General features: G+C 38.9%; 7 protein-coding genes and 2 long non-coding RNA genes across 14 annotated transcripts; 4 read left to right on the top strand and 5 right to left on the bottom strand.

Moving 5' to 3' along the window:
* The first annotated feature begins 5,644 nt into the window (after positions 1–5,644).
* On the top strand, positions 5,645–19,891 carry LOC108665449 (protein wntless). 4 transcript variants are annotated; one of them, XM_018152200.2, is made up of 13 exons: positions 5,645–5,976; positions 8,085–8,257; positions 8,649–8,775; positions 9,366–9,490; positions 10,407–10,571; positions 11,230–11,407; positions 12,102–12,229; positions 12,524–12,529; positions 13,072–13,305; positions 13,997–14,152; positions 15,160–15,310; positions 16,420–16,455; positions 17,274–19,891. In XM_018152200.2, the coding sequence occupies exons 1-13, from the start codon at positions 5,871–5,873 to the stop codon at positions 17,378–17,380; spliced, it is 1,692 nt and encodes a 563-aa protein (XP_018007689.1). In that variant the 5' UTR covers positions 5,645–5,870; the 3' UTR covers positions 17,381–19,891. The 4 variants fall into 4 exon arrangements, with proteins under 4 accessions (XP_018007689.1, XP_018007690.1, XP_018007691.1 ...); XM_018152201.2 differs by lacking the exon at positions 12,524–12,529 and having other exon boundaries at positions 5,646–5,976; XM_018152202.2 differs by lacking the exon at positions 16,420–16,455 and having other exon boundaries at positions 5,647–5,976.
* A 13,135-nt stretch (positions 19,892–33,026) lies between these two features.
* LOC108665453 lies at positions 33,027–38,573 on the top strand. Of its 2 annotated transcripts, XM_018152208.1 has the most exons (7): positions 33,027–33,211; positions 33,475–33,639; positions 33,956–34,126; positions 34,371–34,481; positions 34,985–35,136; positions 35,480–35,657; positions 36,515–38,573. In XM_018152208.1, the coding sequence occupies exons 1-7, from the start codon at positions 33,110–33,112 to the stop codon at positions 36,653–36,655; spliced, it is 1,020 nt and encodes a 339-aa protein (XP_018007697.1). In that variant the 5' UTR covers positions 33,027–33,109; the 3' UTR covers positions 36,656–38,573. The 2 variants fall into 2 exon arrangements, with proteins under 2 accessions (XP_018007697.1, XP_018007698.1); XM_018152209.2 differs by lacking the exon at positions 33,027–33,211 and having other exon boundaries at positions 33,572–33,635.
* Positions 38,574–39,082: 509 nt separating this feature from the next.
* Positions 39,083–45,647, top strand: LOC108665447 (transmembrane protein 53-like). Its single transcript, XM_018152199.2, has 7 exons — positions 39,083–39,570; positions 40,026–40,175; positions 40,446–40,613; positions 41,353–41,463; positions 41,924–42,078; positions 43,135–43,312; positions 43,598–45,647. Exons 1-7 carry the CDS (start codon positions 39,496–39,498, stop codon positions 43,733–43,735), a joined length of 975 nt encoding a protein of 324 aa, XP_018007688.1. The 5' UTR covers positions 39,083–39,495; the 3' UTR covers positions 43,736–45,647.
* A 2,332-nt stretch (positions 45,648–47,979) lies between these two features.
* Positions 47,980–52,993, top strand: LOC108665446. Its single transcript, XM_018152197.2, has 7 exons — positions 47,980–48,210; positions 48,538–48,687; positions 49,004–49,171; positions 50,406–50,516; positions 50,813–50,967; positions 52,122–52,299; positions 52,447–52,993. The coding sequence occupies exons 1-7, from the start codon at positions 48,133–48,135 to the stop codon at positions 52,582–52,584; spliced, it is 978 nt and encodes a 325-aa protein (XP_018007686.1). The 5' UTR covers positions 47,980–48,132; the 3' UTR covers positions 52,585–52,993.
* Positions 51,742–54,795, bottom strand: LOC108665448. The gene is made up of 2 exons (XR_001930444.2): positions 54,356–54,795; positions 51,742–53,535 (listed from the first exon to the last, which is right to left on the bottom strand). It is a non-coding gene; the product is annotated as an uncharacterized LOC108665448 (long non-coding RNA).
* Positions 54,796–55,723: 928 nt separating this feature from the next.
* On the bottom strand, positions 55,724–63,696 carry LOC108665451 (U4/U6.U5 small nuclear ribonucleoprotein 27 kDa protein). The gene is made up of 5 exons (XM_018152207.2): positions 63,537–63,696; positions 59,442–59,554; positions 58,304–58,431; positions 57,683–57,763; positions 55,724–57,007 (listed from the first exon to the last, which is right to left on the bottom strand). The coding sequence occupies exons 2-5, from the start codon at positions 59,531–59,533 to the stop codon at positions 56,892–56,894; spliced, it is 417 nt and encodes a 138-aa protein (XP_018007696.1). The 5' UTR covers positions 59,534–59,554; positions 63,537–63,696; the 3' UTR covers positions 55,724–56,891.
* A 96-nt stretch (positions 63,697–63,792) lies between these two features.
* Positions 63,793–71,645, bottom strand: LOC108665450 (esterase-5B). Of its 2 annotated transcripts, XM_018152205.2 has the most exons (10): positions 71,382–71,645; positions 70,190–70,330; positions 69,548–69,923; positions 69,020–69,213; positions 67,172–67,337; positions 66,400–66,581; positions 65,353–65,496; positions 65,263–65,296; positions 64,521–64,710; positions 63,793–64,124 (listed from the first exon to the last, which is right to left on the bottom strand). In XM_018152205.2, the coding sequence occupies exons 1-10, from the start codon at positions 71,613–71,615 to the stop codon at positions 63,911–63,913; spliced, it is 1,875 nt and encodes a 624-aa protein (XP_018007694.1). In that variant the 5' UTR covers positions 71,616–71,645; the 3' UTR covers positions 63,793–63,910. The 2 variants fall into 2 exon arrangements, with proteins under 2 accessions (XP_018007694.1, XP_018007693.1); XM_018152204.2 differs by lacking the exon at positions 65,263–65,296 and having other exon boundaries at positions 65,319–65,496.
* A 16,096-nt stretch (positions 71,646–87,741) lies between these two features.
* LOC125177828 lies at positions 87,742–88,813 on the bottom strand. The gene is made up of 2 exons (XR_007156677.1): positions 88,750–88,813; positions 87,742–88,367 (listed from the first exon to the last, which is right to left on the bottom strand). It is a non-coding gene; the product is annotated as an uncharacterized LOC125177828 (long non-coding RNA).
* A 4,733-nt stretch (positions 88,814–93,546) lies between these two features.
* Positions 93,547–100,146, bottom strand: LOC108665445 (peptidyl-prolyl cis-trans isomerase FKBP10-like). The gene is made up of 6 exons (XM_047880283.1): positions 99,659–100,146; positions 98,322–98,485; positions 97,238–97,543; positions 96,456–96,576; positions 94,097–94,260; positions 93,547–93,590 (listed from the first exon to the last, which is right to left on the bottom strand). The coding sequence occupies exons 1-6, from the start codon at positions 99,901–99,903 to the stop codon at positions 93,547–93,549; spliced, it is 1,044 nt and encodes a 347-aa protein (XP_047736239.1). The 5' UTR covers positions 99,904–100,146.
* Positions 100,147–102,351: the final 2,205 nt, after the last annotated feature.

Below are 102,351 nucleotides of genomic sequence, written 5' to 3'. Positions count from 1 at the left end.
GGCCACCTCTTGAGGGCTCGCTGCGTTCACATGGTTATAATTTCGTTGATCTTTGCGATATTTTCCACGCACTTGTGGAGTGAACGCAGGGATGAGTGAAGATTTGAAGAAAGAATAGATGAGGATCAGAAAACTTAGTGCGTTTAATCTGACGAGTGACGAACGGCGTCACAATTAACCTCCTGAAATTCCATGAGATTGAATAAGACTATTGATTTATGATGTTGAATGTTGCACTGAGGGCTCCATGTTTAGTCTCCCTGTCCATGCTTTGGTGATGCGAGATTTTAATCAGTGGCAAAGCTCAGACTGAATCAAGTGATGCAGTCTTGTCTTATGAAGCGTACCAGTACCGCCGTGAACGAACAGTTCATTCTTCCAGCAATCGGACGTTTCTTAGTATTTAAGTTGGCTCGAGTTCCTCACTCGGCGTTGAATTTGGCCACTATATTTATTTTCATTATATTTCATTTGTTGAGATTTAAATCATTATTTTTTACTCGTGTCCATGGGAAATTACTCTGTAGCGTATTGAATACGTCTCCGTTAAAGGGTTTGTAACCTCGCAAAACATAGCTTCTTCTCTACTAGCTTCAAAAGTCCCGTTTTTTGAATTTAAACATACAAAATAATTTCAATTATCACAATTGGTGTCCCAAACATTTTGAGTTTTTTTCCATGCGGCTCTCTCAGATCATTATTTTTCATTTCTGTACAATGCTATTCGCTCCTGAACTTCCTGGGCCATTATTCTCCTATAAGACTTCCATTATTCTTATAAGAAAGGAAAGAAATGTCTGGGCAGAAATTCGATGGCATTATCGCGGGGTCGTAATGAACTGGGCTGCCAGGTGGAGGAATCATCGGTCTAAATTGCCAGTCAAAAATATAAAAAATTCTTTCAGATCTTTAAATTAGAATATAGAAATCACAAATCTCTTCCTGCTGAATTCTGAAATTGCATCAGGTACACCAGGTACAGCAGGGTGGCCCAGTGGTTACAGTTCAGGAGTACCAGGATTGGCGCAGAGAGGCGCGGGTGCGATCCCAGCTCTGTGCGCCAGTTTCTGGTCAGAATCGGCAAGGAGGCTGGGCGGTTAAGCTAAGCACAATTGGAGCAGTGAGTTGCGTGTTCGAGACCGCAATAAGCTGTGAATATTCTGCGATGTTAAGAATTGGCGACAGGCCTACGGCCTGCCTAATAAACGCTGAAACCGCTATTATTATATTTTTATTATCAATCCCTCGCTATATCCCGATTAACTTAACGCCGCTTCAAGTCATCGCGGGTTGTAAATAAATATTAATGAGAAAATAATTCATGGTTCTTCGCTGGTTCACAGGTTTCTAAGGAAGTCGATCGGCAGATTTTACCAGCCAGTTGAACTCGATCCGCAGTAAGAGTGTGGGAAGTGTGTCCCGTGTGGAACACGAGATTGCTGTTATCAGAGGAAGTTCTACGTACCTTGCTGGTGGCAACATCCGTTTTACGTTTTTGTCGGGAGATTTTACGGAGTAAGGCTAGCAATAGTAACTATTTGACGCTGAACTAGCGCCGAAGTAACTTTGCCGCTTGGTCTGGTTTCCGGCAGTCATCACCGAAGCTGCTGAGATGAAGATTTAAGCGCTCTAATAATTTTAAGGAAGCAGATGACAGGAATCGTTCCTGCCACCCAAACTAAAAGTGGGCGTGTTGTTAGCCATATTCACACACTGCCTGGTCATAAGCTCCGACAGTACGCGACTTGAGAATTATCTTTGCAGGCTCTATGTAACCGACGACTAGTGTCAGAAGCGTTGAAGAAAGAATTGGGCCAACACACCTCTATTGGTGCACTGCAAATCAAGAGTTGTGGGGTAATAAGGTAATGAACTATGTGGTAAATATATTTAGACGTGGATTCCTATCCCATCCCGATTGCCATTAAAATTTGGTCTCAGATGGCATGAAGTATGTGTGAGTGGTCGTGTAACTGTTTTCAATACAAATTAGCGTGAAAAAAATTGTTTTTTATTGCAACCAGGACAGTTAAGATAGGACGGATTTATACGTATTGTGATAACTATAGGTGTTTGTACACGGGGAATGTTTTTAGCCCATTTTAGCATCATAGCGAACACTGGGAATGTTTTTATCCCATTTTAGCACCATAGCGAACCCGGTGGAAGTCTAGTAGCTATTTTAGACTATTGTCAGTTTGGAAAAGATACGGTCGGAGGACCTGTTTTTAGATTTCCTCTGAACAAGTCACGAAACTTACAAGAATCGGCGACAGGCCACATGGGGCCTATTCTTCAGCGCCGACATCATGATATGATAATATCAGCGGATAATTATTTTAGATTTAGAACTACCGTCTCCAGTGGCGAGTAGCCAGGAGTGGGCACTTTAATTCAGAAAGCTTTAAGTACTCAGCTATATATACATAGTAGAGCTAAAGCCATTTTACCTGGACTGGTCCAGGGCAGCGATCATACTCAGTTTTTACTACAGAAAAAGACTACGACCACAATCACCATCACCACCACTAAGGATTAAGTCTGCTTACATCACCTCATCAAGCGAGCTGTGTCGAAGAGTGGGCTACCTAGCTGACAGTTCTCTCGAAGAAACCCGTTCCCCGGGAAAATAACCTGCAATAATCACGCATAGCATTCTCCTCTACGCGGATGGAACACAGAAAGTCACACTTCCCGCTGTGGCAGTCAGTTCCCCCACATCGGCCGGGATGTCCGTGGTGGTCATAAGACTATTGAGGCGGTACATGCGAGGAGGTTAGCACGCAACTATTTTACTGTCACCCAACTCCTTCAAACAAGACAGCTTACCCTTACACCTTTAAGACACAAGAGGCGAAAACAATAATTGAGGCTGCAAAAAAATTAGTCATTGTCAAAGTTTTTTAACCTTATAAACCCTCAGACCCCTCGTTCCACGTTCTTGATGCTTCGGACGGTGCCCGGCATAATCCCCTCTGCAGCTATTCCACTCACAACGGACACTACGCTCGGCTCTCCTAAAATTAACTTCTTTAGCCTTGGCAACAAACTATACACTTGCGCACACTAGCAAGATTACGGTGGAAATGGATAATGCAATCACCATGGCTCCTGTGTGCGAGGACGAAACTTCATAACATTGTCGGCCCACACATGAGAATCTCACAAGGGTCATGCGCTAACTGAAAACTCGCTCAACATCAAGGTCCAACCTAATGCACAACGCATTTCTTTTCCATCTGCCCCGAAATCCTTATACAGCCCTCCATCACCTCGCCAAACAGTCATTCCGACTTGCAGTAGTGTCCTGCGAGTAGAAGACTACTTGTCATCCCAATTCCCAAGCCTCAGAAGAATCAGGCCAGCTTTCCGCTAATCGGTCAATCAGTTTTTTTTATGCATGCATGGAAGATAATGGAGAGGCTCATATCTGACAGCTATCTTGACACCTAGAATCCAAACGGCATTTCTTGCCTCATCTGTTTGGATTTTGGCGTCGCCTTTAAACAAAAGGAGCGCTAGCGCCGCTTGAGCACGAGTTCTAGACAGCCCTGCGTATCAGGCAGGTTCTTATAGTAGTTAACTTTGATCTTATTGGTATAACGGTATCTGCGTTAAATAGGTCGTTAGACTTGTCGATAATTCTGTCCATCGCAGAATATTCACAGCTTGCTGCCGGTCTCAAACACGCAACTAACTGCTTCAATTTTGCGTTGCTTAATCGCTCGGCAACCTGGTCTATTTGACCAGAACTATCGTCGGTAGCTGGGATCGAACCCACAGCCCATTGCTTCAATTCCACTGCTCACTGTCGCAGTCCACGCTGAATATAAGTTATTTCTGTGTATTAATTGCGCGATGCTCATCCTCCTTGAATCGCACCAAGTCCAGAGCACCGCAGGTCTTCCTTTTATCCCCACTGCTTTTCCACGTGCTCATCAATGACATACCATCTCTACCGAATATCAACACTGCTGATATCACTATGTATGTGGTGGCAGACGAAGTTGATGCAGCGGGAAACCAGACTGCACAAAGCCTTTGACTCGTTTGTCACTTGGTTGGAATCAAGGTCTATATGTATATGTGAATCCGGCCAAGTAGGCATTCCAACTATTCACACGTAAACGTTATATTCATCCCATCCCTATACATGTCGGGCATCAGATGACTGGTATCCAAAAACTCAATCTTCCAATTTTCCTTTATTGATATGATATCAATAAAAAAAATCTGTGGTTGCTTCCTGTTTTTAACGTTCAAACGCCTCAGAACCGCCGTCCGGGCCCTGCTCTGGTTCTCCGATCATCACCTGGAAGGCCCGCATTAACTACCTTCTGACCGAATGCCTAAAGCGCTGAAAATCCCGAAGGTTCTGAAGACTCCCCAATTTTTGGGGTTCGATCGACGCCCAATTTGGTTCCTATCAGGCCTGAAAACAGGCAATGGGCTCTCAATGTAGCTACTGCTAAGCATCACCAACACCTCTCAACGTAATTCACTCCGTGGCAGACCGTTTGATCATTGGATCGTTGAAATCTGCACCCCTGCTACCACTTATACTGTGAAACTGGATTGCTCCCACCAGAAATACTCTGGAACCGAAGCACATCCTTGTTCTACCTCTAGCTTTTGCATCGCCTTTCAGCTAATCCAGTGCACCTCCTCTAACGCCGGGACTGATATACAGTAAAGATGAGACCGAAGGCCTACCGACAACCCAGCAATACTCAACAAACCTTACTGTCCGAGTCTTGAGCCCACATTGCTCCATTTCGCACCTTGCCACAAAAGCTTATCTTTAGCTCATGTTCCCTGGACATTCTCACTCGCTACTAACAAACCCTGCCGATCCATTGACCTCTATCACCCTACTGATTCACTTTGATTTCTCCAGCACTCTCTTTTGGGAAGAAAATGAGCAGCATCGGCGATCTTCAACGACAACTGTGTCAATCGATTCTAAGGGTATTGCCTCATATTCACTGATGGCTCCCTCTCAGCTGGGCCACCCCAATTTGTGGGTACTGGGCTGGCAATCCCGTCTTTATTTCCCTGCAAATGATAGCGCTTAAATCCCTGCCATAAACACAGACTTATCATTCAAATTCTCCGAGGCCCAAGTCTATTCTATTACACATTATGGAGCTTGAAATTCTATGCAAGATAAATGGGCACCAGTCCGTGGCCAGTTCGCCCTGGGGGCAATGAATCTAGCTGTTGGACCTTGGGCATCAGCGGCTGCAAATTCGTACATTTGAAACTCTCTTTGCACAATTTCGTCTTTCTTTACAAAGCCCTTCACCAAATCCGACAACCTTTTTGCGGCCTCACCATCATGCCTTGCATGCTAAGACCCAGACACATCACTACCTCATCTCTTCACCAGAGTATAAGGAAATACACTCTCAGCTGCGTCGCCGAACAAACTTTAAACTTACACGGAGCTCTTGCGCTCACCGCTCAGTCCTGCTGGTACATATTGGGGAAGAGGTACTGCCAAGTGCCTACTGCCCCCTTTTGCCTCATTATTTTGCCCTCGAAACTTCATAACTGTTGAAAACTTATTCAGTGTAAACCAGCTCTTTCAACCCTAAGTTATAACAAATAACAGTTTGTTGCGTCAACTTGCGACTTCTTTATAACTCGTCAAGTCGCCAACAATCAACAACAACAGTTCGCTGACTGAATCTCCCGAGGCGCAGCGCGCTGTCAACCCACTGAAGAACAACAACAAAGAAGCAAAATCTGTCGGTGGCACGCCGCTTCAGTTTTTTTGAACAACAAACGTGATCCTGTTCAATTATTTTGTTCTCAGTAGCTCGTAGAAGCGAAATTTCTGGTAGCACATAAAAAAAACTGCTTTTATAATGGGGGGTGCAATCATTGAAAACTTGAGTGGACGGAAATTGAGTGTTCTCATAGCCCTATTGATGATTTGTCAGTTATGCTGCTTCTTGTTGGGAGGCCTTATTGGTGAGTATTAATTTAAAATATTGGGCAATTATACCAAAATCAATGAAAAGAGTACTGTGCAACATCATCCAGTACTGTGCAACATCATCCAGTTACCAGTAGTTACTGTGCTTGCTGACTATCAGTCATTCAGTGTGACTGTTAGTCGGACTGTTGGTGTGAGACTGTGAGACAATACCTAAGTAGGCATGTTCATTATTATTTTTTATTCCTTTTGTGGGCACCTGCTTGTTGCTCATTTGCTGCAATCTGCAATTCCCAATTAAAATTAATTAATTATCATACTAAGATGATTAAGAATTATCTTATTTTTAGGCCTTTTTTGCTTGTAAATTTTAGAATACTGGCTCAAATGTTTAATAGTATAATTTTTTAAATTTTGTTAAAAGGAAAATTAGGCAAAGGCCATTAAAGCAGTTGAAATTAACTGCATGCAATGATACATATGTACTTTCATTGTATTTATTGGTGGCTTATTCCCAATTTTCAGAATGGCTCATAGGATGATAGGACTCGCCCGACTCAAAGATAAGACCAAAACAAAATCAACCTAATTGATTAGGTCAAAATTAACCTAATCTAGAATATTGGGCGAAATTTTCTGAAAATTGCAAGTAAATAATATACGTTTAAAAATTACTTTTTAAAGTCAACACTTCCAAAGAATCCAGTGTCTCCAATCTTAAAGATGTACCATGAATTTCTCATTTAATTTCCAAATATTAAAAAAAATATTTTTCAATTTTTTAATATATAATTTTTTTTAATTTATAAAATTTGTTTTCAAAATTATTTATTCTATTAATTGATTCGTGCATTGCCTCTGAGGCTCTGACATCACACAAGTGTGCAAAATTTCAGAACAATTAGACAGGTAAAAGTGTGTCCAATATGATCAGTTATAAGATTTGTAGCTGACAAAATTATTTTTTCAATTTTTACTATTGAAAAAAAATTTTTTTAGTACTTTTTAAAATCATTTATTTTGACATTTGATTCATGCATTGTCTCCAACTTTAAACAAGTATGCAAAATTTCAGATCGATAGAATAAGTAGAAGTGTGTTAAATTTTGATTACAAGATTTGTAGCAGACAGACAGACAGACAGACAAACAAGAAGTGAAGTTAAAGAGAAGTGTTGTAAAAATATTAATTTACTGGTAGTTTTCTGATCATCTTGGTAAAATTGCTCTGTTTCTCTCATTTCTTTGACATCCATGATCCATCATCCATCAATGTTATAACTATGGCAAAAATTGCCTGCTTGGCATGCTTCTCTTTCATACTAGGGAAAAAATATCCAGTTGCAGTTGAAAATGATCACTTGATGAATTAGCTAACTAGGTACTTAATGAATGTATAAATGAACCAATGAATTTGAGGCTAATCAGATGGCAATCATTTAAATTTCAGGAACTGGAATTGTACAATACTAGTAGTATATATAAACTCTTATTAGGAACAGCTAAGCATTCAAGCATTGTGCAGTCTTAATGTTAATGTTCATCATAATGCATCATTTCTTCTTGAATATGTTAAGTGAGGCACAACCAACTGGTGGATTGCAGGGTTTTTTCCAGACTAATTCTGCAATTTAGTTTCTTTCTATTGCATTTGTAGACAGAAATTTATGATGGCAGTACAACCTCAATAAATTTGAAAATGTATTTAAAAAAATAAAATTTAATCTTTACTGCAGAACCTACAAATTTACTAGGATATCTTCAATTAAATGCCGTTTTATCTGCAGACTTGGCTGCTTTTAGACCATCTCCCAGAGCTGGTGTGTCGTGCTGCACTTAACGTAATAATCTTGTTTTCCTTCATTGTCAGCTTCCAGTTTTTGTCATACTTCCATCACAACTAAAACACTTGTATAAACACATTCTTTCTTCATTGGTACTCAGTGCCTCTCTTGTACTCAGTCCTGGAGTGGATACTGGATAGTATATTATACAGATAATATCAAAGAAGTTTCTCTATTGAAAGAAACTTGAAGTGGGCCATGAAATGCATTTTTAATATATACTATCTATTATATATATGATGTGGAGACCCCAGCCTTGTTGCTACTTACTAAGTACTCTGAAACTGTTTTTTTTTTCAGCACCTGCCCCTACATCAGCTTCTACTGTCCTTGGCACCAAGTGTTATGATAGAAATTACAACAGCAGCAAATGGTATCAGTCTCGGCCTGTGAAACAAATGTGCCACTCTTTTGATTCCTTGGATGAATTGGAGAGTGGAATAACTGCAGATGATATCATCTTTGTCTTTCAGGTCAGTGAGAATGCATTCTTGTACCATGGGAGATAAATTTTGGGCATGCTTTAGTTTTGGGAGTGGTTCAGATCATAAATCCAAATTATTTCACATTGCATTATATATAATGTATCTGCATTTATAATGGTTTTCACTGTATTGTGGCTTTAGCATAGTTTTTAACCTTCATTTCCAGAGTATGTGCATTCCTTTTGCAAACATTATTAAAATGTCTTGGAATGGAGATTGAATGACTTTTGGAAGGAATCCTGTGAACAATGATGTGGTCTCTTAAATACATCCCATTTGCAGCTAGTATGTTGAATAGTTTAGGGAAATTCTGCAAGATGTTCAAGCTCTTTAATGTCCCTTGAGTTGATTGTTCTCTCTTTAATTTTTTCGGCTCCAGGTCCCTATTCCTAGAGAAAAAACAATCTTGGATTTCTCAAGATGGCAGCAGAATCTTATTGGCACTCTTATCCCAGAGGTCTTTTATGATGAAAATGATACTGGCAAGCAACCTTCTTCACAGCATGGTAGGAATACCTAGAAAAGTGCTTGCAAGTAATTTCCTGACAGTGTAAATGAGGTTTCCAATTAGGTACCTATGTGAAAAATTATGAAAAATTATTACTCAAGTTATTTATTATGTATAATGCTTGGTCTCAGTTTCTTGTGGGGGTTGTTTAAATTTGACTAGAAATCAAGTAAAAGTATTATTTATAACTCCTACTATTCTATGGTTATTTGTTTCTAGTTATTTGCTAGGTTTTAATTCACTGTCTTTCATTTGCATTCTAAATTGATGTTAGTCTAGAGGATGGATGATAAATATCTGAGAGTTAAAAATATATTTGGTCTTTGTACTTAATCCAAGTCTCAAATCAGTTGTGCAAGAAATGATTTCCAAGTCTCTAATTCAATGACACAAAACCATATTTTGTGCATAATTTTTTTGCTGATAAGAATTTGATTAATTGATTATTATAATGTTTAGTGTTCATTTTGCTATCATTATAAACTTGCAGTTATTGTTACAATATCAGTTATGGTACTGTTGGAAGTGAGTAAAAACAAGATATGTATACTGTGCAATCCCCAAAGTTTTAATCTAACATTCCAACAGACATTGAGACTCAGTTGACAGTGGATGCTCGTCTTGCCTACCAAAATAAGGGAGATCCTGATGATAAGTGGACACCTCTTGCCAGCTCGGTGGAGGAACGAAAACTGGAATGTTCCATTCTGGCGGTAACTACTCAATCACATTAAATCTTGCTCGCCACAATGCATCAGCAGGCAAACTATTACTCTCATGATAACCTGCAGACTGCCCTCACATCGTATACCGAGATGCTCTAGCTACGTGTGTGTGGATTACTCCTCCTAGAGTTGGAACTAGGGTAGGGAGGGTTGATATAGATCACTTCTTCTGGGCACTAACATAACTTGAGGTTATTCCATGACCAATACTAGCTCACTGACCCAGCACAAACCTTTTGCATTACACAACACCAGGTATGTATGTGGTACTCATCTATCAGCCAGAATTGGACAAATGGCTGAGTTGGCCATAAGCTCAGCTTCTCGACGTAACTTGTTCAAGTTAGACTTGAACCTGCATTGCTGGGCATGAGAGTTCACCACACCACACAGCTCCTATGCTGTAGCATGTTACCAGTGCTTCCCATTGCAAGGCTACCTATATCATGATGAGTGCATTCAGAAAAACGTATATTATTCCTTATTTCCATGCAATATCCAGAAAAATTCTCCAAGTACTGGTGGACAGATATGACTAGTTGAGAATTCACCCCTCAATAATGCCAGAGATACTTTTGATAGTTTTGCATCAGAAGCTATATTATAATGGATGTGTGTCTAGCAAATGATTATCTGTGGAACATTATTGTGAGTTGCCTCCTGTCTGAAAAAAAACCTTCAGGCATCTTAACTAGCCATATTTGGTTCATGGGTTAGCAATTGTTTGCTTGGCTTATCCAAAAAATTTTCAACGTTATTATATTTAGGTTTGAGATTCTGTCACTGCTTTTAGATAAAGATTTGATTTAATCAATAAGGTGGATAGTTCTACCATGTTGATATTTGCCCTTGCTGTTGTTTGCAAAAATCTTAATAAAGGAATAATTATGTGTGTTTCTGGCAGGAACACAGGAAGCCTGGATACCAGTACAGCTGCTCGCTGATCCCCCTGTTTGAGCTGGGCTCTCTACATCACGACTTCTACCTCCTGAACCTGCGCCTCCCTAACAAACTTGCTGGCAAGGAAGTAAACAGAGGACTTTCTAGACTGGAGAACCTCATGGTTGCAGTGAGTATTTCCTGCTATTTTGCTATCTCTTAATATACTTCTTCTAAAAAGTATTCATCTTTCTTTAATGAGCATTCTAATTTTATATGGTAAAAGTGACCTCTATGAACATTATTATAAGAATTGAACTGTATTAGCTATCTTTTCTAGTATTAGAAACATAACATTTATTCTTCATTCTACTGATTAATATCTCTTCCACTTTTTCTGTCAGTTTTTCAATTTAAGTTGACAGCACAAATTAGTTTCTTGCAACCACAAAATAAGGAAGCCAATCGCCTCCATTGACACCCTTTACAGTTCATCAACCAGAACGGAGGGTTAACCAAGGTGTGTGCTGTGATAGTGAGGCACTGGGAGGCACTGTTGTATACACTCATCATAATTAATTAGCTGTTGTGTACACGCATGTGTTGTGAAATTAGTTTCTTGCAACCACAAAAAAGGAAGCCACCCACATTCATTGAGACCCTTTACAGTTCATCAACCAGAACGGAGGGTTAACCAAGGTGTGTGCTGTGATAGTGAGGCACTGGGAGGCACTGTTGTATACACTCATCATAATTAATTAGCTGTTGTGTACACGCATGTGTTGTGAAATTAGTTTCTTGCAACCACAAAAAAGGAAGCCACCCACCTTCATTGACACCCTTTACAGTTCATCAACCAGAACGGAGGGTTCACCAAGGTTTGGGTGTCCCTCAAGACCGTCTTCTTCCCTCTGGTCGTCGTCGCCCTCGTGTGGTTCTGGCGCAGGATTTGCCTCCTGGCGCGACCCCCAGCGCTGCTCGAGTGCTGCATCCTTGAGCTCGGCGCTGCCCTCACGCTCCTCAACTGTGAGCCATACTCTACCTAACCATTTCACCTCATAGCCATTTCACCTCCCAACCATTTCACTTCATAACCATTTCACCTCCCAACCATTTCACCTCCCAACCATTTCACCTCCCAACCATTTCACCTCCCAACCATTTCACCTCCCAACCATTTCACCACCCAACCATTTCACCTCCCAACCATTTCACCTCACAACCATTTCACCTCACAACCATTTCACCTCACAACCATTTCACCTCACAACCATTTCACCTCCCAACCATTTAACCTCCCAACCATTTCACCTCGCAAGCATTTCACCTCTAGCATGGAACTTGCCTCGCGCTGCTCTGCTATGAGCTATTCTTTCCTTAACCATTTCAGCTCACTGATTCTAGCCTCTCTACCATGCCTCACTCTATCGGCATAGTGGCTATCAAATGACATCTTTAAAGTATGCTGAATCATTAAGCAATAGTCATTTATGACACATGTGAACCCTCTTACGCATTATGAACATTTGTTGTGTGCACGTGAAAACTCTTATATTGAGCTTCTTTATCTCAGAGATATTTAATTTTGGCAAGAATGTGTGATACTAGACATACAGTTGATAGAGCTTAATCAATTCCCACACCTGCAACGCTAGAAATTCATAGTGATGACCACACGGCGGTACTGCGCTATGTTGCTGATGAATAAATACGATTGCAGTGCCGCTGGAATACCTGACGCTGCTGGTGGACTGCCCCTGGATGACGGTGCTGGGGGACATCAGGCAAGGGGTCTTCTACGCCTCACTCCTGTCCTTCTGGCTCATCTTTGCTGGCGAGCATCTCATGGTCAGAATTTCTGTTTGACATTATTATACTTGGCGAATGTGCTTTTATCTATTGATGAGAAGTAAATTGTCTCGATTTTCAACTTCATATGATGAGTTTACTTCTAATTGATGGAACTTTGTACATTTTGAAGTCATTTTCTTATATCAGTCCATAAATTACACTTTTTTGGCTTGACAAAAAAGATTTGTTCATAATTTTCTCCAACATTTATGACCTTCAAGACTTGAATGTAACTAATTATTGAAAGATAGGCTGCTCATTTGTATCATTTTTTTCATGCAACCTCTTCAGTTTGAGGTAAGTTGAATATATCGTGCATTGTTTTTAACTCATTTCGAAGCCCAGCCTGAATTTAAATCTTAACGACTTCAACGGTGCGACTAGGCCCGGTTGATCCTTGGGGTCGTGTTCCGCTGCTGTCTGACCATGAATATTGTCATTATCTCTAGGTTTAAGAAGGTGCTACTCTAACAAGATAGCTTCATCCCACGAATTGATAAGAAACAAGCTGCAAGTGACAAGAATTACATGATTTCTGTGCTGATTATATAGTGCTCTCTTATTTTATGTTGTTAACAGTGCATGACTTCAGCACATGACACACAGTGCATGACTGCACACACAGTGCATGACATCTCACACAGTGCATGACATCTCACACAGTGCATGCCTTCACACACAGTGCATGACATCTCACACAGTGCATGCCTTCACACACAGTGCATGACATCATACACATCACCCTCAATAACATAACATCACCAAGAATAACATAACATCACCCGCAATAACATCACTCATGATAAACATCACTTCTCACCCCTCACTGCCATGATCAGGATGAAGTTGAGCGCAACCGTCTTCGCGCCTACTGGCGCCACCTCTCTGCCGTGCTTGGCGGCTGCGTGTGTCTCTTCATCTTTGACATGTGCGAGCGTGGCGTGCAGCTCACCAACCCCTTCTACTCCATCTGGGTCACCGATATTGGCACGAACTTGGCGCTGGCCTTCATCATCCTTGCTGGCATCTGTGCTGGGCTGTACTTCTGCTTCCTCAGCTACATGATCTGGAAGGTGGGCAGTTGGACACAATGTGTTATGTTACGTGTTTCCTCAGCTACATGATCTGGAAGGTGGGCAGTTGGTCAGTTGGACACAATGTGTTATGTTACGTGTTTCCTCTGCTATATGATTTGGAAGGTGGGCAGTTGGACACAATGTGTTATGTTACGTGTTTCCTCAGCTACATGATTTGGAAGGTGGGCAGTTGGGCACAATGTGTTATGTTTAGTGTCCTGGTCTCCTCTTCAATATATTCACTTGATCAGCTATGTTATTTTGCTGCAAGCTGGCAAACGCAATGTTCCACAATAACATGAAAATGCCCCAAATATATTTGAAAGCACGCTACAATCGCCCTTTTTGTATGCTTAATTCGATTCACAATTATTACTGATTTAACGGGAGGTTGATCACTTGTGTGCTTGTGTGATCACTTGCACTAATAACACAATTGATACCTGTATTTAATTCATGTGGTTTGAGGAAATTCTCGTGCACAATGTGGCTGTTGATGCACGGCATTTGTCAAGACACTGATTGTTGTTGCAGGCGTTTGTCAAGACACTGATTGTTGTTGCAGGTGTTTGTGAAGACACTGATTGTTGTTGCAGGCGTTTGTAGACACTGATTGTTGTTGCAGGTGTTTGTGAAGACACTGATTGTTGATGCACGGTGTTTGTCAAGACACTGATTGTTGTTGCAGGTGTTTGTGAACATCAGCGCCAAACGCAACTCGCTGACGGCGATGTCGAGCAACCGCCGCCTGAAGTATCAAGGCATCATCTACCGCTTCAAGGCCCTCATGCTGGCTACGCTGCTCTGCGCCGCCATGACCGTCATCGGCTTCATCCTGGGACAGGTGACTGGTGGTGCTGGACCAGATGGTCGTGGGACTAGGAGCTTTGGGCCAGGTGGTTGTGGGAGTAGGAGTGTTGGGCCAAGAGACTGGTGACTGAACTAGGACTCATTGGGTGATGGTGGGACTAGGGGCTTTGGGCCAGGTGATAGTGGGACTAAGGGTGCTGGGCCAGGTGACTGGTGACTGAACTAGGACTCACTAGGTGATGGTGGAACTTGGGGCTCTGAGCCAGGCGGTTGTTAGGGTGTAAATAGGCGCTTACTGTCTGATCTGTTATTCTTTACAGTCCCATCTTTTGAGACCGGTACTCAAGGACACGTTTCAAATAGTGTGTCCAATCACGTTTACAGTTGCCACTTTAATTTGGTCTTAATTGCTACGTAGAACTTGTTATTATTATAAATATCTTGTTTTACAACTCTCGGCCGATTTCTGCCTCTTTTAGTATTCTCCAATTTCTTATGCATATGAATCATATGCAGAATGAAAATGTGATGCTGATAGGTTTGTTATTTTTCCAGTCTATTTGGGAACATATATACCTACTCATTTTCTACTTTGATTTTTTTCTTGAGATCTTTGAAAATATTCGTGACGTATAGGTAATGACAAATGGTGGTATCGATCAGAGCACATCTTGACAGAAGCCCAGTCATATTTTAACGCAGTGTTAAAAGGTTAAGGGCTTTAGATTAATTAACACGTGCATTCGCGTTTGACGCAAGGACTAATTTAAATTTTAATTGAAAACAATTTTTAACTTGAGGATCATCTGGTTTAAGTTAGATGAGAAAATTTCCCAATTTAGATACCTGCTTGTAATGGGGCATCAACAATTTCGCCACAAATTTTTGACAAGTTTAATGTACTTGAATGGCAAAATATCTAACCGGCCCGACCCGCTCATTCATATTTTCCAATTTACGGCTTGTAAACAGTCAATTTTGCACGTCTAGCAGTTCGTAACGGAATGTTCAATATCAATTTGAATGTGTCAATGTGTGCAGGTGTCAGAAGGCCGCTGGAAGTGGGATGAGGATATCTCGCTGGAGTACACGAGCGCCTTCTTCACCGGCGTCTATGGCATGTGGAACGTCTACACGCTGGCTCTCCTCTGCCTCTACGCGCCCTCTCATAAGAAATGGCCTCGTGAGGAGAGTACGTTCTTGCTCTCTGGCAGCTCTGATTAATATATGAGAGAACTGAATTTGATATATAGCTTTAGCTTTCATGTATAGCATTGTAATTAATGCTGCGAGGATTGATTGGTTTGCAATACGAACCTCTGCATGGCTTCTGGGGATCAGGTAAACTTCTATCGTAAGGTTAAGTTCTGTTTTTAGGAGACTTGAGTTATCATTGCGTTGTGAGGGCTACGGCGCTATGTAAGACGAATAATGTAAGTTTTGAAGTTTACTTTGCAATGAATTTCATGAAACGCCTCCGTTGTTTATGGTTTTGTACTGATTGCATTTGTTGGGAGATGGATGCATCCTAAAACCTGTATTTTTTAACCTGTTTAAATATCAAAGTATATTAAATTCTTTGCTGGCAACGCACAAAAGACATTGAATAGATTCGATAAACACCAAGTCTTTCGTATTCTTTTGCTAGCAAGACCTTTCTTTCTCCCACCAGATATGAAGATAAAATTTTAAGACATGCCCAATTTATTTGTCCAGCTTCGCTCTCAGAACTTCTGAGACGGTTTAAGAGTTGAGCATCTGTTGTAATTCGCTGAACTTAATGATTTCGTTAGACTTCTGTGGACGTTGCAGTCTCGTTACAGGCGCGTGCGTAGCAAGCACCTGCGCGGCGAGGAATGGTTTGTGTGTGTGTTGTCGCTGCCGTACTAATAACTTTTATTGTTAATTAAATTCTCTGTGCGTGTGGAATACTGAGTCGATATGTGTAAGTAATTTGTCTTGAGAAATATGAAAGATTTTGCACCGCAAGCTGCACATATTACTAAAATTCTTTTACTCTGATATAACTGTACACTGTCTTGATTTTTAAGTTTTAAGCACTGCTTTAAAAATAAAAACGCCTTTTCTGAAGAGCTCGCCTGTTAACCAAATGTATCTTCTTTCATTAGTAATTTCAGTATCTAAAAGAAACCTTGTATCTTCCCACGTAATCCAAGTACCGGTATATTTCATCCATAGCCACTTGGGTCACTCGCTTCACTATTCACTTAAACAGGTTTAACTTCTCGTGGTCACTAGCACTCTCACTAACCACTGCTTTGCCGGTCCTTGCACTAACAGGCGTTCAGAGCATACACGGGGAGCTGCTTGCCAGAGGTAAGTGTGTTTATGGTTCAAATTACTTTAATTTTAGTTCAAATCTCTTATTCCAGTTTTCAGTGCTCTACATACGACTGGAAATAAATGTTCTATTAATGTAAACTTGTCAGAATTGCACTTTTATATCTTCATATCGGATACATGCTTGTTAATTTATGTAATGTTTTGTATTTATTTTAAACATTCAAGATCTGATGTCTCTCCTTTTCTCTTCCTATGTATATTTTCGATTCAGTTTATTTGCAAAGCTATTGTACATTCTTTTGTGTTCAATTCTATGTAATTCTTTGATGTTTCTGATTATTTAAAAATTGGTCCTTAAATTGAATCTTGATTCCTTTTCAAACGCTAGCCTCTACCCATTGCTGTCATGAACTTGGTTTTCTGCTTTGTTCTTGGTTCGCATTTTTTTTTTTTTTGTAGGTATTCTATAGTTGAGATTTTGTTTAATTTAGTAGTGAGATCGCGTGCGAAAGTTGTCTCATGTACGCTAGCAGCTGTTGAACCTGTGATGAGAGAGTAACTCCTTCTTTAGGTTTCATTTGGTTATGAAACTTGTTGATTTTAGACAGTTTTCAGGGGATCCAAATTTTCTCTCGGGTTGCCCAAAAAATTAAATTCCCTCGTGTTGAATATAATTATCAATATTTTTCTCTTGTGGGAGTATGTTGCTGTAGTCAGCGTGAATTTCTTATAAATCGAGCAATGAAATAATTTTCGTTATTTGCTGGAGTCAACGAGAATTCTATTAAATTTTTTCTAATTTTTTTTTCTTGATCAACAATTGCATATATAAGAATTTATTTTATTTGCAGATCAGTTGAACAGCCAAAGCGAAGAAATCGAATTCAGCAGGTTTGCTGCAGAACCCTCGGAGCTCTCGGCCCTCACTGCCCTCGCCGGAAAACCTGCCACCGACTAAAAGGGGACCTCGGTACTCTTTTGAGTGTCAGTTGGTCATTGTTACTCATCTGAGTCCAAGTTTTTTCTCACAACTCCAGCTTATACCTCGTCTCAGTACGCAACTTGTCAGCCGTTGTTCTCAGTACCAAATTCAAGGCCTCCTTTTCGCCCTAATTTTTCCTCTGTGAATGAAGACCAAAATTCAAAATTCGTCTTGCGTGTCTCTCACTTACTGGCCTTGAGTAGAGAGCCCAGTGGGTATTATTCATCGCACGCATGAAATACTTGACAGAACATCGTTGGAGGAAAATTAGTTAATTTCCGAATCCTACTCGAAAATTTTGCTGCTTTCTTTTTTACGTGTCCTTAGTACTTGAATACGGTTCACCAAATAAGACTTGTAAATTCGTAGGAAATGTTCTCAAGCATCGGAAATCGTATTGAGCCTTTCTTGTTTCAAAATTAAATTTCGCTGATGAAATCCATCAGCGTTTGTCCTGAATAGCTCTTTAACTAGCTTTAAGATACTATTAATGTCATTTCTGAAGCTATATTCTACGACATTTTTGGAGCTTCCTGCATAAATATATGCAAGATCACAATCGTAAAGTGATAGATTGAAGGGCCTTGAGATTTCTAAATGCATGATAAAGCTTTTCGCTGAATTTTCTAACGATTTGGAGGATATGGTAGTTACGTTGCCCATGTCTGACTGCTGGTCGTAAATGGCTTGAAAAAATTTGCGTAAGATCTGACCGAGAATCTCTCAAAACTTAAAGCTTTAATATACTTTATCTAATAAGATAATACTCTACAATACTTATATGTTTTATATAATAAGATAATACTCTGAAATAAGATTCGCGTCGATATATTGTTTTTAGTGACTATTCTGTGTCTTTCCATTTCTTGTGACATTTTATTTAAACATTCTCGTCGATTAACTCCTATTTCTGGTTTCAATCGACCTTTACATGTGATGTTTTCTTTTATTCCGATCAATTAGAATTTTACATTGAGCCGCAGTATTAGACAACATGTTGATCTTGTCTAAATGAATTATACCCCGATATTGATTTGAAGTTTAATCGAGGTTTTAAGACGTTGACTATTACTTCCATTTAATTTATGAGATTTCTCCGAAAATTCTCGTTTATCATTCTGTACTATTGTTTCCAATACCTATTATATCTTTCGAGGCTTGTGTTGTTATAAAAAATTTGAATATTTCTTTCATTTAGTGTGGCTAATTTGTGACGACTCGGGAGGTTAGGCAGCTTTTTATGTCTACCAAAATCGAGTGTCTCGAGACTTCGTGATCAGCTTGTGGAATTCTTGTTTCTTTCCATTGATGTTTTCTTTTATTCGTCTCTAACTAATCCTTGATGTTAATGTGATTTATTACATGTATTAAGTTCTCTTGGATAAGTTTTTTATAGCCATTCATTATCATTTCATTTTGTGCTACTGGCAATAAACTTAATTCAAAGTGTTGACATCAACGTACAATTTCATCCGTTCCATTTAAACCATAATTCTTTAGCATTTAAGCCTCATAAATTAAGGAATTAAGAACTTCAAAACCAAATTTGATTCGAATAGTGCCCTCATTTGATTAGTTGATGGCGAATTATCAAACCCCTCGTATAGATTAGTGTTTTAGAGGACCTGAAATCCATGTACAGAACATGCGACAAATTAAATAATAGTCAATTTTGTTCGTGTTATATCTTTTATCAGTATTATTTTACGATGCTTCTCTTATTATTTCTAATTCATCCTCTATTATAGGCTAATATTAAAAGCTTGTTCCCTTCACGTACTATGTATGAATAGTTCAATACTTTCGCAAGTTGATTTCTGGAAATACTATATTATATAGCACGGCGCAAAGTGTCTAGATTCCGATATGGCAATGCTACATGTTGTTTATTCCATGACAATCTAATCGGTCATTCCTGTTGTTCACATTTATTACGTTGGCACTAAACCTAATTTACCGTTAAGTGTCACAGGTTTTGCAGCTGATAGAATTAATCAATAATAGTAATTAAGATTCGCTGTATCGTCATATTATCGATTAGAGTTTGTACTGAAACATCAGCGTTAAAACTTCCTAATCTTACTTGAAAAATTTAACTGAAATCTCATTTTTACGAATGTGCTACTCCGCTTGCAGTCGTCAGCCTCACTCGTCAGTGACTGCGCTAGCGACCCAACTGACGCGCGTGCGTAGTTTAGTCTATTTAGTGCTAACTATTCCTGTCGTGATCGTGTTCTTATAGGACGTTCTCTTGTAGGTTTTTCTCGGCTTTATTGACTTTGTCCAATCACTCAATAGTTAGTTCGTAGACGTCAAACAATAGAATAAAGCTCAGATTAAGCATAGGTGCTTAACTCAAAACTGCTTAACTTTAAGCTGGCTAGACTCCAAACGTTTGAATATTTTGACCTTTGGTTTATCATCCAATTCCTTTGGTTTAATTGAAAATTCAAGTACTTATTGTTTAAAATTTGAATTTACCAATCTATTGAGATTAAATTAAGTTTGTAACAATTTTGCGTTCATTTCGAAAATAAACTAATTATGCTTTTTTAGTTGTAATAATGGCTAGGATTTTTTAAAACCTACTGAGGTATTTTACTGAATTTTATCGATAGCGTTTATATCTCATCAATTCTGAATCTTGAAGTTGAATGTAGCTTTTTAATTTCTGTGCCAATTTAGTTCGTATTTCTGTGTATCGTAGTTGATATTCATTAATCACAAGTAATTATCGATTTACGTTCGGTGTCAGTATATATGTTGCGCAGCTAACGTGTGGTTTTATCCTTCCATTTTACTTGGGTTTCTCTGCTCCCATAAATTGATAACGATTTTACAATATTTTATATAAAATCTTGGCTATAAATAAGGGCCCTAAACTCAGTTTTGTTCACCAATCGATCATTGGGCTTCAGTACTCAGCATTTGAGGATATACCTTTATATATTTGTGGAATGATGATTACGAGTCCGGAAACATTTGAGGAAAACGCTGTACAGGGTCCGCCATATTAATGGCAACGCATGTTTTTTGTTAACAAGGAATTTAAAGCAAAGAAAACACCAAGCAAATTCACCATATCGATATTGAGAACGTTTCGGAGTCCAGCTCCATCATCAGTTCGAAAAACTAAAAATGAATAAAATCATATTATTATATCAAAATTCTAAGACAGACATAAAACCTAAACAAGACCAAACATTATACCGGGGGAAAAAACAGGACTCGATTGAAACAACTTAGTCCTAGTGTACACAAAAGGAACATAAAAGCCTAGCGATTCACTATTTCCAGATTATATGAACTGAACGCATTATTGAGACACGGTTTTCGTTTGAAGATATGTAGAGACAATATTCTCAAATCCGAGCAGCCAGAAGTGGAACCGAGTATCCTGAAATCACTCAGTTACAGCCACGACGCACTGTTCAGCATGGAGGCGCACGGAAGAATGAGGAGGCTTGGAGAGAGGCAAGTTAGAACGATAGCTCCTGCCACGGTGTTCAGAAACCCGGATGTATAAGTTACGCGACGTCATTCCAACGTACGTAGATGCACAGCGTGCACAACAGAACTCATAGACCAGGTTTGATCGCATCCGAGCAGGAATAACGTCCTTATACCTGAAGAAAGAACCAATATTGAAATTATTTACCAGTAAAACGTGCAAATTTATATTCGGGAAATATTTCATGAACAATATCTTTAGTTCTCTAGAGATAGTTTCAGACGCATTATCAAAATAGGGCAATGTGCAATAAATAGTTTTCTTACTATCACATCCAATCAAAGTTTCAGAAAATTTGTTAGATAAGAAGCATTTGATTTTACTAAACACAAGGCACGATGGAAAAATGGAAAACCATTAAGCTGAAATATACTACGAATGAATTCGAATTCCAAATGCATACCTATTATGGAAGGTAGAACAGACCCTATAGCCGCGGTATATCAAAGTTTGAAGACTATTCAATTTTAAACGTAACGAGCAGAAGCTAAAGAAGCTCATACCCAAGCCAGTAAATGTCGGTTTTTGATAAACGGAAGTCTGAAAACGACCGCCACACTTAGTTAGATTCTAATTCCATAGTGAATTTTATTGAAGGATGTTTGAGGCTTAGATAATCAAAGAAAAGGCCCGCATGAGAGGGATGCTTGAAGACCAGAAAGGTATCATCTATATACATGTACCTATTATAAAAAATCGGTTTAAAATCAATGGGACAATTGGCCAACCAAGAAACCTCATGAAAGCACATGAAAATGTTAGCGAGTGTGAGACCAAGGGGAAGGCCCATTCCTAAACCATCAATTTGTTTATAAAGTTCACCAGCGCAAATGAAAAAAGAGTTCATGACTGATAATTCCAGAAACTTTTTGAAAAGACTGCGGTTAAGACCGATGACCAGATCATTGGCATCCTTAAACAAAGAGTTGAGGCAGATTTCAATAGTTTCTGTAAGAGGAATATTGGGAGCGCAGCCGTGGGTAACAAAATTGACTCGTAAACAGGCCCTGGGCCCAACGCCAACCATCAGCATGCAATATCTACACATAGCCTCAGATCAATGAGCTGTGGGTAACTCCGGCTAACGGTAAATCCGCTTTGCACAACACCGCCACTGCTTCACAGCGCCCGAGAACAACTGGCCGGAGCGCTACAGGCCCTACCGCAACAGCTACTCCTAACGTAACCTAACCTAACCTGCGCCGCCTGTTGCGGTAATGCCTATCATTACCAATAAATTCTGGGCGGTTAGAAGTGGCCACATTTTTAAGGTTCATACCGAGACGTTCAAATACTAGAAAAATTTTGAAAACAGGGAGACAAAAATCAAGACTTAGTCGAGGTTCAATATTGTACGAGCTAAAGTTGAAGACCACTTTATCAGGGTCACAGGGCTGAATCTCGTTGTGTATACCTCACCTGAATCTCGTGTTTTTTTGTTATTTCTCAATGAAACAAACAGGTGCATTGTTTTTTTTTATTGGATGAGCTAGTAGCCAAGAATTACCTAAACAATTCTCAGACATATTCATTCAATATGAACACCCTTATTTTTAATGACGGCCTCCAATCTTCGTATGAAAGCTTTTCATGAGAGGCGCAACATTTCTTGAGCGATCAAGTTCCATTCTCGTGTCAATTTAGACTTCAAACTATCCAAAGAATCATGAGGTGTTCTGCAGACCCTACTCTAAAATAGCCAACACAGAAAAGTCGAGAGGATTCAAATCAGGGCTTCTTGAGGGCCATTCATTATTATTACAACATTTCTCTTTAACTTCACTTCTTGTTTGTTTGTTTGTCTGTCTGTCTGCTACAAATCTTAGGGTACGTACACAGTGTAAGCCGGTTGCCAGCGTGCTGGTTACCTGCTGAGGCTGGCGCCTGAAACAAGCGCGAGAGGGTGTTCACAGTGGAAGCAGGAAACATGCTTGTGCATGCCCTATAACGATTGATAAAATCTCTCAATAATACGAATCATACAGTCAAAACTCATTATAAATGAATAAATAGCATGATAAATTCATCATATAACCCGTCAAACTCTCTGAACCGCTGAAAAGCTGTTAAAAAAATTTTAAGAAGAAATTTGATCATGAGAAAAGCTGAGAATTTATCGAAGTCTTCACTGTCTGTTGAACCTGCACCATAAATATGTCCACATCACCTGCACCATAAACATGTCATCACCTGCACCATAAACATGCCATCACCTGCACCATAAACATGCCCACATCACCTGCACCATAAACATGTCATCACTTGCACCATAAACATTAGGTTGCCCGCGCGGGCAAACCTGCTTCCACTGTGTACGTACCCTAAGGGTACGGCCAGACTAAAAGCGTTGGCGCGTACGTAGGCGTACGCGCGCTCACGCTGCGATATTATATGTATGTATTTCTACCAGAGTGGCCACACTAAACGCGTACAGGCAGAAGCTGCCTCAAGCGTACACACGCGTTGCTGCGCGGTGGAAAATCGACATTACTCGAGACAAATATTTCGACGCGGACACGCGCGTGCAGTTTCCTTGAAGCAGCCGTGAGAGAAGGATGTCGACGCATTGCTCTCGTCAGTCGAGGCAGTACCTGCAATCAGGGATGCCTCTCACCCACAGCACAGTGATGGGACAAACATCAGCATCCACTGGTCTATGATAGCTGATGCACTCAATATTTCAGCTAAGAAAATTAATAATAGATTCTTTTATTAAACAAAGAGAATAGAAGTGAACGAACTTAGCACTCAGAGCACTAGGATATTCCTCTTGTTTATTTAGAGCATATGATACTGCCAAGCAACTTTTCCTGCATCTGATACGAAATAATTTGTGAATTTTTCCCGAAAATCTGTTGCAATTCTACAGTTGTTTCTATGAACAGGAGCAATTATAGTTTCCGGTTGATCATTCGATGCATTCAATTCCATTGATATGCCGTGTCTTTATCAAATTTCTGTCTAACAAGTAACAAGAATCATGTTGCGCAAAAACGTATTTGCTTTAGTTATTTCTGCAGCATTATCCATGCTGGTCTCGATGGATTTCGTTAAAAATCTGAATTTTGAAGTCATAATGCCAAAGGTGCATTCTACACAACGCCGAGCTCTTGATAGTCTGTAGTTATATATTTTCTTGCTAGGCGGGGGCATGGTCGCATTAAGTTAGGAAGCAATGGGTAAGCTGCATCACCTTGCAACACAAGTGGCGTTTCATCATGACTCATATATAACCTCATGCATCATATAAGGTATACATCATATATAACCTCATCTGAACGGATTCAAAAATAGACAAAATAAAGACTATATGGGGTTTTTAAATTTATCTTTTATTTCTCTATAAAACTTTCATAACTGAGAACGGCTGTTAGTCTCTCGCAGACACTCATTTCTACACACTGACTCGCAGTAAGCTGAGCGGTTCAGCGTCTAGTTTGGACACCATACGCGCGGCGCGGCGCCGCTCTGCTTGAAGCGTCAGCCAGCGTACGCGTGAACGCTTTTAAGTCTGGCCGTAGCCTAAGTTAGGGTACGCGCACAGTGGAAGCAGGTTTGCCCGCGCGGGCAACCTGCTCCAACCTGCCACAAGAATGAACATAGGATAATAATGTAAGTGTTCACAGTGAAAACCTGTACGAATAGGCTTCTGTATTCTATGGTTTCAGGCGCCAGCCTGAGCAGGTAACCAGCACGCTGGCAACCTGCTTTCACTGTGCGCGTACCCTTATAATCGATATTTAACACACTTCTACCTGTCCAATTGATCTGAAATTTGGCACACTTGCGTAAAGTTGGAGACAATGCATGAATCAATTGACGCAATAAATAATTTTATAAATTAATTTTTTTCATTATAAAAAAAATAATTTCGTCTGCTACAAATCTTATAATCCATATATGACACAATTTGACCTGTCCAATTGATCTGAAAATTTGCACAATTATTGCATAAAGTCATAGACAATGCATGAATCAATTGGCAGAATAAATAATTTCGAAAATTTACAAAATTTTGATATCTTAAAAAATTTTGAAAAATACTTTTTTTTCAATATTTGAAAATAAAATTAGAAATTCATTGTACATGTGTAACATCCAAGACACTGGATTGTTCAGAAGTGTTGTCTTTATAAAGTAATTTTTAAACGCATATTTTTTTGCTAATGAACGCTGGGATGTGACCCTGAATCCAGTTTTGGGTCATGTTTGAGCCATGTGATGGGGCAGAATCTTGTTGAAAACTCCATGGTGCGCCATTGAAGTGTTTACGGGCCCAAGGTAACAACACAGCTTCCGAAATGTATCGCTGACTGTTCAATTTCACTCCTGAGGGGACAAAAACGAGTGGGGACCTCCCAGTGGCAGTTACCGCGGCCCAAACCATCATGGACATAGGATTTTGACGTGTTGCTGTTCTGGTTGCCACTGATCCATCCCGACTCCAAACTCTATCATTTTGACGGTTAACGCTTTGTTCAATGTCAGATTTTTTCTCGTCACTGAACACCAAGTCGGGCAGCGTGTCATCCTCAATGAGATCCAGAATGTGCTGGCATCTTTCGAGCCTCATTCGTTCATGACGGTCTGTTAGGTCATGCCTTGTTTGCATCTCGTAAGGGGAGGTTTTGAGGTCATCTTTGAGGACTCCATGCATTGATGTCTGAATGACTCCTGCTTCTGCAGCCAATTTTGCAGCTGAGCGACGAGGGTTCCTCCTCAACTTCTCCCTCGTGTTTTTGACCAATTGTTTTGTTTGGACACTTCGTTTCCTTCCTTGACCTTTTTTAATATATAATTTTTTTTTCAAAATTATTTATTCTGTTAATTGATTCATGCATTGCCTCTGATTTCACACAAGTGTGCAAAATTTCAGATCAATTAGACAGGTAAAAGTGTGCCAAATATCAGTTATAAGATTTGTAGCTGACAAAATTGTTTTTTTCAATTTTTTGATATTGAAAAAAAAAATTTTTTACTTTTTAAAATCATTTATTTTGACATTTGATTCATGCATTGTCTCCAACTTTAAACATGTATGCAAAATTTCAGATTGATAGGATAAGTAGAAGTGTGTTAAATTTTGATTATAAGATTTGTAGCAGACAGACAAACAGACAAACAAGAAGTGAAGTTAAAGAGAAGTGTTGTAAAATACCTATACGTTTAAAAATTACTTTTTAAAGACAACACTTCCAAAGAACCCAGTATCTTCAATCTTACAGATGTACAATGAATTTCTCATCTAATTTTCGAAAATTAAAAAAATTTATTTGTACATTGTTTAATATATATAATTTTTTAATATATAAATTTTTTTCAAAATTATTTATCCTATTAATTGATTCATGCATTAACTTTGACTTCACACAAGTGTGCAAAATTGCAGATCAATTAGACAGGTAAAAGTGTGTCAAATATCAGTTATAAGATTTGTAGCTGACAAAATTATTTTTTCAATTTTTTTAATATTGAAAAAAAAAAATTTTTATTTTTTAAAATCTTTTATTTTGACATTTGATTCATGCATTGTCTCCAACTTTACACAAGTGTGCAAAATTTCAGATCGATAGGATAAGTAGAAGTGTATTAAATTTTGATTACAAGATTTGTAGCAGACAGACAGACAGACAGAAAGACAGACAGACAGACAGACAAACAAGAAGTGAAGTTAAAGAGAAGTGTTGTAATAGATGAATTAATAGATGATATTAAGCTTCATTATAAAAGAAAAGTCTCCTAGAAACCAATTTATTTCATATAGCAAACATCTGTTGCCATAAATATGACGGACCCTGTGGAGTGAACATTCCGAATTCAGTTATTTTCCAATCAAGAGTTTTCATTTATTACGATAGAGCAAGAAATTAAGTCATGTGTAATGCTTATCAATTTTAAATGTTAAATGGAAACTAATATTCATCCAGCTTCTTCTCAGGTTGACGACAATTAAGCCGGAATCAGCTAATCATGACTCATTGCACCCACGTTGGTTACATAAACAAATGTTACGCTACTCGATGTTTTATCACCATGGTTTTATCTATTCAGAGCTCCACTGTCCCTTGGAGACAGCTGTATTCCCACTCAAAGATAACGTCCCTATTGCTAAGAAACTATTATTAAATCATCAAGTGCTTTATCATCAGTTGACGGTGCTGGCAGTGAAAACTGGTCTGCTCTACAGACTACGAATCTAGGTACGTGTTATCTTGATCAAGTGATAGTGACCGTGAGGTGCATACATTGTCTTCAAAACCATCCATAGACTCGTCAGTGGTCAACCGATTGGGCTCGAAAGAGTTATCTGAAAATGCAAGAACTTGATGATGAAATTAATTTATTAGCTTACTTTGACCTTGATAATTTTGTATAATTCTTCTTGTCGTATAGTACCATTTCCTGAAGTCTTTGAGTGAATATTTAAGTTGCCTAAAGCTTTCCGATCCTGCATTGTAAATCGTTACTATTAGGAATGGTTGGTTTATTTTTTAGCACACAAATCCACCGTCAATGTATCCATGTTGTGGCTTGGCACCTCGTGACCTCATCGAGGGCCAAATTTCTGTAACTGGGGAGCCCTCGTCCTCAGGAAACTAGGAGCTGCCGAGAGTGTTGCGTCCTCATGAACAGTGTTGCCAGATGGGCCTTTTTCAGGCCAAATTTCGCAGATGTGGCCTTTTTTTAAAGGCATTGGCCTGACAAAAATTATATTGGCCTTTTTATCCGTTTTAGGCCTTTTTTATGAAAAGTGTAATTCCCGTTTTTTTCTGATAATTTGGTCCTTCAATTTTATCCAAGACGAGTACACCTAAATTTAGTTTTGCCCAAGACGAATAAACTCTAATTTTGACACGTAACTGTGTCAACACTTCGGTTTACAGGTTTAGGTGGCAACACTGGCGAGTGCCGCTTACTTGGTGAAATTGGTGTAGTTTTTTTGCTTTCTGAAAGCGTTGAGAGTAAATGCATGCCCTGCGAATGGTTAGAACTACCTTTAATTTAAGAATTTCTTATTAATTTCAAATGAGGCCTTTTGTGGCCTTTTTTGTGAGCTAAATTGGCCTTTTTCACTCGGCTCCATCTGGCAACCCTGCTCATGAAAGCGTATAGTTCGTCGCTTTCCTTTTCTACGGCGTGCATTGCCTCCTCTGCCCACACTGCTAAAAGCATCCCTACACTGAAACGTTATTGGACTACTTCCATCTAATTATCCAAATACTAATTACAAAGATGTTGTTTAGGTCTTGGCAGACGGGTCAAAATATCGAGTTAAGATGCTTGCGTTTGGCCTTCAAGTGCGATGCACGCTTTTTGCTTGACGTGGCCCGAGGAACGGCAACAAAAACAACCCATGAGCAGACTTCGTCAGAGAAATTTAACTTAATTTTTTTAGTGATTGATAAAGTGAAACGTTCGCAGAAGTCGTTATATTTCAATTGTTGCGTTACAGATCTCGTCAGGTGTTAAGCTCATTTGAAATAGCAACATATGATTAGGTCGCCTGAAGCTAAATCTCGAGAGCTCGCTGCCAAAGAATTTTGCCATTCCCAGACAGTGCGAACGCGGAACGCGTGATATTCTTGTCGGCAACGTGCATAGTTAAATTAATTCGATAGGATTATTCGACCAGCACCTGTAAGAACATTGCCTGACGAAGGAATGAGGTTTAAAAGCTCAACAGCAACATCATTTACTAAATATTCAGCCACACATCGTCAAGTCTACCCACTGAATTAACTGCCAAATTAGTTTGACAGCAAATGTCACCGCATTTGCCCTTGACTGGCAACTGTCTATCAACACTCATTCATATTCATTAACCGTGCGTTCGGAATGTTCAGTTATGTGTTCGTATAGAATATATAGATAGTAGGGAATATCTCGTTTTGCCTTGAATATTTAAGAAATGTCTCGTCTCATTACGTCACGTATAGTTTCATATCTATCTGTCTCGTATCGTTTCATAATTAACGTGACATAAGTTTTGAAGTCTGTGACACAATTCTTGTCCCGGTTCATGCGATTATTCCGGGACAAATTTTACCCTCTGCCTCGTTATTTTTCCTTTCGAGGAAATTAGTTCGAAACGCAGGAGTCTGATCGAAAACGCGAATGAATCGGTTTCTGGACCGCCAAATTGAAAGCGAAGTCTGTCTTTGGAACGACACCAAACCGTCAAGCCTTCCTTCAACCATGTAACTTCACGGGGGTGCGCAGCCGTGCACCACTAATTTTTTGCAGCAATAAGCCCTGAATCGAGCGCCTTGGATCTCTCCGGACATCCACCAATCAGCCGTGAACCACTCGGCTTCGTCCTCCTTCGGTTTTGCATAAAACCTGGCGTGCACCACCACGCCTCGGATCGAATATGACTTCCGGACATCATTTAATTACGTAATTCTACGTTCGCCGCATCTGAGGTTAGGTTTCAGATAGCATAGTTCTGTTTCAAAATGTATCGTCCTTCAACGAGTGGCCGTTCGACCGAGGGCTGGTTCGACGCATGGCCTAGATATGATTGTCCAGAAGTGTTGAAGGCTACTTTCCGGAAGGCAGGAATCATGATGATCCATTACATCCAGGGCAGTGGTGGTCTTATTAGTCATTTAGTCGTTTAGTCATTTGGCAGGCGACCCAACTTTTACGAGATAGCGGTTTACAGCCAATTCATTTCAAAATTTACGCACAAGTGAACCATTTCAAGGTCAGCGACGTATAGACGTATCACGTATATTAAGCATTTGCCGATGGCTGATATATGTATGATGGCTGAAAACAAGATTCAAGGTAATATGGTCATATACTCAGCATAAACATCTTCAAAATAATGATAATTCCCGGTAGTCTATGGCTCTATACGAACATTCGATGATTATTTTTAACGTTGCAGAAAATTTTTCGTGTTTAATTGAATCGTGCTGAGAGTAACTTGTACTCGAGACTCAAAACATACAGCAATGTATCAGATTACTTGGCAAATTTTCTTAAAAAGGAGATAGTTGTCCGACATTAGGAAAGCCATTGAAATCTTTGAAAACTAATTCTTGTGTGCACGTGAAATTTCTCTCTCCAAAATCGCACTACAAACTTAAGCCGACTCGTGAAGTTAGGGTCAATTATCATTCTTTTGAAGATGTTTATGCTGAGTATATGACCATATTTCCTTGAATCTTGTTATCAGCCATCGGCAAATGTTTAATATACGTCTAAACGTCACTGACCTTGAAATGGTCCAGTCGCGTAAATTCTAGAAATAAATTGCATGTAAATCGCCATCTCGTAAAAGTTAGGTTAGGATATCTCGATCTTGCTAGTGTAACATGAGGGTAGGGTCCGTTAAGTCCAACTATTTGTTTTTTTTTTAGAACAAAACAATTTTGTTCTAAAAGTGTGCCATATAATTTCTGACTGTCACGTGATAGTTTGCGTTGAACGCGTGTAGCCAAAGCGGTTGAAAAACTGGTCTGCTTCTTTCGCACAAAGCTCCTTGTCAACGAATCCCTTGAATTTTTTTTGAAAGATTTCGGGAGCAGTTGGGAGTTACTCACCATTAGCGTTTCAGCGATAGTTTATTTGAATGTTGCCCGACATGTTTATTGCACACATACTTATAACTTAGCTGCAATGCCGTAGCAACAGTCTAGGATCAATCAGGAATATAAATAAATGTAATATTGCTGTCTTTGTTATTTCTAGTCATTTGAATTTCTGAGGGCATTGTGATAATGGCATTTACTCAATCATTTAGCCTGTTACTCAGCAACGAATCTGTAGAAGAATAATATCCCACACCTGATAATTCTACTTGGTCGATGAGTCAGTTAATACCTATAGATAAAAACGCAATTTGTTTTTATTTAATGTCTGATTATAAAGGGGACATCGCGAGCCTAACAAAAACTCGTTGGCCCATTAATAAAGGCATTATGGTTAAAAACTTAAAACCCACTTCACTTTTTGTTTGTTTAGGGAGGAATTTTTTAGAAAGCAGCTAGAAAATAGTAACAATCCATTACTAGAATAAAAAAAATAGGTTTCCTTCTCAGTATTTAATTGGAAAATAATAATTTTTCAATAGTATTTAAAAATAAAACTTCTAGAGAAAAAAACTGATTCTGCGACGCGTTTGTACTGTACATGATCACTACTTTCGGCAGGCCCAGCTTAGACTGTAGCTTGTAGGAGGAGCCTCACCATCGAACCATTGATGACGCGCAATGACGTCCACGGTGTAGTGCCAAGTTATGTTTAGCTATTTTACAATCAACGTTCGTTTACTCGATTCATTTATGATGAATTTTGCCATACAGTAATGGTTACAAATGAAATGGATATATTCAACCTAATGCTTGAATAAAGTCTTCTTGCGTATAAAAAACACATCTTTAATCAGACACGTTTGCACAAAACGTTCGTGCATTACGAACAAAGTTGAAAGTGCAATGTTCAGTCAGCCTGACAACTACTTGGTATTCCTTTCTTATAGATATAAGGATACTGACGGGTAACACGGTAATCACAGACTAATAGTGCGTAGACTACAATGACTTTTAAAGTCTGCAATTCATTGTGACAGCTTAGTAGACTTCCGCTAGATTCACATTTCTATTTGCCTTCACGCGTGTTTTGATTAAACGTAATACATTACATGCCGTTACCTACAATTTGGAACGTATACGTTCCATGTTATATACAAACGACGGACAATAAATTCACTTATTCACTACTCATTTCTCATAAATTCAGAAAGGCAGACAAATCATTGACATACGCTTTTTACAACTTCTATTGTTATTCCATTCAGTGATTCACGGTCTGCTTGCTCAAAGGCAATTTCACTAACATTTGACCCCACCAACGCGTCAAGCTTTCGTCAAGCTTGATCACGTGTCTGATGCATGCATGTGAGAATTTACGAGTTCATAAAGCGAAATGACCCGGTAACAATATAGAGATAGATAACTTCATAAAAGAATTTTAGTTGATATTTGATTAACAAAATATCACAATAGACAATGAATATTCTCCTTTTTTTGACAAAATCAAGTTTGCATGATGTAAAATTTTTGATCGACTCGTTTCTACCAGATTTATATGGGTTTTTACTTCTTTGTACTCTCTACTACTAGGTTCTCCTAATCTCCTCTACTAGATAGATTCATCTCTGCTTAATTTAGTGGTAATTTATACACATAAATTTTAAAAAACAAATGGGTGAACAAAATTTAATGTGACATTCATATTCGAGTTAGGTTTCATAAACATGGGTTGACTTTTTTAATAAAGAAGTATCTGGCAACGGTTGGTGCTCCGGGAACCAATCAGACATCCCTTTTAGTATCTGCGGCCTATCATAATACGACGAAATGGTCAGTCAGCTGAGGGCCAGAGAAGCTGTAGTGTGTGTATGAAAGACACTTGACCTACTGTTTATTGTTTAGTGCTTTGAACAATGTGTTGTACGTCTTCAAAATTCGGTTCTACATCTGAATGAGATTAATAGAATAATTTTGCATGTAAAAGTTATGAGTTTAATCACTAGCTTTTTTTTTTTTGTAACATATACTGCTCGATAGTCGGTTGTTGCCGTGTGACGGTGTGATCATGTTGCTAGCCTGCTAGGATCATAGTAGTAGAATGAGCTTCTGTTAACGGAAAATGTTCTACCTAACTTATTCTCTTTCTTAAAATATTCAAACCTTTTTTATGTTATGTTTTTTGTATGCCTAATATTTCTAAAATATATCTTACTTTCCTGTTCATGGCTCTAGACGACATAACGTATTATTGATAGCCTAGATTAAAATCAGCCTCAGTTTAAAGCCTTGAAAAATGTGTCAGAACGAGAGCTGGGTCAGGCCCAGGGGTGCAATAGGTATATTGGTAGGCTATATCATATGTGCAAGTTTGAGTAGAAAACTTATGCCTTATAGGCATGATAACCTATGGTTTTTTTTGGAGTAAAATATGTTGTTGATTGAGCAGTTGACAAATGCCCACGGTCCACCTAAGTACCTACATAGTTACTTACTAGTTACTAGTATGCTTTTTGCTTGACTTTCCTAATCGCTAATGGGAACAATTTTCTAATATTTTTGGTTATTCCAGATTTCCTGAGAGGCTGAGAAAATAATTTTGCCACATGGCAGTTTAAATCAACCATTGGTGTAGTTTGGTTTAACAATTTGGCAATGTTTAGGCCAAGCAAATGCCCAATGCATCTTCTTGTGAGCCACTTGCTCACTCCCAGGCTAATTGCAGGAACTCCTGCAAGATGTTGTCTGCATTCATTGGTCTGTATCCTATTATCCTATATATATTGCAGGAGACCATTATTTGCTTATAAATAATTTATGCAATCAGTAAATTTCAATGCAATATAAGAAATGACAAATGATGGTAGTTATGTAAACCTTCAAACAAATGTGATAGAATAATAAAAAAAATTGTTATATATTTTGTTCTAAATGCATTTCATGCAAGTCTTTCAACTTATATATAATTTGTTATTTGTTTAATCATAACAGTAATACATATCTACTATAATAATTTGCAGGCAATTAGAGGCTCCAAGATGGTCTTGAAGCCTCTCTTGCAGTTAAACCAACCATCTGTGACCAATAACACTATACGCTGCCTCGCTTCAGTGAAGTTGTCCCAGCATTTGGAATACTTCTCAGCATCTTCTGAACTTACAATGCCTGCTCAAGGATCAATGTGTGTGGGTGTATTTGTATTACATGTATATGCTGCTCAGCACCCATTGTCTGCAATAGTACAATTTTTTGTCTTTGATATTTATTTTATTACACATTGCAATTGTATGAACTTAATGAATGATGAATGTACAGAACAAAATTTTTCATTTGGCTAAAAGCTGATATTTGAAAACGCATTTAAAATATTATTTTCAGACCACAGGAATTTGCTTTTGATCAGAATGAATATTTCTTCACATCATTGTTCATTCATATACCTAGCATTTTAACTTCAAAATCAGATAGGTTTACTTATTCCTTCCAATTGTTGCATTGTAGGTCAGTGGAGCTAGTGATGGGGCTCGTCCTCTAGTGCTGCTGATGGTATGGCTAATGAGCAAAGATGTCCACATTCAAAAGTATGTGAAATTTTACAACAGCCTCGGTGTAGATGTTCTCAAAGTGCGCATCTCACCACTTGAGACTCTGAATCCTACTAAAGGATCTCAGGTAAAACTTTGTTCTGGCACTATAGACAAACGTGTTGATAGGAATATTAATTATTTGCTATTTTCAGGTCTAGCTGAGTACTTAGAAATTGCGCTTATGAAATGATGATATTATATTCATCTTCACATGTGTAGAGTTGGAATGAAGCATTAATTTATGTATTTTACTCAATAATAAAGAGATTATATCTCATGCAAGGTAAATTAAATTGCAAATGTGTATAATTTCTTGACATTTTTATCAGCTTGTGGCTGGCAAGTTCTTGGAATTTCTTCATAAGAACCCTTCCCAGACTCCCATTGTTGTGCATGGATTCAGTGTTGGCTGCTACCTCTTCTGTGAAGGCTTGGTTCAGGTGGAGCCCCAGTTGAAAGCTCAATATATTAACTAGCCTAAGTTATCTAAGTTACTGAGAAGTTACTGAGAAGCAGTTACTTTTCCTACTCTTTAAAATATTCTCCCATCATATACATGCATTGTTACTGCATGAGGAACCTTTCATTTAATGAGTATATGTTATTTATGTCAAATGGTAACAGTATCTTTAATTTAGTACTTTTGCATTCATTGTAAACTGCGCAGTCATTTTCATTTAAATATAAAAGAGTGATTGAATATCAATTAACGGGATTACAAATTTATTTTTTAGTCATGATACTTTCATACCACTTTTTAGTTATAGTTTTATAAATGTAAAAATAGATGAACTTGAATTTGAATATTATTGTTTGCAAAAAGAATAAAACATACTCTCCACATCTGTAATTTTTTTTTGTTTCTATAGGTATTGTTCATGGCCTTATTGAAACTATGTTCTGGCCTCCAATTTCTTCAATAAAATAAATTATTTTGTCACAGATTGACCGCAACTTTACACAGCATGGCCACTTGCTTGACCGTTTTGTGGGTCAGATCTGGGACAGTGGTGTTGACATCTATGCCATTCCTGATGGCCTATCAAAAATTGCCAGAAGTAAAGCCTCCCAAAAACTCATCAAACACTATGTGGAGTGAGTTAATCTCCAGTGCTAAGTTGAAATATTGTACAGAAAAGATTAAGTTGCTATAAATATTAGGGAAAGCACATGTATTTCTATTAGTCTAAATATTGTCAAATTAGGCTTTATATCTTCTGTGGAGGTTCATCATTCTGGCTGGGCTCTAGCAGTGAGCCTGATTACCTTGGGGAGTGGAAAATTATAATTTTCATTAGTTTACTATCTTGTTTGATTGCTGAACCTTCATAGTTGCCATTCTTTCTCCAAACTATGACACCTTTTAACAGCTAAGTTTATTTTTCAGACATGGTTGTTGTCTCTCGCGTCGATCTAATATTAACCATGAACTGCGCAGATGGTATCTCAGGTTTCGGTATGATTCAGCAACGGTCCACTACGAGAGGGCGAGTAAAATGCTCAATGAAGCTTACCTGAAAAAGCCTGGGCTTTTCTTGTTCTCCGATAACGATTCAATTTCTACACCTGACATGAACGCCTTTGTTTTGAATAACTGGACAAAAATGGGCATACCCGTGAGTAATAGGAAGCAGCAATGTTTAATGAGTGGACCTTATCAACTTGAAAATCCTACAAAAATGTTTAACAGCCTGCCTGTTTAAAATTGGCTTCTGTTAAAACTAGATGCTTTCGTTGCGGAAACTAAATGATTGAAGCATGCTTTCTCATTAAATCATATTATTTACTTTATTCATATTTACTTTATGTGGCGTATCATTCGATGATACCGGTAATATGTAAGCCGTCAATGTGATTGCTTACTCTTTCATGATGACAAATTTTGCCTATCATTATTTAATGTGGTGATCAAGTTTTTATAATGTTTTTTTAATTTATTATTTTAATCTCTGCCAAGGAGTTTAGGAAAAATTTTTCATAACGAGTTGTTCGATTTTCACGTTGCTTTGGACTGAAACTCAATACCAACGGATCGGACCTTGAAATACTTTACCTTCAACACAGAACACACGCACAAAATTACTACGTACTTAAGACTTAGACGACATATTGCATGTAATGACAGAGTGTCTAAGCAGAGGGCTATTCTGCAGGAATAATAATTAATCGTTGATGGAACTTGTTTTCCGTGACACGCTCGCTTTGTGCTAGAGTGGTTAAACCAGGTTTTTTATTTTTGGCACAAATGTGCTAACTCTTGTGGCATTTCCCACACCTTGCCCATTATCTTGGCACCCGTCAATACCATTGCTTCCACACCACTTCACCGTGGATTATTATGTAATATAGGTACGTATAAAAAAATAATTTATGTGATAATAAGTATATGAAATTTACACTTTCATGCCGACTAATCACCTATCAATAAAAAATTATTCGCGGTGTCAAAGCTAATCATTGCAATTGATTGCAGGTTTACTCGAAATGCTTCACGGGATCTCCTCACGTCGGTCATTTCTTCCGTCACCCTTCAGCCTACAAAGAAGAAGTCACTAACTTCCTCCACACCGTCGGCTTCTTGCGGCTGCACGAGAAGCATGAAGCCACTGCCTAGTTCTTCTTCCCAGGCTTCAATTGTTTTCAGTGCACCGAGTCTTGTTCATTGCTTCATTGTTTGTGGTATCTATTCTGACACGATCTATTCTTCTGGTGCCCACGCGAGATATTTTTATCCGTCTGACAGGGGTTCCGAAATATGTGTTAATTACTGCACAATCTCAATAGAGAGAATTAAGCTTTTACTATAGTTATCTTTTGTGTCTATATTAACTTTATTTATTGTCTTGTCTATCTGTTTTGTGAGTATTGCTATTATTTATTTCACAAATGACTAGTATTAATGCCAATATCGTGGTGCTGCTTTACGAACGTTATTGTGTTCCGAAATAGCCATAAACATTCAAATGTCTTCTACGATCAACGTGTAGTTATTCTATGAAATTTTAAAAATCAGACTTGTATGTTGCAAAATATTTAACCTCTACGTTACTAGTTCAGCCACTAGTTCTAATTTTTGTTTCTGAGTGAAGGTAGGTGCATCTCGCAGACGAATTATTTGTATTTTTTCGAAATAACTCTCCTCCATTTGTTGCTTTTGTCAACGTCAGAAATCAACTTATTGAATTTAATTCATAATTTGAGTCATATTATTTCGCAGAAACGCGTTTGCGTCGTACGTGAAAATGGATCTGATCGTATGAATGACTGCTGCTTCATTGGTGCTCATAGATGAAACATTGACATGTGCAGAGCTACAGCGTAGCGTTGCAAACCTCAGTATCGCAGAGTCCTCCTCCTCCACTTCATCTTGTAGTTTTTCATTATTTGCCAGTACATTACTTCAGTGTTACTTGGGCATATCACTACTTTTCTGTAGTAATCCTTTGGCAGGATACTAGGTACTCATTCGAGTCACAATATTGGACTCCAGCGTGAAGCAACATTACATCAGCATCGTATTTAATACAAGCTTATCGTTGTTTAGGCCTCAAATATTCTAAGTTTTGATTTAATGCAATGCACGCTGCGCAATCATAGTGATATATAACACTATTATAGTCTTCCCATGATATTCAAAGGAATGCGGGTTCATTTACGGCTTCAGATGGAATTACGGCCCGTATTTTGAGACCGGGTTTCAGGTATGATTGTTCAATGCCCTTGGTAATTACCGGGGTTTCAAAAATTTTATGAATCTCAAAGTTGACAGTTCACTTGCTGTAAGCTTTGTCATGTATCAGCTTTTTCGCAATGCGCATAAATTGATGCTACTTCTCTGACGTTTTATTTACGAAACTGTGCTTGTTTATAGACTCCCTTGGACTCACGAATGACTGAACGTTACCGATTACTTACTTATGTTTTCATCAATATTATTATATAATGACTAGGATTCTTGAGCATCTACACCTTTTCATTATCTTCAAACATTGAAATCCTTTATCTTGAATTATTACCATTGCTCGATACATGCACTGTGAACTTCGTGCATGTACGAACGTACATGCACGAAGTTTATGTCTCAACGCCAACTTAATGATCGTGACGAAGTGTATAACAATGTTTTTTTGCATTGGTTACAATCGTTTGTTGAAACCGATTTTAATTATTTATTAAAATGTATTTTAATGATTTATTACAATGGATAACAATTGTTTATTACAGCGAATTGCAATGATTTACTTTTATGTATATTTAGTGATGTAAAATGGTAACGTTTAACCGTCACCATACTTTCATTTCACTGCCATGCCACGCTACGTCTACACGAGTGAAGTGGAAACCTTTACATTTCTCAATGATGACCTCAAGTTTCCTGTTTTTAAAGGTTGCTTAACCTTAGTTTCACAACGGTGTTAACATTTACTTCAGTATATAGCCATATTATATAGTATATAGTTGAGGTTAGTGCCATTTATGGTTGTGCAATCTTGTTATCTTGTTGAAATCAACATTAAATATTCAAGTACAAATTTCCCTTTATTTTTGGTTGGCGCCAGAACTGTTCAGGATAAAGACTTACTATGAATCTAGCGTCCTGAATTTTGGAGCACAATGCCTAAAATGATATGTGAAGAAATTCGTAGCATTAGACCTTGACTTTGACACCTTCTAATCTCGGGACCATTAGTCTTCATCGATCTCATTATGTCGCAGCACCTGACTCGTGGTTTTAGTTGCTTCGTAAAGAGAATGTAGGACCGATGAGTAAACATGCATGTACACTCGTGTGGGCGCGTGTCTTACCGTGTCAATGATCTCTTGTACACTTGAATGTTTCCATTTCTTCGTTACGTTTCATGCGCCGTCGGTCTGAGATTCTATTGCTGCTAAGTCATTGGCGGCGTCAGTGCGCTGGCAGATATGAAGTTGAATTTTCTTCTCTTTGTGAGGAATACTGTTGAAAGTCATATTTACTAATTTGATGGTTTCAATTCAATAAATTGAATGTTACCGCCGGGGCAAGATTTTCTTGCTGGGGATGTGATGACGCGCTCCCCCGGTACCCGAGCGTCTTTCAGTGCAGTCGCGTGCACAATAACTGCTGTCGACTTGCACATAAATCAATTACGTTCTTAATATCACCACTGAAACACTTCATAGGTTTCTGGAAAGTTAGTGAGAAAAGACTAACTTTCCAAAAATTCTGTAAGGTTAGCCTGAAAAACCGGAATGTTATGTGCGCTGGCTCTGTGGAACTAACGTTGAGCAATTGATCGCGACCAACTTATTAACGTTTACTTCCATGTTGGTCTTTTGTGTTTCAGAACTTTTCCTGATTCTTTTATAAGAAACCGTGTTAATTCAAGTCACTATATTTATTATAATTTATAGAATAAACCTATTAAATTTTAGTTGATGAGTTGAAAGGTTCCTGAAAAATCAGTCGCAAAGATGAACATGAAAACCTGCAGTCGCGTCTTGGCGATGGTTGTTCCCCCAGTCTGCAGAACCGCATTGCCTTCTTCGGTGAGTAATTATTGTCTACTATCAACAATTCTCTTTAATAATAATATCATATTTTATTGCATTGTTGATTTTTTCACATCGTTATTATTTTCAAAGAGAAATTTCGTCGCAGACTTATTTTTTAAATTCTTTGGCTTTTCTCTTTACTCGGCCGTAGAGCGACCCGGCAGATTAAATGAAGCTATTCTTCTTTCATATGATAATCACCGTTTTTTAGACGGTGACCTCAACACATCTGCTGGCAATTACCCTCTGAACTTTTTGCTCTGGCTTTTATTAATATTGAATTATTGTTGTGTGATAATCGTGTGATTGCCGTTTAATTTGACAACCTTTGCCATGACTTGTAATCGTCGGGGGTGCGTTGCCTGCTGCGTTTGGGGACTATATAGTAAGTGCTCGTACATATCGCTACGCTGTCTGCATAGCTGTGACCACTCAGTACTCGTGTGCAGGCTTTACAATCCATGTACGGCTTCACCAACTCAGCCCTGGGAGCTCAACTGTTACGTCACTTCTCGTCTCTCCGCTTCAACAGAAACCTCGAGTTCTTCACACCAGCAGAAAAACCCATCGTCACACCCGATGTCAAGGGATCGTTTCGAGTAAGAACTCGAAACAAGTATAGAAGTTGTTTGAATTTGTTTACATATTATGTTGACCGTTTTAGCTGTGGTTTCCCTTCATAATGCATTTTAATTTGATTTGAGCCAAACTGTAATTAAAGACGAGTCCTGAACAGTCTGTGGGACCAAATTAGGAACAGACTAATCTCAGTACTATTGTTGAAACTTTATTGTTAGGCATTTCACTCCGGTAGGTATTAATTACTCGTCATCAACAAGTCATTTATTATTTTTAATTTTTGATCAAAGATTGAGCAGAGCAGCCCTGGCCGACCGCTGACAGTGTTACTGAGCTGGCTGATGAGCAGAGACAGTCACGTGAAGAAGTTCGTGAAATTCTACACTGACCTTGGCTTTGACGTCTTGAAGATAAGAATATCACCGTTTGACCTCATCAGACCTGTCAGAGGCACCCAGGCAAGAGCATAAAGTATTTAGCCGATAATTCCGTAATATACTATAATATATTGATAATATTACGATAATAACGTAATATATTGACTTCTTATACGGCTTATACGGTCTCACTATCGAGACCTCTTGTACCTCTCCGCTCTACTGTAGGAAAACTTGCTGTGTTTTCAAATTATTTATTTATATATAACGGCTTTTTATTAAAACAAGAAAACTTATTGGAATTAAATATCATGATGCGGTTTCAATACATTTTCGACATTTTCCTCTTGACGAATGATTCAATCATCATAATTGTATTAATCCCAAACATAGAATGCGAACATATAAGGTTTTCAACTTCAAGCGCTAATAACCAGACGCCTCTTCCAACAAAGTCTTAACTACTCAATGCAGTTAAATAAGCGTAAATAATTATGACAACTTAAATACTTAACTTAACTTGATACTTAATGTAAATAACTAACATAAATAAATGCAACTAATAAAAGACAACTTAACTACTTAACATAACTTGATACTTAATGTAAATAACTAACATAAATAAATGCAATTAATAAAAGACAACTTAACCACTTAACATAACTTGATACTTAATGTAAATAACTAACATAAATAAATGCAATTAATAAACGACGACTTAACTACTTAACTTGATACTCAATGTAAATAACTAACATAAATAAATGTAAATAATAAACGACAACTTAACTACTTAACTTGTATAACGCCTCTCCCGCAGGTGGTGATGAGTCAGACGCTGCAGTTTCTAGAAGCGAACCCGTCGCACAGCCCGGTGTTGGTGCACGGCTTCAGCGTGGGGGCTTATGTCTTCGGTGAAGGTATGGTCATGGTGAGTTTAATTATAAACAAACTTACTTTGTTTATAATTGAATAGTTTGTTGCTATTCACTTGGTATTTCTTGAGTAAGACTTGGTTAGTCGTGTTCATGATATGGGAATTCAGGTCACTTGTATGCATCTATTGGAATTTTCAGTTTAGTTCACTGTTTTACTACAAGTTCGTTTTGAAATGCATGTAAGAACTGGATGAAAGGACGGAAAAATCATTGTTGGATAACAATTTCCCAGCAAAGGATATATCAGAAAAATGAGAACTAGTATGACCTATAATAACCGCGCTAAATGAGTTAACATAGCTTTTGTTCGTAATTTATGGCCCTTGTTGATTGTTTGATCACGAATAGAGGTTACTGGTCGGTGAGTAACTATCTATCCATTGATTCAGGAATGAGGTAGTAATTTCATGGATAATATGTTGTTTTTTATTAATTTAGATTTTGTTTGTCCAGATGGCCAACGATGAGGAGCGGTACAGTCCTGTGATGGAGCGTTTCGCGGGACAAATTTGGGACAGTCCCGTGGACTTGGAGGGCATCCCCTACGGCGTCGCTAAAGCCGTCACCGCAAACAAGCTTCTGCAGAGTTCCATTCAGTCGTATTTAGAGTAAGTGATGTAAAAATTCGTGAATAGTAGAATAGTAGGTCGACCGTCTTTGCCTTAAGTTATCTTTATATCTTATCTGGGTGATGATATTCTTTTTGACAACTCGAAATTGCCCTGTACAAATTAACTTGCTTGTTAAATTATTCACTTTTTCGTAGGATTCTATGCGCCACTTTTCTTAGATTATAACTCAGTATTTAATAATCACCAAAATGTATTTGTTTTCGCGCGTCAAGTGTCGTGTACACCGCGGTTTGAGCTCGAGGTTGCTTGAGCCAGCGTTGCTAGCTTCGTAAGCCTGTTGCTGCTTAAGTAATCAAGGGCCGTCCTTAATAAAACTTGCTCTAATATGTGTAGCGGCTTGAGTACACGTGTAGAGTTCTCGTCTCTGTCGGTTTAGCTGGAAAAGCCGTCAGTGGTTGGCGGACGGACCCACGAACTCTTAATTATTTTTGATGGTACGTCCGCTCCCCTGTTCTCTGCAAACGATGGACCTGGACGGTCTTGTTCAGAGCAGGTTATATCAGTGGTCGGGTTGACTGCTGAAGCCTGGCCTGCAAGATAGGTGCTTTTAATTTGTGCTGAGTTCAGATTTGCCATCAACTTAGTCGACGCCTGTGTACTACTTCTTAGTAATCTGAAGTTTTCGTGTTTGTTATTTCAATATTTCTGAGCTACTTTAACAAAACAAATTGAGCATAACAAAGTACGGTACTCAGTGCAAATTTGATATCTGCAGGAGCTTTCAGTAAACAAGTTTATACTTCACCACAAAAAAATAATAAAAAAGTGAAGCCTCGGAACCGGTACTTCTGTCCTGGTCCTGACTAGTTGGTGTAAGTAAGGCGTGAGATTGTAATGAGTAGCGCAGACGCAAGGAAATAACAAATATCGTCTCGGTGTTTCAGTTGCGTTCACCGAGACGATCGTTCTGTTGCCAGACCTGTATTCGGTGGACTCCCTCACCGTGTGAGTTAGCATTTAATTTCACAGTAGGTTTGTATTAGCTAAAGTGCGGTGAAATTCGCATAAATTTTTTCTTCTTTACGTTTGCAGATGGTTCCTACGTGCCCAATACGACAATGCAACGGTTCATTATATGCGGTCAAAGCAGAAGTTCCACGAGTGCTACGTGCGGCGCCCTGCACTCTTCTTGCTCTCGAAGGCCGACCCCGTCGCCACCATCGAGATGAATGCCGTCGTCTACGAGAAATGGGAGAAATACAATGTCCCTGTGAGTGAAATCTTCTTTAATTTGATGACATCTCGTGCTTATCGTACGGACGTTGCTGGATCTAATTTGTCTGACATCTCGTGCTTATAATACGGACGTTGCTGGATCTAATTTGTCTGACATCTCGTGCTTGTCGTACGGACGTTGCTGGATCTAATTTGTCTGACATCTCGTGCTTGTCGTACGGACGTTGCTGGCTCTAATTTGTCTGACATCTCGTGCTTATCATACGGACGTTGCTGGATCTAATTTGTCTTGACTCCTAAAACGTGTCCGTTCGTGCAGGTTTTCGTGAAGATATTCGAGAAGTCGCCGCACGTGAGCCACTATTACCGCTACAAGGAAGCCTATGTAGAGGAGGTGCTGACCTTCTTGCAGAAACTTGGTCTAACCGAGGAGGGCAAGAAGCGGCAAGTTGCGTGAGGAACTTAGCATCTCGTGCAAGCACACGTGACTAACGCATTTGCAGCTAGTTGATGAGATGCAGGATGTTTGATTCTGCTACCTACGACAAATGTATCAACTTGTACTTATCCGGCCCATTCATGTTGAATGTTTCTCAAGAAGCTACGAGAATGTAGGCGAATTAAAGACAGTGGCTCAGAAGGCAGCTGAAGTGCTCCTGCTGATCAGTCTTTGGGTTATCACATATTTGCATCATTAGGAGCGAAAAGATTGAAATGAATATATACATGTAGAGAAAACCAACCATATACTTATGAACTTATGGTGTACATTAAAAGAAGTCTCATTTGTGAACCGCACGATTTGAGTCACTGCGGTCGGATGGAAATTAGCGACTAAGGTCTCACATAAGATAGGAGATGATGAAAAGCCAGCACATTCTTGCTTCTTGTCTCGCATGGCAACTTGCCAACCAATCCGAACTTCGACTCGAAGCTTGACACCAGCTGCCCCAAGACCAGCTGCCACCTCATGTCGACCAGCTGGTGTCAAGACCAGCTGCCACCTCATGTGTTGACACCAGCTGCCACCTCATGTCGAGACAAGCGCCCTTCTCTTGTCTGTCTAATGAGACTTTGCGTGTAAGCAGTACCTTGCGAGTGCCCTCTACCACTAGACCGACCATGCTTCTGTAATATTTACCTGTGCCCCTCGTACACGGTCATACCAAAAGCCACATTTCAGTCCTAGTTTGATCAATTCATTGCCCCTCGTGTAGTGACAGGCTCTTACGAAGTAGCCAAGCGATCTCTCCGCCAGAAAATATCCATCCGCACAGTGAAGACTGCCGAGCACAACTGGGTCCTGTTGCATAAACCAGCATCAAAATCTGGCCAAGATGCACCATCAATGGTGAGAGCCGTCTTTCCATGCCGTCATCGGTTGTTCTGATCTATGAATTATGAACGAGTAAGCAAAAAGAACCCTATAGCAAAACTAACTTCGTAAATTGTATTTGTTGGGATTATTATGTGGGCTTGTTGCTTACTTTTATGCTTAATTTCAGCAGTTTATGTGGAGTCATAAATGGCTCACAGGCGTTGCAATTTATGTAGTCTGTAGAAACGAAGATGGCGATACGTGCTTTAATTTGTACATAAGTTAGGTTGTGATCTGCCAGAATTAGATACGTTCTTGCGCTATTGTATATGAGATTTTTCACTATAATTCTTTCTAATATAAGTTTTTACTTTCAAGTCCTGCACTGACGATCTTTGCGAAGATTTTTTTTATTCATTGATGTATTTTTGGGGGATCTTTCTCTTTATCGCCAAATTAACTTGGGTAACTAATTGTATACCTAAAGATAATTACTAAAACTAGCCTCGATGATACCAATTTCTAATTTCCCATTGCAAAGGGGTTAAATCTTTAAATAGTTTAAGTAGATTATTGGGGAATTCTTTATATTTTTTCATCTATCGTGTCCGCTGCATAAAGATCTATGAATCTCAGGGTTAACTGGTAATATCCCCTTAAATTATGATGCGGATGCTCGATAATTCGTAAGGTAAATCTTATTTTGACTACGCCACTAAACTAACTAACTAACTGGTGGACATAAAAACCTAAAATAATAAAGCGTTTAAAGCTCATTTGTCAACTAGATTTGCAACATTTCTACGATATGATGGAAATAAATATGGACGAGTGTCCGATAAGTACCTATCTAGCATCAATTTAAAATAAGGGTACAAATGTGAATTTTCCTATTCCAATTTTCAGTCAGCTCTTCAACAATCTTACGGGCCGTATATATATTTTCTTTTAGATATATAGGTACCGTAATAGAATCTACTCCAGAATGAGTCTGTTGATAAATTTGGAAGGTCAATATCTCACTGCCAAATATACTTTAAACCATAGGTGTCATCACGCTAATTTTCTCCTCTGCATTTGCGTTTAGCAAAGTTATGTTCTGCCACAAAAATAAGATTAAATGTTTTATTGAAGAGAAATAAAGAAATGTATTTTTGAATGCATAAATGCCGTTACAGATGGATAAAATGAAATCCATTACTAAATTTAGTTGATTTCACTCGCCATTTCTCCTCGTGTCACCCTGTCCGAGCTGTTGGAGGAAGGATTGCAAGATCGACTGAGGGTTGGGGCTCTTGAGGGCGAGGGTTTCGTGTAGATTTCTACGGGGTCATCCAGAGTAAAGAACAGTGGCATTAACTTGTTAGCTTGGCGGCTACGTGAAAAGTATAAATGTTATATTTTTTTATAAACTGTTAATCCTTGTCCACTAACATGTTATAGTTGTTGAGAATTTTCCTAAAATAGTTGTAATAGTCATTAGAACTATCGTTCTTAATGAAATTTAACAAATTCATATTACTAAATCACTTTTTTTCGGCAACTAATCTTTTGATCCAATTCCCCTATATGTGAGTGAAGCACGCGCTTCATAACGCAGGTGAAAGTAATGTGCTGCTCAAATCAACTAGGCATAACGTCGTTGGTAGACTGTTTTTTCGCAGCTGAGCAGCAAAGCATATTTAACGAATTTTTAGTTTATCCCTCGCCCACGCCGCTGCTACTACAGCCAGCACCTCGATCATGAAGCCTTAACCAGCCTAGAAACCGCCGCTCTGTGCCCAAACTTTTGAAGAAGCGACTAAGATATCGTGCTTACAACCGACGCAATTCCTCAACTTCAACGAGCGGCTTGAGGCGAACCGCTTCACGTCGGCCTCTTTTTTTCCCAAACTTGAATAAGAAACTCTTGCTAAAAGTTAAGCTACAACTTTGTTAAGAAGATGTCAAACGTCAGACGTGTGTTCTTTTTAATAGGACCTAAACTATGCTTTAATCATCTCACATGATCGCGCGCACTGATGCCACGTTGCAACCCGAGCTTCCACTTGACACGTGTGCTGTTGTGATTGGAGGAGGCCATGGTTTGGGAGCACGGTCGTGACTAGCCTCGATGCCTTGACGTCTGTGGACCGAGTCATTAAGCTACTCATGCTGTTGGTCAGCTGTCTCCTGTCAGTCATCTTTCTTCTGTCAGTCATCTTTCTTCTGTCAGTCATCTTTCTTCTGTCAGTTACTCTTTCTACTGTCAGTCATATTTCTTCTGCCAGTCATCTTTATTCTGTCAGTCATCTTTATTCTGTCAGTCGTCTTTCTTCTGCCTGTCATCTTTCTTCTATCAGTCATCTGTCTCTTGTCAGTCATCTTCCTCCTGTCAGTCATCTTCCTCCTGTCAGTCATCTTCCTCCTGTCAGTCATCTTCCTCCTGTCAGTCATCTTCTTCATGTCAGTCATCTTCCTGCCAGTCATCTGCCTTCGAAGATGGTGCGCAGTCGACCACCGTCACGCAGCACGGCAGCGCCAAACGCCCGCACGGTCGAGTCTCCTGAACTTCCATGTACGCGGCTTGGCGTGAGGCTCCGCCTCCACCCAAGCCGGCGGAGCACGCTTTACTGGCACACATGACTAGATTTCGCTCTTGTGACCGTGCAAGCGATCTTGTACAAGTGGTCGTGCCAGCAAATTATGTATCAGTGACCATACAACGGTTAATTTTATTGCTACTTATCATCCGTTTACGTCTAAATGAAGTGATAACGAACTTCTATTTATGACAACCTTAACACACCTGCCATTATAAGCTACCATTGCGATTGATTTTATTTTCACAATGCCACCACCCCAAATCCTCGTCTAAAATCCTGATTTTCGACACTGCTGCTACCGCCGGGGCAAGATTTTCTTGTTGGGGAAGTGACGCGCTCCCACGGTACCCGAGCGTCTTGCTATGCGAATAATGTAGGTTCTGACTTGAATGTTAGTCTTGCTACATGAAACGACACCATTGCATCTAAGTCGTTGGAAATGATTCAATCTTATTACTACTTTTATGATATTGATTATAAAATATTTATTCTTTTATTAGTTGAGAGTTTTTATCTCCCAGACCAGTCATGTTTTTTCATGAATTGTCGTTAGGGCCAGTTCCTATCTTTGACTCGTCTTGTCTTTCACCATTTGTGAATTACATTTGAGTTTCTTAACACCGTTAGCACTGTACCTCAATCTTGCTATTATATAGCAAATAAAATCTAAGTTGCATTTTATCCGTAACGAGCATTCCAGTAATCCACGCTAAACGAACTATTGATCCAAGATGCTGCTGTAGAATTAACATAAAAATTTTCATCAATTCAATATGCGACTGATTATTTTCGACGTTCGCTTCATTGTTGGTCTGTATTTTCCAGACCTTGACCTGAATTATTCTCAGAAACTCTCTGAAGTCGGGATTCTGAAATTGTTGTTTTATTTTCAGTTGGGTAATTGAAGTTTAGTAAATTAATTAAAAGGTTACCCAATAATTGGTCACCGAGATGAACTTGAACAACTGCAGTCGCGTCTTCGCTCTGGCCGTTTCTCCGGCCTGCAGAACTGCGTTGCCTTTCTCTGCGGTAAGTAATGATTTTCGATCAATTGTCGACTTTTCACTGGACATTTAAACGCTAACACCCGATGATAATTATTTAGATTAATTAATTTTTTGTATGTTTTATTGTGTTTATCAGAACCGATCGTCCGGGAAGTTTTCCCTGATACCTATTGAAGTTGACGACTTGACGTTATCGCCATTAACTAAATTTGCATTCGATCATCAGGCGGGACGATGCTAGACTTCAATTGCATTCAGTGGGCGTGTTAAGTATTTCATTGTATGCTTGCGCAAAATTTGTAATTTTTCAATCTAAAATAACGCTGGATAATAAATAATACATGCGCAGGCTCTACAATCCATGAGCGGCTTCACCAACTCAGCCCTGGGAGCTCAACTGTTACGTCACTTCTCGTCTCTCCGCTTCAACAGAAACCTCGAGTTCTTCACACCAGCAGTAAAACCCATCGTCACACCCGACGTCAAGGGATCGTTTCGAGTAAGAACTCGAAACCGGTGTAGAAGTTATAAAATTTTTATTTGTTGATAAATCTGTTTTTACGCGATGTGTTATTAAATGCATTACATTTAGTGCAGTTAGAAGATCTCGTAATTCTATCCACAATCCAGTATTGGAAGAATTTTTGCGGACCTTAAATTTTCTTGTAATCGGTCATTCGATGCCTTTTCAAATAAGGTGTCTTGAAACGTATCCTTCAAATCAAAACAAAAAAAAAAACTTACTTTAATCAGTAATGTAAGTAACCATGATTACTAGTAATGTAAATGCACTTCTTATTAACTTTTGACCATAGCTGCAGGAGAGCAGTCATGGCCGACCGCTGACGGTGTTGCTGAGCTGGCTGATGAGCAGAGACAGTCATATGAAGAAGTTCGTGAAATTCTACACTGACCTTGGCTTTGACGTCTTGAAGATAAGAATATCACCATTTGACCTCATCAGACCTGTCAAAGGCACCCAGGCAAGTACAGATCGATATTACTTACTTACAGGAATATCAACGGGATAGCGTTTTCACGTTTAGTTTCGATTTAAAATACGTTCTCGTTTCAAATTTTTTTGAGAATAAATCTATTTTACTGCCGTAAAGCGTATTCGTTTCGAGAACTTGCAAATTATTAAAAAAAAAAGTTCAATGTTAAGGGCAAGGAATTTGCAACAGTTCAAGGACGAAAGACAAAGAGTTGCAATAAAAGGCCAACTTGCTTTAAGAGCTAGCATACCATCATTATAGAAATCCTCGCGAGGCGACAGTGATCGCGACTGCAGGCTGCGGTACCCGACCACGTGAGGATACACGGAAACGTAAGGGCAGACCAGGGGGCAGTCAGCGCGGTCACGGCTAACATGGTGATTTTCAGTGAAGTCGTGACTACTATTCCATAATCAAAGCAGGAATTCATACGGTGTGGCGAGAGCAGTGGCGAAATGCCAAGGAAAACAAGTTAAAAGCCCTGAAGAACAATGGACGAGACTGGAAATCTTCCTACCACAGATCGCGATGTATGGAAGTGGCCCTGAGTAGGCTAAGGATTGGCCACACACGCCTCACCCACAGATACCTTGCAGAACGCCTTCCAATGTCTTACTGGTTACTGCAACGAGCGTCTAGTCCCCCTGTCTGTGCTATACGAGATAGTGGAGTGCTCCAACTAGTGTCGACAGAAGTAACTTCTTCCCAGATACCCTCCAACTGAACCTGAACGTAACCTTTGCCATGATCCTGAGGTAGATTTCTCGAATTAGCTTCAGAACAGACAGCGTCAAGCGATATCTAACTCAATGTAACCTACTCTCTGACCTTTAGGACTTATGCAATGATGGTAGCGCTAACCTCACACCAACGTTAAGACATGAACACTAACCTTAAGACCTCAAAACCAACTATAACCCTCACGACTGCGTGTCTACCGAGTGAACGACCAACATCGCTACCGAGTGAACTAGACTACAAGTCTGAAACTCCTCAGAACGACGGCGCTGCGAATTGGACTTATGGCCCGAAATGGATAAAGATTTTCTGAAGCTCTAGTAAATTTACTACTATTACTCTTTCCATATACTAAATGACGAAGACTTCTCCCGACACATTGTTGACACATCTTCTAACAATGATGGCAACGAAACTATTTCAATGTTAAATCAACCATATTGTTTATCCGTCGCTTTTAATTAACGATCGCCTCTCCCAACAGATTGTTGTGGATCAAATGCTGCAGTTTTTGGAGAGCAACCCATCCTCCAGCCCTGTCTTAGTGCACGGCTTCAGCGTGGGGGCGTACATCTTCGGTGAAGGCATGTTAAAGGTGAGTCGATGTGAAAACAAACCTATTCAGAATTATTACTCATCATTTCTTTCAGACAGCCATAGATTAGTCAGACATGAATGGCTTAGCTGAATTGTGTTCAGTAGTTTCTGCCTGTTAGCTTGCTTCGTGTATAAAAGTCGTAATTTATGGCCCTTGTTGCTGGTTTGATCATCAGAAACGAGTAGAGGTTACTGATAGGTGAGCAACTACCTATTTATAATTGATATAGGAATTAGGTAGTCATTTCAAGAATAATATATTGTTAATTATTTATCTAGAACTTGTTTATCCAGATGGCCAACGACGTGCAGCGGTATGGTCCTTTGATGGATCGTTTCGTGGGACAAATTTGGGACAGTCCCGTGGATGTGGAGGGCATCCCCAGCGGCGTTGCTAAAGCCATCACCGCAAACAAGCTTCTGCAGAGTTCCATTCAGTCGTACCTTGAGTGAGTGATATAGTAGGGAGCAAGACTTTTGTGTTGGACGTGTCGAGAGTGAGTCTTCTTTGTGCGAGGTATCGTGAGTAATTATTCAGCTTGAAGGATCTTAAGGTAGTTCTCTGCGTTAGATGAAACTCAAGTCAGCGTGATTTGTTAGGGGAACTTTAGTGAGTAGTTTTACTTTGCTAAGCTCTGAATCAATGAGCCTTCTCATAAGAATACCTGCAGGCCGATACGGGATTCAGGGGAAGACCGAGAGGTTAAGATCACAATTCTGGAGCAGCGAGTTGGGAGTTCGCAACCCGTTCTAGTTGTGATAATTGTGGTTGAAATCGGCGAGATGGCTAGGTGGTATCGAATGAGGTACAGGCCTACTCGGTATAATCAAAGCTGACACTACCATATTACATTCAAAATATAAGGACTCTAAAATCAGTGATAATTATACTGAGAGCAATGTCAGAGTCACTAAAACGATTAAAGACACCTCAAAACTTGTACCTGCTGTAGATTCACTATAATGAATTCCCAGCATTCTACAAGCTGCATAAGTTCCGTGAACAAGATTTTCCGCCTGTAGAGGCGATTTTCTAAATTTATCAGCAAGTGTTTTTTTTCATCCAACCTCTAAAGTTCCGGTTTCAGTCTTTTTATGCAACGAGACCTTCAAAATTTTTAAAGGTACCCGTGCCATTTCAATAACATACAAATTGTAGATTTAGTACCAGCAGCAAAATTAAAACATTACACAAAAGTTTTAGGAGAAAAAAAACGCTCAACTCGAAAACGTTCCACTAATAATTACTTATTAGGTACTGAGAAAAATCGGTTAACACTTCAGCCAGCAGAAATGGAGCCTCGTCTATCAGGTCGATGGTCATTAACAGCCGACAGCTTCGTTTCGTATATCAGCGCAAAGTTCATATATTGGGAGGAATTTTTCAGCTATAGTTCGTAACCCACATTAACCATAAGTGAAGACGTCGGCTTGTACGCAGTTCATTGTAAAACAGTACTAACACGCGCCAAGCTCGTCCTGAAGTTTCGCGGTTTACCTGAATTCTTCTCAATCCTAGATAATTAGTACCACTGATGCCAAATAATAAATCAGTAACCTTGAGGTAACAAACTTGTTTAACCCCAAAACAATTTTCCTTCAGATGGTTCCTGCGCACCCAGTATGACAACGCGACGATTCACTACATACGGTCGGCGCAGAAGTTCCACGAGTGCTACGTGCGGCGTCCTGCCCTTTTTCTGCTCTCGAAGGCCGACCCCGTCGCCACCATCGAGATGAATGCCGTCGTCTACGAGAAATGGGAGAAATACAACGTCCCTGTGAGTAGAATCTTCTTTAATTTGATGACATCTCGTGCTTGCCATACGGACGTTGCTGCATCTATTTTGTCTGACATCTCGTGCTTATCATACGGACGTTGCTGGATCTAATTTGTGTTGGCTCCTAAAACGTGTCCGTTTGTGCAGGTTTTCGTGAAGATATTCGAGAAGTCGCCGCACGTGAGCCACTATTACCGCTACAAGGAAGCCTATGTAGAGGAGGTGCTGACCTTCTTACAGAAGCTTGGTCTCACCGAGGAGGGCAAGAAGCGACAAGTTGCGTGAGGAACTCGAAGAATTTCACTGGACACCTGATCAATGCCACAGCGGCGGTGGATGGTAGTGCAACAGGCCAGACGTTTGTCGTATTGCAGAGACAAGTTATTCCTTCGTGCTCCAATTAGAATAGAATGTAACTTTCCTGTGGCAAATTAAAAACCGAGACAAAAAATTGGTACCAATGACAATAGGCTGTTCTTGAGACTTTCAGTTCAGTTTTTGTTCATCAGAAAGATTTTGGAGCGATCTGTATTGGGTCTGTCACACATTGGCAGCTAGCCAGCACTGCAGATGTTGAGCACGATGCTTATCTTTAAGTTAACGATTCGCATTTGATTATTGAGATTATTCCTAGATATCACGTTGATAATTTTAGTCAAGTGTAGTAAAGAATATTAAAAAAAAAAATCTGCACTTCCTTTACTCAACAAGGTGGCGATATCTGAAAGTGAAGTAAGATGGCATTCCGTTTGATGAACACAAAATTTTATCATAGTTCCAGTTCCTCATCATCAAAAGCAACTTCGCCATGTAAATACGTCAAAGATAACAAGCTTCCGATACCTTTCCAGAAACATAAGCCAAATAAGTTTACTCATAATGATAATCGGCAATTTTCCTTTTTATCAAATCTTAAACACACGTTGTCTCTCGCGAATCTTGACCGCCTAAGTCATGTTAAGAAGGGCTTGGGCCCGATTGAAAACTATGTCATTAAGCTTTACGAGTAGAAAAGATCAAACCTTGGCAAATATGTTGTGATTGAAAGAAATCTATGAAATGGACAAGTCTAGAATGTCAACAAAAGAAAACTAAGAACCAACTGAAGAAAAAAAAACCTAGATTATGTTGAGCTGCTAATCAGAATGGCGAGGTGATCGGTGACGCGGTCTCCTGTTGTCGAGCGAACGATCCATGCGGTGGGAAGGCCGGCGCGGTGGTGGAGACACAGACGACCTAATCAAGATACAGTGAGAAAGAACTTAGCGTAGTGAAGAACAAGTAAGTTTGTTTCTTGATGAAAAACTTAGGGTAGTTAAGAACAAGTAAGTTTGTTTCTTGATAAAAAACTTAGGGTAGTGAAGAGCAAGTAAGTTTGTTTCTTGATACAAAGGGTAGTGAAGAACAAGTAAGTTTGTTTCTTGATAAAAAACTTAGGGTAGTGAAGAACAAGTAAGTTTGTTTCTTGATAAAAAACTTAGGGTAGTGAAGAACAAGTAAGTTTGTTTCTTGATAAAAAACTTAGGGTAGTGAAGAACAAGCAAGTTTGTTTCTTGATAAAAAACTTAGGGTAGTGAAGAACAAGTAAGTTTGTTTCTTGATAAAAAACTTAGGGTAGTGAAGAACAAGTAAGTTTGTTTCTATCTAGATTGGCTCACAACCTCGTAAATTATGAGCAAAATTAATATGCGTATAGCGCTGTAGCGGGGATACTGGCCAGCTCCTCAATGATGAAATGAGACAAGCATTTAGTGTTCAGAAGTGCATAGAAGCTTTTGTTTCCATCTTGCATACTGATTAGCTTCCAACCTCATATATTATCGGTAAAATGTATGTTTTACAATTTACAATTACAAGCAGCAAATGACAGTAGTCGCTCGAACTTTTAAATGAATGCGAAGCCGCATTTTACCCTTGACACTGAGTCACTGTCCGTATCATTAATGTAAAGACGAATAATAATGAAGCCGATTCGCAAGATCGGCATTGCGCTGGAAAATAATTACAAAATATGCAAGAAGTCCACAGCAAGCTGCATGAACCATCAAAACCTCACCCATCAGAATGTTCAGGAGAACTGCCGAATTCCTCACGAACATAAAATGGTGATGAAACGGGGCAGGCTACCGGAGATCTCGACATCCTGGATCTGCAAGAAGAAAACTAATGAGATTCTTTGTCCTATTTTGATTGCAGTTCATGGTGAGTAGTGGCTATACGGCAAATTGAGACATAGAAGCTGCTTACAGTAACCTGGCAGAACTCAGTGCAAGAGCTATGCAGGATTCATACCCCACAAATATTCATATTTCCACACAAAAGAGGACACCCACGACCCTCCCCATGAAGACGTGGGTAACAACAACCTGCCCATCACCGAGCTCCCCAACCGGTATGTTTACAGATTACATATAAAAGTTAGATACAGATACAAAAAAATTAGATACAGATAACAGATACAAATAAAAGTTGGATACAGATACATATAAAAATTAGAGACAGATACATATAAAAATTAGAGACAGATACATATAAAAATTAGAGACAGATACATATAAAAATTAGAGACAGATACATATAAAAATTAGATACAGATACAAATAAAAGTTGGATACAGATACAAATAAAAGTTCGATACAGATACATATAAAAATTAGAGACAGATACATATAAAAATTAGATACANAGATGTGTATAAGAGACAGGCACCTCACCTGAGCAACGATGGCCACCCTCTTCTTGTGCAGCACCTGAGCAACGATGGCCACCCTCATCTTGTGCACCACCTCACCTGAGCAACGATGGCCACCCTCTTCCTGTGCAGCCAGTCCTGATACTCCTCATAATCTCTGAGTTCCTCGCGTCTCTTGCCCAAGACGCATGACGTGCCCCAGATGGCGAAGTTATTTGTACCTGCCTCGACCCATAATGAGCTTCTAGAAATTGTCCATAAACTTTGGATCCTAAAACATACGTTTATATTTTTTCCTTAATCTGTCTTGTAGGTTTCCTTTTTAGGAAATATTAATCTAATGACAAAATCTTCTACTATGCTTGGTTCTATATAGGCTTATATACATGTTATGTGCCTCAAGTAAAACTGCTAAATTGATAGTTTTCTTTAAAACAGTAGTTCAACATCTGATATCTGATGAAAGATTTTGCTAGTTAAATGTTGAAAGTGGCAAACATAATTTGCACACATGCATACACTGCACATATCCAAAGCATAGTCAAGTGAATAATCCTGATCCAAAGTCCCACACAAAACGGAAGAAAAGGGATTACACCAATAAATGTATGATTATTATTAAGGATTGTGAGCATTTCTTTATATTAACTAAGGGCATAGATTGTTTGATCGATAGTTAAAACTTGACATCAAATTTTGCACGCTATAAGGTCGAAGTTTTTCAAAATACCATCAGACTGAAAGTATTTATTTCAGAAAATCATCATCAATAAAATTCCAAGCGCAAATTTAAGCAGCTTGGGAAAGGTTAACAACCTTTTAGATTCAAAATGAAAGTAAAGATCAGATTACAAAAGGCATATTCACTAGTTCAGTCAGTAGATTAATTCTAAACTTACATAATACTCCTCCTTCCTGTCACCATTACCTCGAGACAACTCTAAGTTCAACTAAAGTTAATAGAAAGAATGATTAGCCTCACCAATTACAATGACCTCATTAATTTCCCTAGTGTCAATAAAACTTGGAACAGGTTGAATAAATCAGTGCAGAAAAAAGAGAAGCAAATTAATTCAAGTGTGACCGTTGGCACTGGGAATGATTCAAACAAGACATACTCAAAATTACGCTGTTAAAGCCAGAATAATTTCACTGCTGAAAAATTCGTAAGGGATTGTCCAGGCCGTGCTTACTTCACCTGCTAATATTCTACAACGGTAAACAAATTTCACATTATATACAAAGCACGCACATTATATACAAAGTAATCTTGAATTTCTTGGTATCAACTTGCCAGGTTTTCAAACTCATTCACGTTTTTTATGCAACTAAAATGTAAGTCTAACAAGTTTCTTCGTAAGTGTGAAGTAGAAAATAATCGTGACGCTTGCTGTGTAAATATGCTCCTAATTTATATCTTGTATGGGTAAGCGGGAGGTATAATGGTACGTATTTTCCCAGGCAGTAATTCTATCAACTTGTAGCAAGAGTTGCAGCGTCTGTCACCCCGCAAGAAACAAGCCAGTGCTCGCAGGCAAATTATGGCAATTGTATCACAAGTTGGCACTAGTACATGAAGCGATTTCCCGCACAATATTTTTCAGAATGGATACCTTAACCAGTGCCAGCATGTGGAGGCTTTTATGCTCACAAGCTATAAGCTATAAGGCTATTTGTACGAGGTACAAGCTAGGTACGTACCTGGGTATTTTGCGTACCGCAAATTTTACGTTATATTGGGAACTTATCAACAAAAAATGGCATAAAAAAAAGATGGTAGTGGATAATCTCGAATTTATCAATGATTGAAGCAAACATAGGTGCATGCATTAGGCTTGTTTTTTGATAAAATAGGAAAACTGAGTTAGTGCATCACAGGAGGTCACTGTGAGAGGTGTAATTATGCGACAAAATCTAGAGGCCTGTTAAAGCCTCCTTTCCTGTTCATATATTGGCGGTACTTTCGCTTCATGATGACGTGGACGGCCCCCACGTTGTTACCCTCCACTTTTTTCCCTATGGGCAGCAAAAAAAAAAAAAAGGGAAAATAAATGCGTTAGGAGACGTAGAAATAGACTTCCTTTTCCTTATAATTGATTGCAAAAGCATATTGTACCCAGCTAACGCTGGGTAATATACCTTATATTACAAATAACGTTAATTTTGTTCTAGGTATTCAACCATGCAAGAAATTTAGCGGATAGTGCACATCATGTCAATGAAGTCCTAAAAAGCCAACGTCGTTCATGGTCTTTTTAGCGTCATTCATCACTACCGTAATTCCTGGTCCTACACTGCTGATGTATCACAACTAATCTACGCACAAGTGACAGTATTTCTCCACAGCATATTTGTCTCTCAGAGATTCACATCATTAGGTCACATAAGAGTTTCATGGAAGAAGAGTGAGCTTTAGAAAATAATTCATCACCGTACATGTTCTGCTTCTAAAATGAATGCATTTCTGTTTTGGAAAATAACAACTGTAAGAACTGGAAAATTTTCTCACTAGAGCCATCTATAATCAATCAATACCGTAGATACCAAATCTCTTCAAGTAGAACAAATGCATAGAAATGTGGTGCGCAAATGCCAAAATGAGAATAAGATGGTCTAAGCAGACCATCTGTTAGTCTCCATAAATTAGAGTAACAAACATATTGAAACTAAAAATTGCAACACTGAACTCACCTTTAGTGGAGTGGAAAGAACCAAAGCCCATGAGTTCCTTCATCTGCCGCTCTTCTTCCGTCATCGCTGACATGGGAGGTTCTATAATTTGTTTTAGATTAGTTTGCATGTAAATGAAAATAAATATACACTGTCATAACAATGGAATTCATTTTATAGTCGTAAATAATTATGTAAACAACATCCTTTAGTTAGGTTTAAATCTTTAATGGCAATCAATCTAAAAATCAGTCAATCCATTTTATTTACTGTGACAAGAAAAACATTCTTCAGCCACATTGAAAGAACATGTTAAAGTAGAAGAAAACTTCACATTTGCCTATCTAGTCTTCAACAATTACCATTGCAAGAGATATGGAAACGCAGATATATGAAACAGAAAATTATCACAAATATAGGTACCATTATTAGCAAGAATTAAAAAATATAACTCAGTACTCACTGCAGTGAGTGACAAAAAGCGCATTTTCTCGTCGACGAAAACTTGAGGTCACGGACGGACGGACGGACAGACGGACAGACAGATGGACATGGCGAGCACAATAGTGCATTTTTTCCATAAATGAGAAAATGCGCTAAAAACACACGCCAATGGATACACTCATTTTTTTCGTATCAAACCTTCATGCCTGCCGCTAGGACCGGCCGTGTTGACAGGGGAGTTGCGGTGACGTCTGTGCGATGGTGACCGAGAACGAGACCTGCGACTCCTCCTCTCGCCACGCTCCCCACGGTCGCGGGATCGAGACCTGCCACAACAATCAGGCAACATTATCTAAGAATCAAATGACAAGCATGGAAGATTTCTGAGTTCATTAATCTCTCTGTTCAATACATAATAGGTATTGAACTTTACTTACCATAATTGCTAGAAAATGGTGCTGTTAAAGAAAAGAAAATGGTGCTATTAAGGAAAAGAAAATGGGCTCCTGATTGACACTCCCTTTTTGTTAACGGATATTAGAATTTTCTATGATTGTTGCATAAATTATAAAGAAACCTGAAATCTAGGCATACATTTTCTGAGTGATATTTAGTTGGGCAAGCAATGTTGATAATCTATGCACAATCACAATCAGTAATGTGTAAAGTAGATGCAATGATTTTCAAAAGGATGGAAGACTGTAGCCACAATGTGTTGTTTAGAAGTTGAAGTAATGAGAAAAAAAAATCAACCATTTAATTTAAGGGTAATTGAACAAAGATATTCAATCGTTCCATAACTTTGGGGTTGTTCAAAGTCTGACACAGAAAGTAACAAGTAAAGTGTAATACGTATTCAAGTGATGAATAACCTAACCTAGTGAAAGTTTAGAATAATAGAGGCAAAAACAAATTTTGTTCTCTTGGTAGTTCAGCTGAAAGAATCAATTAAATATTGATCAAAATACCAAGTTCTGGATACAGGAGAGTAATGAGTAAATTAATTGTAAAAAATAGGTCATAATGTAAGAATTTATGAGAAACATAGTTTGCCAATACGTAATCAAAGGATGAAATCAAAATATGTTAAAAGGAAAACGATGAGACAAGCCTAAGGGTGCATGATGAGTTCAATAAGATAATTGAGATAAGAGAAGGATTAGATTGATAACAGAACATATGTGTAGATTCAGAATTCTTAATTTGAGCTGAGAAAATATATCACCAATTTTTAAAGTCACTAACTGCCATAAGTAATAGCAAAGAATAGAAATTTTCAAATAAAAAATAATGATGCATGTATAAATTCACTGGGCAATCGCACCAGCAAACTCACCTTCTCCTTCTATCCCTATCACGATCTCTGTCTCTGTCACGGTCTCTCTCAGTGTCTCGATCTCGCTCATCATCCCTCTCTCGGATAGGCATGATTTCAAAGAAACCTCACTCCTGCAAAATGTTAGTAGATTAACAAAAATCTGAACTTCCATAATTCGATTCAATCTGCAGTGAACTTTGATATATTTTAGCCCTCATGTGTCATTTCTATGAAACATTTTTGTAATTGCCATACAAATTTAACAGAGATTTGAATATCTTGAAAATGAAATGCCAAGAGTAAGGAGGCAAAGACAGGCATGTAACCAGGTTGTAAATTAGGCCAATGCTGTAGTAATGGATAAAATTTTCATATAATTTGTAGGCATACAACTTCTATCATGTGTGAAAGCATTTAGACACAAGTTTTGTCCACACCTCCCAGTTCTAATTCCTACAAGATGGATAAAATTGATGTGTTGAAGCCAAAAAACGTAGCTGCTACCAAAACTACCATAAAGCTCCTGAAAATGTAGCTACAAAGGCATCAAGGAAAAAAATACATTCGAGTAGCAAGTCTTGCTGCACAGTACATGTTCATTCACTACACTACTGGCTACAATTTAGAATAGGTTGATTATTCTCACATAGCAGGCAGTGACCATGTGACTCAATCACTCAAATCAACCATATGGAAATTTAAACCACATTACAATAAATTTCACTGTTTTCAAAATCAAAAAAATTAAAGGGATGGTAGGTCTCCAAGCCATGATAGGGTTTTTAGAGCCTTGAATGCATCAATTATCAGAATTCATCAATCAAGTGGAATTTTTGAGCCTTGAGTCCTCTATTTAAGCCGCAGAAAGCTATTTTTTTAGCTATGAACTTAATTGCCAAGCTATGCGCACATATTACGCCAAATCACTAATCACAATAGCGCCTTTTTTTCATAAATGAGAAAATGTGCTAAAAAGTCAGTGTGCAAGATATTTTTGCAGAATCATGCTGCATAAATTCAAAATTACAAGGAATGACAAACTTATGAGCCACATGTTTCCAATGGAACCAAAATACATCAGTGAGGAGACACAAGATTTCATATTAATGAAGTGATAATGTATATCGTATTCTGAAATAATGACATAACTACACTATTGTATTACGCTCTTGAAATAAGAATTGTAGCATTATGCACAGAAGTTTAATTATATCAGTGCGTTAACATTGTGTGCATTTGAGGCGGTTTGATGGGCGGCCAGCACGCAGTCCTAGTTCCAGATGGGCGTCCAGCATGCAGTCCTAGTTCAAGATGGGCAGCCAGCACGCAGTGGCAATATTTTTATAATATTGCCAAGCTCAAATTGATGCATCAACATTCCCATGTGCTGGAAAAATTGATGCTGATATAATCTTACATTACACATACATTCTACTTCTAATTGGCTTTTTATTGCTGCAACAAAGCCGAAAGCTTCTGTGTGACACACTTCCCGAAGACGTTGAATGTATGTGGCTGATTGCTGATACCTAATAGGTAGAAAATGTATTTACTAGAATATTTTTAGCTAATTAATTAGGTCTCACAACGCTTCCTGCCAGTGAGTTGTTCTTACCTCATATCAATTACATTCTTATCTTAATTTTGCAGTATTACTGAATTGTTCTTTAATTTATGATTATGCATAAGTTTAATTATATCAGTGCGTTAACATTGTGTGCATTTGAGGCGGTCCCTTCTAGCTTTCTTTCGCTGATTGGATTCCAGTGGCTGTGATGTTGCACACGTTCTAGCGACGATTGGATCCCTGTGACAGTACGTTGGACGGGTTCAAGCTTTGATTGGATTCTTGTTACTGTGATGATGCAAGCGCTGATTTTTTTCAATGAAACAGCTGTGGCATCTTGCAGAGACTCATCAGTGATGATGATGGACTGAAAGTGGAACTGTGGAAGTGTGCTGGACATTCCAGATTTTTGGGTCCTGCTTTTCTATTTGCTATGTTTACCAGTTAATATATTACCCCTCTGGATTTCCACACTGGTCAGCCTTTGAGTGGTCCCATGCACTGTGCCACTCTAGAAGCAATCTTGATTACCATCATCACATGGAATTTACGAGCGCGCCTGCCCAAAATGGGAGCGCAGCAACATCACCCAACCTTTCACCACGAAAACTCAGTGTTTACTGCCGTACCGCCAGTACGTAACCTGCGCAGACCGCCACGCCAGCCCACTGAGCCCAGCGGCTGAATGGTGGCAGCCATTCAGCCATTTTTTTATTATATGACCAATCTTCCAAGGCCAAGTCACATGGCAATATTAAAAATATTTAGCTTCCTATAAACGTTTTAAAGCCAATTGAAATTTTAAATAATACATTTATAACATAACTCCAAAATGCAGAATGTTTCATGTGATAAAAAAGTATAAAACAATTTATTTAAATAATTCAAATATGTTACTTGCGAAATTTCCCACTCTTCCGCTCGTGGATAAGAGTGTCATGCACACCCATCTTATACGACTTGACTAACCGTGGTAAGACTCAGTCACTCACTTCTCTTCAAAATTTAACAGTCACTGCTTTACACTGCATTTCCCAGGAAAGCCCAATATCGAATTTAAAAAATTAGAAACGCACTTTGAGTTCAAACACGTGCAGTCCATGTGGCTTTGCTTGGCATATACATAGTATGGCCACTCCCATGCAAGTTGAACTAGCATGGGATTGGGACCTTCTCTAAGTTCTCTGTGTTGCCTGACTTGACTTGACGTTCATACAATCATAGCTACCGTAACCAAAGCCGATTTCTGACAGCCTGCAAACCTGTTTCTAGTTGCCTGGAACATTTTTTTAAGGCGGTACACTTTTTTTATGTCAACCACAAATTTTAGAATTCCAGCCTGTTAACTAGAGGGAGTTGTGATTTGTGCATATTTTTGACTGTTGTATATTATCGACATTCTTTTCCAAGGATGGCATGAATCATAAAGCTTGAAAGAGAAACCAAGAATGAAAGTCAGGGAAGCCTGGCCAGCTGGGCCCAGAAAGATGACTCAGCAACCAATGAAAGTACGTAAGTTATTGTCATTTTTTTCAATCATTGATGGCATTTCACAACTCGCAAGTGCAATCAAGGGAAGTCATTAAGCAGTTTTACAGTTCAATTCTTATTTTTGTATCAAAATCAATTTTGAAACTCCACTGGGGTCTAGGAAAGACCAAGCTGGGTTTAGACCGGGCTCTGAGTTTAGACCGCCGAAAGTCACCAATTGCCGGAGACTCGGAGTGCTCGACCAAAGGCGGAGTGCCATAAGTATCTCCCTTGACCCTTCCTAGAATTTCACTTATTTATTAGCCTAAGAAGACCAGTGAAGTATTAACATAACATAACATAGTGATGTCGGCTCTGAAGTGTAGGCCTGATGTGGCCTGTTGCCGATTCTTTTCCATTTCGTGCCTTGTTCATAGATCTAAACTCGTGTCATTTTGACGTCACCATTTCAACCATCAATGAACGCATGGAACTAAAACAAAGCTTAATATAAAGGAAAAGCTGGAGAGGTGATGGAATTACCTACGATGTATGTCGGAATATACCGCGTTTACCCTACCCCTCACAAGTCACAACAGATGAACAGATTCCATCAGCTTACAAACAACACTTGTCAAGTTGTCAGACTGACAGGGTGATAGTTGCCGGGGCTGCTTTTGTCACCTTTTTTGAACAATGGTGTTACTTGAGCTTCTTTCCAGTCGGACAGCAAAGTTCCTTCGTTCAAGGTTTTTTATACCTAACCACAATCCGCAATTACCTATCATAAATTGATATTGAATGCAATTTTAAACTTTATCAGAGAACTAAAAATGAACTGGGTTTTAAAAAATATTTAGTTTGCCGCTACTTATAATATGCTCCGATAGTCTGACGCTGCGACGGAGAGAAACGTTCCTTACGTTCGACTTGGAAGTTTGATGGCGTGATGTAGCCTCATCAATTGAAGTATGGTTAACACTTAACATACCCGTATAATACTGCTGTAGGAGAACAAAGTTGAAATGCATATATATATAATAATGAAATGTTTAATTTACAACGATCAGACTTACAATTCGTGAAAATTTAGGAATAATATCGAATGTTAGGAGTCCCACAATCTCAAAGAATTGACTAAACTTGATGATCAGTTTTACTTTGACGATACGCGGCGTTAACCACGCGAACTACTACGAGTTCCAAAGCGTTTTAGTAGTAAGGACGGCAAAACTTGCTTTTATTAATACATTTTATTCATGAGGTAATAATTTTGAAAATTATCCAATAATTCAGGCGTATTCTTCGAAATTGAAATAATTCAACATCATTGGAATTCTTACATGAATGAAAAATATATATTATTTAGAAATAGTATATAGAATGAAACAGTGAAATGCGTAAATTAGCATGTGTAATTGAAGAATTTGAACTAATATAGATCAAATTCTCACAATTCATCTCTAATGATATTGTGGTCTCGGTTTTCAAAGAGAGGCAGCGAGTCCCAGAACTGCCGTTGTTCAGCTCTATAAGGAGTGTCTCTACTCTCCATGTCCGGGTCTATTTTGAGGTAAATGTCGTAGCCCACGTAATATGGTTCCCACCACGTTCCCCAAGGGGATACATCGTCAGGATAACCCGGCAGCAGAGGCGTGGGGTCACTGCAATGGGAAAAAATAATAAATGGTGGATGGCGGCACAAATAAAGACAATACATTTTCATAACTGGAAATTTTTAGATACTGACATATATAATTGTATGAAACACACAATTCAAACTAAATTACGATTACATGCTAACTATGACGCACGCTAAAACCCCTATAATTAAAAGTTCACAATGCAGGCGGTCGACCACAAACGGATATTTCTAATATTACACAAGTTCTTTCCAAGAGGTTGTGCAAAATCTGACCAAAAACTTATGAAGATATTTCCATTATGATAATCTTAGCATAATCAGTTTACAATTGATGCACAGACACACTAATTGGATACAAATGTTAGCCTGTAATTAAATTTAAACAGAAATGACTTGTTACATGCGATTGTCTCACCCTCCTTTGATGAAGTTTGTCCACAACATGATCATGGATGTGGACACTGAAGACGAGGTGTCCTTGCTGTGCTGCTGGGCGTAGAACAACTTCAGCTTCGGGGACGGGAACAAGAACAAGAGTTCGTCCATGAAGCCCACACCCCACCCGTGGGCATCCCGTGTGTTTTGGAAACGCGGGTTTGCGAATCCTATTGTGATATAAAATAAATTTTAAAAATAACAATATTTTAGCTATCTTAGGTATCGTAATAATATGTAAGAAAAATTTTAAATAACTTAAATGTGTTGCGATAGTACATGAAAATTTTTGTAGTTGACGCTAAGAGTTTTTAGGTTACATGTAGTTACGAAAATTCTGAACGGAACGAAATCTAAGATCATGATTGTTTATCATGCAAATACACGATGCCTTCTAAAACCTTACAACTTATGTAGTACATAGAATTATTATAGCTAAGCTGTAGACAAATGTGTTACGATAAACTCAAACATTGATTGAAATACGAGTAATTTGTTAGAGCATAAAAATACCTGCAAAATTTGAAAATGAAATTGGTTATGATTGTTTTCTACCGAATAACGGCTGAGCAACAACTCCCGCACTATCCTACTGCATGATATCGTCATGCTGAATGCCTGTTGGCATCAGTATCCGCCGTATCCTGCTGTAGGATATCTTCTTACCGAATGCCTCCTTGGCTGCGACGTCGGCCGTATCCTGCTGTAGGATATCTTCTTACCGAATGCCTCCTTGGCTGCGGCGTCGGCAGTATCCTGCTGCAGGATATCGTCTTACCGAATGCCTCCTTGGCTGCGGCGTCGGCAGTATCCTGCTGCAGGATATCGAGGAAGCTTTTACGACCACAGAAGTCGAGGACGTAGCGGTAGCACCACGTGTACTGCCCCTGGAGGCGGGAGCAGTGGTCGCGCATGGCTTTTTCCGTGGGGTACACGAAGAAGCGGTCCGTCATCATCTGACCGAGACATAATGAGTTAGGTGTGATGTTCTTGTCAATAATATCATCATAAGGTCAGGTATAATGTTGATGACATGAATATTAGGATGAGGTTAGTGTGATGTTCTTGTCATCAATACTATCATAAGGTCAGGTAAAATGTTGTTGACATGTACATTATGATGAAGGTAGTATAATGGTTGAACTAAAAGTTCAACCATTGTTAGTATGATGTTAAGCATGAGTTAAGTGTGATACTCTTTTTATCATAAGGTCAGTTATTATGTAGATGCCATGTACAATGTACATTGTGATGAGGTTAGTATGATGTTGATGTCATTATTATTATGATAACGTCACATAAATTTCCGATTTGTATTAATATTGAGAATTTTTACGAACCAAGAATGCATAATGTTGATGTCGTGAATATTCTTTATACGTTAAAAATACGCTATTGAAGTTTCCATTATATTGATTGCTTTATGTTTTTTTTGGCGTAGCAAATATGATCTTGACGTAATGAACGCTTTGCTGGTGTCAACCATATCATGTTAAATATAATTAAACCTTCACTATAATACGAAGTTACATTTTATGAAAGTAGTTGCTAATATTGAAAATGAATGTAAATACTATGTGTTCATATAAAAACTATAAGAAGTTATTACGCAAATATCAATACGTACGATTAAAAGAACATACGAATGAACATAGATCAAAACAGCTAACAATCATCATTGATATTTGAAATTTAAAACGACTGTGTTAGATGTCGTGTGATGTCGGAGGCAGTGACGGCATCATAATCTGATTTGTCCGGTAAACCATCATGAAAATATGAGCAGAATTTCAGTTTTTCATTATTTTATATTATTATGCTACATATTATTTATACTAGGCATTATTATGGCACCTGACCTCCACGAACTCTTTAGAAGACTCGTCGCCAAACTTCTTGTCTTTGATGTAGTATTGTCGTATTTGTCTGGCAACAGCAACCGGGTCTTTGCAGGAGTCTTTGGTGAGGTGCAACAGCACTGGACCTACACGGTCCCAGTCTGTGTTCAGCTGTCGTACTAGCACGTCGTCGTGCAGAATGTCTGCAGAGCATATATTTTTAGTGTTAGATATGAGGTTTCATCGGGAAATTTATTGCAGGTTCTATACATTGGTTGATCATCATGCTACACGCGGGTTTTAATAGTGAATACCGATAGCTTATAGATCAATGGTTAACCGACGCACAGGCATATATATCATCCTGTCGAGTAGTTGATTGCTGCTGGTATTTAATTAACAAACAACATTAACATTAATATCAGCATGAATATTTAAATAAGTCTATATTTAAACGAATATTAATATAAAATATAGAGAAAAACTCGGAAATAGTTAGAGAAAAATTTCTATTTTATTTGTGAGAACCGATAACCCAAGTCTGGGTTCAGCTCCCTACCTTTGAATGCATGCCGTCCCTATTAATTTAATTTGTTTGAAATTGAAGAAACGTATTAATTATTCACTAATTTGAATATTTAGTTATTTGTTTTATGGGTTAAGTTCGGTGGTCACTGTGAAACATATCACTTCAGAACCTGACATGATGAGAAAAGAAATATAGTAATACCGAGCTAACAGGCGTTACAACTCGCTTGATACTCAAATAATTTCCAAACTATCTTCACGTTACCTCTAACTCTGAAGGCGCCATCATCCCTGTTAGTACCGCACATCCAGGGGATCTGAAGGAATTTATTGTTGTGGATGAGGCGGTGTGGCTCGTCAGGTAAGAAGGCTTCATCCATCATCCACGTGTCAATCACAGGTCCAAACGGCAGCGGCTCTTCGTCCCATTTCTGAACAATTATTTACTCCAAAATTCTATATAGAAAATTTGTATATATTATTTATGAGCAAAAAAGTTTTATATAACACGTGATTATGAGTAGTAACTTGCATCTAGATTAAAAGATCTAAAATAATATAATACAATTAGATGAAATAGGTATTTGCCTCTCAATTATTAAAGAACCTGAAGTTACCTTAGACCCACAAAGACTGTAAGGATTTGAATCTGAATTAAAGATCCCTAAGTTGCCTAATACCCACAATGGTTTTATTACCGGCAGATCCTGCACCACTAACTTATTATCTACGTTGAACGATTGGACTCGCCTGCTGGACGAAAGGGAGCCAGTGGATGCATTGTACCTCGATTTTGCCAAAGCATTTGACAGTGTTCCGCATGAGCGGCTGTTGCGTAAACTGAAGTCCTTGGGAATTGAGGGAAACGTACTCCAATGGATCAGAGATTTTCTAGTAGGTAGACGACAACGTGTCAGCATTAACGGAACCGTGTCAGACTGGGCATCAGTGCGCAGTGGCGTGCCACAAGGAAGCGTCCTGGGGCCTATTTTGTTCGTTGCTTTTATAAATGACCTGCCAGAAGTAGTGTCCAACGTGTGCTCCATGTATGCCGACGACACAAAAGTTTATAATTCAGTGAAGGATGCGTCAAATAAAGCGCAATTACAAGATGATCTTGACAGTTTAGTTAGCTGGGCTGATACATGGCAGCTACAGTTTAATGCTGACAAGTGTAAAGTACTTCACCTCGGGAAGAACAATGAACAGCAAGATTACAGTATGAGAAGACATGGTTACAACGAGAGAGTAATGATTGAAAAGTCTAGTGTGCAAAAAGATCTCGGAGTTTATGTCGACAAGGAGCTGAAATTTTCTAAGCATGTTGAAACGCAAGCTAACACATCCAACAAACTTCTTGGACTAATCAGACGCTCATATATATGAGTACGTATAGATGCAGAAGCGATGCATGAAGCAGTTGTTTGTTGCTGTCGTGCGCCCGTATCTAGAGTTTTGAAACGTTGTGTGGTCACCGAGATTTGAAAAGGACAGAAATTTAATAGAGAATGTTCAAATACGTGCAACAAGGATAATTCCAGGCTTGAAGGGCAAGTCCTATGAAGAAAGATTGAAGATTATGAAGCTTCCAAGCCTCAGTTATCGACGTCTGCGTGGGGACCTCATTGAAGTATACAAGTATACTCATGGTTTATACAAAGTCCCCGAAGGATTACTATAATTTGAAATAAGAACCAACACCAGGGGCCACGGCTATAAACTAAAAAAACTGCGCTGCAACATCTCAACGCGACAAAATTTCTTCTCGCTTCGAAGAACAGCCTCCCCGATGACATCGTTGGCACTCCAAGTATGAACGCGTTCAAGAACAGACTAGATAAAGCTATGGAAAAATATATGTTCAGATTTTAAATGCCTAGCTCCTTATCGAACCCGGTGGAAGTCTAGTAGCTACTTCAACTATCGTCAGTCATGAAAAGATCCGGTCAAATGACACGATATTAGATCTTCTGTGAACAAGGCACGAAAAGATCAAGAATCGGCGACAGGCCACATCAGGCCTACGCTTCAGCGCCGACATCACTATGTTATGTTACAAAGACTGTAAGGATTTGTCTCTGAATTAAAGAACCTGATGTCATCCAATACCCACAAAGAGCGTAGGGATCTGTCCCACGATGGCGTTGGCATCCATGTTCCTGAGACAGTGGATGAGCTGGACGGACTCGAGTCCCGCCGGACAGCCGACGGTTCGCGCCAGCGCAAATGCCTGCGCCCGCGCGTCCCTGGAGATGGCGTGCGGGCTGTAGGCCGTGCCGCTCTGCGAGATGGCCCGCGCCAAAAGACCAGCGCAGCAAATGTTTCAATTAATAATTCATTTCTACTCCTATAGCATGATTGTCATTATAGTTATAATATAAATTGGCTTAGCTCGCAAGCTAACCATCTATTTTAATGCAAAAAAGGCAAGTAAATGAACCATATTTTCTCTAGCTACGCTTTGGACACCAGCATCATCTCAAAAAGTTAACATTTTACTGTTCCTGCGTTCATAGCATTCCTGTACTAGCATTTCGTTGCTAGTCTCCGGAACGTTTTGATGAAGTTGAGGTGGATTTACTTGGCGTTTTAAATTAAGAATTGTTTGATAATTTTTATTGTAGTCTTCTGTTTAACTTACTATAGTCATCGTGATTTGTTGAAGCCCCTCTGGCAAGAGGTGACAGAGTGAGAAGGTGAGTTGTCGTACCTCCGGCACCAGACCCCATCACAGTCACGGTATCGTTGGTGCCTCCGAAGAACCAAGCGTTCTCCCTGATCCACTCTAAAGCCAAAATTACGTCCCTCATTGCGTAATTGCCGGGGGCTGCTCGGTCTTCGGTTGATAGGAAACCTAGCGCACCAAGTCTGTGGTTAATATTCACAACCACGACGTCGTTCTCGATGAGGTAATCCGCTGTAAACCAGTCTTGGGCCCCGCCCCCAGCCAGCCATGATCCGGCATGGACGAAAACCACGATAGGCTGGTGAGTTACTTTTGAAACTATCGCCGGGTACTGCAATTGTAGTAAAGAACTTATCAATGTCACACACATGCACTGCGTTTTATTCTAACGCACGCAACGATTTACACACTGAGCATGAAAAGATTTTCCATTAATTTTAGTCGCTTGAAAATTCCCCAGCTTTAGTATGGTATCTTCGGCATTGAAGAATAGGCCTGGATAGGCATACTATCTCCTTTGAAAATCGATCTCAAACAGTATTATAAAAATATGTATATAATACAATTATGAGTGTTATATGGGGAGTTTGTTAATACCCAGTTTGTGTAAATATCGAGGTAGAGGCAGTCTTCAACACCCACGACGCCGCGCATCCTAAGATGGTCCCACTGCAGGCACTCGGGGGAGGGGGAGGTGGCGTCGTGCTCCCCCAGCCTGCCCGTCAGCCGCTCAGGATACTGTAGGTTAATTAGAAATGCTTAATGACTTAAGTAGAATGAGACTTGTTAAGTAGATTGAGACTTGTTAAGTAGAATGAGACTTGTTAAGTAGAATGAGACTTGTTAAGAGAATGAGACTTGTTAAGTAGAATGAGACTTGTTAGGAGAATGAGACTTGTTAAGTAGAATGAGACTTGTTAGGAGAATGAGACTTGTTAAGTAGAAAGAGACTTGTTAAGTAGAAAGAGACTTGTTAAGTAGAAAGAGACTTGTTAAGTAGAGTGATACTTGTTAAGTGGAATGAGACTTGTTAAGTAGGATGCGACTTGTTAAGTAGAATGAGACTTGTTAAGTAGAATGAGACTTGTTAAGTAGAAAGAGACTTGTTAAGTAGAATTAGACTTCTTAAGTAGAGTGAGACTTGTTAAGTGGAATGAGACTTGTTAAGTAGGATGAGACTTGTTAAGTAGAATGAGACTTGTTAAGTAGAATGAGACTTGTTACGTAGAATGAGACTTTTGAGTAGAATGAGACTTTTTAAGCATAATGAGACTTGTTAAGTAGAATGAGACTTGTTAAGTAGTAGTTAATATGCTTCTGAGCCATTAAAATAATGAGGGGGGAAGGCTTGGAGTAAATCACCAAACACGGAGAGCAGGCAAAAAATGTTCGTATTAAATATTTTGGTAAAAATTGTTGTACATGGAAATTTGCTTGCGTGTTTGTAAGAATCGCTGTGGAAAGTTCAACATCACAATTGAAAAAGTTCAACATATCATGAGGAAGTTCAACATCACATGAGGAAAGTTTAACATCACATTTAACTTGATACATAGTATGCCAGACTTAGGGTTGTTTAGATCAGTACTCGCTGCAGTGAGTGACAGAGAGCGCATTTTCTCGTTCGTTCGTGACGTGAGGTCACGGACGGACGGACGGACATGACAAGCACAATAGCGCCTTTTTTCCATAAATGAGAAAATGCGATAAAAAGTGCAATTTTGAAGTAGAACTAATATTTTATTTATAAATTCCGAACAAACTAGAAGACGTTACAATCAAAACTCACGGCAAAGCGGAGGTCGCCAAGGGGCGGCTTGGCGTAAGGTATGCCGGTGAATGCGAAGACGTTGCGCTTCTGACGACCTGACACGATGTGCTTGCCGATGTAAGTTCCTTTAGGGGTTACTACCCTCGGGGGAGCAGCATCATACGACGCGCTAACTACACTGTAATAACTGACTGCGAATAATAAAAGGAATAATAGGGATATTCGCGTGTTAACAGTAACTGATGAATACATATCCGAATGGGGACAGGCGAATATATGTCTGAAAAAGAACGGATTTCTCATTAACAATAATGACAATGATGTTATTTTATGAATGTATTTGCATTTAGTAGTAAACTAGAAGTAAATATTATTGCGTATCTCATAGATAAATTTTGTAACATTGTTGATATGTTAATAATGTAATATGTTCCTATTTCAATTTTTTATAGCATTGATGTTGAAAAAAAAATCTTTATTTATATGACAGGATTTCCTAAACATTTTACAACTGCGTACACATTTTCAAGTTTTGGCCGACAAATGAAATTTACGGAACTTATATCCGTCACCTCAGCCACGACTCGAGATGCAGATATCATCTTAGTTTTAGCAAACTATTTAGGTCTTTTTCACCTCACTAACATTGAAAAATCCCGTATTTGTTCATTTTAATCTAGGAAGAGTCATTGGGACCATTTAAAAGAGGCACAAGCGGAGTCAGAAAAAATATAACTCAGTACTCAGTATAACGCATTTTCTCGTTAACGAAAACGTGAAGTCACGGACGGACAGACAGACGGACGGACATGATAAGCACAATAGGGCATTTTTTCCATAAATGAGAAAATGCGCTAAAAATACAGACGAGGTCATGTCTGTGCCGCGGTTGCTTCCTCACTGCTGCGCCTATTGCCGACGTGTCCAGAGACCCTGCCGCGCTGCAGGAAAACCTGATAAAAATCCTGGCGCATTACACCGTTTCCACGTCACGGTTAATGATGTTACACGTCATGTTAATCATTTTACACGTCATGGTTATTAATGTTACACGCCATGTCATCATTTTACACGTCATGGTTAATAATGTTACATAACATAACATAGTTATCGGCGCTGAAGTGTAGGCCTGATGTGGCATGTCGCCGATTCTTTTCCTTTTCGTGCCTAGTTCACAGAAGATCTAAAATCGTGTTATTTGACCGGATCTTTGAACCGATAGTTTGAAGTAGCTACTAGACATCCACCGGGTTCGATATGGTGATAGGCATTTAAAATCTGAACATATATTTTTCCATAGCTTTATCTAGTCTGTTCTTGAACGCGTTCATACTTGGAGCGCCAACGATGTCATCGGGGAGGCTGTTCTTCGAAGCGAGAAGAAATTTTGTCGCGTTGAGATGTTGCAGCGCAGTTTTTTTAGTTTATAGCCGTGGCCCCTGGTGTTGGTTCTTATTTCAAATTATAGTAATCCTTCGGGGACTTTGTATAAACCATGAGTATACTTGTATACTTCAATGAGGTCCCCACGCAGACGTCGATAACTGAGGCTTGGAAGCTTCATAATCTTCAATCTTTCTTCATAGGACTTGCCCTTCAAGCCTGGAATTATCCTTGTTGCACGTATTTGAACATTCTCTATTAAATTTCTGTCCTTTTCAAATCTCGGTGACCACACAACGTTTCAAAACTCTAGATACGGGCGCACGACAGCAACAAACAACTGCTTCATGCATCGCTTCTGCATCTATACGTACTCATATATATGAGCGTCTGATTAGTCCAAGAAGTTTGTTGTATGTGTTAGCTTGCGTTTCAACATGCTTAGAATATTTCAGCTCCTTGTCGACATAAACTCTGAGATCTTTTTCCACACTAGACTTTTCAATCATTAATCTCTCGTTGCAACCATGTCTTCTCATACTGTAATCTTGCTGTTAATTGTTCTTCCCGAGGTGAAGTACTTTACACTTGTAAGCATTAAACAGCAGCTGCCACGTATCAGCCCAGTTAACTAAACTGTCAAGATCATCTTGTAATTGCGCTTTATTTGGCGCATCCTTCACTGTATTATAAACTTTTGTGTCGTCGGCATACATGGAGCACACGCTGGACACTGCTTCTGGTAAATCGTTTATAAAAGCAACGAACAAAATAGGCCCAAGAACGCTTCCTTGTGGCACGCCACTGCGCACTGATGCCCAGTCTGACACGGTTCCGTTAATACTGACACGCTGTCGTCTACCTACTAGAAAATCTCTGATCCATTGGAGTACGTTTCCCTCAATTCCCAAAGACTTCACTTTACGCAACAGCCGCTCATGCGGAACACTGTCAAATGCTTTGACAAAATCGAGGTACAATGCATCTATACTGGCTCCCTTTCGTCCAGCAGACGAGTCCAATCGTTCAACGTAGATTATATTTTAGTGGTGCAGGATCTACCGGCCAAAAACCATGTTGACAATCTGATATGAGATGGTGAGCAGTCAAGTGATCGATAATCCTATCCCTCACAACAGATTCCATTAGCTCACAAACAACACTTGTCATACTGACAGGGCGATAGTTGCCGGGGCTGCATTTGTCACCTTTTTTTGAACAATGGTGTTACTTGAGCTTCTTTCCAGTCGGACGGCAAAGTTCCTTCGTTCAAGGTTTTTTGAAAGAATACTGTCAATGGGCCGGCCAGAACGGATGCTAATTCTTTGAGCAATCTGGGATGGAAGCCGGCTGGTCCACATGACTTGTTGGGATTTTGAGCTACCAGGCGCTTGAGAACCTCTTCTTCGTGTATTTCAAAACATGTTAACTTCGAGCCGACTGGGCGCTCCTCAATATCTCAATATTTAAATATTGCCACTAAAGATTTTCGTGAGGCCGAATTATGTGAGGAAAAATTATGTGAGGACGAATTATGTGAGGACGAACTATGTGAGGACGAATTACGTGAGGCCGAATTATGTGAGGACGAATTATGTGAGGACGAATTATGTGAGGACAAATTATGTGAGGACGAATTACGTCAGGACAAATTAAGCGAGGACAAATTAAGTGAGGACAAATTAAGTGAGGACAAATTAAGTGAGGACAAATTAAGCGAGGACAAATTATGTGAGGACGAATTACGTGAGGCCGAATTATGTGAGGACGAATTATGTGAGGACAAATTACGTGAGGACGAATTGTGTGAGGACAAATTATGTGAGGACGAATTATGTGAGGACGAATTATGTCAGGACAAATTACGTGAGGACAAATTATGTGAGGACGAATTATGTGAGGACGAATTATGTGAGGACGAATTAAGCGAGGACAAATTACGTGAGGACAAATTAAGCGAGGACAAATTAAGCGAGGACAAATTACGTAAGGACAAATTATGTGAGGACAAATTAAGCGAGGACAAATTACGTGAGGGTGAATTATGTGAGGACGAGTCATTTGTTTGCCAGGTCATGGCATGTCGCAATCCATGTCAATCATCGAAGGACGGACGAGACGCTGACTTCTGTGACCCGTCAGAGTGTCAGTAGGTCGGGTGACGCAGCCGGGTGAGGTGGTGTGGTGCGTGTCTCCTCCGCGACGCTTAATAGCTACAATAGAGAAGGGTTCAAAATAATCATCGGTTGCCGGGATAGATGTAAATGCATTTCTTGACGTTGATATTGGGGTAAAAAATTTAATTGAACTGAATTCGAGCCTATTAGCAGATACAATGGGTGTAGATGTATATAGGGTATAATTATTTTGTAAAGCGATGTGTTGTACGTGTATGTGATTTTTATGCTGATTTTTTTCTCAAATCTTCACAAGAAAAGGACGTTAATAATTACATAAATGACGTGTGAAAGATGTGAAAACATCAATTTTGTCTCTCTGAGAGCCTAACAAACTATCCACTGATATTAACGCTGGTTTGATATCGACACTAAATTCATATTTTCAAAGAAAAAACTATAAATTTTATCCAGAATTCAAGTGCACAGAAAAATGCATCTTGGAAATGACACAAATAACCTAAGTTTTTGCACAATAACAATTTTTGGATTATAGGCAGATCTTTGTCACGTTGTTCATCCCAAGCTAGTGAACGCTCACTGTGTGTAATGATTGATATTTTTTTACACACATGACGGATGTTAAACATGGAACGATGATCATAACATAATCATCATAGAACTTAGATTCATCGTAGAATTTAAGATCATCTTAGAACTTAGAATCATCATGGAAATGAGGATCATCATTGAACTTAGAATCATCATGGAACTTAAGATCATCGTAGAACTGAGGATCATCACCAAACTTGGGATCATCATAGAACTGAGGATCAAAAAGTAAGAACCAACTTGCTGACCTACACGAAATTTGGTACACAAAGTTCAACCAGCGACCGCGATGTAAACTCTTCAGTCTCTTCCCTTCAATGTCTCTGCGGTTAGTAACCAGTTTTCGTGGCCAATAATGTTGATGGCAAGTTTTCTGTACACGAGTAAGACATCAAGGACAAGACACTTGCCCTGGCTTGCTGTGAGGTAATAAGTTCCAATTAAACGACCACATGCAATCATTGAAACATTGTCGTGGGGACCGGCCCGCTGATGTGTGGAGGTAGAGCGTCGAGGTTGACCCTCCAGACCCCTGATCGTGGACCAGCCCGCTGATGTGTGGAGGGACAGCGTCGAGGTTGACCCTCCAGACCCCTGAGGACCGGCCCGCTGATGTGTGGAGGTGCAGCGTCGAGGCTGACCCTCCAGACCCTTGATCGAGGACCGGCCCGCTGATGTGTGGAGGGACAACGTCGAGGTTGACCCTCCAGACCCCTGATCGAGGACCGGCCCGCTGATGTGTGGAGGGACAGCGTCGAGGTTGACCCTCCGGTCGAGCAGATCGATGTTCCTGACACCAGCAAGCATGCGTAACTCGGATCCATGGCACATGCCGAGCGTCGGCCTGTAATTCAGACGTGCGTAATCATGCAAAGCTCACCTGCGTGCTTAGCAAAAACCCGATCTAGGATTTGCGCATTTCCATACCGACTTCTAGAGATTTTAGCAATATTTAGTATTTTTAGTGCCATCAATACGTTTTGATATAAAGAATAAAGTTCGTCCACCGAGTCGTGTCTTTATATAGAGTGTTGTGAGAAATAGAATTGCCTTCACTGGGTGTAAATTCTGAGTCTCAATGAATACGATAATATTCATTACAAGAAAAGCTTCAATCTGAGGTGTAAGTTCATTTGGCTTGATGACGTTCTAAATGGAGCGACGTTCTAAGCGACGATGACGTTCTGAATGGAGCGTAATGGTGACGTTCTAAATGGAGCCCCTATAAATGATGTGTCGTGGAATGGTACCACCGAACATGATTACTTTGAAGATAATTAACCTGCTTCATAATTGTCCGGGCGACTGTCTTTTGATCTCGTACCAGTCAGGACCTGGAGAGAGATAATTTGTTCTGTCTGACTTTTGGACTTTAAGCGTGCGTATTGAGAGATCTTTTTCGCACTGTTCGAAAAAAACTGTAGAAAAATGGTCTCATCGGCGTTCTAGTGGCCGGTCTCCACGTGAAAATAAACAGTTTATCCGTTTTTTTTTTTCAAATGTTTTACGGGCTTCTAAGGTTAAATTTAAGTAAAAACGGTCATTTAGTGTTTCTTTTCACGGGTCGGCTGGAAATTAGAACGCCAGTGAGACCGTTTAACGGGGATTTTTCTTACAGTGCGGAATAAGCATAGATCTAACACAATTTTGTGAGATGAAAATATGAATTTAAAAAGATATCAAAAAATATCTTTCTTGGAATAAGTTTAAGCATCTAATAAATAATTTCGTGAGAAGAAAAAATAAAATTTAGAAATACTACGAACATTTTCTAGTAGAAAAATAAGACAAAATTATACATTTTCTTTAGTCTTTTCCTGAATAAAAAGAATATACAGACTTTTGGCCTGCCATTTTGTGTTTATTATATAAAAAAGGGATTTAAGGCCATGTTTATTAAAAGACTAGAAATTATTCATTTTGAATTAGACCCTCACAGTCAAGGAGCGCTATAACATAAAAGAGTTTTTAAAGTCTGGTATTCCCTTATTCATGTGAAGTCGATACGACATGAGTTACTCAATGCACGGTCTCCTTTCAATAGCCTTGGCCCTCGTGCTAGGGTATCCATGTTCATTGTATAAGAGGTCGGTCATATCGACCTACTCACCATGACGTGGATACTCCGCTGTCCATGGTGGAGTCTCCCGTCATCCATGAAAACAAACTATCCGGTGAACAGAAAACTGCTATCTAATTATGCATACAAAACACCGTCTGGTGAAGAAATTAGTCAAACTATTCATATTTGTATATGAATTTGAAACAAAAGCCACGCTGGCCTTACAATAAACTTATACCAAATATTATCTACGCAAAAATTCCTCATTCGTTCACTTAATCGTCATGCTAATTCTAACCGAATAATAAATTAGCCACTGAATAATGATGAATAAAATAATAATTGTAATTTGATTATGTTGTTTACTATACATGCGATATAACTCATATAACATCAATAAATCTTTCATATAATGGGTGACGATTCAGTTTTTGCATTAAATAAAAGGGAAAATAAATTTATTTATTATAACAAAAACGTTCATTTTTTAAATTATTTATTTAATCGATTTTCACTTATATTTAACAAAAAAAAATAGTTGCCTAAAGTATAAATTTTAAATACTGCTCATTTTAATTATTTTTATTGGCCCAATTCGCTGGATTTCTATATACAGTGTCAATGATTACATCGTTCTCTTATTCAGCAATGCTTGTCCTCATCAAAAAACATATTTAGTAAACATGCCTGCAAAAATAAAAACCGAACTAAGAATAAATGAACTTTGATGTACTGATTGCCTTGCAACTTTTCCTCGCGTTCTTCACTTGACGATTTAACTTGCCGAGCGTTCAATGTCAAATTAACATTGCAGATCGCGCATCCGATACTATAATACCGTGACTTTCGCGAGGTCCATAACCAAGAATTATTGACGTAACATCACGTACATTAGCCGCAGCATTTCGTGATGGTGCAATAACAAGGGATAAGGTATTGTGTCATGACGCACCTCGTCGAAGTGTCTTGACTAATTGACTCTGAAGGCCGCACATTTGGGACAACTGACTCGTCCCAGGCTTTAAAGCTAACCCTCTTTATAAAGAAGGTCGTATTTATAAATCTTAGGGAGCCATGAACTGTATCAAGTGATATTAACAGTTGTGGAACAGTTATTATTACAATATAAAAATGCTTGACACGCTTCTTAAATGAAACAATAAATGAAACAGGTCAAATTATATGGTGTGTGTAACTTATTGCGATTAAAATTTGATAATAAATAAATCAAATCACTCATAAATTATTTTTCTTGGAGTTAATTGAATTCATGTGAATTCTTTGAATGAATGATCATTTTACACTACTCATATCAAGTGACATGTGTGTGCCATTATTCCGTAGCGTCAATACTTTTCACTTTTATTTCATGTTCCAGGTAAGCGAACTCAATAACAGTTAATAAAATGTTAACTGCAAAGTGCGTAGATTTATTCACTATTGTCACCAGCAGAGATGAATCCATTAATTCCTTGTACAACAATTCAGAATTTTGCCCCACAACTCGATAAATGCTCTCTAAAAAATGTAGATTTCACAGTTACGCTGAAAAATTATTTTCTCCTGTAGATTTCAACATGGTTTAGAAACACTACGTTTTCATTTGCTGACATGTAATATAAAACTGACGATTTAACTCCAAAGGATACAGTGCCTCTTACAAATTCCGCGGCATACGTACAGGAGAACAGAATATAGAATCAACAAGTTTCAAGATATCAGAGTAAATAAAATTAATAATCATTGTCTGCTCAAGAAGCGAAATGCAAGAAGCAGCACCGAGCACACTGATGCAGTCAGAGGCATAGTTTAGGAAAATATAACCCAGTACTCACTGCAGTGAGTGACAGAGAGCGCATTTTCTCGCCGACGAAAACTTGAGGTCACGGACAGACGGACAGGCAGACAGATGGACAGACAGACGGACACGGCGAGCATAATAGTGCATTTTTCCATAAATGAGAAAATGCGCTAAACAGAGCCAATAAAAAGTGAAGCTTGCATGCTTACGCACATCGATTGTTTCATTCACTGAATGTATTCATTGTTGATACCGCATTGCCGGTGCTGGAGCTTTTGGCCTATCAGCCTCTTATACTAAACACAAAATTCTGACTTGTCGAGAGGAATGTGCAATTAGGCTCACCGTATGTGAGTGACCAGATAGGCTGAAAAATTTACCACTGATATTGAGAAGATGTTTCAATAATTCGTCTGGATTACGTAGTCGTGTTTAAGGCATAATTGTAGAACAAGTCGTGTCACTGTCATGAAAAGATACTGTCATAGCCGCCATTATTAACCTTGTACTAACGTATGTTCTGATTGTTTCAGATGCTGAGAAATAATTCTTAAAGTAAAATCATAGTTTAGCCTTATGTTTCAGCTGAAGGTTTCAAGTCAATATCAAGTGAATGTTTTACAAACAAAGGGAATGTCAAAATAACTCAGTTTGTGTCATTGGAATCAATTAAATAAATTTTTCCTTTTTAGATCTTAATAAAACCACTAAGCATTTTGTACATGAATATGATTGAAACCACTCAGATAAATTTTTATTTTATTTTTGTTTTAAGCTAAAATTATTATTATATTTTATTTTTATCTTAAACTTCTATAATTTGACCACCCACATGATGCCCCCAGCTGTCCACGTCGGGCCGGCCGCGCGAGTGAGCCACAAAGCCCAAACAAAACAAAACCTCTCTCCCGTGCTCTCAAAATTCAAACCTTTGCCTTCAATTCAGACGACCGCGGCTACGAATGCAAGGCCAAAACTCATCAGGTCTCAAAGTCAAGAAATAATTTCAAGATCCAAAAAACAAATGTCAATCAAAGACGGCGAAGCAATAGCCTCGTTGTCCCCCGTAAGATTGTCCCATGGAAATTCCCAATCGACTTCAAAACTCGCTCATTTCTCGACGGTGCAGCCCCTCGAGCCTCGTAGGTATTCTTTTGGCGTCTCGAAATCCTTACCCCCATCAGGAGGTGGTCACGGCTCCCGAAGAGGATCCGACGACTACAACAACACAAGACATGCCAGGACAGTCAGCCAGAACCATGCTACAGTTGTGCTTCCTCATTTGCATGTGAAACAGCCAGTCGAATGCCTTGATAGAAATTTTAACAATAATTTTAACCGTAAGATAGAAACGCTTTTGAGTCCTGTCAACGATGACCAGACGAAAATGGGCCAGAGAAGCATCATGAAGAGCAAGTCAACGCCGAGTTTTGATTTGGCGAATCAACAGAAGAAGAACTTACCGAATGCCATGAAATTCAAGTCGAAAAGAAGCGTTAATGGAACGGGTACTCTGTCAAAATACGGAGTACTTGACTTGGGACATCCGGTGACGAAAACAAGGCAAAGCAAGTCCACGGAATATCTTGCAGCTCTGGCGCAACCTGTAGCTAAGCCCAGGCAGGATAATTTCATCGCCAAAATTCGGGAAATTCAGCAGCCGAATTCACCTCGTGACCTCTGCCCGGTCGTGCGAACCGGAAACGTAGCCTCGCCTTGGGCGGAGGAACCGCCTGTTGGTCTCAATTCTACGTTCTCGAAGTTACAAATTCCAGCATACACTTGCCGTTCGGTGTCGCAACAAAACTCTCCTCGCACCATACCATTCAAGCCACCCGAGAACAATTACAAGGAAAATTACAAGCAAAGTAAACCGACCGAAAGGCAAAGAAAACTCGGTGCTTCTGTTTCAGGTTCCCGAGGATTTGAAGATGCATCTATAACACCTGAAGATAATCGAAACAAATCAAACTTGTCTTCAACTAACCTTACAACTCAAGTGAGATCAACCATCAATAATGTCGACAACCTCTCGAGCGAGGAACCAGTCAATTCGTTTAAAGAAGCACAACTGGTGGTCAATCTCGAGCATAAACGAAGTTTCAACATGAAAAAATCGAAGCCAAAGCTCATGCGTAACAGGACCTTTGACGTGATCGAGACGAAGATGCAGAACTTGCCAGTGATCGACTTGGAAGTCGATGAGTGACTTGAATCGCTTCAAGGTTACCATTTAAAACCGAGCCAGAATAGACTGATCGAATACCGGCTTAAGAAATTGTTGAAATTGATTCTAATTAAGATTTTGTCAGGGATACGTCGAAGAATTCGAGTCTTCAGGAAGCCTTAAAATCATGAATAATTATGTGTGGACAGAATATTATAATTATGCTCAGAATTATGATATATGATTTACAGGGGTTGGACAAAATAATTGGAACACCTGATAAATTTAGAGAAACTTTATTTAATACGGAGTTGAACCCCCTTTAGCCTTCAATACAGCTTTAATACGTCTGGGAATCGAATCGTACAGTTTCTTGACTTGTTCTATTGGAATTTTCAGCCACTCTTCCATCAAAACCTTCTCCAGTTCATCCAGACAGGAGGACTTGTCTGACTCGTCCGAGAATATTGAGGGACTTGTCTGAGGACTGAGGACTCGTCTGACTCGTAGGAGGAGGACTCGTCTGAGAATATTACGCGCCTCCACTGGTCTGGATACCAGGTTTTCTGGTCCTTACACCACAGCATCCGCTTCTGAATGTTTCCAGAATAAAGTAGAGGTTTCCTGATAGCGGCTCTTCCATGGTATCCACCTTTATGAAGCTCACGACGAACGGTTTTGGAGAAACTTCATTGCTGAGATGCTGATTTAACTCTGCATGCACCTTTGCAGCCGTAGATCGCCTATTTTTTTCATAATGCGGTTTAATGTTCTTCGATCTCTTTCAGATAGCTTTGAGGGTCGACCACATTTAGTGCGATTATTAGATGTTTTCCCCTGTTTTTCGAATTGCATCATCGTCCTTGATGTAGTAGCTCTCGAAAAACCGAAAACCTCAGCAACTTTGGTGATCGAAGCTCCTGTCATGCGAGCACCAACAATTTGCCTTTTTTCGAAATCAATTCGAAAGTCACGCATCTTACCTAATTTTTAAATAAATCTAGAATAGATTGTACAATATACCTGTAATAGTAAAAAGAACATATATTAATTATGTATGTATACCAATATAATGAAACTGTGATGAATATTTTGGACAGAGGAGAATTTAAAAGAAAAGGTACTAATAAGTGTAGTGTTCCAATTATTTTGTCCGACCCCTGTATTATGATTTATTATTATGCTCAGAATTATGTACCATAAAATGATACAATAAAATGTTGACAGGATATAGTCAGTAATTTAGAATGTCATTCTGAAACTTAATTGGCGTAAAATGAACGGATAACTGTATAAATAAAACAAAAAAATCAAGTCATAAACAGTGTGATTGTAAATAATGATAGATAAATTAGGTGATAATATAACCAAATTCTCTTGTAAGATTTTTGACTATACATAAACCGGCGCTTGTATTCGACTGACGACGTGCAAATTTAATAGAAATCATAAATAACCTAGCAGGTCAGAATATTTTATAACTCAATGAATCAATATATTTCATGGATTATGTTGCATACTTTTAATCATAGTCTTCCTTCTATCTCTTCCTTGCCTAGGAATTTTATTATAAAGTATCTTTTCATTTTTGAGGTGTTGTGCAGTGAATGTGTCAGCTGAGGCAGGCAACAATAAATTTAATTCGAATGTATTTTCCAATAATCATCCATCTTGTGTAATTAAAAGCCTTGAATTCGAAATTCAGCCTCAAACTGAAATTGCAAAACAGAATTAAACTGTAAATTCCACATATTTACAATTTATTCGTAACGAAGATTATTCAAATTTAACTTGTAACCATCGTAAAGATTTACAGTATTCTTTTCATAGCACACATTGTTTATTTCAAGCAACGATTGTGTCATCGTCTGTTTACACCTTGTATTGTAGCGCTGTTGTACAGAGCAAATGTACACGTAAGCATTTAACATCGTACGCCCAAAATAAAATTGTGTCACAAACTCTACGTTTTCTTAGCCCCGTTAAAACTTTTCGTTTTCTCTAATAAAGTAAAGGAATAAATAGAAAATTCTTTCTCTTCCAAGCAGTCAATGGCCATCACAAGTTCAGTGTAAAGTTTACGACTGTGATATGGTTTATCGAGCGCTGACGCTGCCGTGCAAAAGCGTTCCTGGGCTTTGATTGCACAATCGCTCAAGCTACCATTCTAGTCAGCAAAGCTGGAAAGTTTGTTGCTGGTTATGGAAGATTAAATTAATTTCCATAATAATTTTTTTTTGTCTTAAAAAAAATTAGACCGAATTGCGCGGCTAATAGTGTGCATTACTTAAGTATCCTTCCTGATTGGATTTCTCCAGCCAAACTTACAACGAACTTTCCCACATTATCATAGACTGCAATTATTTGACTCAGTATTGATTTTTTTACTTAGATATTGATTTGATGGCAGCAGTAAATAGTACATATAAATTGTTTGCCTAGGTTGTCATTGATATCACATAATTTTTGTGGTACCTCGCTACCGCCTAGCTGCTTACGAACAAAGGATGGGATACTGATAAAATTGAACACAATAAGCAGACCTGGTTACGAATAGAGAAGGGGTACTCCACAAATCACACACCGTAAGCAAATTAACCTAGATATCCTCGGGATAGATCGATGAGCCGTCCCAAGAATCCATGCAATATTCCATTCAAGATTCAGCGCAATCCCGCAAAATTCATTCTAGCAGATTAGCCTGCCGGTGTTCGGTAGGATGTGTGTTTAGGCAGCAGGATAACAAAGCTTCGAACGAAATATTTGATTCATATTTAAATAGAACGTATTGATTTATTTAATTTCTTTTCTGATGACATCTATAGATGCTCAAATCACGGACCATGTTGACATCCCAATGCGACATGTATTTTGGACACGCATTCCAGTCTATTATACATTATACTTAAGGGTATTTATTTGTGAGGGACCTGAGAGGGGTTTACAAGGGATTTGAAATTTAAATTTTAGTGATGAAATCAAGTGGGATCACAACGCCGGCGAAAGATCCGTTGAAACAAAAATTATACTTTTTAGTTTGATTCAAGTGTGCGAACTGAAATATTGACATTTCATCGTAATTGGGACTTTCCAAATATCGGAACAGAAGTTTAATGGAAATTATGCTCGTGTATTTAAAAATAGATCAGTCTCTGTTTTTTAACCATTACTTTAGCTTTAAATTAGCAATAGGATTGTAAATTAGATATTTCGGTATTCACAAATCCCGTGTAATTCCTGGTTGAGCTTCAAGTTACTCGTACACATAACTTGAAATTTCAAAACTTGACAGATTGTTAACTGATCAGTCAACTTAAAAAAGTTGTACCAATGTCAGGCTACAATCTAAATTCCCCCAAGACTTCATCAACGAGTTTTACATCCTCCATGCCTCGTGAAGGTCACGTGGTCTGACATTTATAGCACTGCTTGACCTCGCAGGCCATGGCCTACCCTTCTATTCACGGGAAGTAATAGCACTAAATGACCTCGCAGGCCACGACCTACCTCTTATANACCTCGCAGTCCACGACCTACCCTTCTATTCACGGGAAGTAATAGCACTAAATGACCTCGCAGTCCACGACCTACCCTTCTATTCACGGGAAGTAATAGCAATAAATGACCTCGCAGGCCATGGCATACCCGCCTATTCACTGTAATATAATATCTTGGAAAACTCGGTACAAAATTAAGCCCAGCGCCGACGGCTCAATTAACGCCATGCAGCCCTCATAGCCTCGGCTATTCATCAGTGATCCACACGTCAGTGAGAGCTCCATCAGACGAGGTGCTGAGGGAGGGCCTTGCAGGCACCAGGTCCTACACTTTCAAAACTCGCTAAGTGAACGTAAGTACTTACGCTCTATTTCCTTGTCTATGATTGGTGGATATTGCTTGAGAGACCGTCAATGATTGGCTGATGAACTTACGATCTCTTAACTTTTTTCGAAAGTGTGGGCCCAGGTCATATACATTCAAAAAAAGTTAAGAGATCGTAAGTTCATCAGCCAATCATTGACAGCCTTTCAAGCAAAATCCACCAATCATCGACAAGAAAATAGTGCGTAAGTACTTACGTTCACTTGGCGAATTTTGAAAGTATGACCCCTGGAGGTCTTGGTGTTGGAACACAACAGGCTTGGTGTGGTCGTCAAACTTTACTTTAATTTTGCTTCGTCAGTTCTGAATGACTGGCGTCACCATGCATATTAAACTAGCAGGATATCTGGGCTACCGTCATCAGCCAGCACTGAACCTAGTCTAGCCGCGCTGTAAACAAAGAAGCGGTGCTCATGGAAAACGAATAAAGTTTTATCGCCTATTTTATTTATCATATTTTTAATTACTCGACAAGTCATGGACGAAATTTTTTTTAACGTCACGAAAAAATTTATTGAGTATGGATTTTTCTAAAGTCGACGGAAATATAAAACGAATAAACGCGTAAACTTACTAACAAAAGAATCGTTGGAAAAACAATATTTCTACTGAAATTGATGTGAAAATGCTACAAATTAATCAGCAACGGATATTTGGGCAACTATGACGACTGTATAGGCAACAATGAATGAAAATGATGAAAATGAAACAGGAGGAACCTATAGTAGTCTTTATTTACAGGTGCAAGAAGATGAAGCAGCTGTTAACGAGAGCAGCTGATCTGCAGCAGCTGCTTCAGCTGATCTGCAGCAGTTGCTTCAGCTGATCTGCAGCAGCTGCTTCAGCTGATCTGCAGCAGTTGCTTCAGCTGATCTGCAGCAGTTGCTTCAGCTGATCTGCAGCAGTTGCTTCAGCTGATCTGCAGCAGNATAAGAACAGTAGTAACGGTCACATATTAAGTAACAGTAGTAACGGTCACATATATAAGTGACAGTAGTAACGGTCACATATATAAGTAACAGTAGTAACGGTCGCATATTAAGTAACATTAGTAACGGTCACATATATAAGAACAGTAGTAACGGTCACATATATAAGTGACAGTAGTAACGGTCACATATATAAGTGACAGTAGTAACGGTCACATATATAAGTGACAGTAGTAACGGCGGTCACATATATAAGTAACAGTAGTAACGGTCGCATATATAAGCAACAATAGTAACGGTGGCGTGTAAAAGCAACAATAGTAACGGTCGCATATATAAGTGACAGTAGTAACGGTCACATATATAAGCAACAATAGTAACGGTCACATATATAAGTGACAGTAGATACGGTCACATATATAAGCAACAATAGTAACGGTCACATATATAAGTGACAGTAGATACGGTCACATATATAAGCAACAATAGTAACGGTCACATATATAAGCAACAATAGTAACGGTTATATATATAAGTGACAGTAGTAACGGTCACATATATAAGTGACAGTAGTAACGGTCACATATGTAAGAACGCTACAGGTGATGCGTAGTTCGTAACTGCACGCGTGTGCGTGCGCCTGTAGGCCAGCCTTTATTGTCACGTCATGCGCAGCCTTCACGGCAAGGCGCAGTCTTTGCTTCATGCGCTTCTTCTACACGCGCATTATGCGCCTGCGTGTCGTGACGATGATGTATGTAATGGTGTGATGTTATTAGGAGAATAAGGATGGTGATGATATTAGGAGAATAAGGTAATGGTGTGGTGATATTAGGTAATGTAATGGTGTGGTGGATGTAATAAGGTAATGGTGTGGTGGATGTAATAAGGTAATGGTGTGGTGGATGTATGTAATGGTGTGGTGATATTAGGAGAATAAGGGTGGTGATGTTATAGAGCTGTGACTGTGATGCAGCGAGACGAGCGGTTATAGCGATTTGTAACTTGAGGGTGATAATGATTTTGATATCAGGACTCACGAGATGATGTTAAATTCTATATCGTAATGAGATGTTACTGTTGATATCAAATGACGATATAAATCTTCAGTGTGATGGTGTTGAATGTGGGTGGTGTTGAATGTTGATATCAATGGGCGATAAGAACGTTGATATTAGAAAGGGTTGATATTAAGAGATGACATTAATGAGAAATCAGGAGGAAATGTTGATATTCATATCAGAATGAAAGTGAATATTGATTTTGATGATGAACTTGTGGGTTGATATTGAAGCTGACATTTCTACAAAGTTTCTTGTAACAATGATGACATTAACACAAAAAATTAATAATGATATATATTTCGAAGTTTAGATACAATAATTATATCGAATAAAATTTCCACATAACGAAGTAAATAAAACATAATTGAAAGAACTTTATTGGATGCAAATTTTGGCAGCAAGTCGCCTGTTATCACTGCCAACTTCAAGGAAAATAACATAAGATGACACTTCATTTTACTAAGTTGAATGACGATAATGGAAATTCTTTCGCATTTGGATGTCGTTAAATTCTTCGTTGAGACACTCCCTTCAGATTGATTTACGACAACTTTTAATTAGTCAGTGAGAGGCACGTGACAACCGTGACGGTCAGTGGGCACCCGTGACAAGCACGGTGAAGGTGACCGTGACGACCGTGACGGTCAGTGGGCACCCGTGAGGGGCACGGTGAAGTTGCCCGTGACAACCGTGACGGTCAGTGGGCACCCGTGACAGGCACGGTGAAGGTGCCCGTGACGACCGTGACGGTCAGTGAGCACCCGTGACGGGCACGGTGAAGGTGCCCGTGACAACCGTGACGGTCAGTGAGCACCCGTGACGGGCACGGTGAAGGTACCCGTGACAACCGTGACGGTCAGTGAGCACCCGTGACGGGCACGGTGAAGGTGCCCGTGACAACCGTGACGGCCGCTCCCGTGATGTCAACTCGACCGTCGGTGCGCACCGTGACCTGCAGATCGCCCCCGCGGGGAGAACATTGGCGGCCTGCGGGGGGGGGTTAAAGGTTTATTGTTTACCTGTTAAACTAAATGTGATTTAGCAATGACAGGAGAATTCGTGGATAATAAATGAGTGGCAAGTGCATCGAATAATGTCATAAGCGGCAAAGAATTGAAATAGAGAACTATTATCATAGAGAGGAATAATTTTATAATAGTAGTAATACGATAAAGTTAATAAAAATGAAAGGGTAAAGAAGGTAAATAAGACGGTGGTACAATTACCAAGTTAAGATAACTGTTTTTGCTACTTTGTTGATGTTAAGATAACTGTGAAAATACAACTTAATTATATTTATTTTGCTAGCAGGAAAAAACAGCATGAATTTGGTAGGATGATTATGAAAATTAATTTCTGTCCCACTCACAGTGAAGTTTGTTGATGCCCAACTCCTTGGCCCAGTACGGGCCCAGCACCGTGTGGGCCGAGCCTGCAGAATTTGATTTTATAAGACACTTCTCATCATAACGCGGCGTGCGACTTCCCAGTGAAAATTTACAGACGCGGCAGCTTCTGATTTGGATTACCAGAAGCTGGGCGACTCTAAATTTTGTTAGGGTTAGCGACTTGGTTGAACTTAGAATTAGTGCGGTAAACTTAGAGTTAGTTCTCTAAACTTATTGTGTTAAACTAATAATACAGTGAAGAGTCTTAGAACGTGACTGTTTGTGATTTTCAGCTCGAGAAAAGCCCTTTCGTGTATTCGCAGTCACGCTAGTGGGTCCGGTACTAGAATATATAGGGTGGGGCAGAACCGATTGAGCAGTTTTGAGGCGAAATTAAAGAGTAATGGAGAGACATAAAGAAGAAAGTTCATTTTCCTCGAGGTTAGCATAATATACCATTTAGAATACTTATGTTTTGAAAACAATATCAGGAATACGGTGGCCGTTAGCTGCAACACTCTGTTGCATGGAGTCGTTCTCGGAGGAGGGAGTAACCGTGGCAGTGAATTCCGATCGCTATGCTGCAATGTTGCAAAATTTCTTGCAGCCCAGGATGGAAAATATAGTTGAAAATGAAGCATTGAGAGACGTGTGGTTCCAGCAGGATGGGGCTACAGCTCATACAGCCCGAATGTCACTCAATGTTTTGAAACGCACGTTCCCGGACATCTGGTGTCTCTGAGGGGTGACTTACAGTGGCCTGCGAGGGCACCTGATTTGAGCATTTGCGATTTCTTTCTTTGGGGACATCTAAAAGAAAGGGGTTCAGAAATCGCCCTCACACCATACCACAGCTAAGGGAATGTACGATGTTGACGACTCGTATGTACGCCGTGCTTTTCTATGCACTTTATAGGCGTATCTAATTAGTTATTAATTACCTGAGGTAGGGTCCGGGTGCCGTGATCGAATGAGGATAAATGAGGCGCGAGTTAAGTACATATTGGATACTTATACTTAGTGAGAATATATCGGCTTACAGTTTAGGATAATCAGTTAATAAGTTGGAGCTCTAACACTGATGTCTTCGGCGTCCAGTAGAAGTATGGATAAGTCTAGAGTGTATCTTCTACTCTGACGTTAATTTAGAGTTACTGTCCTGTTTGACATGGACAGGAGCAATGGGGTATATATACCGTAGCGGTCCTCGCCCAAGACTGAGTTTCCTGGTTTGGGCAGAGCTCATATAGCTACGCTAATTGACGTCACCAATACGTGACTTGATAAACAGGAAAGGCTAATACAAGGAAATGCTCATGAACATATCGCATGTGAAGGATCTCATCTTCCAACAAGGAAGACATCAATCAGGAAATGTCAAGGGACAAATGGTATCAACATTGTCATCTTACAGGAACCGATTATTGCAGAGGTTATGGCCATACCTCGCCATACAGTAATGTGTGAACGTGCTGTAGGAAACTTCCAAGAACGACTCCAAGTGTGTTGCAGCTAACGGCCACCATCTTCCTGATTTTTTTTTTCAAAACATAGTATTCTAAATGGTATGTTATGCTAACCTCGTGGAAAATAAACTTTCTTTTTTATGTATCTCCATTAAGGTACTCTTTTATTTCGCCTCAAAACTGCTCAATCGGTTCAGCCACACCCTGTATATACTTAAGTAGCGAACTCAGCTACTCAGCTGAGCTAATCTACCTTGAAACTACAGCTGAGCCAAGCTACAGCTTAACATTTGAACCGCAGCTGATTTAAGCTGCCGTTAAACCTTTAAACCGCAGCTGATTTAAGCTGCCGTTAAACCTTTAAACCGCCGCTGATTTAAGCTGCCGTTAAACCTCTAAACCGCAGCTAGTTTAAGCTGCCGTTAAACCTTTAAACGGCAGCTAGTTTAAGCTGCCGTTAAACCTTTAACCCGCCGCTGATTTAAGCTGCCGTTAAACCTTTAACCCGCCGCTGATTTAAGCTGCCGTTAAACCTTTAACCCGCCGCTGATTTAAGCTGCCGTTAAACCTTTCAACCCTGGTCGAAGAAGTTACCACGTAATGACATAGGCGTAGAACGTTGATTACGCTAATTTACAAAGCTGATACTCATAGATTTAATAAATCAAAACGCATAACGTACTTTATTGAGAAATACAGCACGGCAATCAAATGATGCGAAAAGAATACAAAGGCAAATGCCTTTGTATTCTGTCTATAGTTACTCGTCTCACCAGTCGCAGCGTCAGTTATAGTACAGTGATCCAACAAGTCTCAGTCTCACCAGTCACATGACGCTACACTACAAGTCTCAGTCTCACCAGTCACATGACGCTACACTACAAGTCTCAGTCTCACCAGTCACATGACGCTACACTACAAGTCTCAGTCTCACCAGTCACATGACGCTACACTACAAGTCTCAGTCTCACCAGTCACATGACGCTACACTACAAGTCTCAGTCTCACCAGTCANAGAAACAGGCCCATGGCCTGTTGCCTATTCTTGTACTTTTCGTGACTTGATTCCACAAGGGATCCGGCTTTTTGAACCCGATCTTTCCATAACTAACGATTGATTGAGATAGCTGCTGGACTTATTGCCTGCTGGTCCGTAATTTGCTAGGCATTTTAAGACTGAACATATGCTCCTGCATAGCTTCGTCTAGTCTTATTGCCTGGTCCGTAATTTGCTAGGCATTTTAAGACTGAACATATGCTCCTGCATAGCTTCGTCTAGTCTGTTCTTGAAGGCGTTCATACTCGGAGCGTCAACGATGCTATCAGGGAGGCTGTTCCACATGTCGGTGACTCGAAGCGAGAAGAAATGTTGTCGCAAGGATCCTCGGGACACAATCCTCGATTGTTTACGAATCGAAAACGTCTGAAGAATTTTAGCAGAGTACGAATTACGTTGAAAACTTCATTGTTTCATTTGTTTACCCAACGCTGACACCGGCAGATTCTTTAATGGAAGCTGTAGCGGCCACGATGAAGCACTGCATGAGAATATGCTTGCCGTAATGTCACGCATGTAACTAAACGGCAGTGACACGTGGCGCGCAGTGAACGTGACGGCAGTGACGTGTGTCACGCGTGAATGACGTGGTTGAGTGCGCATGGTGAAGTAACAGGCATGCATGTCATCTCATATGTCGCGCTCGTGGCCTTGGTTACGATGGCAATTATCATGCACTGTGGTTAACTGGGGTGAAATATGACATTTTCAGGACAATTCTTGCATTTAATTCGGTTTAACCTTCTATAAATGATTGCTACAATCACATACTACGTACTGCGAGTACGATTCATTCAATCAATTAAGTAGGTGCTTCTATAGAACAAATCAAAATTTTCCCTTTTTTCACAGGATTTTATTTAAAAATTTTGACGCGCGATGTCTATTTGCTTCATATATTGTATTTTGTCTTGCTTCATATATATTAATATAATATTATAATTTAGCAGTTTCAGCGTTTATTAGGCCGATTCTTAAAATCGCAGAACATTCATTGCATTTTGCGGTCTCGAACTCGCAACTCACTGCCTACACTTCTGCTTTGCTTAACCGCCCGGCCTCCTTGCCGATTCTGACCAGAAACTGGCGCACAGAGCTGGGATCAAACCCGCGCCTCTCTGCGCCAATCTTGGTACTCTGAACTGTAACCCCTGGGCCACCCTGCCCAGTGGTTAAATATATTGTAAGTTTGTCGATTTGTGTGTTTGAAACCTGGTGCAATGAAATATAAGCCCACCAGGCAATGAACCACGTTGAAAAGTTTAATTAATTCAACGAAACAACGTTGAATTCAATGTTGATTCAATAACGCGTCAGGAGTGTTGTGGTGGGAGGGCTGTTCCAGTGCGAATCCAGGAGACTTGTCGAGTCGGGACGTTACCCGGGCCTGGAATTTCAGTCTTAGTGGGAGAATAGCGAAGGATTGGAAGAAAGAACGAATAAAAAATTGAGATTTGATTTTGTAATTGGTAAATATTCATTTAATTTACCAGTGCAAAATAATGTTTTAAAAAAATTTAAATAAGGGTCTAAACGGGGAATCTTATGTTTCCTGTTACGTCTGGGTTCTTCGTAGCTTTCAACTTGCTTCATATATTGTATTGTTCCCATTCTATTATAGAAGACATAACTTTTATTATTATAAAAATATTTGGGATTATGGGTTGACGGGATTTGGGATAACAGGTATCCAATTTCTGGACAGGTATCCAAAATCTTCAAACCTACCTCATGAGACCACATATCAACTCGCTTACCAACCACGAAAATGAATCTATACATTCCTAAATTAGAATAAATTTGTAGGTTACATGAAAATAGATTACCCAATGTCAAACGCAAAAAGGTATAAATCCATGGAAAGTTTGTCAATTGAACATAACTCCATGAACGCATAGCAACAGTAGTAACGGTCACATATATAAGTAACAGTAGTAAAGGTCGCATATATAAGCAACAATAGTAACGGTCGCATACATAAGTAACAGTAGTAACGGTCACATACAGTATATAAGTAACAGTAGTAACGGTCGCATATATAAGGAACAATAGTAACGGTCCGCATATATAAGTAACAGTAGTAACGGTCGCATATATAAGCAACAATAGTAACGGTCGCATATATAAGTAACAGTAGTAACGGTCGCATATATAAGTAACAGTAGTAACTGTCTCTTATACACATCTAGATGTGTATAAGAGACATGCTTCAGCTGATCTGCAGCAGTTGCTTCAGCTGATCTGCAGCAGCTGCTTCAGCTGATCTGCAGCAGCTGCACGTCAAAGATGAGTGTTGCATCTGCAAGTAAAGCGGTGATGCGGGGGTGTGAACCTCAGAAGCCAGTGAAAATCAAGAAGCAACTTATTTCATACAAGATAACAAAGGCGAAATGTACTATTGTGAAGAACTTTAATGGATAAAATTTTTGTTACAAGAAACTGGAATGCCGAAATATTTGATATAAGAAATATAGAAACGTAAAAGTTTTAAATACAAATAAAGCGTCAAAAATGAATTCAAATACATATTATTATAATATTGCTTTTTATTTTATCAGAAGTAGGTAGAATGATAATATACTAAACTACTATTCTATAATATATTTCATGATTAAAAAATTTATACTGATGAAATTATCTGACGAAGCAAGTTGAATTTTACTTAATTCATTTATTTATGAAATAATATCCATATTCCGTGATATAGCTAATTCCGCTAAAAAATATTACGATTTAACATTTGTAAAAAAATTTAATATTTTATTATTTAATATTTAATATTTTTACGAATATTTCTTAACTTACTGGGCGGGATGACACCCCCCGCCCCCCGCTCCCCGTAGGCCAGGTGGGGGGGCACGACCATCCTCCTCCTCTCCCCCACACACATCCCCACCACCCCCTCCTCCCACCCCGGGATCACCTCCCCGCTCCCCAGCCGGAACGTGAACGCTTCGTTGCGGTCCAAACTGAAAATAGGAAATTTATCAAATATTTTTACTAATTAATTTTGTTATATTTTTGATTGACTGAAAGTAGGAAATTTATCAAAAATTTTTACTAATTAATTTTGTTATATTTTTTGATTGACTGAAAATAGGAAATTTCTCATATATTTTCACAATTAATTTTGTAATAATTTTTTGATTGCTAAAAATTTATAAGTAATATAATGTATAAAATATTTTCATAATTGTATTTTGAATGATTACCTTTTTCCCGATCGCTAGTAAATGATAAGTGATTAAATTACGTATCATATACAAAAAAATACGGTCTTCAGCAAAAATTTAAAACTAATGGGTAAATACAAATCACAAAATCCACGCTAAAAATACTGGTAATAAAATCCAGGCCAAGAAATAAGGTAATAGTGAAGAGATCTTGAATCAAAAGTAATTTCATTGTTTAAATTTTACGCTTATACCAAATATATGTGTGCTGTAAATATGTTATTTATTAATGAGTGTTAAAATTGTGATAATATTGGAACCGAAGTTAGAGATTGCGGGTAGGAATAAAGTAGCAGTAGGAACGAATCGAAACCTTGTGAACAGAAGTTAATAGTTGATCATGTATCAAGAAACCTTTGAAAGTTAATTATTATTACGTTCCTTTTGAATGAATTTGAAAGTTAATTCATATTACGTTCCTTTCGAATGAATTTGAAAGTTAATTCATATTACGTTCCTTTCGAATGAATTTGAAAGTTAATTATTATTACGTTCCTTTTAAATGAATTTGAAAGTTAATTCATATTACGTTCCTTTCGAATGAATTTGAAAGTTAATTATTATTACATTCCTTTTGAATGAATTTGAAAGTTAATTCTTATTACGTTCCTTTTTAATGAATTTGAAAGTTAATTCTTATTACGTTCCTTTTGAATGAAAAAGTTTTAAAATGTAATGTGATGCCTTGTGCAATAAAGTTTTCCTTATTGCACGTGATTTTCCAGATCACTAAACCTGCCACTATAACCACGACAATAGAATGTGCATTATACAGTGTTCGATTAATGATATAAATAATTCATATAATATCTCTAATTTTATCAGCATAACAAAGTAATTTGTAATTCTAATATAAGTTGCGTTTACGCCGTACAAATAAAACAGCAACATGTTGATGTTTTGATGCATCGAACCTACAAAATATTGTAATATTATTATTATTAATATTAATGTTGTTATTATTAATATGATAAGCGTGAATCTCGTAAAATGAAGGCATAAAATGTACTACTAAATAAAATATGCGTTTAAAAATTACTTTTTAAAGACAACACTTCTAAAGAGGCCAGTGTCTCCGATGTTACACGTGTACAATGAATTTCTTACTTTATTTATAAATATTGAATTTTTATTTTTCAATGTTAAATAATTTAAATTATTGAATTATTTATTCTGTCCATAGATTCAAGTATCTTCTCCGACTTTACGCAAGTGAGCAAAATTTCATATTGATTGCACAGGTAGAAGTGTGTTAAATATCGATTATAAGATTTGTAGAGGACAAACAAACAAGAAGAAGTGAAGTTAAATAAAAGTGTTGTAAAAATAACAATTAACACAGCCTTATTGCATTACTGACATAATTCCCCTCGGATATCAGCTAATTAAAAGCCTTTTACAGCGTCCTAAATTATATTATTGTTTTTTTTAGTAATTATTTACCATTGGTAACTCCATTGTATCGGACCCCAAGTTTGCAAATTCAAAGTTTGCAGCTTGAAATTTTTGTTTGCAAATTTTTATCTTAACCGCACATCCACACGGGCGAGCTGGGGGGCACATGCTCACCCCGCGTGGGGGGGCACCTGCTCACCCCGCGTGGGGGGGCACCTGCTCACCCCGCGTGGGGGGGCACCTGCTCACCCCGCGTGTGGGGGCACCTGCTCACACCGCGTGGGGGGGCACCTGCTCACCCCGCGTGGGGGAGGCACCTGCTCACCCCGCGTGGGGGGGCACCTGCTCACCCCGCGTGAGGGGACCTGCTCACCCCGCGTGGGGGGCACCTGCTCACCCCGCGTGGGGGGCACCTGATCACCCCGCGTGGGGGCACCTGCTCACCCCGCGTGGGGGAGCAGGTGCGATTATTATTAATTAATTATTATTATTAACCTGGATTATTATTAATAATTAATATATTATTAATTATTAACCTGGAGTCGAACTTGCGGGTGGAGGTGAAGTACCCCGCGTAGTGCACGGTGAGCGTGTCCCCCACGGTGGCGGTGGGGGAGCAGGTGGGGGGGCGCACCAGGGTCTGGGTCTGTAGGGTCTCTGGGGTGGGGGGGGGAGGGGGATGTTCATTCATAACACTATATTATATATAAAATACTATATTATATATAAAATACCATATTATGTATAAAATACTATATTATATATAAAATAATATATTATGTATAAAATAATATATTATATATAAAATACTATATTATATATAAAATAATATATTATGTATAAAATAATATATTATATATAAAATACTATATTATACGTAAAATACTATTTATATATAAAATAATATATTATATATAAAATACCATATTGTATGTAACATACTATATTATATATAAAATACTTTGTCATAAATACTATAGGTATTATATTAAACCTCATTCAAGTTATGCTACAGCCACAATGGACTTTAAATCTACCGAACCATCTATGCAGCCATGCTGCGGCCACTGACTGGCTTCTCTATGGGATACTTCAGTTACAGTAGATACTCCGGTTACTGTAACTCAGACAACAATGAGACACTTCCACTAGGGATACTTCGGTTACTGTAACTCAGACAACAATGAGACACTTCCACTAGGGATACTTCGGTTACTGTAACAAAGATAACAATGAGACACTTACACTAAGGAAGGAACAGTAATACTAACACTGACTAAGGAACAGTAACACTGACAACAATCTTGTATCAACTCACGTGGAAGAACGGAATTCGCATCAACATTTTGCTGCTGCAAGTGCTGAGGAGAATGCTGTGGTTGCTGCAGATGCTGAGGCTGCAGTGTTTGCTGCTGCAGGTTTTGTGTTTGTTGCAGCAATTGGAGCAGTTGCTGTTGCTGCTGCTGTAGCTGCAGTTCAATAGGTTGCTGCAAGGGTTGCTGCAGCTGTTGCGTATCAAAGTCCTGCTTGTTTGTCTGTTGCTGTTGTTGGAACAACTGCTGTTGGAACTGTTGATTTGCTTCGGGAATCTCAACGAGTTCAACATCGAACACGAGCGTCGCTCCTGTAAACCAATTATTTTATAGATACATTCATACAAAATAGCGTTAAAATTATAGCTTTTTCATATTCATTCATCATTTTTTCAATTTCGTACGAGAGAAAGTTAAAAAAAAAACATAATAGAGTGCATGAAACTTACTGCGAATTGGCGATTACTGCTGACATTGTAGTTATATAAATATGTTACCAATGATAATTATTTAAATTAGTTATCACTGATGATAATTATATAAGAATATAACTTGTTAAAATAGGTTTGTTTCACCAGCACTGAATTTAATAATCCAACTCATACTGAATGCTCCTTCACTCTCAATGCCAATTCACACTATTAAGGACTGCACAGTTTCTCAGATAAGGACTGCACAGTTTCTCAGATAATATATTTTATAGTTATTATCGAGCATTAAATATATACTTTATTATGCAAATATTTCATTATTAATGTAAAAATATGTGTATATATTATTGGTGTAATTCGGCAAAAGCTTTTCTTTTATGCAAGTTTGATTGAAGAAAATCAATCAGGATGACAATTGGGTAAATAAATAGGTACATTAAATAAATTAATTACTACATGAATTAATTTAATACATTATTAATTAATTAAATACATTAATAAATACATTGGGTAAATAAATACAAGTTATTATGTATATACATTATTATATATATTTTACGAACAGAATCAGGACATTCCTGTATTCCTCCCCCCGGGTGACTGTCCCCCGGACAGTCACCTGGAAAATAATTCCCCCGGGTGACTGTCCGCTGCTCACCTGGAGGAATGACTCCCCCAGCCCCCCGGTCCCCGTACGCCAGGTGGGGAGGCACCAGCAGCCTGCGTCTCTCCCCAGCACACATCCCCAACAAGCCCTGGTCCCAGCCAGGGATCACTTCCCCAGCCCCCAGCCTGAACTCGAAGGGTTCGCCGCGAGGTAAACTGCAACAGAAGCATTGCTTAGCAATCGACACACACGCGTTATAATTACGCATTAAATATTCAAGACTATTTCGACGTTTACTATTCAAACCACGTTAATGACGCCTTGGTTACTTTACCAGTGCACTCCAACGATATTTTATTGCATTACTATTTCATATTAAAAATGCATTTATTTTAAAAAGCATGAGCAGCTTACAAATACCTTTGTAATGTAATTGTAATGAAACTTTGTAATGTATGTAATTCAAACTTTAGATCAATAATATTCATCATAACCACCTTAACGTCTCGATTACATCACAATAATAGCTTACTAGCGCCTAGGTAACAACACACCAGAAAACTTTTTTATTGCACGTCAATTGAACCTTAATGACTTTTAATGTTAATAAAATCACCTTAGTAACGCCTTTATTGCGTGGTAATCATAACGTAAGGTGAATGCCTTAAAACGCTCTTTTTACATTACGTACAGTAACACAATGACCTAATATCAGAACGCTTGTTAATAACATTTATGTTATTAAAACCACCTTAGTAACGCCATAATTGCCACCTAAAACGCTCTTTTTATTACAACACTTCTCTTTAACTTCACTTCCTGTTTGTTTGTCTGTCTGTCTGCTACAAATCTTATAATCGAAATTTACGTAACACACTTCTACTTATCCTATTAATCTGAAATTTTGCACACTTGCATAAAGTTGGAGACAATGCAAGAATAAAATGACAAAATAAAAGATTTTAATACTTAAAATTTTTTATTTCAATATTAAAAAAATTGAAAAAATACTTTTGTAAGCTACAAATCTTATAACTCATATTTGACACACTTTTACCTGTCCAATTAATCTGAAATTTTGCACACTTGTTTGAAGTCGGAGGCAATGCATGAATCAACTGACAGAATAAATAATTTTGAAAAAAAAATTTATATATTAAAAAAATTGAAAAATTAATTTTTTTTAATATTAGAAAATAAAATAAGAAATACATTGTAAGGTACATCTTTAACATTGGAGACACTGGATTCTTTAGAAGTGTTGTCTTTAAAAAGTAATTTTTAAACGTATATTATTACATTACTTACAGTAACACAATGACCTAATATCAGAGCGCTTGTTATCCTACCAACAATTGTACCGAAGACTATATGAGGCTACAGCAGACCTGGTGTCGAAGATGGTGCCGTTGGTGAGGCTGCCGGTGTAGTGAACCCGCAGCCTGTCACCCGTTGATGAAGTCTTGCTGCAATGACTGGCCCGTTGCAGCACATCCACCCGTAGGCCCTTTACCCCGTGTAACGAGAGGGAGGCTACAATTATAACGGTGGTAACGGCCAGCGAGGAGACGCTGCATGGTGCCGACATCTTCATATGGATGAATTTTGCGGACTTGCGGGACTTTCCGAACATAAATCTGGTGTCAATTGCGTTTGTATATATGGTTGTTAGGTCGGAGAATGGGTTCAATTACGCCCGGTAGTTTCTGTATCAGGTACAGGGTTTAACTAGGTCTCTAGGATGTGAGTTGAAAAAAAAAATCGTTGAGGTTAGTTAATTTACTGTTATTTTTGAAAAAATCTAAAAAAGGCATGGAACTTTATTGGTCATCTTCAATTATTTATCTATTGACTATAGATAAAAAAAATTGCGAAACATGTGAAAAAATATTATAGGTGATTTTTCTGACCTGTGACTTTAGTGCAATTTAATTGGAGTGAACAAAGAAGGCAAGGTCTTTTAACCGTGTCTGTAAAGTTAGTGAAAATTTAATACATGTCAAGGAGTGGCTAAAACCGAGCCACAAGTCCCCAAATAATGATCCTCTTATGAATACCTCGCGCGCTGCCTTTGTGTAGCGCACTTCTGTTACTGTCGTATCGGCTTCTAGACTCAATTTCTTTCCTGTGATTCACCTTGCTTAGCTTTTCAATTATTCCTCGTGATTCTCAGACGTGACGCAGTGAGTTAGTCATGAACCGAATCAGGATGAAAATTGGATGGCTTAACACAATCATCCCCCTGAACACCCCTTCGTCATGAGGCTTCAGAGGCTGGTTAAGCACGCTCAGCTTTCCCTTTCCCGTGCGCTATTTACGCCAGGACACTTCGCACATTATTGCGAAGAAGTTACAAAATTTCACTTCTTCTTTATACGTATATTTACTTGTACTTAAGTATTAATTGTTACTTTTACTTGCATATTCACTTGTTCTAGAACGGTCGGATATGATCGTCAAATATCATCTCTTGAAGATCATCGAACAATAAATGTTTAACTGCACAAAATTTAGCAGCTGCAGGTAACATGACAGCGATTTGTTGGCGAAATTAATTCTTGACAAATATTCTTATCATCACGCAATTGAAGACTTACAATCAATTAAGTGTTTCAGATTTGGCCGTTGATTTTAAGTCTCTTCTTTTTGTCCCTGTGTGAGCTGTCTTCTCACGAAGCGAGAAGTGGAGCCCGCTAACTTCATAGTTTTTATTGCCAGAGTTTAAAGTCATCAATGAATTGCAAAAATATTAAGTGCAAAATTGTTTTGGCGAACGATGTTTCTTAACAAACCGTTAGTGTACACTCCAGTGAGTCTTTATGTAATGGAGCAATGCCGTTAAAATAAAATTCTAATAGATAGGAGAATGGCAGTTCACAGGAATCCATATAAAGAACTGAATAAGCAACATGCGTTTTGCTTTAAGTAAGTAAGGATTCTACCCAAAACATTCATTTGTCCAGTTACCCAGAGGGAAACGAAAGAATCCTACCAAATAAGAAGCCTTTTCTTCGGAGACCGCATCGTTGAGTCTTACTCAAGCACTATTGCAAAAACTGTAACTCAGTACTCACTGCAGTGAGTGACAGAGAGCGCATTTTCTCGTCGAAGAAAACGTGAAGTCACGGACAGACGGACGGACGAACACGACGAGCACAATAGCGCTTTTTTCCATAAATGAGAAAATGCGCTAAAAGGGAAGACAACGTACATAGACTTGGAATGGCGTTCAAATGTCGTACAAATGGTCAATGTTCTGAAGGTAAGACTGTCGCGACTATACCGGTAATATTTTTGTCGATCGAGTTGATCTGAGAAACTCCACATGAAGTGCATATGGTATTCGAAAAAGTGTCTCTTCCTTCATGACAATATCCACAATAAAATTATTTTCGACGTAATAATAAGACTTACTAGTGCCGCGATCATTAAAGTTACTGTAACTTGATATGCTGCAAGTTTTGCGTTATTCTAAAATTCTATGTTGAAAATAATTGTTGGACCAGATTCACTTGAACAATTCGTTGATTTTCACATGGTAGAAGGATGAGTAACAGTTTGAGCTAGTTAATTCCATCGAAGGTATTATCATTAATAAAGCTTGCATCGCAGTAATTCGTTTAGTTGGGCAATTGATAATATAAATTGGCTACGAGCTTGCAATCTTGAAAGTTTCAACGAACATCCTCGCACTACCACCCGCACACGCTGCTCAGCGACTACTGACGTTACGACAGCAGCTCACGGACTAACATTTGCGTGTCGTCTTCTCACGCTCCGTTAGCCGCAGTCTCGACAATATGATCTGATGTGAGATGAAATCGCTTGATTTCTTAGATGCATCATGAACGAAACGATATACATTGCGATTTTAAAACAGTAATTAAATTCCCCAGAGTTGTTATACGAGCGGAGACAAGGTTCTGGTCTTGTAATCAAATGTACGGTCTGAAGATATTACGAATAATTTAATACGTTAAATTATTACTTTCAGGCCTTCAACTCAAACACAATTTGTTTTAGAATAGAATAGATGTGTCGGCACTGAAGAAACAGCCCCATGGCCTGTTGCCTATTCTTG

This window comes from Hyalella azteca, unplaced genomic scaffold (assembly GCF_000764305.2).
Source record: "Hyalella azteca isolate HAZT.00-mixed unplaced genomic scaffold, Hazt_2.0.2 contig520, whole genome shotgun sequence".
In the NCBI taxonomy this organism is placed as follows: domain Eukaryota; kingdom Metazoa; phylum Arthropoda; class Malacostraca; order Amphipoda; family Hyalellidae; genus Hyalella; species Hyalella azteca.
Note: the sequence above shows the minus strand (reverse complement) of the source record. Positions and strands in the feature narration are given on the sequence as shown.

Bases quoted from the DNA above. Each gene is read 5' to 3' on its own strand.
- LOC108665449 (XM_018152200.2), top strand. From the start codon at position 5,871: ATGGGGGGTGCAATCATTGAAAACTTGAGTGGACGGAAATTGAGTGTT. The intron at 5,977-8,084 runs GTGAGTATTAAT...TTTTTTTTTCAG, and splicing joins CTTGTTGGGAGGCCTTATTG to CACCTGCCCCTACATCAGCT. The intron at 10,572-11,229 runs GTGAGTATTTCC...CACCCTTTACAG, and splicing joins TGGAGAACCTCATGGTTGCA to TTCATCAACCAGAACGGAGG.
- LOC108665453 (XM_018152208.1), top strand. From the start codon at position 33,110: ATGTTTAGGCCAAGCAAATGCCCAATGCATCTTCTTGTGAGCCACTTG. The intron at 33,640-33,955 runs GTGGGTGTATTT...GTTGCATTGTAG, and splicing joins CTGCTCAAGGATCAATGTGT to GTCAGTGGAGCTAGTGATGG. The intron at 35,658-36,514 runs GTGAGTAATAGG...AATTGATTGCAG, and splicing joins GGACAAAAATGGGCATACCC to GTTTACTCGAAATGCTTCAC.
- LOC108665447 (XM_018152199.2), top strand. From the start codon at position 39,496: ATGAACATGAAAACCTGCAGTCGCGTCTTGGCGATGGTTGTTCCCCCA. The intron at 41,464-41,923 runs GTGAGTTTAATT...TTGTTTGTCCAG, and splicing joins TCGGTGAAGGTATGGTCATG to ATGGCCAACGATGAGGAGCG. The intron at 42,079-43,134 runs GTAAGTGATGTA...TTACGTTTGCAG, and splicing joins TCCATTCAGTCGTATTTAGA to ATGGTTCCTACGTGCCCAAT.
- LOC108665446 (XM_018152197.2), top strand. From the start codon at position 48,133: ATGAACTTGAACAACTGCAGTCGCGTCTTCGCTCTGGCCGTTTCTCCG. The intron at 49,172-50,405 runs GCAAGTACAGAT...CTCTCCCAACAG, and splicing joins GACCTGTCAAAGGCACCCAG to ATTGTTGTGGATCAAATGCT. The intron at 52,300-52,446 runs GTGAGTAGAATC...CCGTTTGTGCAG, and splicing joins GGGAGAAATACAACGTCCCT to GTTTTCGTGAAGATATTCGA.
- LOC108665451 (XM_018152207.2), bottom strand. From the start codon at position 59,533: ATGCCTATCCGAGAGAGGGATGATGAGCGAGATCGAGACACTGAGAGA. The intron at 58,432-59,441 runs GTGAGTTTGCTG...TTGTTGTGGCAG, and splicing joins GATAGGGATAGAAGGAGAAG to GTCTCGATCCCGCGACCGTG. The intron at 57,008-57,682 runs GTGAGTTCAGTG...TGCTGCCCATAG, and splicing joins TTCTTTCCACTCCACTAAAG to GGAAAAAAGTGGAGGGTAAC.
- LOC108665450 (XM_018152204.2), bottom strand. From the start codon at position 71,615: ATGTATTCATCAGTTACTGTTAACACGCGAATATCCCTATTATTCCTT. The intron at 69,214-69,547 runs GTAAGTTAAACA...TTTGCTGCGCTG, and splicing joins AACAAATCACGATGACTATA to GTCTTTTGGCGCGGGCCATC. The intron at 64,711-65,318 runs GTAAGACGATAT...ATATCACAATAG, and splicing joins CGCAGCCAAGGAGGCATTCG to GATTCGCAAACCCGCGTTTC.
- LOC108665445 (XM_047880283.1), bottom strand. From the start codon at position 99,903: ATGTTCGGAAAGTCCCGCAAGTCCGCAAAATTCATCCATATGAAGATG. The intron at 97,544-98,321 runs GTGAGCAGCGGA...ATTGGTTTACAG, and splicing joins TGGGGGAGTCATTCCTCCAG to GAGCGACGCTCGTGTTCGAT. The intron at 94,261-96,455 runs GTTAATAATTAA...TCCTATTTTCAG, and splicing joins ACCCGCAAGTTCGACTCCAG to TTTGGACCGCAACGAAGCGT.